The 144,179-nt window shown below is 40.9% G+C and overlaps 1 protein-coding gene across 2 annotated transcripts; it reads right to left on the bottom strand.

Annotated features, from left to right (window-relative positions):
- Positions 1–50,755: 50,755 nt before the first annotated feature.
- SPSB4 (splA/ryanodine receptor domain and SOCS box containing 4) lies at positions 50,756–138,262 on the bottom strand. 2 transcript variants are annotated; one of them, XM_082766887.1, is made up of 3 exons: positions 138,007–138,260; positions 115,300–116,155; positions 50,756–52,016 (listed from the first exon to the last, which is right to left on the bottom strand). In XM_082766887.1, the coding sequence occupies exons 2-3, from the start codon at positions 115,991–115,993 to the stop codon at positions 51,889–51,891; spliced, it is 822 nt and encodes a 273-aa protein (XP_082623013.1). In that variant the 5' UTR covers positions 115,994–116,155; positions 138,007–138,260; the 3' UTR covers positions 50,756–51,888. The 2 variants fall into 2 exon arrangements, with proteins under 2 accessions (XP_082623013.1, XP_082623014.1); XM_082766888.1 differs by lacking the exon at positions 50,756–52,016 and adding an exon at positions 95,362–95,462 and having other exon boundaries at positions 138,007–138,262.
- Positions 138,263–144,179: the final 5,917 nt, after the last annotated feature.

The following is a 144,179-nucleotide window of genomic DNA, read 5'->3' as shown; positions in this document are numbered from 1 at the left end:
TGTTGCAGCACTCTGCTTGTCAGACACACTTGTGGTTAAAATTTTCCTATGCTAAGACTGCTTTAGCTAGAACTGCAAAGGCAGTGAAGCTGCTAGAGTCAGGAAATACAGCACTGCTTCTTTATCAAAATTTGAACACACTGTTGTCAGCAATGCAGTCCTAGAATTTCTCTTTCCACATACTTTTTTTGTGTGTTTGTTTGTTTGTTTTTTCTCAGAAATGGCTTCAAGTCCTGCAGCATTAATCAAAGAGTAACACACAAATATAAATGGATAGCAATGTCCAGAGTAGATGGGAGTCCGTATCTTCAGGCAGCTCAGTTTTGCGCTGCCTGGGGAAAATGAGAGTCCCCTTGGCACCCACATGATGGAATCAGCCAGGGTGCCCCAAACAGGAGCATTTTACTTTATAAATAATACATCTATCAAAAAATTACACAGCCCATCAAACCATTTGATTTCATCATGATTACTTTAACTGTAAGCAACTTTGATTTATTATCTTAAAGCCAGGAGTTGACAGAAAATATACTCGATTCAGTGGGGAATTATCTGATAAGGGGATATAGCAGATCAAGTGGACTGAGCGGTAATAGCACAGGTACACAGTGCACTAACTCAGCAAGTGACTTCCTTATCAGCCACAACCCCAGCTCTGTAAAATGCATAATGCAACAAACTCCTTTCAATATGGCATGTTCCCTGTGCCAAGTTTGTTTTGTTCATTCCTGCAAAAAGTGCCAGACTGGCAATATTGGGATCCAAGTTCCTCTTTTATCAGCAGAACAGCAAAGAGCAACAGCAGCTCCTGCCTACTGCTGTGCTTCTGTCCAGCTCTGGAGCAGCTGCTTCCAGTGCCAGGAATAGCTTTTCACTCACCATACTAATTCATATCTAATTAAATATGACAGTCTCATTACTACCTTGTTACTTACTAACGTATTACAACAACCTTACTGCTACCAGAGTGGTTACAAATAATGCCAGAAATGGACCAAGAGTTTTGGACATTTAGCACCAGAAACCATTTTATTCGTTTTGCAGAGACCAAGCAGCAATGTCAGCCAACTTCAGCTATGCCCAAGGGTGAATTCACCTGTGTAATCAGGGCCCCCTCCCACCAGCCCAGGCTGCCCCCAGCCCCATCCAGCCTGGGCTTGGGCACTGCCAGAGCTGCTCTGGGCAGCCTGGGCCAGGGCCTCACTGCCCTCATAGGAAAGAATTTCTTCCTTATATCTAATCTAAGCCTATCTTTTATTTCATTTAAAAAGAAGAAAAGTAGAGAGTAAAACAACATTACAAACAACACAAAAGTACCTTTATCTTGCATTTTTTCCTCCAAAAACAATTACTGTGTGATCAGTGGTTCAGTGACAGCAATGAATTTTAACTGCTTTGTTCCAGTTTGGGTAACAGGTCCATGGAGTCCGTGGAGCAGCACAGGTGTAACCAAGGGAAGCATTTACTCATTAGTACTTAAGGTCACAGTCACAAGTGATTTTAAGTCCTGCAGCATATCACAAATCATAACCATATCAAGCTGCTCATAGCATCTTCTTCTCCATTTTAATTTCCAGGAATGAACAAAGCAGTACACACTCATAGTTCCCAGAGTATCTCCTTGAACATGTGCAACTTTTCTAGCATACTTTTAAGGGCATAGCTGCCAGTTTCATCTGCCCATTTGTCAGCTTATGCATGCATACCCTTCCCTCAGACAAGCTCCCACTTACACAGCGAGCAACCTCTGAACTGACTGATTTTTCACAGCCAGCCTACAGCTTTCTTTCTATTACTATGCCTTGGGGAAGAAGAAAAAAAAAAAAAGAAAAAAGAAAAAAAAAAGCCAAAAATGACTCTGAGGAGTTGAGAGAACAAGGAGTCATCTAGATTAAAGATGAAGGTAAAGGTCATCGTTATAGAGACAAACAAAAAATACTGACCCCTATTAGATTCTATTTTCTTGCTCTGCATAATGTGACTTGTCCCTAGGTGTAAGTATTTTAGGGGATGCTATATGCCAGATTCTCATATACAGTAAGGTCTTGTTATTCCATCCCACTGGTGTCAAGAAACTTGAAGAATATTTACTGCAACTTTAAAACACCAGAGCAGAGTAAAGAAGCTTTTCTGTAGACTTGAATAAAGCCTTTTGCTTTTTATCTAACTGTGATAGTGACAGTGATGGCGTTTGCTGGTGACCCAGCATGTTAACGACTGTGTTATTCAACATATGCAATTATAAAGGAAAACAAAAAACTTTTTCTGAGAAAACATTGCATGCAAAAATCACAGTGCTTTGATCTGTGCATACCTCCCCAGACAGGTGCTCCACAGGACACAGGTAAATAATCCAAAGGCTTATGTTTTACCAGTAGTGCCTCATGTAAACAGAAAACATTCGTCCTTTTCTTGTCCTGTCTGCTCACCTTTCATTATACAACTAAACACAAAACTCTCATTTTCATAACTGAAAGACATTTTCACTGTTTCTTCTTGTTTTCTTTGTCTTTTCCTTGGGAGTGTGAAGTGACTGTGCTGAACTTAGCACATCCTGACAAAGAGGTGGAATTATGTGCTTTTCCTTGACTTCATCTGAGGATAAGGCACTCTAGCACAACTCAGATTCTTCAGATAAGAATAATAGGCTCAGAAGTGAGAAAGATAAATGAAATGAAGAACAGAATCTAGAGTACTGTACTTCTGCTAGCATTAACATACTTCCAGTTTAACTGTGGATTTCACAGGGTAAAACCCTTGATCTATGGCAGTTTAGGATGTTTAGGATGTGATGTCTCTGAAGTATATGCGTGTTTTCCTTTAACTGATAGTTTTTCTTTTGCAAATGCTTAGACTCGTTTCTTAAACATGCAAATGATGTTGTTTATGTTAAAAGTTGAACAGTACTTTCCTTCATTAATTTGACAGATAATTTCTGGCTCCACTTCAAAATTAATATTTTGGGAACACCTTAGCATAATTGTTTCAGCCAACTTTGAAAATAAAATTAAAGGAAAATATATTGTTTTGTTTATGTTGAAAAAGTTATTCAATTCTTTCAATTTTCTATTATCTCGGGCATCTCAGTCATACAGAAGAAGGTGCTTAGAGATCAGAAGAGAGGTGATGGTAACAGACGTGGCATTCCCTACTGACTAGTTTACCTGCCTCTTGCCTGCATGCCTGTGATATGGCAACAAAACACACAAAGAGGATCTTCCACAGAATTAGAAACTGTATCTGGTGGTGATAGAGATGGGAATCCTAAACCAGCTGAAGGGAAGCCATCGCTTCTGTGGGGATGCTTGTTGTAATCATGGTCTGTCTTATCCAGACTTCTCATAACTCTGAAAGTTACCCCTGTAGCAAAAGCCGCTCAGTGTACCAGAGGTGTTTCAGTTTTGATCCCTCTCATACTCCAGACATTTCTCCTCACCCACACACACCGTTTCCTTCTTTGGAAATTGGGTCTTTCCTACTGTGTGCACAAAAACCTGTCAGCCTGCGTCAGCCATTGGCTGATTTCCCCGAAATTCAACCACATGATAGAAGATAAAAATATACCATGCTATATGCCAGAGAACCCACACAAAATAAAGCTCTTCATGTCTATCTTTACTTTGGTATAGACTTCAGTCAGGGTTTCTTTAAGACAGTCAGCTACAATGCACAAATCCAGAAGAAACCAGGCCCCCTAATTCATAGCTCAAAAAAATCATCCAGTTCCTTGACAGCACTGATAACAACCTTTGAACTCAGAGCACGAACTCAGCAGGATTCATCCTATAATTGTGCAGGGCCCTTGGCAGCCACAGCTAGTGAGACCATCATATAGAGGGACTGGTACTTTTATATGCAGTTTACTCCAGCCTCGCATCCATAGCACCCAGGGCTGCAGTATCAGCCCCTGCTTTTAAATATACGGGAAGCTACCCAGTTCCTTTAATGGTTTTAAGGTCAAGTAATAACTATTACAAAATAATTCTGTTTAAAAGAGATTTCCATTCTAGGAAGAAATCCAATAAACAAATTCCCAGTGGAGGTAATTTGCGTAATTTCAATGTATTCCACAGAACGACACCATTCTAGATTAACTAAAAAGCTAGATTCAAAACACAGCCTTTTACTTTGATTAACAACTTGGCAAACACTTCAGTCGTACTCAATTTACACAAAGTATAAAATCCTTGCTGTTCTTTAGTATTAGCAGAAGCTTCGCCCTCTTAATCATTTAAGGTAATACCATGAGGTGGTCACTGACCTGGTTGAATAATAAGAGAGACAGTCTCTCAGCTTTACAGTATCCTTCAAATAAGCTAAAATTGTCACTTTTTCTGCAAAGACACAGTCTCAGTAATTTATTCAACACTGCCATCTGCACTTCTCATAAAGGAAATGCATAATTTTTGTAATAAAACATGAAACATTAAAGAGATACATAAAGCCAAATATTTGGCTTAAATTTACATTGAGTAAAATATTTTACCAACAGTGTTAGCCTTCAGGTTAGACATCCTTACCTTCTCCTTCACAGCATTGCAACTTCCATACATGAAAAATATAATTAGTTTATAGCTGCAAAAGTATTTGACTCCCAGCCCTAATACCAGATACAAGTCTTAGGACTCTTTCCCTGAATTATGGATATGAGGTTCATATCCTAGCCACTGTATTATTTTGAGTAGCTGATGAATCCTTGCCATACTCTGAAAGCACAAGGATGCCCCATCATAACCCATGGACATACATTGTTAGTATCAGTTCCTTAGACCTAACCAAAATATTTTATATATAAATTCAGATTTTTCTCAAGATGAAAATTGCATAATTTTAAAAGATTTACTACACTTTCCACAATATTATACAACTTTCTGTAAATCATTTAGAAAGTTTTTAGTATTGAAATCCTTGTTATTAAATGATTTTCATAATGCAAGACTTCCACAAAATGTTGTCAAAAACATTAAAAATGGGCTTGTTCAAGATAAGTGAATTGGAAACATCTTCCATGTTTTGCCATGCAATTACAACGTACTTCTGTTTTCATGAAGCTTTGCTTTTAAGGGATAATCTGTCTTCTTCTAACAAAACCCAATGAGCCCTTAAATCCAAGTCCAACTAAATTGGCTCAATAGAAGATGGACAGCAAATGATTATCTGCATCTCTAAATTTCTTTGTCAAAAGCAGAGATGTGACAGGTTTGTCCCACCCAAATTATATCTGTCTTTCTTAAACATGTTTGAGGCTAGTGGCAAAGTGAGAACAACTTTACATTTGGTGATTAATTCAGCTGGAAGCAGGCTCTAAGGAATGTTTAAATTTATACATAAACTAGAAGAAGAGGCAGGGGAAGGACAGAGAACTGGGTTTATTTCCACAACACACTGCATCAGAAATTAGAAATTGTCAGAAGCAGAAGATCCACGTGTAAATCCCCACTTCACAGGCAGGACTGCTCTCATCTGTTTTCCAGATGAGTTACTGTGCATGAGGCAGAAATTGCACCACCAGGATAAAGAGTCTCTGGATACAGATACAACATATTGTTGGTGAATACTGCCAGGACTCAGGTACGGACTATGGCAGCATCATCAATTAATTTCACACACATTCAGCAGAATAATATTTATAAGGCCTTCACAAGCTAAAGCTTCACTGCTGAGAGAGCTGCCTCCATCGTCAGTTAAGAGCTGAGTAGAGATTTTTGTGAATGCTAGTGACATCTAAATACTGGCATCTAAAAGAGGATTTACTGCCTATATGTTCCTGCAAATCAACCCTAAAGAGATTTTTCCCATCCTAGGCTTTCAAAAATAAAAGATTAATTGATCATCAATAACATTCTGAATCTTCTTGGCAAATTCTTGCTGGATATAAAAAGTAGCTAATCATGTCAATCCATTTTCTTCTGTTGTTTTCATGAAATATCATACGCCTCCAGGCTGGAAAAGTTTCCTCTTTTTTGATATTAGGATAGTTTCAGGAAACTGAAGTAACCTCCAGACAGTTGAGTGAAATTGCTGAGGGAAGGGTGCAGGAGTACAAGTGTCATTTTACAGGCAATTCATCATTACTCTTTGCTCTCTGGAAATTTAGCCCTTCTACAGTCTACCCTTGAATTTTATCTTTTGTTCCTTCAGAGAGAAATGAGTCAGAAAGTTTAATAGTTTGGCAGCAAAGCTTTGAAAGACACTGACCTTAGAAACGAAACCCAAGGCAGTATCAGAGAAAAAAGCGAATAGACAGTATTCTCAACGTTGCAAAACCACTCTTGAAAATCTGCTAGAAAGTGATTTAGAATTATCCTATTTAAAATATAGCTACTCTGTAATTATTGTCTTCAGTTTAAATCTCATGAGACCAGTTCTCCTGAAGATGCACTGGTATGTCATCATTACTGGCAGGCTTTATATGCATGTATCCAAAAAAAAAAAAAAAGTGTAGAGATATTTACTTATAATTTTGCTGTGAAAGTTAGCATGGCATTGGTAATTGCACAAGTCCATCTGACAAAATAAAAAATCTCTCACCAAAGCCCACAGATCATCAAAGGTATTATGGTTCTAAACAACAGTGCTCTTACTTACAGACTGTTGCTTCAGGACCACCCAGCTAAGTCAGTTAGCAATAACCTCCTGCTGTAATACCACCTAACTGTATTCCTGCAAGTCATTAGCAAAAGAGTAGCAGGATCTTGTCAAAAATGCATCAAGACAATCGTCACCTGAAGGGAAGAAAATTGTATACTCCATCAAACGCTGTCAAAAACATCCTAAGGGAAAGGACAGCCCTCAAATGTTCTCACAGGGATTTAATCATAGGCACAGCTGTTAAATAAATTATTTCCCTGATGTTACATTGCATTGGTACCCCAAGCATATCTATGTCATTTTTCTGGGAAGAAACTAAAACAATTTTCTATATGATACACAGCAGCATTGTTGGATGGTGTTGTCTACCTCTTTCTTCAGCTCAAAAAAAAGGTGTCCAATCTCAGTTTGAGTATTTATTCATGGTATAGCAAGAACTTGACCATTTGTCAGATACAGCATGATCACTGGTCACATTTCTAAATTAAAAAAAAATAGTGGAATGGAAGCAGAGATAATGCCAACATCCAGTGTGTTAACTTGGACCACCTTAAACACACTTCTATTCCTTTAAGATCAATTATTCCTATTTTTCTGAAGAATACTGCTACTGCTATAAAAAGTGTAATTAAGAAGTGTAAGTGTATAAAAAACGTAGCCTTCTGCCCCAGTTTAATTTATAGTTTGGTACAGAATGCTTTAATTTGAAAGTATTATCAAATAAGCCTTTGCAATACACTGATAACAAGTTTAAGAGTGTCTCAGAATAGCACTCTGATCATGGACTGCGTAAATCATCCATTGAGTTTCACCTGCATTCTCATAAAAGCTGCTTTCCAGATGTGGATATTCAGGCTTGGCACTTCTCAATAGCGTAGAATTGCCTCAGTAGTAAGCAGAAAGGATTCTGCTGAGAAATGTAGGCTAAGCAAGCTAGACAGGTTAAATACTTTCCTCCTGTTCCTACAAGTATAGCATATTATACCAATGTTCCTACAAGTATAGGATATTACACCAATGAAGGAGAAAGCGAGTCTCTGACTCCTGGTGTGCCAGACACCATGTCACCTCTCACCCGGCACTCACTCAGCTGTGCCATGTAGGTTCGGGATGTGCAGAGCCCATAAGGGAGAAAGAGTAACAGAACTTCGACACTCTTTCTCACAACAGACCTGGTGAAACCTCAGTGTTCATGTACAGACCAAGAGAGTGGCAAAGCACAGGCAGCATGGGAGGCAGGAATCCCACGCACAGCCTGCACCTGCTGCGATGCCCCAGTACAGAAGGCATGAGTCTGCGAGAGCGTGTGCTCGGGCAGGGACAGAGCGATGCAGACGGTTGCAGGGAGTTTGCGTTTAAATGTTATCCATTAATTGGAAGTTACATTATCAGTAGCAGTCAAATGAAGTGTGATATTTTCTGACTGAAACATTTGTACCAGCTAACAGTGTCCCAGTGAAGCCTTCCTGAAAACTGTGACACATTTGAACAGCAATCTTCACAGTCAATAGAGGAGAGGAGAGAGTTGGAGTATCTTCCTAGTTCTCAGTGGTGCTTGAGGCACATGATCACAACTAGGATAATAACATTCTGTATCCTGAGCTGTTTCTGTACTTCAGAAACAGAAGAATTACCTAAAGGGGTTATTGTTGCTTGACCATTATGAGTATTTCTAATGTGGAATTAGGTCTCAGACTTCAGAAAATTGTCGCCATTATTTACGTGAACAGAGTCAAAACAGAACACTTACGGGATAGAATGAGAATACGGAGGCTGGGTAACAGCTGTCAGAAACCTGCAGTTTCTAGTCACTAACTAAAAATGAAAAAGTTCACATAAAAAGGTGTGATTATTTGTCAGTAAGCCTTAAAGTACACCCTTTGCAAGCACCCCCAAAGAGAACCCTGGCCATACTTTACTACGCAGCTGTAGTATAATATTCAAAGTGACTTTACACAACTTCATTGTTCTGAGTAATGAAACCAGCAGAAATATGAAGTAAACCCAGTCTAGTGTCTTTAAAAAGGATTTATTCCGAAGTTTGGAAGGTGATTAGGATTTTAAAATAAACACGTTAATGACTGATGAAACACATTTAGGGATGCCACATTTCAGATTCATAGCTTGCTATGCAGCTAAGAAACTGAAAAACTTGCCTGTTGATCTATTTGATTTTAATGATGTGCAATAAACACTGCAACTAGATGTACTATTACATATTTACTGAAAGTTATTGCACGTTAATTAACTAGCTACTGTCTTCTCAGAAGTGTGAAATATATCAAAGCTATATAGTTTTCCAATAGCCTCATTTTCATATTTGCATATTCAAGTAAGATATTTATGTTGACTGAAATTTCTCTACTGGGAAGTGCTACCATATGTGCCAAAGCATTTATATCTCCCTTAAAATGCCAAAATTAGGTACAGCTATATAAATAAGACATTACTATCGCCTAGTCTGTGTACTAGCAGAAGGGTGGGTATCCTATCACACAAAAGGTTTGGCTGTGACTATGGTATTGACCTGAGACTTGAAAGAATAGACCACAAGATGTTTTTTACCTTCAGCATATTTTTTTCTGATGATCAATTGCATATACTGTTGTAGATTTCCTGATACTGAGCTACTGAAAACATTTTGACACATTCAAAGACCTCCATTTAAGTTTCTAAAATGAGTGGCACTCAGGTGATTGGTGTCATTGGCAAGCAGATGCTGAGCAGATTAATGAAATGTTTTATAGTTTGAAAGTAATACAGAAAGCACATCAAGAGTCAAAGCAGGCATTACTTTTCTTTGGCAAAACTTTGGTCAAACTTAAAAACACATGAACAGATCTCATGAAATGGAGACAAGAGAATACTTGTGGAGAAATTTAAACTTGCACAGGAATTATATGGAAGGCCTCCAAACACATTGTACCCAAGCACAGTAGATCATGATCTTAAGACTGCTCTGGATTTTTTGTTATGCTTTCTATTGTTGTGTTGTTTCTTTCTTTCTTCTTTTTTTTTTTTCTTTAAATAACATACGTAGGAAGAAAGAAAGAAAGAAAGAAAGAAAGAAAGAAAGAAAGAAAGAAAGAAAGAAAGAAAGAAAGAAAGAAAGAAAGAAAGACAGACACTTAAGTATCTGCTTTGCTGTTTAAACTTTACATAGTTTACAACAGGTCAGCTTTCCCAACTCCCACCTCAGCCAGGGACACAACTGCAGAACAAAGTCATTCAGTCTTTCCCTCTCCTCTGCTCTTGGTGTGTGGTAATCATTCACCAGGTTTGGTCTTTAAATGTTCCTCCCACATCCCTTGTTCAGACTCTCCTTAGAAAGTAAGCCCTTTTTAGTTGCCCTCTGCCTATTTTCCTGACTTATCTCGTCTGATACTTCTTTCAGCACTTGCATATGCTGCAACTAGACTTATTTTCCCCTATTTCTTACCTAAGTTAACCCTACCCTGTGCAAGTTTTGTTGATCTCATCACAGTATTAAAGCAGAAAGACTCCATGACCCCTAGCAGTACAACTCTTTTGACTTGAGGCAAAGCCTGATGTAAAAATACAGATATTGTTCAGCTTAATTCAAAGATTGACAGTGCCTGTCATGGATGTAAAGATCACACCTTGTATTTTGTCAAAGACATTGGTTCATCAAAATCATGCATGGAAACTTTATCTGATGTCCAGTAAAGTACTGGTCAAACACACTGAAAAAGTAGGGCTGGGTTCTGGGTGAGACTCTGAACTTTTTAATCATGTATCAAGAGAGACCCTAATCTGCAAAGTAAGAAGAATGTATCTGCTCCCTCCTTTCCCCCCTCCCTCCCTCCCCTTTATTTTCAGAATTCCGGAAATGTGTCTGTTAACAAATTTGATCTCAAAGACCATATAGAGGATGTGTCAGAACGAGTAACTAGATAGCATATCTTCATAAGGGCAGTATTTTGCAAAGTACTTTCCTCCAAGGTAAAAAGGAAACCCTTGCAATTCTTTGTCTTTGAACCACTGCCTCCTCTAACCAGACCAGGCACTGTCCATTTTTTACAGTTTGCCCTTGAAGACAGGTTCGAGTAATAAAGCTAAATGTGATCCCATTTTATGAAAAGGCAAATAGCTGGCATAGAATTAATCTTGCAGAAATGAAGCAGGTGATAAGTCAGATAAGAACCAAGCCTCCTTGATCTTATTTAGGACTCTCTTGAACCTCAGCCAGAGAAATGGAAATCTATGAAAGGGTACCTTACTGAACTGCGATGGACTATATCCCAGAGAAGATTAAGCTGCAAGATAGACATACCTTGATGGATTTATTTCATTAGACTGCAGAAGAGAGGGACAGTAATGTGAAGAAATTCTAGTTTAAATCACTGAGCCAATTTTATTTGGGATGTAACTAAGCTAGATCGCAATAGAACTATAAACAGAATAAATTTGTCCCCTAGGACTGATGTCTTGATTTTGTGGCTTAAGTATTTGATTATTTACCTGCTAAGTTAATTTTATATTACATTACCTTTTTTTGTCTAAAGTAAGCTAACTAATTTTCATCCTTGTGGTCAAAGCCATTATCTCCAATGCATTTATTCAGATGGTACGTTTCACTTTAAATTTGATTCCAGCTCCCACTGTATTGCTTTCTAATTACATTTCCGGTGGACATTTCACCCCGGTATCTGTATGAGATGAGTTATTCACAGTTAGAATTTTATTGCACCTAAATTACAAGTTTGGAATGTTGCTTCACATGTGATTAGTTTGAGTAATTGTCAAGAGTCTGCTGAACAGCCCGTGTTCACTGAGACGAGGCCTGTATAAATTAGGCAGGGAGTGGGTCTACCAGGAGAGTTTGTGCAGTAGATAAAGACTCTGCTATTGCTAGCAGTGTTTTCATGTGTAATTAGAAAATGCATTGTTCTCCAATTAAGGAAATTAATTAAAATCGAGCAGATGGTAATCAAGGCATATTGCAATATAATTTTCTCTGGCACGTGCATTACTCATAGGTGCTATCAATGTACAGTATTGGGTTTACATTGTAAATTTAGCTCTGGGATACAATATCCTTACCCTCTATTCCTTAATATACTCTTCTCACTCATTCTTTCCAACTAGTTTTCATCTAACTGCACAATAAATCCTTTGGTACACATAAAAGGTATTGGCTACAAAGTATAGAATTCATTATGGGATTTTTTTCTTCTCCTCCGCAGTAATCCTGGTCAACAACAACAACAAAAAGCTAACAAGCAAATATTTCATCAACGAAAACTGCAAATTGTTATGTGTGGTGTGATGCCACTGATCATGTCAGGCAATAAGAATGATCATCATAATAACAACACCTGAAAACTGATAATGTTGCAGGTTATCAGAAATTTAACATTCTCCATAAAAATGTTTGACTCAAAAATTGAAGCATTTTTTATTTGCTTTCAAAATGCCTTAGAGTTCCCAAGAGATGGTAGATAATGGACCACTAAGCCTCCGGAAGGAACAACACCTGACAAAAATAAAAATCAGTCCCAATGAAAACATCCAGTCCATGTGTACTTCATTTATCAAAAATACTTTGGGATAACAGAGACACTTAGAAAACTCAGGGCTGAAAGCTTAAAACATGCAAGTCACAACAGCTTGAGTAGCCCTTCTACCTTCAGTCATCCAGAAGTGTTTGGTTATGTTGATCTCCTTAACACGGTTAAGATACACATGCACACTCCATGTGATTCTATGGTGGTGATCATGCATAATTCTAACATCTTCAGATTTTAGTGCAAACACATGCAAAGAGATCTTCTCAGGCCTTTTTTGATCTGTTCTAGTTGGTAATGATGCCTATTTCCCTGCACAAGGCTCTAAATATGCTCCATTTTTAGCTGAGTTTGGCAGAAATGTGTAAAGTAGCTCAGACTTAGTGTTGGGAAATCAACGTGTTTGTGACTAACAGCTTGGGGAGCGGGAGGGATGACACGTAAAAGCTCTAATGGCTGATTTTTAAAGAACTAAACAATTGGAGCTCCTTGGCATGCTAAGACGTGAAAACAAGATAAAAAGAGAAATATACAGTTCCACAAGGAATATCTGCTGTGACTTTCGCCTCTAGCAGAAAATTCAAAGTGTGTCTCTGAAGTGCAGAGCTAACATAAGGCTGCATTTCACAGTGACACTTCAGGCACTGCTGAGGATCAAAGGGTACATCCTCAGCCATCCCTCCTTGCATGGGAGACATTGGCCCATGCTCCTTAAGGGGAAATCCCCTATAAAAGCTCTGTTGCACGTCTTATCACACCCAACTTTGCAGGGGGCTAACAAACACCTTACGCCCCACTGAAAGGCACCTGCCCACCTTGCTCTACTTTTTTTTCTACATCTAAGAAAGCAGTGCAGCCTAAATTCATAACTTTCACCACAATTCACCTTCCTCATCAACAACAGAAAGGCTTCTTGCTTCTTCAGTCTCAACTGAGGCCAACACTCACAGTGTCTGTGTTACTGTAACACTCCTGCACAGGTGAATGCTCCTGCCTTGACTTAGTTAAGGCTCTTAAAGCCACTCATCAAGGTGGCTCCTTGAAGGAAATGTTAATTGTATTTTTTTTCCCAGTGAAGATATTACTTTGCTGTTGTATAAGGAAACACATTTATTTTGAGCAGTCCAACCCTGGACTGTTAACTAACGTATTCTAAGTGCAAATACAGGAATCAACAAGAAAAATGTTGAGGAAAACCTAGAAAAAGGTTAATCTCCTTTCACTTATTTGTCTGGTAAACTGTGCTACTTTAGAGACAAGTAATTAGAATTTTCACATTTTTTATGTATCTGTCATTACCTACTCTAAACATATGCTCAGGCAATATAATTCCCTTAAACTTATATATGTACATATATATTTATATATATATATGTATATATTATTTTTGTTAACTGGATAAGCAGTAATAATGCTCTCTTCAAGGACTTTGAGAAAAGAAATATGGTTTATTTTTTGGATTTTTTTTCATTGAAGACTAAGTAAAAAATATTCTGAATGTTTTATATAATTTAAAACATTTCCTTTTAGATACTTTATTAAAAAAAAAAAAAAAAAAAAAAACAGATATGCAAAGAAATTTTTACTTAAAACTATTTTACTTGAAATAACGAGGCTGAGCGGATCACAGAGACCTGTGTTGTGGTAGTTTAGAAATACTGAGTCATCATGATCTGGGGTTCAGTTGTTATAAAATAAAGACTTTTTGTGCCAAAACATAGAGCTACACAGAATGGCAGAGAAAAACAAGCAAACATGGCAAACTGATTTTTTGGGTACTTAAATACCTTCTTAATTCTAATGTCAAGTTCCTGGTATCATTGGAAATGCTTAAAATAGCAGACATGCTGTGAGAAATGAACAGCTATTATGCAAATGAAAAGCTATTTGCATTAGGTATGTAACATTCTGGCCCAGCTTTGCAGTTAATAATGCAACCTTAGGAAAGCTGTTTCACACTACCATTTGTAAAATGAAAGTAATACTTATTTTTTGAAGATGACCACGACCTGAGCAGCAAATGCCTACAGAAGTTTTTCAGATCTTCATATTGACAGAATAATGCCATTGTAGCTTTCTAAATGAAAAGAGGACCTTGCAAATTCAGATTTTAAGGACTTCATTTGACAAAGTCAAAATTAGAGTCGTCTGATCTAGAATGCTTTGGGTAGCTTGCTTTTCTAGGCATGTTAGCTTGTACATCTCTATCAGACTGTATTGATACAGCACGGGTCAAACAAATTCAAAAGTAGACCAGAGAGAAGGTAGATCTGAAGGAACACTGTATGTAAAGCTGTTACATGAAATGATGTCCACCTCTATTTCTTTATGTTAGGTTTTATATTGAATTGTCTTATTTGCTATGACTCTTCTGTTCCAGTGTCCTTTATTGTCACCTAGCAAGTCCATGAGATCGCCCGGAACTGTGGATAAGTTAATGCAGAATAAGCATTAATAAGAATAATGGTCAGAATAAGAAACAGAGAATAAAAATAAAGATGAGGTCAAAAATAACTCTCTGCATTCAGACTATATACAATGAAGATGAAGGAAGATGAGAGGAGGCATTGATGAGAGCCCTGAATCTGGAAATCTGTTGAGGAGAGCATGGAGAGAATAGCCCTTCTGTGGCAAAAGTGAAGATTTACCTCCTCATTTTTAAAGTTAAAAGGAGTTTCCTAAACCTCTGCAAAACTTTTCTAATTGTTCACACAGTAGCACTAGCCATGGAATGACTCCATAAAAATGGGATTCCCTTTCTGCTCTCAAATTGAAGTCAGTTTATCACATTTAATAAAGATTACCAACAATCCAGAACATACATTTCTCAGACTGCCACAAGGATAATAGATGTGTCTAGTAACAGTGGGTTCAGAAAACATTAGGCCTTTGACAATAATCAATCCACAGACCAAGAATTGCCTGTACTAGAAAGAGTAAAAACAGAGAGAAATCAAAATGGAAATAGAGAACTGAGCAGCAAATCTGACCCTCCTTCTTCTCCCTATTCAGTCTAAGTGCCTCGATGTCAAATCCATTATGGCCAAATGGAAAAAAATGAAATAAAAAACAATGAATGTAATTAGTTTCCATGCAGAATTAGCAAGGAACACTTGATTTATAAAAAGGTAAGGGATTCTCTTCCTTTAGTTCTTCTCATTCCTTTTGCACTAAAAGTGACTGTTTAGCATGAAAACTAAAACTTCAAAAAGGAATGCTTCACTGTAAATCAGGTGCTTCCATCCTCTGCATAAAAAAATTAGTATAAATGGAAAGAAAGGAAAAGAATTTCACTTTCTCCCTATCTCACCATGCAGATAAGAAGCAGTATACCTAGCATGAGAGATTCAAGTCCCTACAGCTTGAGTTTAGGCCAGATCTTTCAGGAAAGCAGAGTTTTGTACATCAAATATACACCAGTGTCCAGATTCAGAGTTTGCCTAGTTATTTCCTTCTTAATGTTACTGTTGTGGCAGGCTGAAAAATGTCTTCTCTATTGTACATTAGGGAATATATCACCTAGCCTCACTGCAATCAAATGAGCTTTCAGACCTCTACCGAGGTCTTCCAGATTATTAGAGGAAACAAATGGGATACTAGGCATTTTGATTCACTCTTATTCACATAGCTTTCTGTCTGCCATCTGTTAAACAAATCAGAGATCTTAAATGCTGTTATAGACTCAAGGTAACTTTCTACTGCACCCAGATGTCTCCTTTGAAAAGATGTTATCAATTAACAGTTGCTACTAGTTTTATATGAACACCTTGCAGGCTTTTTCACATAAGTTATTAATATATCACTTCTCTCTACATTGAGATGTGTACCAGTGCATCTATTTCTATGTATACAAACACACACATCAATGTATGATTACATGTGTCAAAAACTATTGTATTAATTCATGGTTGAAGTTCAGCATGGTTGAAACCTTCATTCTGCTCTTTTAGCTCATGCACCTTGGAGCTCTCTGATTACTTTTTCAATATTAAATACAATAATAGGCTAATCTTTACCCTAGTTTTGATTAAAGCTTGCAGCTGCAATATATTTTGATACATTGAAAAACATATTTCTTCACTTTCAGCATGAGATTTGTGGGGGAAAAATCATTTTAGCTGTAGCAAAAATTAAATGAGGTTGCCAAACTCTCCTGCATTTCTTTAAGTAACACAACCAGGAAATATCTCTTGCAAGACAAAAATTAGAAGACCAGCACTAAAAAAGAAAATTATTTTTCAACTGGATGGTGAGAAGAATTTAGCAAGTGTCACTTTGGCTTTTTCAGACTTTCACTGGCAGAAAGCATCTTGTTGACTGAAGATGAATCTAATTCTTTCAGAAAGCTGCTAGAGTCACCAGGCTCCCCTAGCATAAGCGCACACACACACACAAAAAAAAAATCCATGCATACTATGCAGCAGGACCTGTGAGATGAACCCAATCTGCTTAGCTAATGCTGAAACCAGAAATGTTCTAGTGACATTAGTGACACTCCTAGACTAACATCTGCTGCTTTCACAGCTGCTCAGGTGTCCTTGTGCATGCTGTGCTATTTACCTCGCGTGGCCAGGACAGTACCAGACCAGGCATATCTTCACTGCGCTCCCATGAGCAGAGTGGACTTGCTGACATGGTTTCATGTTTTCCTGACACTGTGGCTAGCAGCAAAGGTCTGCAGTCTCCCACTAATATTAATGCAGCTACTGATGCTTTACGAATTTTATTTTTGCATCTTCAGGTTTAAACAAAGAGTCACCTGAGACAATTTCTAATTCAACTCTCAAAACCTATTATCTATGAAATCTCTGGCCTTCCTCAATAGAAAAATCATACTTCGTTGTGTGGAATAGCTATTCCTACGAACCAACATTTCAGACAACATGGACAAAGCAGTCTTATTGACTTTCACTTTTTCAGTATACCGAATTAAAAGCAGAAGAGCACACGGAGGGAAAAGTTTCCAGCGTCATTCTATTGCCATCTGGTGATCATACCACGGAACCACCTGCATTTGTATTTAAACCAGGAGGTCACAATCGGGATCCCAAGTGTCTGTGGGTCCATGAACTATCTCTAGGAGGACTGAGAAATGTCAGGAAAAAAATATAGTCACTCTCAATAGTCCTAGATCCTAAACTCAGTATTCAATTTCTCTTGGAAAATTTAACGGGTCAAAACATCAAAGAATACTGATAATCATTATATACCTATATATATACACAAATATATGTGTATGTATGTGTGTGTATATATATATACATATGTAGTAGAGCAGTGTACGTACGTGCATGTATACATATATAAAATTCAACTGCAGCCTTGCAATAAAAAATAAGAATGGGCTTGCAAGCAAGCAGAAAACATGGTGTAATAGACTCTTTTTTCTTTTTCCCCTTGCACACATTACTTACTCACAATATTCCAATAACAAATCCAGCTACAAAGATCACGAAGTTGTCTTAAATATATTAACAGTTTGGGGAGCAGGCATTTCAGGTATCTTCTGAGTTCTAAATACATGAAGCTCATATTTTTGAAGGACTTTCTGCTACCTTGAAAACAAACAAAATTAAAAACACATCTATGATCCTGATACAACCTTTTGATTCATGAACATGTAGGGTTAAGAAAGCTATTTTGTATTGGGAGATATGGGGTCAACTCACCAAGTTTAAAAACATGGTCATGTTGTATTGCTCAAGTTTAATGTTTCAGGGACTGCCCCAAAAACTAGATAGTTAAGGAATCTTTCAATTTAATAAACCATGTGTTAGTAATAGATGCCCTTATCTGGATAAATAACAAGATGTTCCATTTTCTCCTCTTCCCTAAAAGATAATATTTCATGTTCAAAAATAAAAATAAAAAATCTAAACCATTACATTTCAATGTTATAGTTCAATTTTGTTTTGGTCTAAACCAATACAACTTGCTTTCACATATTTTTTCAACCAGTTTATTACATGCTAAATGAATCTGAAGTTTTTCAGCTCCAGAGTAAAAAATATGTTATAAAAGCAATAACTATCACAGTAAAGTTAACAATAGCAATTAATCTAGCACTAGTGTCTCCAGTAAATTTGAATTTCTCTGTACTCATTAAATTCCAAACTTATGTCATTATACAGAGTTTTCCCCATGATTCAAATATTTTCTACATCATCTCTCTTGCCTCTGGTTGTCAAACCATTATATTTCATTTCTTTCTAGCCCTTGTTTGTTCTGTTGGGATTCTTTTATTTTGTTTAGATTCCATAGGGCATCAATCAGTTTGTTTCATCCTTTTTCTCTGGAGCCGAAATCTTTCCACATATGAAAAACAACTCTTTGGTTCTCTAAAATTTTAGACTTAATTTTAACTTTAAAAGATAAAAAATCTGCTGAGGAATTCTGCTAAGGCTGCCCTAGCTATTAGGCAGCGCTTTATTTATGAGCCTTTGATTTCTTCAGAACACGGTTTATTAATCAGATTAATTTTGGGCAGATATAAAATTCTCAGCAGAGTCACTGAAAAAGTTTCCTAGACTCCAATGGGCTTTAGATTAGATTATTGATAACTATTACTATGTATGTGTTTAGTCTCCGGGGCCTAAAAATTAAAATTCCACTTCATATTAAACATTACACATTCAAAACATGTCTGGCAGGTTAAATACTCCTCCATTCTTCTTCCAGCTAAACCTCAAATTTAACTCTATAATTTTTCCAAAGCAGATAACTTTATGTCATGTTTGCTATAGCATGTCTAAGACATTTTCCTTACAGCAGTCACAATACATGTTTTTTTATATTAGCAATTTAGAGCTTCTAGTAAGATAAGTCTGGGTTCTTTGTGCCTTTGAGAAACATTCACCCAATTTGTGGTCCTTTCAGCAGAAAGTTGTCTGGTTTCCCTACTAGCTAAAACATGCTGACAAGCTTTCACCCCCAGGGCTAGATGGAACACGATGGCAACTCTTTCTCAACAGTGTTTGCTGAAACTCTTACATCCTGCATGAGATACTTTATGGGGATACATACAAAATGCTCCCCGGGGCAGGAGAGAGACCAGGCATCCTGTTCTGCAGAGTCCTAGGCTGAAGACAAGGAGCTGAAGAGAAGGAAGCATCCCCTTTCTATGTCCCTACTGTTCATTTTTGTCTAAACCTAAACTTGCATCTGAATCACACAAGCTAGGGAGATTAATCAGCTGAGGTTTGCTGTTGCCAAAGAAGCCAAGCTACCCTAGAGGCTTGGTGCAAACACAGTCACTGCTGACTGCCGCAGACAGGTGAGTGGGTTTAGATTCAAGTCTAAACAATAAAACACATAAACTAGAAATAAAATAAATAAATAAATAAATAAAACGGCTGTGACCATCACAATAACAAGCATACTTAGAAAACAAAATCCAGATTTTACTAAAGAATCCTGTCTGGTGAATGAAGTCATTTAACTCATACTCCATATGAACTACTCCATTTTACTAAATGAATAAACCATTCTACAAGCTTCTAGGTAACAAGTAAATATTTCTACCCAACAACCCAATCAATGTTGGAATGCAGGACATCAAAAATACATGTGGGTGAGATGTGATTCAAAACATTTTGGGATGACCCTAGAGTGAACTTATTACTCTTGAGTGCCAATAAAATCTTGATGTTATCTAGTCCCATGAAGCAACACTGCAACTCATTTAGCCAGTGTCATTATTTTCATTTATTTTACAGTGAAATCCAGAGTGTTTTGTGTTTGTTTGTTGGCTTTTTTTTTCATTCTTTATATTATATTTTCAGCTTTTTTTTTTTTTTTTTTTAATAGCTAACACTAGATGGTGCTTTCTGATGAGAAAACCCTAGGCAAATTTTTCTTTAAAACATACTATCGCTGCAGCACTGGAACCAGATAAAATGAGTGTTGCAGGCCTTGAGGAACAATGGCACCCGATTCTCAGTCCTTGCTTTTTTTTTCCTCAGTAAAAGAAACTCACTACACGGTCATTAAAGTGTAAGCTGCAGGACAAAATTAAGTTCCTTACTTCCTTTTTTTTTTTTTTTATTGTATGAAGCTCCAGTGTTATGAAGTTACCACATTTTTTTCATATTAAACATCAAAATAGTGACTGTAGTCATACACGGTATGCATATTCTATTCCTACAGATACAGGTATTTAAGGCTAATTTAACTAAGTATAAATATTATAGGTCTGTATAAAGTACTAAATATTATTAAACAACCCTTTTTTCATGGCGAGTGAATGTAAAATCTGATACTCCATGAGAAACAAAAAGGGAAAATGCAATTCCTATAATTTAAACACAGGAGTAAATAGTCTACATGAAATGCTTAAATAAAATAATAAAACATTTTTTTCTTATCTTTGCTATAAAGAAGTCAGTTGTAGCTTGCCTGGATCAGTAGCCCCTGATCCGTGGATATGTTCATTTCTCACATTTCCATTTGATAAAGAGGAAGTTACACTGCAGGAAAAATACTGCATGGTCAATGTTAACAATATGATGCTTTAAAAAAGCTTATTTCTCAAACCGTTATGCATTCCTAATAAGCCTGTAAGCCTCAAATGTGTGTTGTTTTTAATCAGATTAACAATTTTTTTTGCCAACACCTGCTAAGTATATTCATTCACTATGGAAAATAACTTAGTAGTTAAATAAATATAATGATCAATTATGCCTTTAATGAATCAGTGCTGCAAGTTAACATACTGGTAAGTAGGACATAGAATGAACATAGAGTAATTAGATCAAACTGAAGAACAAGCTCTATCTAATACCTACTTCTGCAAGGAGGACAATCACTAGCAATTAGTAATGTGTGATCTTCAAAACCAGCTGATGTATGCACTTGGGGAAATAGAGCAGGTGACCTTCCCACAGAAAACATTAAATTCTGCTCCCTGCAAGAACTGAGGCACTGCTGAAAGAGCTTCTTCTCCCACAGAATTTCTTATTCCCTCTGAAGGCACTAAATTCCCTCTGAAGGCACTAATTTATTTAACAGGGATTAATTGGTTGTGACTGGAGTGAACTCGCTCTCTTAGACATATGCAACCTGTTCCTTCACCGAAATTCCCAGGTGGTAGGGCATTTTGCTAAATAAATAGAGGTTGGAAAACTGAACCATGAGGTAGTGGGAAGGAAATCTCCTTCTCAAGACTACAAAAGTGATTTTGCTGATTAATTATATTTTATTAGTTAATTACATATTATATTCTCCCATTATACCTTGGATGAGAAATTGTATGGACTAATGTTGATGCAACAAAGTACCTCCAGGGAGACTCTAGGGGGATAAAATGCTTGTTACTTTAGAAGATGGCATGTTATATCCCAGTCAGACCTGCTTCCCATTCGCCATATGGAAAAAGCTCCTTCACCTTTCTAAAGAATGACAGAAAAAGAGGATCAGTTTTTAATCACCGAACTCAAGCTGTGTAAATTATGGGAGTTTTCTGTAATAGAAGGCTGCAGAAGAAGAACCTTTCCAGAATACAGTACTTCTGAGTTTCATTGCTATTTCTGTAAAACTGACATTTTTTTTATAGTGAATTTTATATATATATATATATATATATATATACACATATTAGTTTAGTTTTATTTATTTCTTATTTTTCCCCTGATGAAAATACAGTGATTGTTTTCAGGTCACGTGAACCTGTTCTGAAAAATCTTTACTTGTTGCATTCTATTTGAAGTTCATTTTGGATCCTTTCAACAATAGCCAGTATTTACCAAAGGCATCAGAATATTTTTCCTTTCCACCCTCCCCTGCATCATAGCTTCCTGACCAGATTACATGTCTCAGGATTGATCATAGAATTCATTTTCCAAATGAGTTCCAGACAGAATCCCTGCTGCCACCCTGTGACCCTACCCACAAAAGTAAATGTGGAGACAAAGCTTCAAAATAACATTGCAGTAGCCCGTATCAAGACAGTATGATGTCAAACACAGCTGTTACAAAATGTTTTTGCAATGCTGATAATCCCCTGTAGGCCACATTATTCATACAAGAATTTAATAATACATGTTAATTTTAGGAAAATGCTGATTATTTATTTTAACAACTTGACTTAGGATAAACATTGAATTACACTCTGAGCACTCTGAGATCTTTTCTTTTCTTTCTTTCTTTTTTTTTTTTTTAATTAAACCAGTAGAAAAATAATATATATATATATATATATATATAAAGAAAGTGCTAAAGTAACACAGAACATGCAATCCTATTTAATTTGTTTTGACCTCTTTCGTAGGAAGACAAAGTCAAGCAAGGACCACAGATACAGAACTGCTCTAAAAACCAGTTTTTGCCTTCCTCTGATGTTTTAATACTTTATTTGACAGTACTAAAAGTGTGCATGTAAAGGGTAGAGAGAACTTTTATGCATGAAGGTAAACTGATTGGATTCAGAACATTTGAGAACTCTGGAAAGAGTACGGTTTTCCCAGCAGCACTTTCTTCAAATGAAAAGGAAAAGATGTGGTCAGAAGCTTGACTCTCATTTCATTTATACCGGTATAAATCAGAAGTGGTGATAAATCTAGGAAATGATGCAGGGACTTTAGAACAAACTGTGAAATGTGTAATTTACAACAGCTTCAGAATAAAACAGTGCAGTCCTAGAACTAGTCAACTCAAAGACAGGAGAAAATAATGTTGCATAGAAACAACCCAGAATAATGCTTTCTCCTTCCATCCTAGGTCAATAGATCAAACCAGCCAGAGAAACATTATGGACACTATGATCTAGAAATATAAATAAATATAAATCTTGATAAGTAATGATTCCTTTAAGCATCAGTGAGTCTGAAAGATCATTTCACTTTTACCAAACACCCACATGAACTAACAGTGGTTCTCAATGATTCAGATGAACTATCAGAGTAGCTTCTAAAATACTAATTCAACTATGACTGTAATTGGGTGTTTGCTTGACTTGTAAAGACTGCAATAAAACTTTAGTGTTGGAATAAACAATTTTGTTAGCCATGTTCTCTGATTTTTTTCTTCTTTTTCCAACCTTATGAGTTGTACAGAAAACTCATCCCATTGCTTCTGCTGTCCAGTACTCTTTCCCAAATTGGATGTCTTGCTGCCTGCTTGAGGTAAGAGGGGTACAAGATGTCAGGGATATGACCTTCCCAGTGACAATGGCCCATATGGAGGGATTAACGGAAGACTATAGTCAACTCTGCTACTTACCTCAGAAGCCTATCTTAATCCAACATCTCCCCACTCCCTCACATTCTTCGACGTTGCACAACAGAACTGACAAACAACATAGCAAAGTTATTTTTCTTCAAAATTTTTCTGTTTGTTTCCTTACAGGCCTCCAAGGAGTTCATATACACCATGCCTTCTCTTGTTGCTAGCTAAGCTCTTCTTGACATGGTTGTCAGCATTAAAAAATTGTTTAAATTTTTGTTTGGTTGGGTTGGTTGGTGTTTTTTTTTTTTTTGTTTGTTTGTTTGTTTTTTCCACTTCTGTATGGAATGCATAACAAGTCCAACCAGCTAACAAAGTCATAGTCTTATTTACCCTTCAGAGTAGTTGAACTTCTAGACATCTGTTAAAAATCTGCGTGGAAGTAGAAACACTAAAGAAATACTATCTAAGATTGAGTGCATCCCCCTAGGAGAGGTGGAATTACCACTGAGAGTTAAGAAAGGGAAATTGGTGGCTTTACAGCACAATCTCTTCTACCCTTCTATAAACCTGAAAAGTTACTTTGGAAGCATCCTAAATGGAGGCTTTGCAGTTTGACAGGGAAAAATGGAATATGGCAATATGGAATATGGCAAAATTCCAGCTGTCTGGAATTTTGAGTTGTGGTGGAAACCATTAGGAAATCTTTACATTATCACGTCAAGGGAGTTACACAATTTCTCCCTCTCCCCTTATTTAGTTATTCTATCTCCAAACATTATTAGTTTTTAAAAACAATTATCTAGGTCAGCAGTTCACACATATCTCTTCCTTCTCTGTAGTTCACCGCAAGCTTTTGCTACAGAGCAGCCAAGTTCAAGACAGATGTTATTCTGTTATCTTTTATTGTCTTTGTTTTATTAGTTAAGGGGAAGTTAAACCAGCCAGAAACCTATTATTCTTAGATTTAGCTAAATCAAGGTAGCATGAGTATGCACATTTTACTGCTTTTCTAATCTCTTTTGTGCAGTTGGATTTAATTTTCATCTTCTTGAAAGGGTATTTCTTATCTTCAAATGAGGGCTTTCTAATCCTGAAACAAGCTGGAGTCAACGAGCCACAGTGGCCACTGTAATGACTAAATATTTTTAAAATGAACTCAAAACAACATATAGTTAAAAGCATAGTTTAAAGAAAGCTTCATGGCGGAGAATTTGGCTAATATGGTAGCAAGCCCAAAGGAATAACACTGGAAATCACAGTGGCACATTAGATTATTAAAGCAATAGGAATCAAGGAGAATTTCACCAACTCTTGTTAGAGAGCTCTTTTAGGCTACAACATTAAAGAAAAATGAGAAGAAATTACATTCAAGCACTGAAATAAAAAGAACATCTCTTTGGAAACTGCTGAATCCATGGTCTGCACCTGAGGTAAGTAGAGGAAAGTACTATCCCCAGCAAAGCTTGACAAAAGAATCTCCTTTCAATGAAGTACAACCTCAGCTGGCTGTGAAAAGTCCTTCTTTGGACAACAAAGTCCAAGAAATCATACATATATGATGACACAAAACACGGTAGTGATGGGGAATGACCAAGGGAACAACACGGGGTAAATCACATCTTTCCATACCAGCTGAGATGGGCAGGGATCTCCACAACTTAACCGCCCTATCTTAAGACAATCAAGGCACGAAAACCAATCCTTATGAAACAATATTCTCACTATTTACTAGATTTTTTTTGATTTTTTTTTTTTACTTTTTTTTGATTTTTTTTTTTTTTAATGCTAAGAATTTGTAGCTGTTAAAGGTATCACATCTGAAAATACACAACAAATGCAGACTGGGAATATGGAAAGTCTGAGAGGGTTCCTGGATTCTGAGATCTGTTATGGAAGAGATTCGTGGAATTTGCTTCTTCTGGCTTTAAGACATATCTCCAGTATTCACACTTTCCCAGATTCTGAAACCTCAAAGCATAACTCGATGTTAACCATGCTATGGAGTAGGATAGTCCACCATGTCCATTCCAGAAGGATAAAAACAAGAGTTTGTGGTAGTCATTCTTTTTATCTATACTGCTCTGAAAAGGCAACAGTTACACTGTGTTCCTTCACTCTCATGAGAAAATATACCTGTTCATTAGCATTTCCTCCTTTTCACAGAAATACATCACGCTATCAGACAATACAATTGGACAAAATTATTATTTTGTAGATTAAATTTCTCAGTAAAATCATTTACTCTGATGTATTGATTTTGTTTCTAACAAGATGCATGCATCTGTACTAAAGCTGTTCCTTGGCTTTTTAAATAAAATATGAAAGATTAATTAAAAAAAAAAAAAAAAAAAAGTTTTGTAAGGGCAACAGCAACTTGTTGCATAAATGTTTTAAAGGAAGAAAGGACTCAAGAACTTACAATTGAATACAAAAGGAGCTTAATATTTACTATTACAACTAGCCTTAGTCATGTTTTTAGCTATTCACCCAGGACTGTCATGGAATATATTCTCATATAGAAACTTCATGACCACAACCTTGAAGTGTACAAATACAACAACACCTTTTCCCCATTGGCACTGCAGTTTGGGTGGTGAGATGACATTTGTACTGAGCCCTTTATAGGTATTCCCAGGATGTCTCTATTGTATATTTGGAACATAATGCTAGAGAGAAGTGGTTCAAAACCTGTGTATTGCTTTGAAACTAAATATTTGTACCAAATAGCAGCTGCTATTGCATTCATTTTCACCAAACTTCACACCCATTATACCTTATTACAAATTGAAGTGTTATGCTTGCCATTTGGAAAATCAAAGGTAAGTCACACAGCTGTGAACTCATCTGTGTCATAAAAGGGCAAAAACAAATCAGACAGCAAGCAATTCAGTCCTCTCAGGCAATGGTTGTAAATATGAGCAGCAGATGAAAGATGAACTCGACAGAGAAAGTTCAGCTGTACGGAAGCCCATTACAGACAAGAATTCCACTTTGTTTCATAATAGCTTGAGCCTACACAACACCAGTGTGATCCAGAATGATTGAAATGTGCAGCTTATTATTTCGACAGCAGCAGAGACTGGCATGAGCAAAGAAGCAATACCGATGGTAGAGATGATGAGATAACACTAATCAAAGAACAGCATTTATAGTCTTTTCACTTGTCCGTATTTATGAATATGAAAAAATATAATGTATATCATGTAATATAAGACACAAAAATCATGTTTTAACTAACTTCTCACTTCCATTTATTAAAAAAAATAAAATTTTAGCCCAGCTAATTTTTTTGTTATTTCCTGCAAATACACTGGAGATCTCAGGCACTTAAGGGACTTCACTTTCTGTTCTCATGCAACCATACTACCCTACTGTGATTTAGTTATATGTGTTAAGAGAATTACCTGTAGCACTGGAACCTGGAGCCCAGTCCACCACTGCTTTACTTAAAAGTATAAAATGTGACTAATGCATGACTGATTCATTTCCAACCTTCACACTTCTGAAGTACCTCCAGAGAATGCCAAAGCTAATTCTGGAATATGGAAAGAAAAATGGAGGACATTACTATGGAAATTAACACTTTATCAAAACGTCATGAGTATGACTCTCAGATACCCTCAGATAACCAGTTACCACGTTACGTGGAACCAGTAATGACAGGGAAATGGAAGAGATAAAGAAAGAGAAACAATAATTTAAAAAACAAAACAGTATTTTCTGCCTCCTCCAACTCTTGTTGGTTTCCCTTTTTTTTCTTGTACTACTTTATTCCTTGTCATTAGCAGGTCTGTAGAAAACAGTTCTTTACCTTGTTTTTCATTAGTGTTTCATGCTCAGCTTTATGAAGGATGGGGCTGGTAACTGTTTTTATATGTGGTTGTAAAGGGATAAAATGGAACCCAACAACCAGATTGTTGACTGTAAATTTCAACAGGGAGAGTTTTACTTTATAAATTTAAATATTCACTTCGAAGTAAACTTTCATTTTCTAGTATCAGAATATATTCATACTGAACAATGCCTACTGTACAGCTACTCCATTGTGTACTGGCAGTACCAGTTGCATAGCATTTCTCAGGAGCTCTTGCACTTTTACACTTGTTTGATTTATGACTTTCTTTGACATAGAAGTTAGCTCACTTGCCTGAGGTAACATCTGGGCCATCATTCAAATTCATTCATAGAATTTACTTGGAAATTTGGTACAAAAAAATAAGCACATCACCTCTCATTCAATAACAAATACCTAGCTTCCACTTGACAGCTTTGGCAAAGGATAACGTTTTCTTGGATTGTCATCTCTACAGTGGTTTATCATCACATTGAAAAGCAGTGAGATGACATTTGTACTGAGCCCTTTATAGGTATTCCCAGGATGTCTCCATCGTATAGAGCACAAACCTCCATTTGTGCAGAGTATGCCCTAAATACATTGGCAGGTGGGCAGGTTGTTGCTAATAGCCAACGCTTGGGTTTGGGGCCTTTTTTTTTTTTCTTTTTTTTTTTTTTTTTGGGGGGGGGCGGGTTTGACGAAAGTGGCATTTTGCTAATGTTGATAACAGTTTGCATGGCTCGTGATGCTGCTATATTTGAAAAGCGTCCCTGAATTTTAAATAATAAAGCAGACTGCTCTGCATTAGAGACTAGCTACACACAATGACACTGTGAGGGAGATTGGTGAGGATTGTGTCTAGGGCTGTGAAGAAAGGAATTATAATTTTGCTTTCTTTCGTAACTCCCTTTCCAGTAATATCTGAGCACCACAATACCTTTACTTGATTTATGTTCGTAACTTTTCCTTGAAATAAATGGGAAAGGCAATGAAATAAAGTAGAACATGACACGATCCTAATTTGTTCACGTGCTTAGATGTACCTTTGGACACCTGAGATGACGCACTTCACTCAAGGTCACATTGAAGGCCTTTGGGAAAGCAAGAGATTGAAGCTGGCTATCATGAATCTAGCTTTACCTTCCAACAGTCAGTCATCTTTCTGAAAATAAAATCCTCCAGAAAACAGGGATTCCGTATTAGAAACTTGCTTTGTCATTCCAGAGATTTGCAGCAGCAAGCAAAGTAAGTACATTTAGCTCCTAACATCTGTGTTCTAAACACGCGTCCAGGTGTCACACAAGATGGGAAGAAATTCCTGTTAACTTAAATGACAGAGCAGAAATCCTTAAAATTGCAAAGGCTCAATCTTAGACTGCAATCAAATATTTAAATGCATAATTCAGATGTCAGAAGTGCACAGCTAACCATAGGATCTAGATATACGAACTGCTCAGTGGAACTATCCTGCAGCGTATTTTAATCTTATTACTCACTTAACTACAAAGGTATTTTTGAGAACAGAAAAAGGAAAACACATTACAAAAGCATAGGCAACACATTCTCCCCTAACACAAGACAGACATTTAACTCAGTTATTCAAAAGCTCCCAGTACTATCACTTGGATACTATAGCAAAAAGAAATGGAAGCTGTTACTTTCTGTATGGAAACTCTCATACTTATTTATTTAATGACATTTTAAATTAATTTGCAATAATCAGAGAAGAGTAAACCAAGTATATTGATTTCAGACAAACTGAAATAAACCAGGGAAAATACCTCTTAGCATGTTAAAGAACCAATAATGTGGTTCTAAGTGGGCTCTCAGGCCTACTCAGACAGTCTTCTATTGGCAGCTACAGGCTGTTGTAAGAGCCAGTTACCATTTTGCTACATGGCTCAATAGCACGGGTAAGGTAATGCAAAATAATCTACTATTCACACGTTAAAACAGTTATCTAGGGTATGTGAGAGAAATCGTAATTTGGTCTAACTTTCTCTTTCCATTGGTTAAAGGGAAGTCTAGAGGTCTGGTATGAGTAGATGCCTTCATTTAAGAAGAATTAAAGCAAGGCTCTTGTTGATCATACCAGTGGGGATATTCATAGTTTCAATTTATCACAAATAGGTAGCACTCCAAACTCACAAGGCAAATGGCTTCTGCAGGTTTTCACACAAATAAATAAATAAATAAATAAATAAATAAGAACCATCGCCACAATCAAACAAAGCAAAACCAGGTATGGTTTGTAAAGAAACTGAATAACATAAAGAGATAAATAAAGAAAATATTGATATATAATGCATTATATAAAAATTCATATAGATATATATTCCACCTATGAAAGGTTAACACAAAAATCTGGCATTTCATACAGCCACTACTATTTCTCTCCTTGTATTGAATATTCTACAGGCATACTATGAACAACACAACTCAAAATTGTGAATGTAAATAGACTTATAGCCAGACAAAGGTTACTACATCTGCATCAAATTGTGTGTCTATTTATTTTCTGGTTGGCACAGCCATAGCAAACACTAGTCTAAATTATTTAAGGCAATCTCTCAGTGAGTCATGAACATTTCAAACTTATTAGTATGTATTAAAATTTAAAATCAATGCAAAGTTTGCATATCTGCTTTCCACATATATTAGTCTTTAAAGAATATTTTGTTCTGTGCTCTTTTAGATGAAATTCACCTCATTTTCTAAATGCAGTGCCTCCAGCTCTCACTTATTTTAGTTGCCAAAGATTTTATTTGAATAAATGATAAGCAGGGAATGAAAATTAATTTGAACCTGCCTATCACATACATTCTGTTATAGTCCTCGGCCTTCTCTTGTCTTCTTGCTATTGCTGTAAAACTGTTTTAGAACTTCAGTGTGCTCAGTTCTTCCTGAAACACCCCTGTCATACTCAGAGATGTGCACCCTACTCAGCGAGAAGTACAGCATGGAAATAGCTAGCTATCAAGAGATTGTTCATTCTTGCGTTGGCCTTGGGGAAGCCAACCAGCCACAATATCCCCAACCACATAACGCGTATGTAACTACCATGAAAAGTACTTTCAGTTGTACCAAAGAAAAACCACTACATCAAAATGAACATTAGCATTTGTCACTCCTTGGAGAGTAAGGAAAGAGTCTTACTCTCTGTTGGCACCATTTTGATGGTGGGCTGCAGAGGATAAAATAGTGGGATACTATTATGCAAGATTCAGGCTACAAAGGGCTATGATGCTGGACAGCAGAACATTGCTCTTCACTGGATTGAATGACTATTTAAAAAAATATAATTATATTGTTATAATTGCTGTCACTGATTTAACGCACTTCCCTTAGAAGTAAATTCCATGTAACAGCAAAAATACTATTCCTTTTCCAGACATATAAGGCATAAGCACTGAGCACAGCCTAAAAACAGCAGCAGTAGGGTTAAGAATTCCAGCCTAGTTCCTTGCAGGCAAGTTTTAATTCTTCCTACTGAGCATCTGAGTAATAGCAGCAACAGATTTTAATAATTTACGTGTTTGTGTGCAGTTCCATGCAACCCTGTTTTAGCTCAGTTCTTCACTCCTAAAGATATGCCTTTGTCTCCTGCTTAGTATTTGACTTATCCCCTGCCACGATTTTGTTTATGTTTGTCATGAAAAAATAGTGGTTTTCTTTTCTCTCTCTTTTTTTTTTTTTTTTTTTTTTTTTCCTTTAATGAATTCCTTTTGAACTTTGCTCTTTCAGAAACACAATCTGACAGGAGAGTTTTGTACATCTGTATCATGCTCATCTTTTAGTTCTCCAGACTCATCATTTGACAGCTGGATCATTCTTATCCAGAGAAATACTCTGAACATGTAGACACTGTCTGGCGCCAGGTGCACTACGGTTACTGAATGCCAGAATCACTCGAATGGCACGCAGGACCTTCAATTATTCTAATGTGATCTCTTGCTGTTCTTGGATTCACTCCGGTTGGAAAAGTCTAGCCAGCTTGCTTGAGCAATGCTCACACGCTACTTTCTTACTCAAGGATCCTTCCTTTTCCTTAAGTTTGAAATAAGCCGGAAGAGTACATCACATCTGATTATTAATAATTAAGAATACAGAATGTAATTCAAGGGTTTTGACCTGCATCACAAGAAATGCCATTTCCAGTCTGAATATCCTCCAAGCTGCAGTACAGAATAACAGACCAGGTCACCAGCTGCTAACCACCGCGTCTTGTCCTTGCTAGTTTACTTGCACTGTACTGTCTGGCTAAATGTATTGGCAAAAGTGGTTTGTGTTACCTCTTAGGCACCTTAGCTACTTATTTACTGCGAATACCAAAAAGGGGTTGTCTATCAAAAGTTCTTAAAAATTCGTAAAGGTTCTTAATGGGAGCCATCATGCTTTTGGGTTTATCAGATACTTGGAATTCAGCTTTCTAAAGAGAAGGTGCAAGTAAAGTATGTTCCGCTGAATGCTTGTTCCTTCTGGCATTCTCCGAGCTGCTGGCTTATGCCTGTTAAAAAATCAGTGTGCATCACCAGACAGCCTTTATAAATATATACTATTCCATAGGCTTCTGTGAAATAAACATTATAATTCATGTAGGTAGAAAGCTCAAATGTCAGAAAAGTTTGATTTACGTTTGTGATCTCTATTTCTCAGGTAATCAGAAGCTGTTCACTTTTATTGTTGCAAAATTCCGTAGATTAGCTTGCCAGGTGGTGACCTCTGTGCATCTCCAGAAATCAGCTATCTAAAAAAGTCTACACGAAAACGTTCCAGACCTATGGTACCAGAAGAGTTCGGGTTCTCATTCAGGTCTCACCCTGTTTAGTTCTGGAGTTGCTCACAATGGCAAACACAAGATCAAAATTCTTACAATGAGAAAAAGTAATTAATTTTCTAGATTTTAAATGGAAAATATAACTGATGTTAATACGTGAAGAGAAATCACTGACTTGCTGAAAAAAAATTCCATAAAGCAAGGTTGCTGTTTCATGCAAGAGCATGGCAGCTGTTGCCCCACAGACTTCAGCATCCCTATTGTCCCAGAGTGATACAGCTAGAGCTGGGGAAGGGGCTAGTAGGAAGCTCTCATCCTGGACTGAACGTAGTAAACCAGAAGGCAATTTGGGCCATGGAATTTTTGCAAACAGATTATTTCCTCCTGTCACAAACTCTTTATTTGCTTCCCTTTGCTTAAAGAAAACAAAAGCAGATGAAATAAAAACAAATTACTACTTCTGTTATTTTTGGCATGTGTATGAACTTAGAAATACGCAGTTGGTAACCCTGGAGACAGCAGACATTTGTTAAATTCATGCAGTCGATGTAAGGTAAGCAGTAACAACGTATGCTCCTTCCACAACCCCACAGAACTACGCTCCAGGCCCTTGCAGGGAGCCCTTCAGTCCTCAACCCACTTCACCACCATGTACAACAAAGCCAACCAGCTGGGTAGGCTCTGGGGTGCTGACTGCCATGCAAAGAACAGGGACCGAGCCCAGCCAGGCTTCACAGCAGGACCAAACGTCCATCAGAAGGTATGGTTTGGGGGCTGGAATTCAGTAAAAGCCCATACTCAAAAGGCTCCTAACTCATCTGCTCATTGCCAAAGACTCTTGTTAGTTGATTGCTTAGTTGAGACAACAAATTTGTTAAAATTAATTGCCGATTTGTTTGTTTCAGCTTTTTCATGGGAACAGGATTTTCTTCCGAGAGACTGCGAAGTGCATGCAAACGTCTGGAAAATTCAGCTTTTGCCCTGAAAATGATTAATCCTATGCAGCTGTTCTCCTGGAATATTTTCAAATGCATTCAATAAACCTTAAAGATTTGTTACAGAGTGGTGACAGAATTATTTTGCTTGACTAACTTCATATTTTCATGAACTGTGAAAGCTTAAACTTTGAGAGAAGATAGCTTGTACTGATTTGGATGATTAATAGGCAAGAAAGCTTTAAATGAAGAGCACCACCAGGATTCTAAGACACTGACACCACCACTCTGTTACCCTGTTGGTTATTCTGGCCTCAAGAAGCTTGTTTTCCAAGGACAGCTGCACAACGCTCACCGTCCTCAGGACCTGTGTATTTTCTATCTCATAGGTGCAAAACTCAGCTGATTTTTCTGTTTTTTTTTTTTTTTTTTTCTATAGCTGCTCATGACACAAGAGAAAAGGTAAAGGAAAAAGCCTGAATTAGCACACATTTTCAAGATTTTAAATCAATCCTTTTTAGTTTAAGCTCATCTTCCTGATTTTCAGTCATTGCTCCCAAAACACTCTCTAGATGTTTTCAATGAATTCATACTTGCTTCAGCTGTTTCCTTTTGCTAAGCAAGGCCCTAATTCAAGCAACCATTTAATTGTTTTTTTAAATTTAAACATGTTGTTAAGCTTTGTGAACACCAATTTGTCACAGAGGTAACATTAACAGCCCCAATTCAGAAATGGACATAACCCCTTGTTGAAAGATGGCCCTCACTAGGATGCCTTCCTCAGTCAGTACTTCCATGTTACGGTGTGAGATTTTCAAGGGCACTCAAATTAATTCAGCAGACCAAATGTTGTTCACTTGCAGGTTGGCATTTTTGAAAAATTACACTGTTGCTGAACAAGGCTGGATTTGAAGATGGTTTTGAAAAGCTTTGCTGAATTGCAGCCTTATTATGTTCATCTATTTCAGCATAGAAATGCGTAGTCCAAGCTTCCAATTTATTTCTGGCTCTCACATTTCTTCTCTCACATTTCTATTGGTAACCACCACAAGCCATCTGCTTCCACCTGCTTCATCCTCTCCTTCTATATCATAAACGTCCAGTGTATCCCTGAAGGATATTGTCTAGCAGGAGATAAAAAAAAAAAAAGTAGCATTTCTTTTAAACATTCCTTTAACTTGATGTCTTGGGACTGGATTTCATCCTAACTGCTGAACAACGCAGCCTCCCACAGATTGCGTCCTTCCTGTCATGAAGCAGCCAAAAGCAGTTCTGAGAAGCACAAACCACCGCAAAGTGCTGCCTTCTCTGTCCTTTCTCTGCATCTCTGACCAGTATAATTCAATAAACTGTATTCTCATCTTCCCTTTATCTCTCTTGCTACTGATAGTTCTGTGAACAAATCAAATATGCTCGTTCTTTTTTTTTTTTTTTTTTCTACAACAAATTGCATTCTCTTCCAGGTCAGAGACTGATTGCTGTTCTTCATGTCTTCATGTCAACCTTAGAAGGACAACCTTAGAATATCCTGAGTTGGAAGGGACCCTTAAGGATCATCAAGTCCAACTCTTGACACCGCACAGGTCTACCCAAAAGTTCAGACCATGTGCCTAAGTTCACAGTCCAATCTTTTCTTAAATTCAGACAGGCTCGGTGCAGTGACCACTTCCCTGGGGAGCCTGTTCCAGTGTGCAACCACCCTCTCTGTGAAGAACCCCCTCCTGACGTCCAGCCTAAATTTCCCCTGCCTCAGCTTAACCCCGTTCCCGCGGGTCCTGTCACTGGTGTTAATGGAGAAAAGGTCTCCTGCCTCTCGACACCCCCTTGCGAGGAAGTTGTAGACTGTGATGAGGTCTCCCCTCAGCCTCCTCTTCTCCAGGCTGAACAGGCCCAGTGACCTCAGCCGTTCCTCGTACGTCTTCCCCTCCAGGCCTTTCACCATCTTCGTAGCCCTCCTCTGGACACTTTCCAACAGTTTCATGTCCTTTTTATACTGTGGTGCCCAGAACTGCACACAGTACTCGAGGTGAGGCCGCACCAGCGCAGAGTAGAGCGGGACAATCACCTCCCTTGACCTACTAGCGATGCCGTGCTTGATGCACCCCAGGACACGGTTGGCCCTCCTGGCTGCCGGGGCACACTGCTGGCTCATATTCAACTTGCTGTCTACCACGACCCCCAGATCCCTCTCTTCTAGGCTGCTCTCCAGCGTCTCATCGCCCAGTCTGTACGTGCAGCCAGGGTTTCCCCGTCCCAGGTGCAGGACCCGGCACTTGCTCTTATTGAACTTCATGCGGTTGGTGATCGCCCAGCTCTCCCACCTGTCCAGATCCCTCTGTAAGGCCTTTACACCCTCATTCGAGTCCACAACTCCTCCAAGTTTGGTGTCATCAGCAAACTTGCTCAAAATACCCTCTATTCCTACATCCAGATCGTTTATAAAAATATTGAAAAGTACCGGCCCTAAAATGGAGCCTTGAGGGACCCCATTGGTGACCGCCCGCCAGCCTGACGCAGCCCCATTTACCATAACCCTTTGGGCTCTGCCCATTAGCCAATTGCTCACCCATCGTATGATGTTTTTATTTAGCTGTATGGTGGACATTTTGTCCAGTAGGATCCTATGGGAAACCGTGTCAAAAGCTTTGCTGAAGTCCAAAAAAATCACATCAGCTGGTTTCCCTTGGTCCACCATACGGGTGATCTTATCATAAAAGGAAATCAGGTTAGTTAGGCAGGACCTACCCTTCACAAACCCATGCTGGCTGGGACCAATGACTGCTTTGTCCCCCAGGTGCGCCTCAATAAGTCCGAGAACCAACTTCTCCATGATTTTACCAGGCACTGACGTGAGACTGACAGGCCTGTAATTGCTAGGGTCTTCTTTCTGACCCTTCTTGAAAATCGGCACAACATTTGCCAGCTTCCAGTCTACCGGGACCTCTCCAAATTCCCAGGATCGTTGAAAAATAATTGATAGAGGTTCCGCGATGACATCCGCCAGCTCTTTCAGCACCCGGGGATGAATCCCATCCGGACCCATGGACTTGTAGGGATCCAGGTGGAGTAGCAAATCCTGCACACGTTCAGGGTCAGTTGGGAGTTTGTCATCCCCACCGTCCCGGTCCTCCAGCTCAGGGCACCCTGGGTCCCGAAGCCCATCATCGGCATTGAAGACAGAGGCAAAGAAGGCGTTAAGCGTCTCTGCTTTGCCTACGTCATCGTCTGTGAGGAGACCTTCCCTATCAAGGAGCGGCCCTATGTATTCTTTAGTTCTCCTTTTTCCATTTACATATCTAAAAAAACCCTTTTTATTTTCTCTCACAGACACAGCCAGCTTCAACTCTAGCTGTGCTTTGGCCACTCGAACTTTCTCCCTACAAACACGAACAGCATCCCTGTATTCTTTCCATGACGCCTGGCCCTCCTTCCAGTAGCGAAACACTCTCTGTTTCCGCCTAATCTCCATTAGAACATTCCTGGTCAGCCACGCCGGCCTCCTGCCCCGCCTGCCTGACTTGCGATATTTTGGAATTGCCTTATCTTGTGCTTCTAGGAGGCATCGCTTAATGTCCATCACTTTTACTTTCTCAAACATCTCTCTCCTCTTACATACACTTTAATTTTGTGCTACTTTTCTTGCCTCGGATGCATCTAGCTGCTGAGACTCGGTCAGAAGGCTACCTCCTGTTTTCACCCCTGGATATCTGCTTACTGAGCCTTCTGCATCCCTAGCTTCCAAACTCCATCAGTAATATGTAGCCAGTGAAAGACGTCTAGTGAGATGGAAGCATTCAAACTGCTCCTTTAGCTCCAGAGAGAACAGTTTTGACATTTCTGCATTACCACCATGTATATAAACTTTATATAAGCAACTATAACCTTTCCTAATTGAAAGACACAGAGAAAATCCAGGCACAACTCATTGGTGACTATGCATGCTATATGCCCTACTGTTATGCCAGCCTGATAAGTCTCCTGCAGATTATTTCCACAAGCAACCTTAATTGCAGAAACATCTTTTAACAGCATGCATTTGACTTCCAAGTTATCTAGCTAATGATTTACATGTTGTAAAACATGACCACTATTATTCGATCAGAGACTGGAAAATGATTTCATGAGATGCAGATAACCAAAGAACGGGAATTTTAATGACAAAATGCATCTGCTTCAAAGATTTTAGAGCCTGAAAAAATGTTCATAGAAAAGTACTAGAGAACGCACAGGTATCTTCAGCTCAAAAATGGACCACAGACAGGTCCCACTAGTCTCATCACTCACGCCAAAAATATGATGAACAGTGCCTCGTCTGTGATTTTTCCCTTAAAACTCAATTGCTACTTCTGTTCTGCAACATCCTGTAAAGTCTCCACTACATATCAAATGAATATGGAAGATGAAATAGTTCTGGAAAACAAAGCGGACCAAAATATTCTGGATGGCTACTGATCAAAACCATTCACCATTTTGCAATGTATTTAATCCAAAAATTAAAATAATTAGGAAAATATTAACATTGGAATACTTAGATTATCTATAAAATAATATTTTGCATTCAAATGTATTTGATTAATTAGAATATTGATGTAATATAGCTGTAATTAGAATTTTTAAATTTCAAAACATCACAATTCTAATCTGCATGACTAAATTTTTGGATATGAAAAATGTTTCATTTTACACCTCCCAGAAACCTTTATATTTCATTTCACTGCAATGACTTAAGGCTAGGATGAATTGTCCTCTACATGTTCCCATTTTTAACTTGGTCTTTGAGCAGATGAATCTAATTATCTAATTTGGATGAGATTTCAAGATTCATACATAACATTAATAAGAGGAGAACTAAAAAACGAAGCAAACCTATTTGCTCTTTCACAGTTCTCATTTCTCTAAATGGGAATACAGTCTTGTTTCCCTATGGCCGAACAGCAAGTTCTTGGCACCAGATTCAGTCACATTGCTTGAAGGCTTTGTGGTTAAACAAGCTTTTATCTGGCAATGGAGCAAGGCTTACTCTGAACACTGAGACTTAGTTTTAGTATGATCCTATCATGAAATAAGAACTCCCAAAACAAAGAGCTGAACATTTGGGATAGCAATTTTTCAGCTATCAGAAGCTGGAATCTCCAGATGACATATTACTGACCACTGAGTGGCAGTGTAAGGAAAACAATGGCAAAAACAAAGTGAAAATCCATGCAGTCTTTTGCTGAATTCATAATGTCACAGAAACTACATGAGCGTTCCAACCAAATATCCCCATTTCAAAAGACATGTTTTATCAGAGAACACGTGCTGAGGTACCGTTCTGTGTCCAGGCCATGTTAGCTGTTTACAGTATTTCATATACAAAGGATTTAGTAAGGAATCTGCATCTGTATCTTAAATACATACCACGTTTAAGAGAAGGTTAGAAAACCTTTAGCTTCTTTAAGAAAATTCATAGAAAGTTTGTGGCTGTCTGTTAGATTATATAGGACTTTGCCTGAAAAACTGAAGGACCATAAATCAATGTGTCAGTAAGATGGATATTGTGGGGGGAAAAAAAAAAAAAAAAACCACCACCACCACCAGCTTTCAATACACCAAGTGAATATATAAAAATAACTAACTAAATAAAACCTTCTTGAAGAAAGCTCTGGAACTGAGGAATATCAGCAACACATATTGTGTTTGTTATATACAGCTATAGTAAAATAATTGCCCCAAATAGTAACCTTAAGTGTGGGGGTTTTTTGAGCTTTCCAATAATGCAGCAAAACCAGACAAAAAAACCCGACATAGAGAACTATTAATTACCTCTATTAAATACCAGAAACACAGACCAAACTTCAGATACACAAGTCAAAAAAGTAAGTGAAAACTTCAACCTTCAAACTTCAAAGCTAACAGATTAAGTAGTTGCACTAAGGTGATATAATATAATATATAAAAATATTTTAATATTAATATAATATCAATGTAATGTGTTGATATTTATATATTAATATTAATTTTATATTATTAGTACAAATATGGATATGTTAATATATTTATATGAATTTGTTTGATATGTTACATGTTAATATGTTAATATGTGATTATGTATATAATGTTAATTTAATATAATTATGACATAGTATAATATAATTTTATAACTAATATAAATTGCACTAATGAGAGCCCAAAATAGACATAATGGGCTACCATTCATAATCTAGTAACACCTATCCACCCACCTTCTGTGATCAACCGAAATCAGGAAGAACACAAAAACACATTGGGATGAAATATTAGTGTTACCAAAAAGGAATTCAAATACGAGCTCCCAGTTCTTCAGTTTGCACACTTCCCTCTGCTCATTAAATACTACACTGTATTGAGGATTATCGGCTAAAACAGCACAACAGGAACTTTTAAAAATTGAATGTGGAAACAGAAAATATGTCTTGTTTGCAAATAGCTAATTAAAAAAAAAAAAAAAAAAGTAAAATCTGAAAGCAGGGAAGAAGTTCCAGCACATTGTACACAGAAAAGTGGTAACAAATGGCTGGGTGCAAAAATCCACAGGCTAGAAAGACAAAAGCAAAACAGAAGTCTCTTTCAAGATACAGTATTTCTACATGAAAGAGTAATCCTTCCTCCTTTTATGCTGCTGCTTAAGATGTGGGCTTATGTGCAACTTAAACGCATCTGAACCCACACTCACATCTGTATGTCCCTGCCCTTTTTTGTGTCACCACTAGAAATTGTTGGTACGTGGCAAGCCAGATAAAGTTGCTGATACAGCTGAAAGTTATTTTTTTTCTTCCTTCTGATGCCTGCATGGCCACACAACTGCTAGTCACCAAGGAAAGCGGTGCGCAATCATTCCTGGGTATGAGGAAAAGATGGGATTGCCCTTTTCAGCAGCAGCTACAGGCTCTTTGAATAATTTATGATAGAAAACTTGGGAAAGTAAAATCGTTGAATAACCACATTTTTTCTAATCTTTCCTACTATTCTGAATTATGAGAAGCCTGAAACACCCAGGTAGAGAAGTTGCAATCAAGTAGGCCACAAGCTACCGAGCACCAGAAGGCAGTCTTCCAAGACAAGCGGCTCTGCATTCACAAACTTTCTGTGCAAAAAGTGTTGAATATATGCTGCCTGTCCCTCTTTGGAGTTATTTACTCTGAATACAACAGACATAACAGGACATGAACCATGACGCAGTAATTTATGTACAGTGTGTTGTAAAAAATGAAGCCAAATACACAATATCAATGCACTTAGGCAAAAATTAATACCACACAATTATCTTAGCTCAGCCTCTGCAGGGAAATTAGAAAAGTACGCCATAAGAAGAAAAACCCCAGCATTTGTCAGCCTGAGGGGGCGCCGGCAGATTACCAAAATGGCCGACAGCTGGCGCTGCGCGCCAACAGCGCCGGCCTCCCTCTGAGAGGCTCGTGGCCTCCTGCCACACTACCTCGGTCCATGATCTCTTCAGGTATTATACACTAAAATGGATCATTCTGAGTAAATTTAGGATTATTTAACAGGAATTCATGGTCTCACTCAGGAAAAAAACTTTGAAGACGATACCACTGGACACAATATGGGTTGGATCCTATGGACACTCCACAAAAACACGGCAATTAAACGAAGTATTCCAAAGCAATCATCCAGTTTCCCACTTCTTCATAATGCAATTAAGACAATAAGAAGCTGATTAGAGAAATTTAAAACAGCTGTGGAAAAGGACAGATGAAAACTATGCCTGGTCTGTGCTGAGGGATACAGATCGCCCTTTGAATTTGTCCTGAGAAGTTGACTTATGTCTGAGGAGTGTGACCAGACCAAGGGAACAAATTATACCCCAAACCTGAATGTGGTTTATACTGCGTGATCCACTGCTCAGCCAAACCCTCCCTGGGGTTCAGGGAGGACTCACACACTTACCTGGGGAGGCCAAATGTCTCCAACAGAGTTACAGGGGTATCTGTAACCCCCCGCAGCAGCCTTTCAAGCTTGAAGGGCAGCCTTTCCCTCACAGGACCTGACAAAAAGCCCAGCCGATCTGCAGGAGTATCTGTATTTTTTTTCTACCTTAAAAGCTGCGAAAATTTCCCTCCCTGGCCATCTGGCACTTCAGGGAGCTCCCCTCAGTGTGTTCTGGAAGATTCAGGCCCCGTTTGGGCTGCTTTCCCCATCCCCACATGCAGACACACCTGGAGCAAATCCTGCCCTTCCTTCCTCCCTGCGGTTCAACAGTGACAGCTTTCCTGCCTCTGGAGAGCCCGCTGCTCCCCAGCACTGACAGAGGCCACCTCAGGTTGCCTCATCCTGGTAGTCAGTGGCCCAGAAACTCCATGTGCCCTCCCAACCTTTTCAGTTTAGCATAGATCAATTTCTTTATGATTACCCATGCCAAATCTTCCCTTCTGCCTTTTATCCCAGTGTTGTGGGGGGACAGAGGTATTTAGATATTTTGAAAAAGCTTGATAGCATCTGAGCACAGGTGATCACATTAGTTAACTCTCTTCTGCAGGTCACTGGTGAAAATGGTACATACAACACCCATAATTCATCAAATTCCCTTCCCTAAATTTGAGTATCAACACATTGATTCTATATAACCTGCTTTCCCCTTGCCACAATGTTAAACTTACTGGCCCTATGGCCATAACTACAGGGCCTCCCTCCCACTAACACCTCCTAAGATTGTTAGTTACTTGTTAGGAAGCATCCAAGTATGGCTTTCCTGAGACAAGGCCTGGGCAGGGTTTGGGAGGCAGTAGGCCCCAGATGGTTCCAGCAGGCTATTTTTCACATAATTCCTGGCAATTAGTGACTGCATATAAACATCTCTAAATGCAGTACTGGCCAAGGTAGCTTTCTGGTGTAGTACTCGTAAAGATACTCATGGAATATCATCAAATGGATGTGAATTGACAATGCCTTACTGTTTCAGTCAGAAAACGCATACTCCAATAGAAATAAATCAATGTACTAGACAACACTGAAAAGTGCACATTGACAGCAAGATCATGACTGAAATGAAAATTTGTGAAAAACAAACTGCTAGGAAAACAAAATTTTAAAACTGCCACTTAGCCTCAAAGAACCATTTGCAGCTCAATATTTTCCAGAGATCATCCTAATGGCTGCATTAGATCGTTGGGTCAGGGTCAACAGGAGATTTTTCTATACTTCTACTTAGTAAGAAAGCTCTTCTTTCCCCCATCACCTTCTCTCCTTTGGTTTTCTTCATGAACAAGCACTTTTTTGCCAGTCTTACCAATCTCTCTCATATATAAGTTCGCACTTTGTTTTAAGCTGCTAAAGCAAAGGCATTATTTATAATTTGATGAACATTTTACCTCATACATGATGCCTTATTTTAGAAAATGGCGGCACCCTCAGCAGTGTGCATATTGAGTGGCTAAGCACCAGCTGGCTGACAGCCCCCTGAAGAGGCTGTCCACAGGTGGCCATTACGGAAAAGTATTTCCAGTCAATTTTGGTGTTATTTGAAGCATCCTTGGTGATTTGATTGCAACTATCAAATCACAGTTTGTCAAATTTTTAGGTTACAAAAGGACTGATGGGGTGATAGATAACAAGGGAGAAACAGTCAGTTGCACAGAAAAAAATTAGATCACTTGAAGAATTAGACACGTGCAAACTCAATGCTGATGTAAAAGCCAAACAAAGTCAGATATCAAAGAACAACACATCAGGTTTTAATTAAGACGGGAGAGCCTATTTCAGGAAGTAGCAGCTACAACATAAGGGTCACAACAGACATACAGCTAAAATATCAGTTTGCAAAGCAATGCCATAGAAAAGGAAACAAAGAAGGAAAAAAAGCAAGGATACTGTGTTCCTCACATAAATAATGAAGTGGGGAACAGGGTGAGATAATTTATTTTTTTTTTAATTATTTTTAACCTGTCTGTAGACCACTGACTGCAAAACCAGCTTTAAGAGGAAGCAGTGTCTGGCATGTAGGCAGGAGATGAGCCTGTGCCTTCTTAGAAGATGGAGTTACTTCCTTCGAATGAGATTAGCTCAGCAACAGATGATCGAGTTGTGACTTGCTTACAATGCACGTGCATTGCAAAACTTGAAAAGTCAAAACCAAGTGCTACCTTGTTCTTTAATTCCAAACAAAGAAGTTACAAGAACCACCAGTGGCTATCAGCTCAAGGTAGATCATTTTAGGTTGAGGAAAAGAAGTCTTAATTTCTCAGCAGTAATTGTTGTTGTTATGTGCAATTGGAACAACATATAATAAGAAACGATGAATGAGAAAACATTTATTGTCTTCCAACTAAGCATCATAGTCAAACGGAAGGGTTTTGAGTTGCTAAAGTGCAATGTTATGACCTTTGTTATAAAAACTATTATACTAAATGAGCTAACAGTGTTTTCTAGACTTAACGTCTGATTATTTTTTTCCTGTTTCCATATGAGCACTGTGGAAAAAAAAAGTGTTCTCAAGAAAATCTTCCATCAACATCCCTCCCTTCATCAGCAAGGGCAGGCAGCACAGCTTTTAACAGCTTGCCAAAAACCCACATTTTTTCTTTGCATTGCTTAATGTGTATTGCAGATAACAATGCTCTGAGACCTCCTTGCTCTGCTTGTGCTCCAGAGACAGAGCAAACATCTGGCACAGAGACCTTGGGAGAGCCACAGGTGGCCAAGAGCTGCTTCATTTGCCTAGAATTTCTTGAATTAGGAACCAATGACATCTGAAAATCTGCTTCGAGTTTGACAGAACTCAGAGACGTGTGCTGGAGCTGTGTTTCTCAGTATTGCTTAGCAATTCCTATTAAGGGTGAAATTGGACTTTTGATCCAACTTAGCCTGCCAAGATATACAAAGGTTTTGACTTGAAGAACCCATCTCCATAAATTGTAAATTCTGGCTTATTTGCATTCTCCTGGCTTTCTTCCTGCCATCCCACAACTCTTCAGCTAATAGAGGGAGTAGCACCTCCATGTAAGCCTGGAGGCAACAATTTTATCCTGATTTCTTGCAGAAGAGGATTAGAGCAAAGGGAGTTTCTCAAGAATTAATAATAATAAAATAATAATAATAATAATAAATGTGAATTAATGTTTAAATTCCAGGAACTGACAGTGTAAGAGAGAGGAACAATAAGGGCATGTTTTTGAACCAGGAGATACAGTTTCTGACTAAAAGCTGGATGCTGACTAAAAGAAAAGCTTTGCAGTTTGAAATAAAAGCTTTGATATGCAGATATCAGGACAACTCAAACACTCCAGCTTAAACTGAAAACAAGCAAATGAAAACAAATAAAACAAAACAACAAATAAAAAAAACAACTGTTTATGACTTATGCTGGGAAGGAAAGTAAGGTCTAGAAATACCCTTAGGTTTTAGTTTGTTTTATCTATCTCTCTACTTCTTTTGTGTTATCCAAAATAAGGAACAACTTTTTTAGAAAACTCATGCAAAGGCTGCTTTCAGTACTGCATATTCTACTGAAATAACCATAAATCTAGAAGTACTTCTCAGGTGAAATCCTGCAACAGTTTCCGGAGAGTTCAGGGAGTTAGAAATTAGCTTTAGCCATGAGGACCTGTAAGCAGAAGGCTCCCAGTTCCATTGCAGACTAATTTCAGCCAAGAAGCATAGTCTAACATGGATGGTGTTGGCCTATTGCAGGTCAAGTGAGGCCCAAGACTTTAGATGGTGCTTTAGCACGAACAGTGGGTAAGACAGGGAGCTGTGTGACAAGTAATGTAGAAGCATTCACCTTGGAAGACTGGTAGAATGGAAAATAGAACTACTGCACTCAAACTGTAACTTCACTATCAGCTTCCTCGTTGGTAAGAACAGAATGAGAGCAATTATGCTTTGACTACTTATTTTCCTATTAAAAAAAAATAAAAAAGTGTTGGACATCTTTTTTCTTCTTTTTTTACTCTAGAATAGAAATTTATAGCAATCACCTACCATGTTTTTCTCTGAGAGCAAAGTATATGAAGTTCTATGGCAACACTCAGAAAGGAGCCCTGTGCAAATGACAGAAAAGTGAAATTCTCAGAACTCATTTATCTTTGTTTCCTTTCAACAGGAAAATTATGAAAGGGTAAGATCTTGATTAAATATATGACATCTGCCTAGTAAATGTAGGCGTGATCACTGCAAGATATAAGTAGGAGTGGATTTACAGGCAGAGATAGTATCTTTAATGGGGCTAATGCTATAGTCTTAAAAAAAAAAAAAAAAAAAAAAACAGACCAGCTTTCAGGACATGCAGGCTGAAGCTTCGATCCTCACAGTAAAACATAACTTGAAACTAGTGATTCAAGCTTAACTTTTGCAAGTTAACAAAATACACCATCAAAGAAGATTGTGCCTGCAACTGAGGGAGGCAAATAATGCGAAGAAGTAGAAACTTGCAAAGTCATTAGTTCCTATTAGAGAGGGGAATGGTGTGTTTTCTCACAAAAGCTGAGGAACTGCTGAAGGTTTAGAAATATCAAAAAATTATAAAATGGCACAGAAACAATATATTTATTGATCCTAAAATTGCTGTGTAGCAGAATCATTTCTTGTTTCCTGCACTGTAATGAAGAGTATAATCAAGTTTAAACAGTTCTTTATCTGAATTTAACTTTGAAAACTGGTGTTTATACTTCAGTAGATAATAAGAAGCATGAAAAAAGTACCTGAAAGTTTGTCTGTTCTTTTGCAATTCAAGATCTCATAACAGACATTACTTCTTCCCCTGGATTCAACAACATATAGGTTCAATAAGAAAATTCCAGAAGTAGAAAGGAAACAGAAACTTTTAAATCCTTAATTAAAAAACAATTAAGGAATAAGAAATAAGAAGAGGGCAAGGCCTCTTGTGTGTCCTTCCTTTTTGCAAGTTGAAAAGTTCCTTGATCCAGAAGACTAGTATTTTGAAATGGTTAGGAGCATCTTCTTATGCTCAAAGAGCCACACGTGGTTGCAAAATACATACTTAGGAGATCTTCCAAAGAGAAGAAGCTTTATTGGGGGAAAAAAAAAATAAAACATCACTCATTTCAGCTTCCAATACAAAAGACACAACATCCTAGGAAAGGTTTCTCTCACTGGTGGCTATCACCCCTTATTTGACAACTAACAACTCTTGTTTCCACTTCTGTGGGTGATGGGAATACCAAGTAACGTAAGACATCAGGCTCTCCAGACCTCTGTTTTCCAGCAGGAAGTTGGAGGTCATGGATCTCACACAAGAGGAAATTTCTGAATTGCAACTATGGAGGTTTTTCTTTTCTTTCCTTTTTTTTTTTTTTTTTTTTTTTAAATGTCAGAGTGGTCACTGACAATGAAGCTCTGAATAATATTCATTAATGGGGGAGAGTTAAAGATGTGAGAGGTACTAAAGAGTATCATTTTAAACACAACAATAAGCAATTATTATTAAAATTCATATTTATTCTGAAATACTCTTGTGACAGTGCAAAGAATTTCAAGCTAAAACAAATTATTTTTGAAGCACTGCTGATCCTTCTGAGAAGACAAATTAAACCAGGCTCACTGGAATTGAAAGCACCCATAATGGTTCTCCCAGAGTGAAGTAGAAGACCCAAGTTAAAGACCCAATAAAAGTTGCATGTAACAGGTAAACAAAATGCAGGAAATTAATAGAATCATAGAATCGTTTGGGCTTAAAGGAACCTTAAAGATCACCTAGTTCCAACCCGCCTGCCATGAGCAGGGACACCTCCCACCGGACCAGGTTGCCCAAAGCCCCATCCAACCTGGCCTTGAACAGGCATGTAAAAAGGTGTGTAAATTGCAGATTTTGTACTGGTAGTGTTCCCTTGTGTATTTATGTGTAACTACAGAGACATGAGCTATAAAATTGGAAGAAAAATGACAACTGTTTTGGATGTACATGAGGAAACAATGAAAAAAAAAATCAGCAAGTCACCAACATAACAGTTTCTGGCAGAACTGGGATTTCAACTTAGGTGTTCTGGAAGGCAATTTAATACTCAAAACATCCTTTCCTTTTTTAAAGGGCTTTTTCCAATGGGGGTTTATTTGTGCAAGTAGGCAGCAGAACTTGGCAAACATTTTAATAGCCACAGCATCTGATGCCAGGCTGTGCTTTACCCAGGTAGCTTGATTACATGGAGGAGCGTGGTTTTGCTTTGTTCCATTTCTAAGCAAGTCCTAATAGAATATTTAGCTCAGCAGGATCCATATCCTATTAATTCCCATGAATGATATGCAGTTAGCATACCATAGTACATTCAACTTTGCTCTAATGTACCTTCAGTTGGATGGCATTCTGCTTTGTAGAAGCTTCAAAACAGCTTATTTTAAACATTCCTGCAAAAAAATGCTGCAGTTCTTCTCTGAAGAACTTCTCTGAAGGAAAATTGCAACCTGAAGAAAAAAGGGAAATGTGAGGGGGTTCATTTTGGCCAATGTGTGTTGTATATTTCTCATGACTCTATATCTATAAAGAACATTTCCTAAGGAAGAAGGTTTTGTTTGTGTTTTTTGTAGGATTTCCACTTCGTGATCACCAGACATTCCCACATGAGATAAACAAGAATGAATAAAGACCCTAAATTCCTTTAAACATGCAGAATTAAAACCACTGTGAGGTTTATAAACTAACATGCTTTTGAAAGTCACCATCAAGGAGCCAAACAGTCTAGCTTCCCCTTTGAGTATCGCTCTCAGCCTCAATAAGACACATTTTTTTGTTCAACTTTCTCACAACATTCACCTAACTGCACTTGCCAGCATGTTTTGCCAAATTAGAAAAACTTCTGCAGAAACCATCTGGCTTGACATTGCTTACATATAATAAAGTATCACTCAATACAATGTATTGGAAATGTTTGGAGATCTTTACATGGGAACCGAAATCAGCAGTGCTGACTCAGGCAGATCTCCCCGCCGATGTCAGTGGGAACTGTACCTGACTGAGTGCTGCTGGATCTGATACAGAGCTTGCTGCACAGTGATTGCCGCTGAGTGACGTGAGAACATATGGTTAGAGTTTAATAATACCAACTGTAAAGGGGATGAGAAGGGAATTTTATAGCATTTCTGGCGCGCTGCTCTTTTATAACTAACAGAAACACCCAAATGATTCATAGAAATCTGCTTCTGTAACAGTTTTTCCCAGCTTCAAGTGAACACTGAGAAGCTATTGCAAAGTCAGATCCTACCTCAACGGGAACAGTTTGAGTCAATCCGTTGAGATAAAAATGTGGAACACTAGAAACACCACATGTAAAGTCTTAAATTAAGCTTTATGATTTTTCTACAGATGGTATTAGATTACCTCTGGATGAGAACACAGACATTTCAGTATATTCTGCTTGGTCCAATCTGAAGTACAAATAAATCCTTCACAGTCCTGACGTTGTCGGGCTAGTGGTAGCAACATTCAGTTGCTATACGAAAGGACAACAGCTTCTCAAATTGCACCCCAAATTCAGGTATTATGAAGTTACAACTTTCGTAAATCTAAAAGTCAAGTGCTACAAAACATCACTGAGATTACAGCCCTTGTGAACCGCGATCACAAAAGCAACATCTCAAGGTGGATAATTTCATTCCCCTTCCCCACAACGGTTGTAAACTGATAAAGAAAGGCAATGCTTGGAAAATAACGAAGAGAAGCTGACGAAGGTATCCACAATCTCAACCACAGCTTTAAGGTAAAGAATTCTTCACTATCGATACTTCAGAACTATGAAGGGGCTCTACAAAAGACCCAAAGCCCAACAGCAGGTGAAATTCTTCCTATTACAACACACTAATTATCACGTACCCATCACAAAGGACACGATTTGGTTACACCTCCCATACACATGCCCTTTTTCTTTAAATTCCACAATAAAGATTCATGTGCTTTGCTCTAAATAGTTTCTGTTAGTCTTGGCATATCAGCCATGGGAACACTTCCAGATCATGTCTCAGAAAGCTATATTCCTCTTGCACAGACAGGACGTAAAAGCTAAAAAACCATGCACCTACTGCCTATGTTTCTTTGTGTAATGGAAGCCAAAAGCAGTTGGAAATCCAAATACACAGCTACAAGAGAGCTCTTACAGCAAATCTGGAAGTAGCACAGCATTACAATAAGCAATCATCCTCTCTGTTCGGTATGCCGGAGGGTGGACTTCCCGGTAGGCACACTCAGCCTTCCAGGACAGAGAGACAGAAGTTCCAACTGCATTGTAATTTAGTGTATGACCTCTGTTCAGGGTGAAAGCCAATGCATCATCACCTTATAAATTATTGCTCAGGTCACACCTGAAGCAGACAGTAAACACTGTTTGCATTCCAGTAACGTGAGCCTTAAGAATAGAGCGTGGAAACACACCACCCAGGCTGGAATTCCGCGAGGCAGAGAGCACGTGCTTCCCTGGTGCTTTCTGTGGGCAGGTATGCCAACTGCTTGCTTAGCCTCTCTGCTTGGCTCAGTCTTAGCAATGCAGACAGGCACTCTGGCTTCCCTACAGCCTTCTTGGAAAAGAATGTATTTGCAAAGGGGTGTTTAGCACAAACACTGAAGTGTCGTCATTATTTTCCATAGTATATCCTCCTTCAGAAGTTTTCTGTTGACCAAGAAGACTAAACCAAAAAGACTTTGGCCCCTCAAAACAGGGCCCTAAGCCTATGTGAAAGGGTGTACCTACCATCCACAGAATCACAACAGCACGTCCAGGGGACAGGAAAAGAATGAAGCTAGTACTCCTGTGTGACAGTTATGTTAGGAAAAAAACATTTGGAAGTTAAAATAAGGACATGTGGTATAGAGGAGTCACCGTCACAGGCACCAACTGCAATTTCAATCCTACTGTAAAATAACTGGGTTAATTAACATAGAGAGGCACCATTCGGTGTCTCGTGGTATCAGTTCCCACCCCACTGTCACATTAAAAAGCTGTTAGCCTGGGTCAATTAAAGAACAAAGGGGAAGACAACACTTCAACAGCGGTGTGTGTCACTGCTATTATTCAAAGGAACATGAAGTCTAGGTAGAGACACCGTGACACTAATTTTGGGAAATGCTTACCTAAAATAGATTTCAGAGGAGAAAAATTAAGGTATACCAGGACTACAAAGCCATTCCTGAACAGCTGCTTGCCTGGTTTATGAAGGATCACCTGATACAGCTCTACCTTTCATTTTGGGTACGTTGTTATACCTCCTTCCTCCTCTGTACCTAGCAAGACAAAAGGTTCAAATTAAACAAAGCAAATGGCAAAAGTAAGAAATCTAGACCACAGCTGTAACTTCTTTCCCTTTGTAAGACTAAAGTATGGAATACAGCATGCACCCCTCACCCTACATGAAACATTTCCAAAAATAAGTTGGTGCTGAAACATGCATCGACTTGCATCATTAAGCCCAGAGAGGCAAATCCTTGTTATTTCTTTCTTGACATCCCTACATTACCTTGCCCTTGCTGCTCCCACTCTTGCTTATGTTGCTCTAGCTTTTTAACCTCGTTTCTCTTTTCTGATGGAATCTGTTAATTCTGCTCACTGAGGTGACTGAGAGAAGGACAACCATCGGCATCTGGCAGCGTATGTGCCTGCATCACCCATGCGTGCAGGTCAAATGTCAACTTACCTCAATCATGGAGTCTCAAAGTGCAATTTAGCACTAAGCGGAGGTGCTGCTTAGAGGAATCCGGCCAGAAAAGCGTTAAAAGCACAAGTCTTCAGTACAAGTGTACTCAGAGGGAGTGGGACACAACACTGCCTGCGATGTGATGGTCTTCACTCACATGTGAACCCAAAACAGCAATTCCAAAATTGTGCTGGACAGAAACATTTACAAAGCTGCAGGAGGAACCAGCACTGCATACAGAGTTGAAGTTTATGTTATTTAACACTTCATCAAAGGAGACAAGTTTTATTTTGGACAGTAGACTTTATTAGAAATTTTCTCCTCGTTCATCAGTAAATTCACATTAAAATATGCTGAAGGCAGCTCAGTCTAAACATTTGACATCCTGCCATAACAACAACTTCCAGTTTAAAAACTAGATAACTGATCGGGCAGATAACTTGAAACATGTAAGAAATGCAAATAGAAAGCAGCATCTTAAAAACAGGATGAGCCTGAAAAATTAATACATTTCAGGTGGAGATGGGGAAAAAAAAAAAAAAAAAAATCAGTAACCCCAAGATGGGTAACAGTTAAATGAGAACTCCACAGACTCTAAACAGATAAATAAACATTATAGCCACACATACATTAAAAAGAGAACCAAGTATTTAGAGTTCATACCACATAAAAATTATAAATTTATTCAAATAAAAAAGTGACAAGCTTTCTAAAATACAAATATCCTAAATTCTTGGGCTAGTTAGCACTTTGCTAGAAACTGCAAAACTTTGGAGGGACTAGATTTGGTTTTGAAAACAACAGACTTCATTTCACTTACCACGTCCAAAAGCTGATCTTTCAGACACATATACCAGTTTTTCCTCTCATGTTTTTAAATCACAGACTCTTCTAGACAATCTGCCTAGATTTTTTTTTTGTTGTTGAATGTCAGAACTTTCAGATATTGTAGGCCTGATTATATTGAGTGCAGAGCACTCAAAGCTCTTCACAGCTCTGGGGATTTAAGGTATGATTTAAGCATTTTCCAAAAGTTACTGTTTTTTTCTTTGCTAACTTATTATAGCTGGGGTTTAGGAGAGACAAAGAAAAATATATATTATTGAAGAATGCTCTGTTCTGCATGACAGGAGATCTTGCAGGTCAGATTTTCTCTTGGCATTTATCAGAGACATCAATGAAAAACCAATACATGACAGCTGAAGATAATGGCTTTCATGACTGTAAACATAACAGGCAACAGATAATACATGAATCTTGATCAAATCAATGTTTTCACATTCTTTAGTAGTCCCCCGCAGTGATCTGCTTCCACTGATTCAGAAAAAATATATATATTAAAAATTAAATAACACTTGAGTGTCCATCACGAAGATTTATATTTTGCTGTAAACAATTTTCTGCCATTTGCATTGATGTAGTCCAATGTGAGGCCAGAGGGTTCTAGACATCTTATTGATACTGTAAATAATTTTTCAGAGACAGAGGCAAAGGTAGAATTTCTATGTCATGCAGGCGGTCTCTGCCAAGAGCAAAACGAATTGATCTTCGGCACAAGTCCATTAAAGGCAGGGGTTCCGCTGCAGGAAAAAAAAATAAAATATTTTTTCAGCATCTTCAATTAGACTCAGTGTTTTATTAACATAGATTCTGTGTTGTATTAAGCAGTCAAAAAGATAATAGCATTGGGAAAACCTGACAATCATGAGGCAACTAAGATGCTCAGGAGAAGCAAAGACTGAGTTCTGTGCTTGGATTTCACCCGTTTCACCCATCAGAACTTCCTTATCTGTAAGGCTTAAAATAATAACTCAGAACCACGCTTCAGACTTCTAAGGTTGCAGCTTAACAAGTTATTATATTTCCAGATTTGTAACAAGACAAAGAGCTTCTACACAGTAACAGCCCATTCTTCACGTTGTGTTAACATGAACTAAGCTGGCAACTCCCGACCTTGCATACCAGCTCCTTCTGTGCCTTAGGAACTGGCAATGGTACTCAAGGGTAACCAAACTTCTCAGCAAACACTAGGTTTCCTGTGACACTCGCTTAGCCTTCCTTTCTAGGAAGGTCATTGGAAGCAAAAAAATAAATGAAACACCATCAAAAAAACTCGAGGAAATGCAACCTTTACCCCATGAATAAATGAGGAGGATTCAGCTGACTGGAAGCCACTTTGTGTGTGTTCTCAGACAGAAACAAACACTCCCAAAACACAAAACCCAACATCTGTATCTGCTCTTATTTAATAGAAATGAGTTAAGTATCTGCCAGAAATGCCTGGTAGATAGCACTTCAGCTTGGAGGCCCGAACAGTGATCACAGCACCTCGATCCATCTAGCCCCGATCTCCTCTCCTGATCTGCACATCTCGTGGAACTGCAGGGACATGGCAGCATTTCCGTCTGACAGTAACATGAATGACCTCTCTGATTGTGGGGGTTGCAATGGAAGTCATTTTGCAGCAGGAACGGGAATAAAGCTGTAACGTTTCTACCCAGTTATGCCCCTCTTCCAAAGCAACTTCAACCAGATGCGTCTGGTTGCACGTGTTGCTTTACAAGGGTAAGAGCTAAAAAGAAAAGACTACAGGAAACTTTTTATCTTTATAGGATAAAAACAGTAGCAGCCTTTAAAACCATATTAATACTTCCAAATGGGAGGAAAAAAAAAAATCTATCACGTGCCTATATTTACAGCAAGAGCATTCTATAAACTTGTTCTTAACAAGCCCTCAAAATTCTTCAGCTCCCATGGGATTTGTCAGGAGTTCTTGTATGTGCCACATATGTAGATCTGCACATCTATATGTTAATCTACCAATCCTTCAGCTGTTATAATTTTAAAATCTACTTGAAAAAAAAAAATCATTACAAGGCACAAAATACCAGATTTGGTTTTATATACTAAAATTGACACACCACTAACTTCATGGATTTTCTGTCACTTATGCCAGCACCACATTTGATTTGTAGAGTCCACAGTTCATTAAGCTGTTTCCCAAAATTGTCCAGGGAAAAAGCTTACAAAGCATTCTGTGGTATGCTGAAAGACTAAAAAGCGTATTTATCTTTAAAAACACTCCTTAAAATCCACTTCTAGTTTATGTAGAATTTGGTTACTAGAAGTTAAAAAAAAAAATAAAAAATGAAGAGTCCACACGTTCCAGTAACAAAGTAGAAACTTCTATACACTGGTGATCTGAGTTTTAATTTTTACATACCAGAATGATGAATGTTAATTCTTAAGGGATGAAGCTGTAAAATTCATTAACCGGGATTAATAAGTAGGAGCAAAAATAGCTCATGATTTCCAGGACACAGAGTACAACACATATCACAGGTTTTACACCATAAACAACAACTTTCCAAGTATCTTCCCCGAATCCCTGAGGTCTCATAAAGAATGTATAAAATAAAGACTAACTGTTTTAAGCCATTAACTGATCACATGGTCTCCTTTTCTCCTAGACAAAGGAAAATGCAAAACTTAGCCATCTGTGCAGCCAGACAGAGTTAATTCTAAACTTTAAAGCACAATTTAAGGAAAGGTTAAAATATTTTTCATGTTTGAAATGCTAAGTGAACGTCTCTTTTCTCACTTCTACAGGGAATGTTCAAATGCTAAAGAAAATGTCCCGAAGTGTTTGCAACAGCTGCTCAATTGCAAACACTGAATGTGGTTTTGCAGCCTGAAAATTTAACTCTATTCCTTTTATTCTCCTTTCTATTCAAGAGCACTCCAAACTGGGAAAAAAAAATAAAAAACATACCCACACACATACACACAAAAACTATTACAGGCTTGTCCTACAATATTAAATAGATGTTCAATTTTCTGGGGTGCTGGCTGTAAGAACTCAAGAAAAAATTGTAACGATCATATTGTAAATAAAAAACTTCTTGCAGCTGTGAATAGTCTTAAATGATCAAAAATTAAATTCAGAAAAAGAAATCTTAGGTTTTAAAAAAGTTTATATAACCATAAAGCTTTTTAAGATTAAAGACTGAAAATTTTCAGGCAGCCTATCTCAACAGAAGATCATTAAACATTTGCTATGTGCCTCAGTGCAAGCACTCTCCCATCTCACATTTTTATTACATATTTCACAAATGAGGATCATTTGGAAGAAAGCTTGGGTTTGAAGAAGCACAAGTTAGGTTCTGAAAACTGGGCAAGTTCCAGGTGGTGCCATTTGTATTAATATGGGGAGAGGGCAGGAGAAGCTGTGTGTAAGGACTGTGCACAGCTGTCTTTGACCCCTTCCAGCTCCGGCTGAAGCCCTGCCTGGCACTGGGAGGGCCCGCTCACAGCTGGGGACCCTGCTCCAGCACCCTGGGCTAGAAGGGTGCCACCAGGTCCCCCACCTTGGAAATTGGCAGGGCAAAGGCACACCAGCGTGCAACTGCCTCTTTCACTCACATGCAAATACCAGAAATGCTTTTTGTTTTCATGGAAATTCAGTCAGGAACAAAAACCATCATGAGAAACTCCATCCTTCTAGAAAGGAAAAATTCAACCATCTTGAGCATGCCCTGCTGCACACCACGCCTAAGGCACACCCGAGAACCTTGTGCCTCCCAAACACTCAGCAGAGAAAGTGAGAAGAGGATATTGTAACACGAAAAAGATAGCCATGTGGCTTCAGAATACCCACCTTGCCACCTGTAAATTTGGCTACTGAAAAGACATATTTCTTCTACAACACTAACTTTTTACCTAGGATATATATATATATATTAATACAGGGATATTAACTGGTTGATGTCCATAGCAAGAGCAGAAAACAATAAATCAGAATATCACAGTATTTACTACACCCAGTTTTCATTATATTTCATCCTTTGTCTAAAGAAATGTTGTATTTTCGGAATAGCCCACAACAGAAGGGAATCGGAGGGACTCAATCCCCCGAAAAGCACACACCCATTCATTTCACTGAAGTTATGTGGACTCCAGTAACACTCTGTCCATTAGGAAAAAAAGGAATCAATCACTAAGCTGAAATACAAAATCGAAGAAAAAAAAAAATAAAACACAAAAAAAAAAAAAAACAGGATTCACGAGAATGGCTCTTTGTCCTGAATGCCCAACCAGGCTAAGAAATTTGGAGTGAGATATTGCAGCGCAGCCGTGAGCCGTGCACAGGAAGCCCGATGTTTCCTCTCGGGCTCCAGCAGAGCTCAGCTGTGGACGGCCGGGCCGCGGCCTCCTTCCAGGCTCCCGTCACGTCTCTGAACGGGTTTGCAGGAATCTTCTCCTTTAAGGTTTATTATGAAACCTCTTTACCCAAAGGTAGCTTCTCACGGCTGCGACATCACAGAAAACTGTTTTTTTAACAGGTAAACAGAATGGTGAGAAAGTAACACCACTCAGTTCGCGTGGCAGAGGTTAGCTCCTGTACCTCCTTGTTTTGTACCGCCAGCTTACAAAGAAGGCCCATCTAAAACAAACAAATAAATCAATAAATAACTGGACATTTGCTCGGGCAGGGCCACGATCCCCCTGAGCCCTCTGCTGCGAGGAGCCGTGTGCGAGGTGCAGCTGCTCCTGGCCGTACCGTCCCAGTGGCCTCGCTGATGGTTTAAGGACAAGGGTAAAGCCCCGGCTGGGGCTATGAACCAGCAGCGCTCCCGAGCATTTTGCCAATAAATCCGCAGCCCTGATAGCAATTCGCACATCATTACCGGCTGGAAGTTCATTGAGTTTTGGCAACTTGTAGCTACTTAACAATCTGGCACTCCAACAAGAATGCCTCGTCTCTGTAAACAGGCTTTTATAGCCGAGATACTGAAGTCATTTCGCATCCAATAACGTTAAATGCTATTAACTGTGACATTACATAATGCTTGTACAAGAGAGGAGCTTTTAGCACAGGACAGTTATTTGCCAAATGACAATAATTATTTTTGAAACAAATTTTTAAAGCTAAGCCAACCCGTAACGTTCGTGGCTTTCATTGATCTGTGAAGAACACTTTTATTTTATAAAATAAAAATAGCCTTAAGAAAAGCAAAAATAAAGCCGGTTGAAAAATGAAGTAAGGTTTGCTGAGAATCATTGCCACAACAAATTAGAAAGAATTACAAATAATTTATTTAAAGCTTATTTTGATGTCTACCAATGACACTAAATTACTTATATTTTGATATTTTTGGTCTTAAAATACTAATAAAAAGCATTTATACTCAGCAATTCACGTTAGTTTCGAACTCTGATAGGCAGCTTTAAAAGGCTAAGAAGAAAGAAAAAGCGCAGTGTGACAAGACAGACACAATCACACATCACGAAATGAGCAGATGGCATCTCCCTAGACCTAACTTTGCAGTGTTAGCGGTAGTGCCATGAGTGAACAACTCTCAGTAATGAGGCAACCGCTGCATCATCGTGCTAGTTCCCAAATACACGTCACTTTGCAAGAGGAACCAGGTGCAGACACACCACCTCACGGACAGAGAAAGAAAACAGCCTCTGTGCGAAAGCCTGATCCACAGAAGAACCTTGGAAACCAAGGAAATACAGGATGCCTCCGTTCATACCTTAATTTAGGCATCATGTTCTCTGTAAATTCTGTTTTACGTACTTGGTGGATGCTGCTGGCATCCCACTCCTGCCCTCTTCTTTCCACCAGGAATTGAGCACCGCTCCGGTCCCAGCCCTGAAGTTCTTTCCTGCTGCCTGCCCGTTCTGAGGGACAACCCTCTGCCCCATCAGGGCACTGGCGTGCCCACCATACTTTAGAACAAAGCACTCTTTTTTAATCTTTTTCTTGATTTTTCCCTCTTCCTCCAAATACGAAAACACCTGCCAAGGGGTAACGTGACCTAAGTATTTCCATTAGGGGGAATTAGAGTATATGAGAATTTATAACTACTCTTTAATTATCACGTACAATAAACATACAAATATATATAAGCCAGCACTTTGCCTTCCAACCTTCCTGCCAGAGCTTAATTATTGTTTTAATTTTACACAGTACAGGCCAAATTCTTTCTCCCACATAATACGATACATAAATACACCCCCTTTGACATATTTATAACTTCCCTGATGCAACCGATGGAAAATTTGACTTATGTTCCTTAAATGGCACATTCTAGAGAAAGGAAATTGCAAATAATATTTTAAAGAACACAGGCTGTGACCGGTCATAAAAAATACTAATAAATCTCCTAACAGCAATGAAAATTCAGTCAAAGCATAACAGGATTGAAGAAATCACTTATCAGTTTTTCCCACAGATGCCTATAAGCTCTGCAGCCTACCCCTGCGAGCCGTGCACGTGGAACATCGCCTTTTCCTTATGGCGCAGGTGGGCCGGGACAACAACCCCTCCCCGGGGCTCTGCTGGTGCAGAGGGAGCACCAGGGAGCATTGTCACCTTTCTCATGTTCCCCCAAGGGCCTGCCCAAGAGCAGGGGGTCCAGCAGACGGCTGGGGACAGTGACAGCCTCCTGAGCCCCGCCGCCCGCACCTCGCCCCCCGCAGCGCTCCCACGTACAGCTGCAAGCTATCGCGCTCCTTCTTTGACAGCCTAACGGGCAGCAGATGGTGAGATTTTGTTATCAGTCAAGGCTGATAAGCAGCATCTCCAGCAGTTGTCTTCTAGGACAAATAAAGCCTTATGTAGCACCACATCAGCACCTTGCTTTTAGCAGACTGGGCAAAAAGAAGTAAATATACAAAAATAACATCAACAACCCCTGTATCTCAGCTAACCTCCAAAAACCTGGCACTTGAAATTCAGTATATTGAAGGGGGCAAGGAAGGTATAGAAGTATGAAGAAAGAAATGACTTGCGGTTACACTTCTGCCCCCCTTGTCTTATGTGGGGTGGGGGAATTGGTTTACAGATACCTTTGGCATGGAAGCGTAAGACACAGTTGCACACTGCTTAGAGTTTCAATCAGGCATCAATTAGCAGAAGTAAGCTGAAAGAGCAGGAATGAACAAGCAGATATTCTGCAGTATCATTTGTTTTCAGTTAATCCTCTCCAGCTGTGCTTTCTTGAGAGGAAAAGAGTTGAAAAGCAGAACATAATGAAAATGAACCAAACAAAATTCCCCCAAACTAGTGGCCGCTTTTCGAGGTTTGATGAAGAATGTGTCATTTGAGCACAAGTGTGAACCTCCTTGCAAGTTCTTTTTCAGGTTTCGCTATTTGTAATCTGCTTTGAGGAAGATGAGACGATGGGTCCCGCCTCAGAAAGCACCACAGCACATGCCTAAATCCAAGCTCAAAAATTATTCGTAACGATTTCAATTCAGTAGTCTTAAACAGATGCCTGAAGCATGTAGTTTACAGGAGTGCTTTCCCTAGGAAAGAAATTTGCCTGTCAGCAGTTGTAGGAGGGCTGTGTGCTGAGAGGCACAGCTACGCTCTGCAGCACCCCTCTTTTAGGGAGCTCAATGAACTCTACAAGAACTAACCTAGGGTTGGTCCCTGCAAGTAGAAAGCAGTCTGTTAACACAATATTTATTTTACTAATGAAAGGACAGCGATGAACAGTGGGTAAATGCCTTGTCCAGAGATTCCACAGGAAGTTTGCAGCAGGACTTTACACTGCAGCTCCTGAGGCGAGCCCTGCGAGGCCAAGAGGGCCCAGGCACGTACCCGTCCGTCACCACAGGGAATTCCCTAATCAGAGCTGGTGCTCCCTTTCCCTCCCCCTACAACAAAGAAGAACAAATGCCTTGTCCCAGGGACTGATCTCCTTCTCAGCCTGAACTGGGAGCAGTGGGAGCTAAAGACAGGACAGCAAGCTGAGGTAAACCAATTTGCTGTGGGACTGCTCCCAAGAGGCTTGCTGCCCACTTGGTGGATGTAAAAATGACGGCTCCAACACAACAATGCTGGCAGGTCTGCGACAACCCAAAATACTCTACACCAACACAAACACCTTGCAGATGTAAGGAGAGAGGTGCGAGACAGCCTGTGGGTTACCAGCACTAGCTGCCAGGGCAGGCCACAGCAGCTCCAGCAGAACTGGGCTGCTGCCATCTCCCTCGCGACCTGGTGAGACGCCAGACTGGCAGCACTGGGCTCTGTGAGCTCTTCTGGAGCAGACACATCCATGGAGCTGCTGGATCTTCATCCGAATTTTCAGTATTATTACATTGCTTCAAAAACAAGTGTTCAGCCATGCCTTGAGGGCCTTTTTAGCTCATCGTCATGACTTCAGCGTCTGTCTGAACAGCAGTTCAGCACAGTTCTTCACCTCCAGGTGGGCCTACCATCCACCTTAAAAAAGCTCTAGATGAAGCACGCTGACAGCATGGGGCAATACCAAGTCTGGCCCTGGGGCCAAACCTGGACCAAATCTACAAACAGATGCACTGTCACAACAAAGTGGAAACTCTCCTGAAAAGCTCAATTTTCTGAATTAGGGAAGCTAATTTAAATGCCCATGTGCATTATAATAATTCCATTTACAGTAATAAAAATCACAGCTCTGATTTGTATTTGAAAACATTTTAACACACTATTCATCCAACTTATGGATTATTAGCACTGCACTGTTATTCAGAAGCTGCAAAATAGATCCAGATAATAATGAATTTTACTAGCAAATGAATGGAGCAAAGCCCTATAATAAGCTGTTTTTGTTACAGCTCGATAGATTTGCATGCTCTGAGAAAAAGAGAAAGAGAGAGAACACCACAGCCACTTCTCTTCTGAAAGAGGAAGCGCATCTATGATTTCATTCCCTGTGGGTATCAGGAAAACATAAATAGTAAGGATGGAAAAGATTTGCTTTCTGATCTTGATTTGTTTGTTCTTCTCCTGCTCTCAAATACTTCCATAAAACAACCCTTCACTTTGCTCCCAAACACAATATGAAAGTAAATTGAGACAGTTAACTCCAGTGATGATCTAAATATTTTCTAGTAGAGAAGACATCTAACATAAATACGCTCTGTTTTAAAACCAACAACAGCAAATAGAAGCACTTGATACTAGAGATGAGCCTAAGCTACAAGCATGGGCTCCTCAGCGCCTCCCAGTTCAAGCTCACACGAGTTTAGCACATTGGGAATGAGGATTTGGCTTAGATTAATCTCTAATGCACACTTTATAGCTTTTACTCTCAAGAAGCGCATTTATCACCATTAAATTCAGCTTGTGTATGCCAGGCCATAAAGATGGAACTTAAAACATATCGAGGTGCGAGAAGATTAAAGCTTGGATGAGAATTTCACCGAGTAGATGCACTGGAGTTCAAAGACAATGTTGTTCAGGGGGTTATGGACAGATTTATAGGCAAAGTAATAACTGAGAAAGTTGAAGGAAAGTTCAGGTTTCAAGGATGAACCACTGCAGACAACTCCTGCAACAGGAATTCACACAGTGCAAATAATACACAATGCAATGACTGAAACATTCTGAAAACGTCTTGCATTTTTAGCTCTTCATGAAAAGTTATTCATAAATGAGCATATAAAATACCCCTGCACAAGTACCCTCCTATAGCAACTTTTATGGTTGTGAACAAGTTTTAATGCTTTTGGAAAAATATGACAGTTTTTGAGCAAATCTTTGCCTATCCCTCAATTCACTGGCACATTCCTGCCCTAACAGTATTACAGAAGAAGACAAGATTTCTCGATGAGAAACCTGATCACACTGATTAGAATATTCTAATATTCAACACTGTTAAGTTTTACATTGCCACTTTCTTCACAGTTCTGCCATAATTAACAGGGTGACAGAATGGATGACTATCCTGCTTAAATTTACACACACTGCTGAGCTGTTCAGAGACAATGAAATTTGACTACACTCCTTGTACCATTGTTACGTGACATCTTCTCAACTGCTTCAATTTCAGTTACCCAGAGGCTCGAACATATGCAGGTTTCCTCAAACCAAGTGAAAAGGATTTGTATCAGCAGTGTATCGTTTAAATTTTAATGCAGCTGTATACATGCTAATGATCTCTAGGAGAGATCCACAAACAACAGACCTGATTTGCCACTTTGTTACACTAGTTTTGATATTAATAGAATTATATTAAAATAAATCTGGATTAATTAAGTTGCAAATTAGGCTCAATATATCAATTTGATCCTGTTATTTCAATACCATTTATATTTCCATTTCTTGAAATTGATTTTTTTTCCTTAAGTACGATAATCTTCTTCGGCACGAAATGGGTACTAGAGACAATCTGAATGATTTTCATACCAAATTTAGGATTTGACATTGTTCTTTGTATGCAAACACAGCTGATGATCTCTGAAGACATTTCTAAAGCATTCATCCTGAAGACAAACATGCTCTCACAGACCAGGTGGAGCACACAGGGCTGCCTTTACTCACCGTTGCTCAGCTCTCCTCCTGACAAGGTCCTGTTACCATGCTCCAACCCTGGGAAAGCTCTGCCTGAAATTTCACACTGCTGTGCCACTGCCTACAGCGCTAGTATTAAAAATGGTCACTTTGTAAGAAATAAGAGTGTGAAGAGCTGATTTCCATATTATGCATTCCTACAACTGCTCTAGGTTGTTATCACACCTGGAGCCTTTTAAGAACCAGCACAAAATGTGCTGAGGGTAAAGGGATGGGTGAGCAGCATACCAGCCACAGCCCCTTTCCCTTTCCCATCCTCCTCCAGGTCACCAGGTCCAGCTCACACAGTTTCTTTGGACCTCTCAAACTCCACATAAGGCCTCTTCCCCTGGTAGTGTTGACTTGCTGTTCAAGAGAATTAAGACGCAAACAGAAGGACAGCAAAAATGTGAACACTGACTTCTGTTTGGGTCATCTCCTCCACACACACCTCCCAGCTTCGCATTTGGTCCTGTCCTTCTGTCCCCGTGCTTTGTTATCCACCCATGGTTTTATGATCACCATCTGCACAGGACATAATTGATGTCAGACAAAATGAGGAGAAAAACAAGTACTGCTGACCGACCGAGCGGCGTGGCTGCACTCTGGAAGCAACTATAAACCAGCACAAAGGGCCTGACTTTAGTGCTTCTTACTGATTCATCACCAAATACGCTTCATCTGCAAACGGCCTTTTCCAGCTCCCTCCACCCCTCGCTGCCATCTGGCTGATGCAGTTGCACAGGTGAGAGCATCATTTGGCCTGCAGAGAAGCTATAATGAACAAAGATTTATCTAGATTTTCAGATCCCAAAGTCAATTTGTAAGGCTGGCAATTAAGAAAAGCTTCGCATCTGGGAACAACAAAGCCAAGTGAGCAATTCACACACCTCTTTATGTACTTGCACACCTCTCATTTCTGTGGGAAGGAGCATGCCATCACCCCTCTAACAAATACAAAAATAGAAGGAAAGAAATAGCGCATCTACTAGAATTCTTAAAATAATTTCTATGTTGGTGTTTTCACAGCTTCCAAAAGAGGTTTAAGAAGTAGTTTGAGGCACTCAGCTTACCACTCTGTGTGCATGTGCATATATACAATATATATTTATATGTATGACATATACATGTATACACATACATTTCCAAGAACATAAGCAGAGATGAACACCAGAGAAACATCTGAAAAACCCTCTCCTTCCTACATATATTGTTTATTTATTTTTTATGTGCTGGAATTAAGCTACATATGCTAAGGAAAGTGCTTTAACAGCATGGGAAAAAAAAAATCTAATATTCGGTATTGTAATTTCTCAGTACAAAAATATCAACTAATTTCACCATGGTTTTAGCTACAAGAGCATACATTTTCTTATCTGGGAATTGGCAAATGTGAAGGTTAAGGTTTTCAAGAGCAAGTCTGTTTGTGTAAGCCAACGCTTGGATACCTGAGTGCAGGATTTCATTCATCACACTGTCAGGCAAGGAGCAGACCTAAGTTAAGACAAAAAAGCTATTTCCAGCCCAAACGAAGGGATGGCATTTTATTGTTGTTGTTTTCTGGTCATCTTTTTCTTCAATATTTATTTACAGTTTGGGATAGAAAAATTTCAAAATCACAACTTGATCTAAAATTTCACACATGCAACTAAATGGGAAGAGTGGGTGGGTGTGTTTGATTAGTGAAATATCACTTTGCTGCTTAATTTCCGGTATGTTTTATTATGCTTACTTCCCATTATGTTCTGGACATAGGTCCCTTTACTACCAGCCTCAAATTCTGAACACTAATTTTCACCTTTTTCTTCATGTGATTTAAAAAAAAAAAGTGAGAAAAATGTCAGTCTCATTTACACCTGTTGCATGTTTAACCATATATACATATGGTTAGGTATACATTCATTAATGTATATGTTCATTCCACCGTAACTGTTTTTACAACCAAATTTCCTCACCTAAGAAGCCATTTAACTCTGTCTTATTTTTTCCTCTTATCAGCCGTCTCCTTCCCTTTCTTCTGTGCTCCTGTTCTCATAGCAAACAGTGTCATTCAGGAAACAGGGGTTTAATAGTGAAATACCCTTATGCCTCCGGGTACATCAGGCATAGTGGTATATTTTGCTTTTTTTTTTTTGTTCTAAAATCTGTACAATGATGGTGCAACAGATGAAATGCTAAATTCTCAAAACAAATTCTTTAACTCAGTACTTAATCCAGAGTACAAAACCCCAAAATATTAAAAACACATTCAGAATTACACACAGCCCAAAAGAATGCTTCCCACTGAATTCCTGCTGCTTTGTGTCGACTCAGCCTTTTTCACTCCATCAGCATTGTCAGCAAAGCCAGAGGGAATTTTGCCAGGGTAAATACTGCTAAATGGGGTCCCCTATCCACAGATATTTGGCCTTCTCCCCTGTTGCCAAGTCCTTTCTGCTGTCAGTCTTCCCGTAAGATGAAATGCATATACTTTTTTCCCCCTAGGTCCTCACAGTTTTGAGATAAACACTGACCCCCTCAGGCATAAGAATATGCCCTTGCCGTTGTGATGTCACAGATATTTCTAAACTAATTAAGTGAATCACATAAACTGAGTAAAAAGTTACATACAGCTTTCCAAAATCATTCTCTTCAGGAGTAGGTGCAGCCTCCCAGACCACACTTCCTGGGAAGTGTTCAATTTAACCTGTTCTCTAAACCCACCATGCTGGTGAGTGACCATACATTGGTTATGCTTCTATTCCCTTCTCCGGGAGGAGAGATCAAGACCTTGTGCTTGTTTGCAGTCCTTTTCAACTACAATCAAAACCCCTAAGCCCACAGAAACCTAGAGGCAAGACAACTTAGGAGCACAGGGTAACCTGACCCACTTATAACCATCTCCCTAAGTGCTGATACGTGTTGTTGCCCGATCAGAATTCTGGGGTTTGTCCGTTTGGGATCCTGGTACGGATTGAAATATGCATGTCACAGTCTCTGAGGTAACTTCCCAGCTGAATCAAAACAGGCAATGTTTCCGTATGATTTGCCTTATTGATGTTGCTTCTAAAGACAAAAGCAGGACTATCCATTATTCATCACTGCCTTTTACTTGTTTGGTAACACCAATTAAGACTGGGCTTCCAGGACACTCCTCCCTTTAAAACATCAAAGCCAAGTGACAACTGTTTAAAGCATTTGGACAACTCTCTCCACCGTGCAGCCTTGAACAAGAAGCTGTACACTTGTGCAAAAGCAAACTTCACAGAAAGAAATTTGCATAATTGCTTGAAGACCTTCATAACAGAGCACAATGTGAAGACAAAAAAAAAAAAAGGCTTCATCTACTTGTTTCTTAGATGCATCACATCTTTAAAAAGCTAGTTGTGCATAGTATTTCTTATTTCATCACATTCATGCTTGGGATGATCCATATGGATTTAGCAATTACTATTGACAGCAAAGGTCACACAATTTGGCCTGTTCCAAAACCGTCTGTTCCACTTCTGTGCTCAGCAGTCACAGCAGAACCGAATCCTTGCTTTCAAATATGTAGGGCTCAATTCATTTCATGTGCATTTTTCCTCAGGGATTTTGTCCAGTTCCGATGAAAGATTCAGCTCGGTCCATTCAAAGATGGATGTCTCACAAAAATTGCCTTGCATTAACGCTATTTAGGATTCCTGAAGGAAATCTCTCTTCAATGAAATAGCTTCCTTTTGGGAAGTGCTTTATGGAGATACCCTGGTTACAGAATTTTATTAGTTATAAAACCGCTTCCAAGAAGTCCTGAAATGAGAACACATTCCCAAATAATAAAAATAATAATAATAAAAAAAAAAAAAAAACACCACACAAATCCAGGAAATTGAAAAGGTTCAGCTGTCTGTTAGTCATGAAACAACAAACATAGAACAGACCAAAGTTGTCTTCACATACAGTTGCCATCTTCTGGTGTCTATCACATCTTCTTTAAAAGCTTGCTCTGAAAATTTGTTTCAGCACGTACCATTTCTAAAAGTTATTTGACTAACACTTCATCTTCCTTTAAAGTTCTCTGCTCTGTAATAGCAGGATGCTCCCAATTGTTCACACTGAAGACACAGCTCTGTGTGGGCGTTTTCCTCGTTTCAGGTTTGGGTGTACCCCCGGCCAGCAGTGACGCAGCTCCTCCCCGGGCTACCCGAGCCAAACCCCGCCGCTGCCCACAGAAGTTCCGACCAAGCCAGGGGCTCAAGGTTCCTCCTGAAACAAATGCACAGGAGGGGGAAGGAAAGGGGCAGTAAGGCATTTAACAAGCCATCAGAGAAAAGGACTTGAGAATGAGCCCGCACACATTTCTGTCCTCAGTCAGTTCCCAATGCCTGTGGGTGCAGCCAGCTCCCCACAGACCCCTGCCTCCCAGCGCTGTCCTTCCCAGTAGCTGCTGGTTGCCTCATTCCTGAAACCCCACTTCAAGCCAAAGTTCTCACTTTCTGCATTTGTTTTCCACTGCCTCTCCTAGAAAAAGCTGAGTGCCAAAGATTGTCACGTAAAAAGTCCCAAAAGAACAACACCAAATTTATTTGGGGTTCAAAGTCAGCCATATCTGCCACACTATTGATTTTCCCATTTTTCTATGCATGCATCTTGTGCAAAGTGGCACATAAGGCACACAACAGTTACAACAAGGGCTACAAACACACTGCTACTCTACAGCTAAATCCATTGCCATACATATTAAGCATCTGTAATAAATTTACAGGCCATCACTGAAAATGTTACCATTGATGTCCAATCTAATTACATGTGTACACAAGAAGTAATCTAGAGCCCATAAAGAAGGGAAGTTGAAGGAATGACACAGAATACAAAAAAGTAAGCAAACCTAAACTCTCCGATGCCTCTGACTCTTTTGGGGATCCCCAAAAGCCACCCCTTGCTTTGTGCAGGTCACGCCGCAGGCACAGTGCAGTGTGTGGTCTTAATCCTGCGGAGTCTCAGCAAAGCTCTATGTGCCACAGCATTAAACAAGGTTTTGGGAACTCTCCTCAAAAGAAACTAACACCCATTATGCTGGAAATTTGGCATTTTTGGGAAGTGTAACAACTATGATGCCACCTTAGCATCTACCATTTGCTAAAATTTTCATCCAATAAGAACAAAACAGCACTTTGTTCATGCCATGCCAGAATACTTTTATAGTTTATGTAGGCCTTTAATCTTCGCTTTCAGTACGAAGAAGGTAGGTTTATGGTTGCACCTATGTGACTCCGTTCTCTCCAGCGGAAAAAGGCAATTTATTACGGCTCAGCTAGGAGCTTTCTGCAGTGCGGATGAGGGAGCGGTGGCCGGGCTGCGGTGCCAGCTGCCTTTGTTCAGCAGCTGTGGCTCTGCTCCCAGGATCATCAGCTGAGTCCAGCAGGTTAAGAGTGCATGCTACATTTTTCACAGGGATGTGGTCTGTGATGTAAATGCGGTTGGTCTCTCAACTTGCCTTCAGAAAGCACTCTCAGGAACTCGGATCAGCCATTTCCTCCTTGAAATCTCTCATTCCCAAAAGGAAAGGGGAAAAACACAAACCAAATCAAAACCAAAACAAACCAAAACAATCAAACAAAAAACCAAGACACCAAAGCTTCCCTAGCAGTAAGCTTCTGCCAAGAAATTTTAAGTGTTCCCATCCAAACCCTCCTCCCCTTTCTTAAGCTTTCCATTTCTTGCTGCATTATAAATCACTCTGGGGAAATACCATGGACTCTGAACATTTAAGATATGTTCCTAAGTGGTGAACCATCAAGTATTACTGGCCTTTTAAAAATTAAATGGTGTGGGTTATCTGCAGAAGCAAATTACATGTTGCTTTTTCTATATTAATTATTTGTTAGAGGGGTTGAAGGCCATGGTAACAGGAAGTTAAATTAGCCCTTATTTTGGAAAACTGCTGTATCTGAAACAGAATAAATATCACGAGGACTGAACCAAGCTTTGTGGGATACATCAAAATGCTATACAAGGATTATTTCACTTGGCTGCAAAATGGCTTGTCAAATAACATCAAAATTATTTTTTTTTATTTGAATATAAGAAGAGCTGACCTATGGCCATACAACAGGCAGTGCCTTTAAAAATGCTGGAGCGCCAGTACAAGACAGCAAGCGTGCTCATTGTCCTTCAAGAGCTTCTCCTATGCACGCATCCTCCAATTTTGGTTTGTGAATATTTCCGCATAAACAACTCTTAATCAAACCTTTTGTTCCAGGAAGGTCACTGTAGGCTAAGAATAATGCATTAAAATGCCTTTGAAGTATTTATAGAAAGACGTTATAGAAACGAAGGAGCAATTTAAGCACGATGGCAAGGCTGCATCGCTAGCGGAAGTTTCTGCAGAGGTTGAGCTCAGGACACAGGCCCAGTTCATAATGCCAAGTTCATAACCACTACAGCCGAGACTCAAACAGAGCAGCTCCGGCCAACAGCCACGAATGGACTGGTTCCAGTACCACCCAGGGGTGACTTACACATCCAGGGGCATTTCAGTCTCCTCTAAGTGGTGACAGAAATCAGGGAAATAACATGAAAGGCACAGGGCAGAGCCATGCTCACTCTGATCCAGAGACTGCTTTGTTGACACTTCAGCAAACTTTTAGATACCTATCTTTGGAAATGACATGGATAATGAAAGAGCACTGAGAAGTTATTGCTCACATCTGTAAGGAGAACAAAATAAAGTGTCATCAACTTAAAACTACGCATCTAACTAATAAATTCAACACTGGGGTAAAAAGTCAACAAACTGGTGTAAACACTTAGCAGGATTGGTTAGCCAGTGCCTACAAAACACTAAAAAAAATAATAAAAAAAAAAAATCAACACTATTAAAAGAACCACAGTGTTTTTTGGGAGTCTGGAGGCTTTGTGAATACTGAAGCACAGCAGATGTGAAAACATGGCAATCACAAAGGTCACGCTGCTGCTTCTGACGTGTTTCCTACACGATGTTGATCAAATCGCTCAGGTCAGCGTAACCGTGCAAGCACCACGCACACACCGAGCCAGCCCGTGTCCGTCCCGCTGCAGGGCAACAAGCAGCCACGTCTCAACTGCACACTTGTTTTGCACTTAGATTTGACAAGTCCCTCAGGGCACTCTGTTCGGGATTTTGGAGGAGCCCTACATCAGCTGCGCTATGTCTTTGCCATGTCTCATGTAAGAGAATCTTGGAGGGCCCAGGAATTGAAATGATTTTATTTTACCTATTTAGATGCAGGTGTCACTGCTAAAGCAGCAGAGATCCATCTCACAAGGCTGATACGACTGCAGTGTTCGTCCTGCTACGGCCCACACTGAGAACGAAGGGACAGTGCTGGACATGACACAACAGAACCTGGTAGACCCCAGCCAAGTATTGCGACACGGGTTTGATTAGCTGGGAAATCCCCATGCGGATGAAAGGCCACGTTTATGTATTACCATAATAAACTCAACAGATAGGAAGTATGTCCAGAGTTGTGTCCTGAACACAGCACCCTCACAGAGCTCTGCAAGGACCTTGGCTGATCTGCCCATCACATGCTCCTGAGGCTACTCCAGTCCAGACAGAGCCGTCGTTTCCCTCTGGCACTGGCAACCTGTGTGGTACAGGCAAGTCACCACAGCTTGCAAAGGAAGCAAGGCTGCTCCGCCTCACAGGGGCTCTGCAGGGCTCCTCTAGTGCCAAACTGCAACAGTGAAGGACAGAGAAATGGCAACAAGAAAGCTTCACTGGTCTTTATACCCCCCAACCCCCTCACGCACACACTATGTTTTTGCTTTAATACAATTTTTGCTTCACAAAGACACATTTAAAAAGAAAAAAAAAAAAAAGATCTTGTTCTTTCAATTTTAGGGGGATTTTTGCAGAAAATGCATACTGCGGTACAGCAATATAGTCTAACAGATACTGACAGCAGAATGTATAGCTCTGAGCAGACCTCTGCTAGGAACATTTGAAAATGCATCATCATTATCTGCCTTCCTCACTGGAAAAAAAAAAAAATCATTTCCTTTCCAAAGCACATACATTAAAGTCCAATATCCGAAGAATTTTAGGTTTTCCTATTGCTATTACTGAGAAAGGAAAGCAAAAAGCAACTCATTAAGAGGAGGTGACCTTTCTGCCAGACTGGCTTCCATTCCAGCAGCTTTCACACAGTGAGAAAATCTCTGAAGGTATTAACAGAGTGAGCATTTGCAGAGCCTTCAACATGAAACAAAGTTTGTGCAGTTAAAAAACAGCATCAGGGAAAGAAGTTCTGAAAAGGAGCCAGCTGTGCCACTCGGGAGGAAAGGGGAGGGAGGCACTTGATGCATTAAGACCACACGCTTGTTTATTTCTTTTACAGACAAAAATGAGTGATTGAGACCCAAATGCTTCTTTATTTTTCAAGAATACACAGGAATGTGCTAGGATATCTAAGCTGGACAAATGAACTGGAACCTCTGATTGCCTCTGGAAGAGCTGCAGAGTTTAGGATGTTCACCCTGTGAGGCTGCTCAGATGGATGGCATACGACACACGCTGCTGCCCACAGGTGCGATGACCGCAGTGACCGTGATGCCGAACGGCCTCACTATGCACCGACGGAGTGTGGGCACTATTTGGCAACTCACCCTGCTTACCAGTCACTGCTCACCCTATTCACATTTTGCCTTTTAAAGAGCCAGTGGAACCTTGTCCTAAATTATATACCAACAATTCTTCATTGCTCTGTCAGCATCCCTGTCTTTGAATCACAAGTGGGGAAAAAAAAAAAAAAATGAAAAAAGTAAGGGGACTTGGGAACATTTTTCTGAAGTAGATTAGATTAAAATAACGAAGGCTCACCTCAGTGTCTGCAGTTGCTGCAAATAAGCCCAGGGATGAGGTTACTCACTTGCCAACACCAAGAGTTAGCCTGAGTATTGCTGGCAAAATTTGTAGTGTTAAGTTAGTAGCAAAAATGCCTGTCATATTAATTATTCATGATGAATACTCTCTTCTCAGTTTAGTTTATCATGACAAGTTGGAAAGAATCACAGTGGCTCTTCTTGGCAGGAATGGTATCGGAGCTCCAGCTAGGATGCGCCCAGCCTGGTTCCATGACTGAACTCCTCGGTCTCAAGGAGACCTGGACGTCAGTCATTCCATTTAGTCATACTTACGAGCCTGAAAAAAAGCTCTTCCTTCAGCAGCTTTCAGCACACTTGAACAAAACTGACTGTGAAATACACTCAGAACACAACAGATGGCTTATTCTGAAAATGGGCAGCAGAACGCGACAAGGGGATGGACCCAGCAAGTGTCTTTCAGCAGCGAATTAAGGGGCACGTGTCAAAGGCAAATGCTCAATCACACCTTCAGCTCCTTCCAGTTTGTAGCAAAAGTTAACAAAAAGCACCCAATTTCTCAGATCTGATGCGATTTAAATACTTAATCAATTTTCCTATTACAGAATCATTCAGTTAGACTATATAGTAACTGAGCAGACTGCATTAGTGCAATTCTAATGTTTCTAACACTCTGATGCACTAATTCAACATTTAAGCCTGATTTAAGATTGACTGAATTTAGCTTGGAAGAACAGATTAGAAGAACTCACACTACAGGACTTGTTAGAATGAAAGCAGTAGCGGGGAGAGGATGGGCCAGGTAATAATCAAAGGCAGTAACCGTGTAAAGAGCAACTGCTTAGAAAGCCGCACAACTTCAGAAATAAAAGTAGTTTAGGATGAGTATCAGAAACGAGCTGTGGAATAACCTCCCAAATCAGAGTATAGAAATTTGACTGCTTGAGCCATATTATTAACTGAATGAGCCGCCTAAGCTTTATCCCACCTACAGAAAAGAGTTGCTCTGCATTTCTGCAGTATGCTGTTTGTTGGCTTCTGCTCAAAGGCCATTTAAATAACTGGACGCTTAAACCATTTTTGCCTGCTCTCTGGGACTGCAAAGTGACGCTGCCATCCCACCAAGCAGCACCATCAGCAGTGCACACAAGACTGCATCTACAGACTGCAGCTGGCAGGATGAGAAAATGGCACTGCGCTACCCAGATGTAGGAAGGCCACTATTAGACTTTTTCTCCGTCTGGAAGTCTTTTATGCAGCAAAGAACGAAGACGAAAAAGCCCCTGTCTTGTATAGGCACACAGCAACACACGTGTGCATGCTCAGAGTCAACTGTAGTGGCTGAAGGAACTGGTAATTACAGTGGTTCAGAAATGGCTTGATTTCAAGTTGATAATGTGCTTGTAACTATTAGCTTCTTCTATTACCAGATGGGATGTATAATGTGAAAAATAAATGACAAAACACTTCCCAGGGTTGCTCAAATGACTGATTTGTAGCTGCAGGCATCTAGCAAGTTGTGAATGAACACTGATGTAAAAAAGCATCTCTAGCCGGGACCACAGTAATTAGTCTTTACAAAATTCATTGGAACATTGTCAGGGAGAAGAACAAGAAATGTAAGTAATTTATGCACAATAATTTTAAACAATTGGTAGAACTATAAAAAATTTAAACCAGATATACAGCATATAGCACGCAGCACCTGTGGATTTCTAATCTTTTCTAACAACACTACTTTCCTTGAAAAAATGTTGATTACCATAGGCACAACAAACAACACATAATTTTGTCAGCCTAAATTATTGCTTCTGCCACCACCAAACGTCTGTCTCCGATGTTCTTCCTGCAGTACAAAATAACGTAAATGGCACCCCTTTCGGATTTCACCTACGACATTGCCTTACTAAAGTGGAATTTCCAAGGAATGACCACCTATGAACTATTAAATTAGTTGATGCTGTAATTTATTGCTATTTACATGCTTTTAGCATAATAGTGATGAATATTATAAAGTGACTGAATTATGGCCAACCTGCAATATCACATTTAGAATCTAATACATGGGACAGTTTGTTAGTACAGCATCCCTAATGTCTATTCATCCCATCCGGTGCTCTTACTAAAAACCAGCATGTGCTCCTGATGTTACGTGGTCTTTCTGCATGAGCAATGTCTATAAATATCTCTCGACTTGAGAGCAAACAGTGGAAGAGAGTGATTTGATCCTGGATGTAACAAACGTGCAAACGTGGCAGCAGAAGGGATGGCAGCAGCAATGCAAGTAGAACAATTTATTAGCCTGAGAACTATTCAGACAGACTAGATGCAAGAGAGAGAGTCTGACTACTTGGCGTGAAATTCTTAGTTTTATTGCCTAAGCTTTTGTTGCAACAGCATGATCAAGCCAAAGTTACACTGTTCCACACCAGACGAGAAGCCAGCCCTTCATCTCGTGCCTGCCAATAATAGTAATAATGATAAATGGCTGCAATATAGTATATAATGAATAAAAACTAAGATCCAGCACTGAGCTGTTAGCATGTTATCATAGCAATATATCTCACCTATTCTCAACTATTTTAAGACTGTACGTAAATGTCACTAGATACTACAAAAGAATTTTAATGTTCCCGATTCTCCAGTCCAGCGACAGCTTGTCATGATGAATCAAAAATCATTGTGTTAGGGTTCAGTTATTCTTTATGGGGGTCAGCAAATCAAGTTAACTAGCTGAAAAATTGTTGAATATAGCACCTTGAGAAAAAGCACAAGGTGTCACGACCCGGTTCTACCTCCTGCTTTCTAGATAGGCTTAGGCTTACTCAGCTATCATCACACACTTCATATAGCCTGCCAAGCAAAGTATTTTCTTTTAAAACAAACATTTGAATTACAGATTATAAAGAGCAGTCTGTTTAAGCAGGTGCACTGTCAATCGCAGCCATTCTCAAATTTTGCCTTACCTACTCAAAGTCAAGCGAATATCTTGCTAAAATTAACAGCATGCCAAAAATCTCTCCACAGCTGTGCAGGATAAACTGGAGAAGAACAGATTTAAGCTTTAATTAAAACATTCAAAAGGATATTCAATCAGGAAAAACAAAGACAGAAATGCAAGCCTTTGTTCCTTTGCCATCCAAGGAAGGGTACATCAGTGTTTCAACACTAGCTTTGGACCCACTCAGAAATTATATCATATATACAACATGCAATTATTATTTTTTTCTTTAGCCTCAGAAGGGGCATGGAAAGACACAAAAAGAAAAAGCACTCTAAATAGCAACTCTCTTCCTAAGACAGGGAATACAGGGGGTGTGAGAGGCACACAGTAGCTCTAAAGATAAAATTATCCAAATATTAGGAATATTAGTACACCAACAATGCCCATGGCACAAGAGAGACTATTAAGTCTAGGAAGACAAATCTGCAGAAGAATTTCAAAAGTGGATCTGCTTTACCTATATAATGTAATTGTCTACTACACTCACCAGCTTTACCTATACAATGTAATTGTCTCCTATATTCACAGGCATTTGTAGACTTGCAGTTAACTCTTTCCCTTCAAACAGGATGGCAGATAAGTAATAATTAGAAGGAAAAAAAAAAAAAAACCCTTGCAGGTCAGAAGAATTAACTGGTATCTTGCTGAAGCTGGCAAGGTCATGCATTATTCATGCACGGAGGACAGGAGCACGCTCATCAGCTTTCAGTGCTACAGGGAACTCCCCATCTGAAGCTCTCCCCATCTGTAGCCATTAAGAAGGCTGCACTATTTTATCTGAAAGCAACTGGCAGGTTAACTGCTGCATTTCTCACAGAGCCCTACGTAGGCAAAGGGGTGGCTTACAGTTCTTGCGGACACCGTGGGAGCTCCTGCTGCTGCTAACACACAGCACTGGGCTGCTCTCCCCCACGCCCAGGGGAACACTGAGAAATACTTAAGCCAACTGATATTCCTGAATGGAAGAAAGAATTCTTGTGTTCCTATCAGATGGCTATAGATACTGTACTGCATGCTTTCATGGACCCTAATGAAACCTTTACCATTTAATGTTGGCTAATACACGATCTTTTGAATTAATAAGAACATAGAAAATAGCTACTTTGTATTAAAAGTAGACCCTTTCAATTAAACTATTTACGTCTACCAAGAAGTGCTAGGCCAAACTAATATTGCATGTTTGCAACCTTCTTTCTAAAAATACACCTTTATGGTGTATTTATTTCTAATAGCTATTATTTCTCTACAGCGTAATCACGGAAACTGCATGACTGCACTACTTCTAGCCCACACGTGTTAAATAAGTGAGCTCATTTTGCAGAAACTTTCACACCCAGGTCTGAAATCTGTCTGTTATAATACAGTATTTACTTTTCACCTGGGTTGTAAACTATTAAAACCACAAAGCCAAATCTTGCAGACAAAACTCACATTCACTAAAATCCTAATTGAAAACTTCACAATTTTGAGCAATGCTATTCATGGGGAAGACACCAGTGGTGAGGGAGGGAAGGAGAACCTCTCTGAATTATTTCATGTTTGTCCACAGGATCTCTTTAAGGGCTAGGTAGCCTTCCCCTAAAATAGGATTTGCAAGCTTTCTACCCTCAATTTCTACTTTTCCTTTATTCTTTTATACTATACTTTTATTCCTATATTCCTTATACTGATATCAGCTGTTACATGATGTGCACTAGTTGAAATACGGAACATGAACAATGACTCCAGTAAAATGCTTGTGTGTTAAACCACCACATCTCACAAGCTGAGTCTCCAGATCTGATGAACTATTGATCCTTTTTCTCCTTCTTCCACTCTACCAATCTAATGAACTATTGATTCTTTCCTTCTGTGCCCATTTTCTGCTTTGGTTATGCATGCCCCTCCTCCACTTTCTGAATACCCCTGTCTATACAGCCTTAGGCAGGGCACAAGCTCACCCTTCCTCCCCAGTTCAGCCATGCCCTTCTGTACCCAAACAGCTGCTGGTCTGTCCCCATGGTGGGTACCTGACAGAAAAACAGGATACAGCACTGATCTGTATTCTGCAATGGAAAGAGCATTGCCAAGGATGCGATTCTCCCTCCCAGCACCTCCTGCATGCTGGCACTGCTGTCCCCTCCTGCCCTCTACTAGGTGTGATCCTACAGCCCGGGGTATTTCTTGCCCCTACAACAGTCCACCACAAAAGGAACCTCCCTGCTTTCTGAGATTTACACAACATAGTTGCAGGGGAAAAACTGCTCTCAGCCCTTGCTTGGTTTGTTAGTCAACAGTAGTATTTATTGTACTCTGCAACTACATTCTGACTGATTTCTCTCGTTCCTTAAAATCTCCAAACCATGAGCACAATTCCTTTCAGCCAGATGAGGAAAATACCTAAGCCTCCCTGAGACTGCCCAAGCCTCTGCCTGTTTGTTTTTCTACATGCAACATCTCCGTCCTCCTTCCTGTGAAGGCTGCCAGGGCACTGCCTGTACCAGCAGCTCCAGTCCCACCAGCCACCCCACACTGCGCTTACAAGCCAACAAGGCATAAGGCAGCCCACAGCCACCCCAGTGTGCTGCATCCCAGGCTGGGTCATGGTTTTAGCCTCCAGAACCTCATGGCAAAACCAGTGAGATTTGCAGTTTCACCGTTCACAAGCAATCTATCTGGCCTTTCCCTTACTGAACTGACAGTGCTGCAGGTAGTGAAGGGCCTGCACAGCACGGCGGCTGGCCAGAGGACGCCACTGATGCCCTTAGTGGATCCACACAGAGCTGCTGGAGCAGAAGTTTAACCAAGATATAAAAGCAAAGAGTTAGTTCTCAAGTAAAATGTTTCTATTATTCTGTACACGTTCAGAAAAGCTGCACTTAACAGCTGCTATACATCATTTCAGCCAAGAGTTTTCCCCCCAAATCCTCTCGTTGCTGACGGCCAGACGGATGAATTACTGCCTCACTACGGCACCGCCACAGACCTTTCAGATCTCCTTCCCATTTCCCTGTGCAGCCTACTTTGCCTTCACAAATCCCTGCCCTCCTCTCTGGAGGACACAAATGCTAAATCCGATGACAAACCTCTACTTTGAGCTTTCAAATTCATTAGTGAGTGTGACCTCAGTCAAACACCACACTTGCAATTTCTTCTGCAATAGTCAACCATAGCCCAGCTAAGCCAACCAATTTGTTACATACACAACGCCTGTTCTGCAGATCTCACATAATCTGGAGTAAATCCTTTATCTCTCATGTATTACTCAATGTATGAAACCAACTGAGTTTAAATAAGAAACAAAAGGCTGCTGATGTGGGTGGTACTTACAAAACTATTATTTTCCCTATTGGATTCTAGCTTTTAAAAAATTCCTTAATACTTGGAGACTAAGGATCAGTTAGGAAAGAATATTATCTGAGTAATACCTAATACCCAAATATTTTGAAACTTTGAAAAATTATCTAGTTTTGGAGGACTGAAAACAGTAACTGGTTCCTCATTAGCAGCTTTCCCCAAAAAAATCACTATTGTCATAAAAACAGAAGTGTGAACACTAGTCATTCCTAAATTTTGTTTGTTGCTTATTGCGAAATACTTTTAAAACCTTTTTTATTATATATATATATTTATTTTTTTCTGGAAGTACAGTGTCAATTGCTTGGAAAGGGGCAGCGTGGGATTCCTCCCAGCAACCCTCCAGCTGGTAAGCATGCTCCATCAACCTTGCTGCAACAAGTGACACTGCTATCACATGATAAATAATGTGTTAGCACGGTCCTTGAGAGTAGATAATGGAGACAAAGAAGAAGGTAAAATCAACCGCTGCTGTCATCTTTACCTCGGGGTAAAACTTAGTGGCTCTCATATTTTCCTGTTGAAATCTGATTTTATTTTCTTCTCTTGGACACCTGTTCTACTCCAAACCACTGCAGTATTAAAGGAGTGGATTTTAAACAGAGTGGCAATATAAAGGACTAGCTCATGTAGAAAGTTTATCTTACACTACTATTTAGAAAAAAAAGAAATACTGGAATGTTCTTCAATTTATCACAGGGAAAAAGAAAAAAAAAAAAAAAAAAAAAAAAAGAAGCATTTGCACTACCCAAAATCCTGGGTAGCATGAGAACACAATAAAATAGTCAGCGTGTGAAAAAGAAAAAAGTTTTATAAAAACAAATGAATGACCAAACAAGGGGACAATTCGTGGTCCCAAGTTAACTCCCATGGAGCTTAACAGTATTAGAATTTCATCCAGGCATTTTTCAGACAGAACCCAGAAATACTTGCTTTGTTAGAAACATTAATTGCAAAACTAAGTGGGCAAAACCCTTGGTCAGTTATTCAAATAGGGGCTGTCATCCCCAGAAGAGGCTGTGCAACTCAGCAAGTATGCTGGGAAAAATCTTCCTGAACCTTTTCCCTAAAGCAAGCACCCCCAAAATACCACAGAAAATCTCAACGCCTCGTTTCATCACAACAAACTGGAACAAAATGATAATAAATAAAGGAATTCAGCTCATAGGTAAAATGACACCAAGGCCTGCCAGTGCCTAAAGGGGGCTGCAGGAGAGCTGGGGAGGGACTCTGTGTCAGGGAGAGTAGTAATAAGACGAGGGGTAATGGCTTTAAACTAAAAAGAGGGTAGATTTAGAGTAGGTAAAAGGAAGAAATTCTTTACTATGAGGGTGAGGCACTCCCCAGAACTGAAGTTAAAAGGCCTGTAAAGAAGCTTCTTTCCCTCCTGCCAAGGCCTGGCAGCACAGGTCCTTTCCTTCTGGCTTGCTTTGAGCTCATCAACTCAGCCATTCTCTGGGTCAGGACGAATTAAGCCCGGCACATCCATGGAGAAACTTTCTTCCACCCCTTCAGGGACGCAGACCCTTGGCCGTGTGTCAGCTTCCTGCTCCTCCCAACAGCCGTTCAAGTCCTGCTGCGCTCAGGCTCGCTTCTGGCCTTGTCTCTCCCTAGAAAAATCCTTCCAAAAAATCCCCCTTGGCCAAGCACACAGAGCTGCTTTCTAGGAAGGAATCATCAATCCTTTCCTCCCCAGGGTCTCATGTGATGGCAGGGTGCAACCCCAAGATCAAGCAAAATAGTCCTCACAGTGCCTGCCCAGTCACTCCCTTTTTTAAAAGCAAAACAAAACAAAAACATCTGTTAACATTCAGGAAATTGTGAATAAATACATTATGCAGTGTTATCACTCATCATACCTTCTCAACTTCTGGTAGAATTTGCTCAACCTTCATCATAAAAACACTATTTCTTTGTCTTTTCCAACTTTGTTAATCACATTTAGATGGAGAAATTGTACTGACTGCTTAGCAGCTGAATTCATGTCGAGTAAGTTTTGACAGGCATGCAAAAACATCTGTAACTGAGCACTGGACTAGGGGATCAGGTGGGCACAGAACCACTGACGGAGGACAGGGGACAGCAGCATGACCTGCTGGTGCAGATGTTCCCTGATCGCCCTCATGGTTTATTTGCATGCCTTACAGTGTACGTGCCTTCCACTGTAAGATCTGGGTGAAATAAATAAATAAATAAATTGCCCACCTAACAGAACAAAAAAGCAGGTACCATCACAGGTCACAGTTTTGGGTCCTGTCTGCAATCAACAACCGGCTGGCAGCAAACACATGCAGGCTTCTAATGGATTTCTTTTGTGTCTTGCCTTCTGATACCTACAGATGCTCCACTCTTCTGGCTAAGCAGAAGGAATTAATCTGACTGCACAGCACAGTTACGGGACCTGGTAATACCGCCAGTATATAAACATTAACAACAACAAGCAATAACCCTGGCACGGAGACTTTGTATTTCCAGACTACCTCCCCTCCTCCAGTTCTGTGAAAGCTGTAATAGCTCATGTTACTATAAATCATCAGTTCCACATATTATTTCCCAGCTGGAATAGCATTTGACTTATTATTCTTGTAAATTCATGTGAGTGCTTCAGACCTATTACTACTAAATAATTTAATCAGCAAATATCTCCAAACCTGGCTGCAGGAGCAGACGAAGTTAGCTAACTGAATGCAAAACCAATTATTTGAATCATAAGCTACCAGAGATCAAAGGCAGAAAGAGTTTCACTGCATCACCTGTATTTCTCCAATTCAGAGAGGAGAACTCAATAACACAAACAGCTCCGGGAAACCTTTTAATTTCCATTTTGAAAAAATTGCTCACATTTTCCTCACCAGGCAACGTACCGCTGCATCAACAGCACCAACCAAAGGATGATGGGAAGCATGCTAACAGTAATGACCTATTACCCAAAACTAACTTTCACACAGCATCCTCCTCTTCCAAAATACTCACTGCAACAAAAGCCTCATTGTTGTGGCTCCAACCCAACGCACGCAGATGCTCACCAGATGCTGCCAGACTGAGAAGCGAGGCAGCAATGGGTGCCACAGCTGTTAGGAACACAGCGGGGCTCGATCTGCTGCTACTGAAGTCAGCAGAACTCCCCTGAATTTCCTGACAGCAGACACTGAAAAAGGCTTATCCTCTGCAAACATAGACCCAGGATACCCACAAAACAGCTGTATGAAAAGTGGCCTCATCTTTCCATTGCTTCTCAGGCTAGGGAGGTACACCCACCCCCTTAACCTTTCCAACAAGAAAAGTCCTCTCTGTCAAGGCCACGCTGAAGGCAGGGTGTGCTGGGCACGTCTCACAGGGTGAGATGCACAGATCACTCCCAAGAGACTGAATTTCTGTTCAAAGATGTTTTTTGAAAGTCTCGTACATTTGTCTATGTATCACCTCCATGAGCATTTAGAAATCTTGAATAAAATTTCAACAGCAACACAGACACTGGAAATGTCCCCTTATTCCTTTTAAAAAATATATATACATGTTGATAACATAAGAATGGACATTAGGTTTCTCCTTCCTCCCACAGCATTGCCAACTCTTCAAAAGGGTTTTCACAGACAACCATTTCTTTTGGAAGTCTCAAGATGAAGGTGATTCTAGATCTTTTTCCACACACTGAAACAACAGAGTCTTTCCTATTGGTTCTGACCAGAAGTACTCCACTTTCTGAACTATGAATCTTATTTTTTCCTGATGTAATCTGAGCATTGCCTATAATTACTCATCTATGCACATTCCAAAGTTTGTTGTTTCAATCACTGTTTAGGACTGATGCCACTGTGATGTATGCTTCATCCTGAAAAACTGACAAATATGTTACATCCCTAATTACAGAAACACTGAGGTTCACCCAACTTCCACGCAAGGATTTCCATCCAATTTAGACTGAAGAAATATGTATTTATTTCAACAGTATACATCCTGCTTATGCTTCAGAGTAATCACTGATGTTGGATGAAAGAACCCCCACAGAAAACAGTCTTCAAGAAGTATTATTAATGGTAGAGATGATTACAAATTGTAGAGCACTTTGCTCTGTTAGGACACAACACATCTTCGGGGATACATTTTGGCTCATGTTTTACAAAAACAGGAGTCATCTGAGCTGGCTTCAGTGAAGTTACAGTGTGGAAGAAAATAGTTCAGCGTGGAATAATCACAACATTCATTCCCAAAGTCTGGTTATAAATATTAGCTTTTGCTAAATAATGGCAGAAAACCACTTGTACTGCTAAAAAGAGAAGTATTGTATATACCATTATCAACACACATGCCATGCTCCATCTTAACAAGACACACATTGTGACAGTCAAGGCAACAAGGGAAGAATAAGAATTTTTCCCCCTTTGGCTTCTGTAATGACCAACAACCCCAGCACTTGGTGCGCAAAGCATCCGGAGAGCCCGACCCTACAGAGCCCCAGCTAGTGCCCCGAGCGCCGACTGCCCCGCAGACACACCAAGGGAAGCCGAGAAAGAAAGAGACCCGCACTCGGTTGCTTCAGCAACAACAGTACCCGAGAGCTTCTGGCACTTCACCCTGCGCTGTTTTTTTCAGCGCAGGGTAAAAATTCCAAAAAATGTCCCGGCTCCCCTCCAGGTACAGGAACTGGTGATTCAGCACCAGCGAGCTGGCAGCTCTGCTGCACGCAAAGCGCCTCGATGGCCAACTTGGCAAACACACGATCCTCCTCCGAGCCCTTCAACATCTGCACGTCAAGCTCGTCGCAAGAAACATAACCAGGAGAAAAGGACAGTTGACATCATGGGTGAAGTGTGTTTACTTCTGTTGCAGCTGCGTATTCCTTATCTACCTAAACAGCATTTATGCATTTTTATTTAAGGTGCCTGACACTTGGTAACCAAACCACTGAACAGATTGCAGATAATCCCATTTTCAAAGCAATGCAGGGAATTTAGACATGCATCAATTTTAAGTTGTGCTCCGAAAAAACAATTTGCCATGCTGCACAACCTAGCAAGATTTCTTTTGACAGCTTCCAAATAAAACCCAACAAATAAATGAGGCGTAATAAGAAAACTCATACAACTGGTATTAAATCCCTGAAAATACTGTAATTACATTTTATGCCATAGACATATTCATTGTCTTCACAAACTCGGAAAGCTGACCCACCTTCCACTGGGCTACCAGGATTTATCAGCTCATTGGGGCTGGCAATGCTCAGTGCCTGGCCCCGCAGCTAAGCGCTCTGCAGGCGCTGCCCTGCAGTCCAATACAAGCACCTGCCAGGGGATTTTCCACGCTCGCTTGAGCTTCACAAACAATATCTTAGTGTCATCCATCCTCCCCTCCCCCCAAAAGCCAGAAACAAAAAGAATTTAAAGAATTGCCTTTTGTATTTTAAACAGGAAAAAAAAAAAAAAAAAAAAAAAAAAAAAAAAGAGGCATGGGTAGATGCTTGTTCATCTGAAGAGACGGTTGTGTGCTGCAGCTCATCATCATGTAACAGTCCATGTTTGTTCTCCTCTTTTCTCCCTCCCAACTTCCAAGAAACACTCTGATAAATGTAGATAAAGTATGTGATTTCTCATATATTATAGGGATATCCAGATTTTTTAAAAAATACCCTCCCCCCCCCCCAAAAAAAAAGAAAACACAGAGAAAGTATCATTTACAACAAAACAAAACAAAGCAAAACACAGACCCCCCCCTTACGTCATCTGTGGCTTTAAAGGTAGCATCCTCTAAGTATAGCTTCCTGCAGGTGGCAAAGTTCTGGCTCCTGAGAAACCCAGCCAAACTGGCAGCCTTTTGCATGCTGGCCATTTTCTATTCTGTGATGTTTTAATAATCAAATTCAAGAAAGAAATCTATACATTTATTCACTCCAAAACACATATCTGTGGTCCTCTGGAGAGGTCGGAAGGGAAAGGCAGAAGCAGGCAGAGCCCAGACCAGGAAAACGCCGCCTGGGCCAAGGGTAGGTGCCACTTGCTGACAGCCGATGTTGCCTCTTGAAGAGGGCCCAGGAACTTCTGCTGAGCTGCCCCAAGGAGCCTTCTGTACCCTGCCATTTGTCAGTCCACGCAGCGCAAGTGCCACTTGTGTTTATCATGGGAAGCAGATCAGCGAGTCCACGCACCGGGTCTGAAACACGCGGCACTAGCAGCAGGGCCCAGAGAGCTGACACCACTGGTCCTAAGCAGCAGCTGCCCCAGGCTTATCGCTTCCAGGAACAGCAACAGGTGCTAACTCGGAAAAAAACGCCACAGATTTATTCTCTGAGCCCATCTTGCTGAGGACTGTTCATCCACAGATACAAGTGCGACCTGGATTGGATTCCTGCTGCTCACTCTCTTATTCCCAGGACTTTAAGACAAAAAAAGCAGTCATGCAGCAGTGGGCGTCCACCACCTGAGATTGCAACTACTCTGGATGGAGCTAGTTACAAAGCACATCGCTGCCCACAAACCAGTCTTGTCTGCACAGACTGCACCCGCGTCTTCACCTGTTGCATGTTGCTGCCTTTGCTTGTTTCTCCAAACTTGCCACAAAGGCATCCTGAATTGCTATCAGACTACATTGATAAATCTGGTGTGATACTTTTGAATAGAAAAAAGCAAGATGCAAATTTTACAGGAAGTCTATCACTCCATAGCATGTGACTGTGCAAACTCACTTTGTAGGGCACAGCTCTGCTGCTGAAGCAAACATCATTTCGCAACACTGGAAGATCCAAATCCAACATAAATACATACCAGCTGTGTTGTATACATGACTGCACACTGATAGCACAAATTAAATACCAACCAGTTTAAAACAGACTGTCTAGTCATAAATTTCAAAGCCCACAACAATTAAATGCAAACAGGTATCAATAAAAGTGTTGCAGTGTTAGCCTGGTTTTTAATAAAGAAGAAAAAAAAAAAGCAGAAAGAAACATGTTTCAAGAAATATCTTGTAAATCCATATATGAGATTTACATTAACTCTAAGGGATTGATATAAATTGAAAAAAGATAAATTTGCACATTTGCAGGTGATACGATTCCAAGTTTCTCAATGCATTTCCTGGGATTTTGGAAGGATGATGGCTATCCACAGCTACAGCAACACCCCGGGGAGCTAGAGGATATCCCTGGCCCCTGGTACTCCTACAAGGCGACCTACAACACATTAGCTGAACCTAACAGATCCAGGGGTTGCAAATGTTAAGCAAAAGGGCAATGTGTTCCCAAGGAAGAAGAAATGCCAGGCCCAGAGCTGGTGGAGTAATTAACGAAAGCAACTTTGAAACATATCTATGGCAATTGCTCTGCATCCTGCTGACATCCAGGAGAGCAGGATTACCTCCCGAATGAAACCACCGGGAAACAAAACCACACATGTTTTGCTGTGCTTCTGACTGCAACTCATACATGGGTTTTTAAAACAAGTAGACCACAGCAGTGTAAATCACTCATCTCAGTCCAGAAAAAGAAGAATGGAATATCTCAAATTTCATATAATTGTTTGAAATAACTTGTTGCATATTCTCATGCACATTAAAGCTGTTTCCAGAATAGAAGTGGGCATTGATACAGGACTACTGGCTGTCAGCAGCCAAGCGAAACGCACAGGCCACGGTAACACGGTGCCCGCAGCTCCAGCTGATGCACGGGTTACTGGAAACACACACACCACTGAGCTCTTGATCGCCATCCAGTTATGACCTTTCCCAGCAGTAACATTTGCCACGTGCCCCACTGAAATTTCCTAATTACAAGCACATGAAATACACTTTCTGTTGCCTACAGATTCACTGAAGTCTTGCTTGGCTGTTTCGAGCAGGGGTCGGGCATTTCATATGTCTCCTTTTACATGAAAAGCGACTATGGCTCTCCCAAAATTATTCTACACTGGCTTCACTGACTCCAACCCATAAACATTGCATTAATTCATTCAGGACAGTTACCAAAGACACAGCTATCTCTGCAGCAGCGAGTGAGAACACTGTCAGCTTGTTCTGAATCAGCAGAGACGCTGGCAGCCTTTCAGGTTGACAGAAAAAAAAATAGGTAGCTGCAGAGAGAATAAACTTCAACGTGCCAGGCGAGAATCCCCTCTGGGAAACGGCATTCATTTCTCACTCACACGCTAATTCCAACAACCAACTGGTCAGTGCTGCTTCTTTATAAACTTCTAAATAAATTGTAAGGGGCAAATAGCAAAATTCATGTTAAATTCTCAGCTATTAGAGAAAGATACCGTGCTTATGGCATACTGCACCAAAGAGTACATTCACTTCTTTTCAGCTACATTCAAGTGCAAGGGATCCTTGAGAGGATGATTCAGCAATTAACCCACATCTTTCAAGATTAAACTTGCGACTCTATTTCCTGAGACCACACACAGCCAGCACCCTCCTCTTGCTATTTTAATGCCTGAAAAATACTGTTACGAGTCCAAGCAGGAAACTTTTCATTATGTGCACTTTCTGTATGTCAGAGGACTGATGTTCTGGCAGGTTCGAGTCCTGCTGCTCTTTATTAATGGCACTACTTGTGTAACTCGTCCTGCTGGCTGCAGTCACCCCTCGTGCATCCCCAGCACCAGCACTTCCCTCAGGGGCACTCCAGAGCTGCTCCCGCTTCATGCAGGGCTGTGTCACACATCCCACCACACCACTACAATACCTAAAATTACCTTTTACAACACTAGGTTCAAAAAATTTAGAAGTGAACATGGGAACACATACCCGTATGTGCAGCAGCACCAGTTAACTCACATGTGCTCCCACACAGACACCCACTATTCCTGTGGCATTCATCATCTCCAAACCCCACTCCAGGATCCTCAGTTTCCTGCCTGCCTTGACTCGTGTTCAGCACGCGGGGCCTGAGCCAGAGTCCCCAACCATTTGTCTCTTTTCACCACATTCAGGGGCTTTTAAAGGCATGGCAGCCTTGTGAGCCACACATCAGGCGGGGTTTTAAGCTACCCACCTCTGGACCTGCATGCGTGGGTCCTGCTGTGCCTGCGTTTGTTGTGAACGTTTTAAACATTTGTTTAGCAGAGTCGCAGACTTCATGTTTATTTGAGAAGTTTTTGACAGACTTAACTACGCTTTGAGCATGGACTAGGTACAAGTAGGCTGAAAGGAAAAAACAAGGGGCTGGCGGATTTGTTATTTTAATGCCTCACATTTCATCCCTGCCTCCTGCAGCAGCACTAGCAAGACTATCACAGACCCATGTAAAAGCAACATCTTTGTTTTGCAACCAATTTCCATTTCAAAGCAGCAAATCTAGACATCACTGTTTGAATTATTTCTTAAATCTCATTTCCATATGCCAGGCAGAGAGGCAACCTGCCTCTTCTGTTCTGCACCATGAAAGCTTCCAACCTACGGGTTCATTTGATAAAGACGTGCAAACAAAGTATACATGTGCTCCCCGGGGCTTTTTGCTAAAGAGTTGATTTGCATGAGGCATTACAAATTAGCCTTTTTCAAATTCAACATCTCTAATTTACACTGTGAACATATTAAACAGATTACGAAATTCAAAATATTGGATAAAAGAAAATATATCATTGTTAACTGCTGTTTTGGACAGGGTTATTATGGAGTGAGGCCAACCATACTAACAGGTTTAGAAAGAAAAAAGAGCTTTAGTCAACACCCAAAGTGCTAAAATCCTATTCTGAAGGAAAACTACAGCTGGCCATGGGTATACTGACAGTGTTATCATCTCTTCCTCATTCACCCTTCCACATGCATTTGTTGGCTGTTGTGCAACCATGCAGAAAACAACATCAAACCTTCAGGCTATTCCTTACTTTTGGTAACGTTTCCTGGTCTGCTTTTGGAGGCAACTTTACTGCTTTAACGCCTTTGAAGATTTCAGCACAAATAAACAAACGCAAGATATGCAGGGCAAACTGTTTCACTTCACACACTTCCATTTATTTCAAAGTTTAAATGGAGACATGTAATTTGTAAGCATTTATCAACAGAAATACAAAGGCCATACTCAGGAAAATTAAATACGCATCCATTGCAGCCACATTCTTCTCGAATTTGTCTGCAAGCTAAATGCAAGATTTCACCTCAAGTTGTCTACAGCAATGAAATGTGTTGTGAGAAACTCGTTTCCCATGCCACAAGTTTATCCCCAGGCACAGAAGCGCCTGTACTCTGAGAGTCTGTACTCTGTTCACATTTTGTGCTGTTTTAGGATTTTTAAATTATTATTTTTAAGTAAGCTGTATTAAACTGGAAGATATTAGCCCCAGAGCAATAGTCTGCGAGTTAATTGTTTCCACTGATGCAGAAGGCAATGAACACCACCACAAAAAAATGCACATTGTAAACAACAAATGTTTTGCTTTGCTCTTTCAGCAACATTAATCCCCTTCTCTCCCCCCAAGGTTTTTTTTTCAGCAAGAAGGGCTGCAAGTTACGCTTTGTGATGTCAATGGTTATTTTGTGCTGATTACTGGAACCAAATCTCCAGACAGGATATATTTACAACTGTCTACACTGTCTTAGAATAAGCTGATGGATGACTCATCCTTTTTTCCCCTTCAGCTGAAATCACTAAAAGCAGCACAGAGCCATGGTGACAGTCCGAGGGAGCAGGGTAGCCATCCAGCCTGCGCCTGCTCCCTTCTGCAGCAGAAAACCACTCACAAGGAGAGGTGAGCCTACAAGGACTGTGCTCAGCGTTTAAAATACATCGGGACATAAGTCCCTACACCAGTGTATGTGATGATAAAAAAAAAATCCCAGATCATTTAAGATTTTAGTGTACGCAAGCCCATCAATAAACACGTATTTAAGTAAATGTAATAATACCACAGTGTGCTTGAAAAGGTAAATAACCCAATGTAACAAGCACACTTCTCCTTGTCAGCCAAGTTAAACAGAGTACAAGAAATTGAAAATCAATGATCAGAAACATATACATATCATAGCAGGATGAAGTGTCAGTAGGAACAAAAGTACTATCAAAACCAGACTTTTTACATCAGCTACCTGGATGCTGCAGATTTGCCAGCTGAATGAAGTGAAAAACTGATGGGCTGGTAGCACAGACAGTGACAGAGCCAAACTGCTAACTCAGCTAGTCTGCAGTGCTCTTCGTGTCAGTGGGGAAGGATGTGAGCTTTTATTATCAATGACAAATTTAAAAGAGTAAGTGTATTCATAGCACGCCTGCCTTTCATTTCTGTCAACATGAGCAAAATACTATTTGATGAAAGACTGAAAAGAGTCTGTGGGGGATTTCTTTTGTTTGTTTATTTGTTTTTTAAACCAAATGAGCTGTTCTATAATCACAGCTGATTATTTTAATGTACTGTGTACTAACAGAAGAGTAAATCTTTCATAAGCTTAGTCGGTACTAATGAATCAGCTGCCTTGGTAAGATGTGCACATAACCAATTTCTGCCACTGGGAAATTGCTCTCTTTTGTATAGATTGAGACTTTCTGGTGCCTGCCCCTCAAGTACATTTATGCATTTGCCTACATGCCATTGACTTCAAAGGAACTTAGGCACACATTTGGAAATTTGCTAAATAGAAATGATTTACTAAACTAGGACTGGTGCTCAACACACAACCATGGCATCGCCACTCTCAGCTTTTCTCACTTACCCAGACTTGCCTTAGCCGAACTGAACACAAGGACACTGAAGTTTGCTTTCTGTACTGTACCAGTGCCTGTAACAACTGGATGAATAGTTTCTGGGTAAACACCGAAGCTGTTTCTGTATGATTCTTCTTGAGCAATACGAGGAAGCACCAGAGTGGTTTGAAGCCCAATATGGAACTCGAATCTATCGGATGGAATAAAAGAAAATACAGTATTGTGTGCTCTATAAAAGGCATCCGCTGCATGAGTATTGATCACATTGTTCTTCAGTCATAAAGTTCGCTTTCTTATGGTTTAAGCCTTTGTCTGAAGTCAAAATAGAGCTGCTAAGCTATTCCATCAAGACAAAAGATTTAGCCTACCAAAAAAACCTCTCTTGAAATGAATAATATACGTGTGTTTTTTTCAGCACCAGAATGGTTTTCCTCATTTCTTAGTTCCTCAATTGACAGTTCAAGGAATTACTCAGAAACCACTAGAAAACAACATGTAAAAGAATTCTCTCCTAACTTCATCACCTTGCCTTATACAACAAAGAGAGAAGCAAAGTATTTAATCAGGAAACGCTACCTGGAACATCTCTTGCATCAACAAAACAGGAGTTTACACAAATTTAGCTGTCTTTTCCTTTTTTATATGCTCCACAATGACCTGCTGGGTAGGAACAACATGCTTGATTTTTTTTTCCAACTAATTATCCCTTGGCCTTGTGTTCTGCTGGGCACAGCCACACTCAACTCTCATCAGCTGTGGGAACCTTACAGCCTGATTGGTACAGATCTGAACAATAAAAATTGCCAGGGTCAGCCTGGAAGCATAAAATAAAAGAAGCTTTCACAAACATTATTTTCCTTCAGAGTGTAAGGAACTGAAGTGTCAAGGAAAAAAAAAAAAAAAGGTTTAATCTCGAGTCTTAAGAAAAGAGATTTAAGAAAATGAAGGTGTGTTTCTTTTAATATTGCGTAAATTGAAGAGACCAAGTGCCCAAAGGCTTCCCTTTAGCAATTTTAGGGGAAGACCATGCCTATAAATCATTATCCTTTATATAAAGATGACTATGCAATTTATGTTAGGAATATCAACATGCAAAGCACTCTCTGTTAAAACTATGGATTAGCAAAAACTGTAATAACACTTTTGAAGATTTTGCTACAGAGGAATACTGCATGTCAAATGTAAAGCCTCCAGTACCGCACAGATGAGCAAAAGCTTCATTTAAAGATCCTTTTCTCATTAAAAAAAATAAATAAAATTGTAATTACATTTAAAAAAAAAAAAAAATAGTTCTTGATACATCATCTCCCCAAACACAAGTTTGCTACAAATACTTGAATATACATTTATAGTGTTTTTTTTTAAAAATCCAATTACAGAAATAAACGTGTCAATAATGTTATTTCAACATTTAACACCCAGGGTAAACAAAACCAAGCAGGTTCTTCTTGCTTATCTGCAACATGCAAATGTTCCCAGAGCTTTCTGCAGCGCTGGGGAACCACCAGCCGCTCTTTAAGATGCTCCTGACCTGGATCACTCCTGCTAACTCAGGGTATTACCTTGCCACCTGCAGTGCACAGGCAGGCAGAACACGACTCCTCCCTCCAGAAGGCAGCTGGGACAACTCCACTGATCCTCTCTGAGGACACAGCAAACTTGGCACCAGCAAACAAAAGTGCTGATTTTCTCTGACTGAAGGGGAACACGCACAGAAATAGCACAAGCAAGAATCAACATTTATCACAAGCTACCCCATGGAGAAAAAACAACAACAAAGGAAAAAGCAAACACAAAAATTGTGTTTTTGAACACAATAAAATTCTGATACTGAGCTCAGCAATACAACCACTATGCTCCTATGCAGTAACCTGCCGCCATAGCACAACTTGCTTTTGCTCCAGGGAATACTGATTTCATTGCATGGCTATCATTTAGGAGTAACCCAAAGCAGTTACAAAATTTTGCTATTAGCCTCCTTGCTTCCAGGTGCAACTTAAGGTCACAACTCGAACTCACATCAAAGCTGGAGTTCCTAAAAGAAATCTCTTACTGCCTAGAGTTAAGATACCTTTCCACTTCCCTCCCCAAACAAAAAGAATCAATTGCTCATGTGGCCCATACTGCATTATTGATGTGGAGATGACATAAAATATCCATAATCCCATTAGCTGCCGTCTAAAAGAAATGTTGATAAGTACAGGATATGTAATGGCCAAAAGAAAAGAACCCTGCGGTGCCTCTCTCGGAGAGGAGCCTGCTCAGAGCAGCCAGCCCCTCGTCTTGACAAGGAGTCTGTTAAGCTGCTGCCAGCCAGCCAGCCATGCATTATTCAAGGACCTCGGAGGCTATGCAGACCAAGAAACTGTCACATCTGTGCGTTATCCAGTTGGCCATGTAAAGCTCCAAGTACTAAAGGTTACTGTGTCATCCAGGTTCCTGAAAACATTCAGCTTCCAGATCTTACGTGAAGGGAAAGACTAGAGGATGCCTCGCTGCTCCCGAGGGCAGAGGGAAAGCCAGCCTCTTCCTTCCCTGAGAGGGAGCACGGTGCCTGTCAAAGCCACAAGCCTGCTCCCAGTGGCAACCGGTGATGCCCTCTGCTGCCCCAGCTACAGAACCAGACACGGGACTACGGGTGGCATTTCCAAAGGCACTCAGTGGTGCTTTTGGAAAACCAGGAGCAGAGCAGCCCCTGATTGTAGGGGCACAAAACTAAACCAGCGTTTTGGTTAAGACTGAATGAATCTCAGCTTCTCACGTTCAGCCAGCAGGATCAAAACCAGCCAGCAGTAACCCTGCCGAGTGACAGCCATACCATGTCACCCTGCAATCCCACCATCAGATCCAATAAATGGAATACATCTGTATTACAGCAGCTGAACCCAAATGAAAAAAAGCCCTGCAGCTAAGGGAATTTATGTCTCCTGGTGAAGCCTTCCAAAGGATTATAAATTACCCTCACTATTAAAACTTGCAACTTACCTCCAGTTCATATTTTCCTTCTAACCAGGGGATCCTTCTGGGGCCCGTGCATGCTAACTGAAAGAGCTCTTTATCGTCAGCTTTCTCCTGAATACCAGCTCCCAGCTGTGGTGCAGTTCCTAGCTGAGGGAGCGAGGAGCAGTGAACCATGCAGCCTCCTCTCCGACAGGCAAGACAGAAGGTCGCTCTTCCAAGCTTCAGAATTTCCTGGTTTATTCATTTAAATCAATGCAGACAGGTAGATGTACACACACACAGGAAAGCCTGATTCAGGAGTTGATGTGGAATTTTCTGATTAAAAATGTTTCTAAACATTTCTAAACAAAATCAAGCAAACAAATATAAAAAAGTGGTTTTAAGAAAAATACTCATTTCTCTAAGTTTCAGTAAGTTTCAAAGGAGGCTTTCGGTATACCAATTGCATTGGTATACTGAATTCAAACACAGTTGTAAAATCTTATATTGAAAGCATACATTTAAACTGTACTGGGAAAATGTGACAGCACACCCACGTATTTACAAAATTTCCTCTTATGGAAAACGATAATCACTCATCTCCAGGAACACACAGTAAAATTTCTCTTTAAAAAGTCAAAGACCAGAAATTTTCTCTCTCCCCAGATGTGCCCCACGTCGTTGCTGTACACAATAACGGGAGCAGTTCTGCTTGCAGGCGGACCCTGAGCAGCAAGACGCCCAACTATCACTGCAACCAAGGAACCCAGCAGCTGAAAAGATGCAAATCATAAACCAAAGAGGTACTGGTGTTTGGTTTGGCCTCATCCCAACACAAGCTCTCCAGCTTAAAAAAGCGCCAACCTTTTTCCCCTTGCCTTAGAAGCCTTAGAGCAGCACATGGCCATTTAACTCCGCAGTAATCGCAGCTCCCTGAAGCAAGACAGACGGAACCATTTTCCCCACAAAACGTTCCTTTGTAATAAAGCAATGTCAAGGAGGAAGTGAAATAATAGAGGGTATGTTCCTAATACAGTTGTACTCTAGTAAAAAGATTTTTGTAATAAAACTTAACAGCAAATAAAACTTTGCACTAAGAGCTTATGCAACAAACAAACGTTTCAGAAATTAAAAGTACACGAATGTACACATCTGATAAAATGAATTCCTACACAACAAACTCTCACGGCCCTTTTCCATCTTTCTTACAAAACATTTAAAAATGTGCTGATGTTTATTTGAATACAAGTCAATCCCAACCTAAAGATCAAATAATCTCTCCTTAATAAAATCAAATTTAATAAGCCTATCCTCCAAACCATCCTATACACAATACTGCTTATCCTATCAAGCTACCCTCTTCTCTTTTCAGCCCAGGATTCACAACAAGTTCAGTAAAATATTCCACATTACACCACCTACAGACTTTAGGACAAGAGCTTTCTAGATAAGAACTATTCTGTGAGGTTTCACGTGCTCTCGTGAAGTCTAAAAACCATAAACTAGAATGGCTGGAATACCAAAAGTGACCCCAAAGTACACATCGCACAAATGAGGGCTGAAAGGGGGCAAATAGGAAAAAAGAGCAATATCATCATACCGCACCTCTGCTGTGCTAAGGTGCCCTGGGCTGGCTGCAGGTGACTGTCTTGGTCAGATTCAACCCTCATCAATCCTTGGCTAATCAACCCAGACTACTAATGACATGATTTCTAAAAAGACAGACAATAAATGCAAAACATTAACATCCAAAAGGAAAACATTTTCTGTATCCAAGTCCTTTGCTATGCACAACAGGTTACAAATTCCCTTCCTCAGTTTTTTTAGCACCTTACTGGGACCTTGATGTCAGAAAAGAACATTAAACATTTCAAAGCTGGAACATCACCACGGTGCTGTTAAGCTGCAAAGTTTGAAGACGTTGATTTCTCTTAATAAAGCAGGGGCTGGGAGCGTAGCGGGAGGACTGTGCAAACAGCATTGTCAAGTTCTGTCCTGTATTTTAAATAACACTTGAAAGAAAAGAGCATTTATGAGACAAAGATAATAAAATACAGAACTACTGAGTTCAGGTAATTCCCTTTAGAAGAACACAGTTAGCTCCAAAATAGATCTTAATAGTGAAAGCTAAGATTTATGAGCTTAACTAAAGGAGTGGAAAAGCCACAAGGGTGAACCAGATACCAAGCAGAATTTATCTTTATGCCCTAGCCTGTGCAACACTACACGAACGTGAGCTAACAGAAAAACCAGTCAGACAGACAGCTGGCCAAATTCTCACCTAGCATAAAGGCTGGCTTAGTACACTCGATTCAGAGGCCTCACACTGATTTACAGCAATCAAGAGGGCTGCCCACTGCATCTGCATCTTGGAAGCAGAAAAAGTGCTAGAGCTGAAAGTGAACAGAATACTGTATTTAAAAAATAAAATAAAATAAAATAAAATAAAATAAAATAAAATAAAATAAAATAAAATAAAATAAAATAAAATAAAATAAAATAAAATAAAATAAAAATAGCAACCTTCCAGTATGGTTTTAAAGCATTGCACAGAAGCTACAGCAGTTTTTTCCACGCAATGAATTTAAGAGCCAATTTGATTTGTTTCAGAACTTACCGCTACCTGCCAACGACAAAACAGCCCTGGTTCACTTATTCTCTCACAGAAAATTAAACATTAAAAATGCACACAACTTTCATGTGTCACTAAAAGAAATCGATTTTAGAGGAAAATTAAATGCCTTAATGCCTTTTTTTTTTTTTTTCTTTTTTTTCTATAAATAGGTCAACTGCTGACCTTCCCTCCACTCCTGTGCAATTGCCCTACACTAAATAGCCCCATGAGGTTTGCAGAAAACATCAGCTTGTTGGCCACCTGGCACTACTGAAGGATACACCATGGAAGAAACAAGGCAGGAGGTGGTGGTGGTGGCATTCTGGGCTAGCAGACAACTTGGGTTACCTGACGTAAGACCTTGCCAAAGCCGGGCAGTCTGTGATGTTGCGCTCCAAGTCAGGGAATAATAAGAACGTGACCTTCTTCCACGGACTGGATCAATGCATGTCAAATAGATTAAGTTTGCTGGCAGATGAGTCAATCTGCAATTGAACTACTCCAAGGTTGTTCAATGATTCAATGTATCTGTAACTAATTTTTTTTTTTTTCTAATAACTATCTTTTCCAATAAACTCCTTGGGGTTAGAAAGAAAACAAAGTAGAAAATGCATGCCTTTTTCTTCTTATAATCCACCTCTTTATAAAGCAGCAGTATTGTTCATTGGCAGCTTATCTGGGCCACTATCTTGGTGATGTATTTTTTATCGATGTTCTGGGGGAAGTGAATATTTGCAACAGATTTGCATCAACCTCACTGACTGCCAGAAAGGTATCCTGATCCCTTCCTGCCTGCTTGCAGCAATTGTATTCCACAGCCAGCCCACCAACACCAAACTTGCACTGGTGCTCACACTCATAGTGCACAACACAAGGTCAGAGGCAGCTTTTGTCACATACTGCGTAGTGTTAAAAGGATGTATTACAGAGCACTGTTCTCCAAATATATGAAGAAATATGACAGAGCGGGCTACTATCATTTACCAAATGTATAGGATATAAATACACGGCAACATAAATACAAGGGCAAGTTTGCTGGGAGCTTGGACAAACCCACTTACAAAGGAAACCATTTCAAGAGCACATATCAGCAAACTCACTTTTTTACCCATTTTGAGAATGTAACTTCTATTTTTGATAGTGCACCAAATAGTTACTTGATCAGTGCTAACCTGATAACATACCTTTCGTAAAGTTGTCTTTAATCAGATAGAAAATCTGTCAGGAGGAAGTATTTTCTGATGCACTGGCGGTCGGTTTGAGTAACAGCTGGATTTTAGGTCAGCTCTAGTACGGTACTTCATTCTAAATGGTACATTTCCTTCTCAGCTTGGGCTCTATCTGCTTTCTGTAGAGATACAGAATGCAAAATAGTTGCTGTTTTTCCTCAACAGGGAGGTTTTGTATTTACAGTACATTTGTATTTGTGATGAACAGTTCTGAATGAAGCATTAACTGGCTCTAAGGATACCTGCAAACAACACATGCAGCTTACTTTTAGGTTTAAAGGTTATCTGCATTTGAATAGATACCCATATTCAGCTCAAGAAAAAGGTGGAATTAACTCCACTATCGAGCAACAGCAGGAACTTTGTCATGGTCTAATCTTTAACGAGGGCAGTTTTTAGGCTTAACTACAATAATCCATTTTTAAGCTATTTCCATTTCAAGTTGCTGAAAGTATTTTATAAACTGACAAAAATGTGTTTTTAGTCTCCTGGAACTATTTTAAGCATTTAGTTGGTAATGGGAAACACATGTGAGTAACAAAATATCAAATAATTCTAACATTAGTATTCCCATACTTTGCTTTAATCTTATTCATAGAGGCAAAATAGGAATGGAATTCACCTGATATGACCAGACAAACCAATCCTGTAATCCCCTCTGTAACTCACAGAAGAGCTTCAGTGCTCTTTAAAATTACTTGACATTTTAGTAAATACAAGTACAGTACTAAATATGAGCTTGCTGCTATCAGAGATCATTACGTGTTGAGCCACAACTTCCCTCCGTTACGTTCCAGCATTTTAATTTTAGTAAATGTAGCTAAATCACATATTTATTTTAAAGTGGTGTAAGAAAGCACCATATGAAATTTCAACTTTTTATTAGCAGATAATTTTATTACAGTTCACTTAAAATTATGTTGTTTTCCATTTTCTGACCATCAGCAATGTAAAGGTTTCCTGTTGTTAAAGATGCAACTGGACAGACATGCTCATCCAACACCAATGGCTCCCCAGTAATCCCCTTTTAAACCCATTTATACCTTTTGTTTTCACGTAATCTTATTGCAGTGGTTTATATGACAGACTTTTTCAATGTATTAAATTTACTTTTTAAATAAGGCACCTGATATTGCATTTGAACACCTCGGTTTTCAGATTTCGACAAAAGATCTTCCACAGTCTTTTCTTCCTATACCATTTATGAATGCATAGATTTTTTTTATTATTATTTTTTTGATATTCCCTGCAAGAATTTCTTTTAGAGACTAAAGAGTGTAGCCAAGACAAACCAAAGGAGGTGGTTTGTCACATAACACGTTTGTAAACTGCCACAACATGCTCTGGATGCAAAAAGCTTACACAGCTCCACTAAAAGAGACTGGGGAGTTTAGGAAATTTACTATCGAGAGTTACTAAACAAATATATATGTGGCTAAGTAAGTCACTGAAATCAGCGTGGTTAGAGGTTATGGGCTGCAATATCCCATATGCTCACCAGTTCTCACACTGTCCCTTAGCCAACTGTTAATTGCAATTACTTTACATTGAGCATGCATAGACCTTTGATCAGACCCAACACAGATGCTTTTACAGGTTTTTATTTATTCTTTCCCTGTGCAGAAGCCATTCTTTCCTTCTTATCCAGCCTATTAAGTTTTTAGTATTTATTTAGCTTACAATTTATTTAAATATTTTTACAGTTGCATTGAAGGGGAAGAGAAGGACAGGGAAGAGCCACAAGAGCAGGTAATACTCAAGATATAAGCTGGCCAGAATAATATAACCAAGCTTCCTGGTTTGTTCCAGTTCACGATAACATGTTCACCCTTTGGATCACTCCCCATTACTGGTATTTCCATAATATTACGTGCAGTGCCCCCAAGATCTCTTCCCAGGTGGCAGTGGTTCATTATGCTCCTGAGCTCTTGTACATACGATGTACAAACACGTTGATTTCCTTCACTAGGTATTGCTGGGCACATAACATCGCTGACTTAATTTCACCTATAACTTTATTATCCAGTTGCTAGGTGCTGCAGGACTCTTACAACTCTTCTTGGAGTCAAATTTAGATTAGTCTACCTTGAAAAATTTTATATAAATTATTACTTCACATTCTTTTATAGTTCATTATTAATGTAGTGAGCAGAACGATCACAGCAGAGACCCTATTAATAATCTTCCATCTTAAAGTCCAACCATTTGCTTCTATCTTTTGTTTCCTGTCTTTTTAACAATTTTCTAAAGAATAAAGTTCCCCAACTTTAATGGTGTACAAGTCGTTTGGAAGGCAACCTTTCATAAGGTTCTCTGAATTATCTGGATGTTCAAACCTTAGAGGGCTGCCACCATTCCCACACACATCGCCACCTTCAGAGAGCTCTGAAAAGCATCACATTAACTCTCCTCCATGAAACGACTGCAATTATCATCATATATATTCTCTTGCCTAATAATTCTAGTCTTTATTACAGTTTCTAATAACAGAAACACAAATCCTTAAATTTTTAATTTAACCTTAATCTGAACACTAAATCTCCTGCCTGATTCAATGAGAGACAAAAACTACGTAAACTGTCCTCTGTAATGGAATCTGTTGTTCACAATGCTAACTAGATAATTGAAAATATACTTATTTTCTCAACTGGAACATCTAGATAAATTGAAAAGCATTGCAGAAGTAGGTCTGAGGCCTCAACGTAATGTTAGTAACATGGAAATGTCTGTGCTCCAAGCACAGAGCTCCCAGCAGAAGTGCTGCAGTCACCACTCCACGATGAAGTTCCAGTTTTATGGGCTCCCAAATGCGCAGTGGCTGAGAAGGCCCTCTGTGTGACCAGCCTAAATAACTGGCCGTCAGTTATTCTTGCTCAAAACTATCATTTGAATACAAATTTTAGCAGTAAATACACCATAAAAATAACCCCCGGGTCTCCAAAGAGCCAGAAGAAGGTCGATGTAACTCCGCTTTCAGGGCCAACCAGCTGCTGTCTCCCTGCAAAGCGGATTAGAGCTCTGGGCCGCACTCTCGCTGCTTTCCTGTAGCTGCACCAAGGTCGGGGGCTCGGGCTGGTGGCCTCGGAGCAGCGAGGGGCGCAGCGAGGGGACCCCAGCCCCTGCAGCAGCACACCAGGGGCTTTGGCAGGGCTGCCCCGGCTCAAAAACAGAGCAACAGCCCCCAGCAGGCAGCACCGACCACCCCTGAGATGTCATTTTAGTGCAAGGCTGAGTCAAAAAAGAGGCATGCATGCCCTCTCAGCCCGCTGAGCAGCAAATCTCTGGGTACAAGCAGCTGTAAGGGACACCCAGGAAATGCCTGCAGGGACACCACACTTAACGAGTGCACCTTCCAGTGCACTTCAGGGCACGCATCTTTGTCAAGCTAATTAAAACCAGAAATCATTTACTGTTTGTCTCTTTTCCTGTGAGGCAGGAAACAACAGGAGACAGATAGCAGAAGTGCCCTAGAGGGCCCTGAATTCCCTACTACAATTACCTAGCAAAAAGGATAGTAACCTCTTTAGAGCCTGCTGCCTGCACCACACAGCTGTGTGCTTCGTGAAGCAGTTGCTTACTTTCTCAAAGAGTTGAACGTGTTTTATGAAAATTTCATGATAAGCCCTAAAATGGGTAAAAATTCATTTTATACATATATAGTCATTCGTCATGGATGGCCCATACGGGGTATGGACACTTTGGTTTTGTTTGCAGAGGTTTATTTGTAAAATTATAATATAGCCAAATGTGGAAGTCAATACCTAACCAAAAAAAAAAAAAAATAACAGGTAAAGATCTAGAAAAATTACAAACCTGATCCTGCCTAACCCAGAACATCTCATTCTTTGAAAATATTGTGTAACAGCAAACATCAGGCCTTATATAAAAATGCTCCATTTCCTTGCTGATTTATTGCACTCTGAGCAAAGCAGAAGAAAAGAAAGCTATGCAGGCTCTGCCAAACAAAGTCAAAGAGCCCTTAAGAAATCCTGTGACTGAGACCAACTTTGACAGTGAGAGGGAAGCCAAACAGCCACCTCTCAGTGCTGGCAGGAGGAAGGTCCAGCAGGGCATTCAGTCAGCGTCTCCCCCACCTTTGGGCTGAAAATCCTTCCCTCTTTGGCTTCTTCTTCATCTGCACAGTTAAGTGAGTGCTTAACAACCAAATTGGTTTTATTGTGATTTTCAACACTAAACACAAGTAATGACTTCTTGACAGAAAAAGAAAAAACTCTTTTCGTAAGAAACAGAAATTACAAAGCTTATCCATCCCCAGAATGAATTCAAAATTAAATGCATTCAAAAAATATCTGCGTTTTTGTGACTCATTTGGCTTACCCCAAATTCTTCAAAGTCTGTCTCTCTTTCACATACACACAAAGCCTATTTTTCAGCAGTGCTTCTGCAAAACAATTGGCTGAATCAGCTGAACAGAGACCATTTTTCAAATCGGTAGGAACAGAGATAGTACCATCCACAGACGAAGGAGAAAAATAAAAATAAAAATGAAAGCACAGATATCGACTCATAACCCCCCACTCAGTAACAGACAACACAGCCCTCTCTCTCCCTTCCTCCAGCAAGCCCTGTACTCTATAATGCTCACTACAGACAAACCTGGGAGACAGCACTAGCCATACCTGCTTGCTAGCGGGGCTGCTAGTGCAGCACAAGCCAGGACAACAGAGAAGCCTTTGCACAGGGAGATAGCCTTTACCAGCAGCCTGTGGACGTCAGACAAGCATGCAGCACTACTGAGCTAGCTCCACAGAGGATCAGGACATTACTGTCAGATTAGCATTGGGAAATGCACGTACCATCTGCTTCTTTGGCTTGAAATCCTAATCCTAAAAGCTTGCAAAAAAAGTTTTTATCCACTTAATGTGTGTTCTCGTATTGGTTATAGAAATGTATATGGTTTTCTTCATCATCGGCTGTATTGTCTCTTCCCAAAGAGAACCTTTGATTGCCATTTTCACCTGCTGTATGAGCAGGTCAGCTCGCCTCAAATACCCACGTCCTTATATTTCTTCAAATATTAACCATGTAGAGTTACCCAAAAGCTCCAATTTAAAAGCCTGATCTCTTTTGCAAAAATTCAATACCGAAAAGGCAGTTGGGTACTGAAGAGAGAATGTATCCAGACATTAAAAAATAGTGGGGATTGAATCTATAGCTTATTCTGTTTATAAGGGTGACTAAACATACAACAGGGCAGACCAGCAAATACCTGTTCTCTTCAGATTGTATGAAAGAAAACTGCCCCCTTTACCAGAGACTGTATTTTGTTACTTACTACCTGGAAAAGCAAAACTTTTCCCTACGTAATGTAACATGCTTAATATAGTAGTTTATTAAGACAACTTATAAATTAGAACTGGTACATTTAGTATGAATTTCTGTTAAACAAAAACTGCAGTAATTCAGAGTTATGGGGAACAAGTCATTTAGTAAACTACGTTAAAAGTGACATTTAGATTTTATGTCCCTTCATGTTTCATAACTCAAGCACTCCTTTCTGATGTTGACGTTTGAAGTAGGTTTCTGTGAACAGGGCAATCTGGGGAACAGAAACCAGCAGTGGTTGCAGCCACCCCTCCGATGAGAAGCTGCCGGCAGCTCTGGGATTCGATGGTCAGCACGTTCAGGCGGGATGCTGAGAAACTCCTCCTCCACGAGTGTCGGGGTTCTCCTGCTCAGAAACCAGCCCTGTACGCAGAATGATGGCCCACAGACACACCTGTGTACTCACCAGTAACAAAGCTCTAGCGACAGCAGCAAAACGTTGCAGGGGAGGTCTCTCTAGGCAGAAAACCTCCCCCCCAACAAAAACAGACATGCTTTTTTAGGCTGTTTTGGAAACAGGCAGTCTCTAGACATTTCTCCTACAACTCCTTTTAGCTGTGAGCTTTCATTCAGGCACTAACTGCTCATGTGAGCACCATCTCCAACATACCCTCACAACCAGGTGAGTTCTCAGATCTCGCATCTCCATACCGCACTGTGTGTCCGAACACCAGAGAAGCAGTAAATGGATGACAAGGAAAGGCTCAACTGCTGCTGCTTCCCAACCAGAGAAACTCCGACAGGGCACAGCCCTACTTGGTACAAAGCCAAATGTTTGCATGTGTTTCATCGCCAGTCTGCTTTAAAAGCAAACTTGTTTTGGTTAACATTTTACGATTACAGCACATATATTTACCCATATTAAGCATGTAAAGCTGTTGGGGAAAAAATGGGCCAGAGGAAACCTGAACGTTCCTTTGCAAAAGTGACTTAGAAAAAAATTGTGTTCTGAGGGAACTGTTTGCACATATGTGCAGGCATTGTTCGTATCACAATTCAGAAGGGTTTCATTTCAGAAGTGCTGCCCTGGATGATGATAAGAGGCATCTTATCTCCTGTGTTTGAAGTACATCAAGTTACATGCTGGATTTTGGAAATGTTTGTGTCATGGACAGTTTAGCTTCTGCATTCTTCTCTGTCAATGAAATTATAAAAACTCTTAAACTTCTTACTGGTGAACGTGGTGAACACGGAAACTCATAAAATTCTTTTTGAGGACAGAAAATGTGTTACACAGAAAAAAACAGGTCTTAAATTTTAGTAAGTCTTCAGAAAATTAATAAAAAAGAACTTTAGAAATAAAAGCTTGTCATAAAATAAGAATATTCCAAGTCAGAAAAATCTGCAGGGTTAATTCATCCTCTCAGATCCAGAGATATTAATAGTTCATTCATTCCTACTCTAACTGAAAAATGGAGTTGTAAAGACATGAATGACAAAAGACCCAGCTACATGCCAACAGCATCACAGAGATTCCTGAGAAGTGTGTACTGAAAACCACGGCAAACATTTGTCCAGTCCTTTGACTTTTACAGGCTTAGTTCCACTCACAAAACCAAGCAGCTCTCGGTGGTCAGGAAAGCCCAGCAAGCCTGTGCTAACACCAGGAGAACCCAGGTGAATTTCCACTCCCTCCCATAAAGCTGGGGTTGCAATATGAGCTCCTGACAGAAAAACTGACGAAGAAAGTGAAGTAAAGCAGGGCTGTTCAGAACCTGCATAGCCCTAGTCTGACTTTCTTTTCTGGGTGCTGTTTGGCTGCATCAAGGCTGCATTTTGACTTCTTCCATCAAAATCTTGCCATCTTTGCTCTTTTTATCCACGCCGTACTTTTCCATCTTCTCTCTTTCTTTCAAGCACCAGTGCCTGCTTCACGTTTCCTCGTTCAAGTATCTCTTCCTAGATCTTGCTGGCACTTGTCACTTTCTCTACCTTGACACACATTTCTTTGAAGCACGTGGCTCATCTGTGTCTTGTGTTATTGTTCACTCTTTGCACACTACAGGCCCTCTTCCAACTGCCTGTCTCCCCAGCTTTAACATCCAAACCTCTAAATGAAAAGCAAAGCATGTTAGCATTACTTCTGACTCAGGAAAAGCCACTGAAAGCTGGTTTCTTAATGTAACACCAATGAAGTTGCATCACTTGACAAAGCTGACATCTTTCAAGGAATCTAAAGATGGTAAAGTCCCACATCAAAGGGAGTATCTGTACTTACATCTCTAACTAAGCTGGTAGCACTGCTGTCCAGAGGCTACAGAAGCACCCAAAAGTACCTTCAGAAAAAAAAAAAAAAAAAAAAAAAAAAAAAAAAAAAAACCACCTAGATTTTGAAAGCCCTCTTTCCATTCTACTTATTCATACAGCATTATTTATTCTACAAACCTACAGTGTAAAGTTAGGCACAGGAAAGAAAATCAACCAAAACCACCTTTGGAACTCCAGGATAGAGAAACCGAATGGAAATTAAGAAACTGAAAGAACTTTGTGACTCATTAGCAAAATATTTTCAATTTGCTAGCAGGATCTGAGAGTTTCCCAAGCTGGGAAGTTTAAGACTTTTGATGCTGACACAGCAATGCAGTCTTCTTTACTGTCCCTTAAAAGGATAATCCAAAGCAACCTCCTAGTAAAGGCAATCAAAGTGTATTACAACATCATCAGGCAAAAACATGTGTCAGAACAGCTAAATTTCACAAATAGTTAATGCTTTGGATTATTTTTGCCCTTTGCACAACTACTTCTAATACTCACAACCATGTTCAACAAATGCCAGGCCATCAGAGCTACATGCTGGGTGTCTGAAGAGAGCAGACCAAGTTAGAAATGCCTTCACCAGCCCTGAAGATGGGCTGCCACCTGAAACAACTTGATGAAGACCAACACAAAGCTCAGCAGACCAGCAGTGCCAAGCGCTCCACCTAAGCTAACCTCCCTGGTTTTTCTGCTTTATTAATTGTTGCCTGTCCATGGCTTCAGAGGTATAGAAATCATTAGAATAAGACAGAATTAAACAAAGGGCCAGAACCAAATGTACATGGAAATGCAAATTTATGTGAGGCCTCTAATCACGTGCGAGTCCCAGGCTTGGGCTTCGGCCCTCTTATCCTCAGCCTGAGGACAGACTTCGCAGCTCCTGGAGCCACAGAAATACTGCTCCCTGCACTCAAAACAGCATTTCCGAATATAACAGAAATACTATTGCTGAACAGCACTCGGGCAACGAAGCTCCTTTAAGCAAAGCAGGGGGAGACGTTCCCAGAAGTACCCATGCATCAGACGAAGCTATCTTGCTTTCCCAAATGCGCTATGAACAAATTACTTGGAAGCACAAAAGAACGGCTGTAACCAAATACTAATGTACACTTAATGGACTGCAGGTTTTGCAGGATGTTTAAAGTTCCCCCTCTGATCTCTCTGAACTTTGGCCTTCATTTGTTTATACAGGCAGAGGCCAAGAGGTCATACCACTAAAATCAGCAAATTGTTTACACATATGGCAAGCACACATCAAGCAGAAATGCAGTCAAGGCTACAACCATACAAAGCACATTAAAGCAATTACTTTAGTTAAAATAACAAACATACAGCGAGTCCATATGTGATCAGGAGACCTTGCAGTGCAGAGAAAATCAGGATGAAGCAAGGAATTAATTGTCATTTCTTCAGAAGCCAAAACACATGTTCCAACCAGCCTAACCCAAGGCACTTGCCAACAATAGTGGTGCTCTTTCAGAAAAACTGGGAGTCTTTGGTATCATCAGTGTCAAGTTTTTATACATTTTTAAGTGCAGCTTCAGCACTATGACAGTTAATACTGCAAGGAATATACAAGTTTACAAAACGAGGCTGAAGGAGCAGCTGAAGGGAGGCGCTCTGCTCTCCAGGCACGCCGTGGGCTGTGTTTGTTTGAATACCAGGCAGGGCTGTGGTGCCCACGACTGGATGAGGCATCTCACCAGAGGCAGCAGACTGAGAAAGAAGTTCTTTGGTCGATGAAAATGCATTATTTCCTCGGTAATTTGCACTAGCTTTAAATCTAAAATGTATTTATTAAAAAAATAATTGTTTTAAATAATCCTTCATTTCCAAGCCTTTCAAATTATTTAAACCTCTATAGGGAAAGGTCTTTTAAAAAGCCTCTTCAAGTAGCATATTTCACATAACAGGCATGGTTTGGAATTCAGGGACATGAAGCCCTTCGATTTTAGAAGCGTGAACTGGGTATTAATATAACTCTATGCTTTGTTTTGTTTTAGTGGACAGAGGGATGTATTTTTTGAGAGCAGTTACGTGCTCTCTGCTTAAGGGAAAGCCAAAAGAAGTAAAATGTAATAACTACAAGAAAGAAGGAAAAGCACCGGGATCTGAAAGAAACTAATCAACTTGTCTTCGTTAAATACACTTTAGCTGTCAAGTTTGCTGAAACCAGAGGAGGGGAAAAAATTTATCTTCAAGATGCTGTATGAAGGCTTTAAAGAAAAATCAGTGACATACCCAGTAATGATTTTTAAGTATTTACAGTTGTTTTTTATTGCAAACGAGAAACTATCCTCTTTAAATTTCATGCCCACACTACACATGCAGACAAACATCCATACGGATAGGAGATGCACTGTGCTCTTCTCTAAAATTTCCTGTTCTGAGAAAAGATAACTGTTAACCTCAAAGAAAAATTATCCTTTTTTTAATGTTACCTATTTCTGTGCTCGAAATACATTTTGGTTTCATACAAATTGTTTCTGTAGAACAAGATCATTTAGTTTGCCAGTCAATGATACAGCCAAACAAGTGAGAAATTGCTCTGTAACACTGCTTACAGAGCATTTAGATCCTGAAAATATCAGTGCCCAGGCTGCAGGACTACTCAAGTCAAGTCCTTCTGAATAGGATTAGTGTCTTATTAGAGTCTTCGGTAAAATCTGCTGTATTATGTGCTTAATGGGAGCTGTGCCTGTTGGGATACGGACAAAAAATGTCAAATTAAAATCTGTGTGCAAACTAACTTCCCTCAACAGATAAGGTTGTCATACATACAGCATTCCTAGGTTGCTGCTTAGAGACACAGTTATATTTTCATTCACTGGTAGGACGTGCACAACTGTTTCCAGGAAGCTGACACTGGAAATGCATCTGTAGCCTTGGACATCAAACCAACTTGTGTTGTTCAGAAAACAAACATAAAACTATGAAGAAAATCATCCAGTGAGGCAAAGAAATTGGCAGACACAGAGCTAATAAATAATCTCCTCTTTAAGAAAAGAGACACCCTGAAGATATGCCAGGTCTGGAAATTCATTACTTCTAGAAAGTAATATTCACATAAGGCATGGAAATATTCTTACGTTATTCATCACAGGAGTTTGACAAATTTATGGAATTTGTGGGGTTTTTTTAGGCATGTCTGCATGAAAGTATAGGTATAGCTTTGACTAGCTGATATAAAGTAACACTGCACACCCGCCTCACTTAATTGCTTCGTTATTAAATCCACTCTGAACGAGAATTACCAAAAACATTTTATCCAATGCTCCTAGTGAATAATGCTCCCATTGCAACAGAGAACCTGCAGTACCAACGCTGAAGATTTGTAACTCAAAACCAGCCCTACAGAATACTGGCCAATACTCAGAATATCATATAAAATCCTGGAACGAGCATCAGCATTTTATCTTCTCTATTTCACCACCAACTAACATATAAAAATAATGTTTAAGCTGAAAGAACCCTCACAGTTCTGTAGATGAAGTGCAGTTGTGTCAGTAATTTCTGAAGTCGCATCTCCCCTGCTTTAACCCAGAATTTCAGTGCTGATGACTGAAATGTCTCATTTCAAACTTTCTGTATTGGAGGTTTTTCAAATAAATTGAACACTGTTTTGGTAACAGGCCTGAAGACAGATCTGATTAACCAGTCCCGGCCCCAAACAGTTGAAAGTGAAAGGCTAAGGTTATTTACATTCTCTGCATATACACGAATCAAACAAGGCAAGGGGGAGCTTTGATCCAGTCCTGTCACCACTAGCAGGGCTTTTCATCTTTCTTCAAAAGACAACAGCGAACTGAACCCGAACACAGGGCCCGTGCTCTGCCAGGGCTTTGCCAGGTGCCTGTCCCCTGGAAACCACAAGATGCACCTCTGCTTGCAGCCCCGGAGCACTGGGGAGAACAGACCCAAGGCCAAAGTACTGGGAGAAATGGAACACAAAACGATGACTTGCAGCAGACCTTACCACCATTCACAGAGTGAAACACCACCCCGGATGGAAACCAGGTTGCTGTCTGCCTCCCCTCATCTACACTGCCTTTAGGAGAAGAAAAATAAAGCCATCTGCACATGGAGCTTGTGAGGAGAGAGGGGAAGAAACTCCCAAGGCTGTAGACATACACAAAGTAATATTTTAAGGAGAAATATAGTTCATGAGGAAATTCATATGAAATCATAGTCACCATTGATAAAGCACACACATTTTTGGCAACAAAATAAATATATCAAAGGATAATCTGCTGCCCAGCATAATTATTTGTACTGAAGCTTGGATTTATGCTGTACTGTGCCTGACAGCAATACAGATAGAGCAAATCTGAAAATAAACATCCTTTCGACTTCTCGTACAAACCTGTGAGAATCAGTTCACATTGCTGAGCAATTCCAGCATCGCAGCTCCAGCAAATTCAGAAAAGGATTAAGCAAGGCTTTGAAATTTTAATTGCTATTTTAGAGTAATAAATACAATATTCAAAGTGTATCTTTAGATTACAACATTCACTTCAGTTTTGAGAACAGAGATGCAGTTGCTGTTCTTCAAGGTTCTTATTCCTTAAAAACCAGATACACAGGGAAATCAGCAGAAATGTGAATACAGCACAATTTTCCTTTTTTCCTTGAAACTTGAAGATTTGACAGTTGCCATGCTACATTTATGAGCGACAATGGGAAGAAACAGCACAGGCAGTCAGGGAGCTACTGAACTTAAAATTATGCCAACACCTTCACATGTTTCAGGTCAATGACAACTGCATTCCCTGCTAAATAAATAGACTGGACTAGACCTCAAAGCAGAAAACCCTGTTACTTGTAAAGCTAATAAGTGCCTTAGATTGCCTGGGGAGTCTCTATCACTGTAGGTCTTACTAGGCCAAAGCTGCATAAAACACGACGTAGCTAATCTTCCAAGAATAGGAGCGTGAGACAGTCTTTGCACCTACATGCATTGATCAATTATTTACTACCAACTTTAGGTAATCTGGGGATTTTCTGCATAATTACAATTAATTTATACAAGTAAAAAAATATATATAAATATTCAACATTCACCCCAACAGACCATTTCACAGACCATTCACCATCACAACTGAAGTCAGGCACTTAGATCTGGCATTTCCATCCTTTGGAAGAGTGATGCTGCACCTGATTGCCCACAGTTATTAATAAAGCAGCCTGCCTGAAGTTATGAACAACAGCAAAGTTAGGTAAGAATTAATTCTTAATAGGAGCACAATAACAACAGAAGAAACAAATTTATCTGGGGAAAGGACAAAAGAAGCTGGAAGACCAAAAAACACCAGAAGAGCTCAGAGAGAGATGGACGGGGCAGGAGGCGACCAGGGCAGAAAGCCAATTAACAGAGTGGCATATTCGAGTGACAATGCAGTGGTTTCAAGCTGCTGAGAAAAGGCTAAGAGTCAATTAGAAAACATCAACAAATTAGGATTAGAGGACAAGAAACGTGCTTAACCCCGGGAAAGGGGTAGGTATGCCAAGGAAAACAAAAAGCCCCAACAATGAGGCTCCTGATTCCTAAAGCAGGAACTGAAAATGCTTTTTCCTGTTAAATTATCTTGAAAACTAAAGATTCCTTCTTCACAGCATTAGCTGCTTAATTACTACCACTTCATCCTCTGATTGCATATCTGCAGGGAAAATTCTCCCTAAGATCTAGCAATACTGCATCTTCAGAGTGCATTATTTCCACCGCAACCTCCAGAGTAATAAATTATTTAAATAACATATAAAACAAACAGGTTTATCTAAACAAAAGAACATATTCATTTAGAATTTTTAATTGAAAACCATCTGGGGGAAAACCCAGCACATCTGATGAGAAACTATATATTTCTCCTGATAGTTAATTCTGCAGTTCTGACTTAGATTTCTTTGTAATAAAAGGGCCTCTGTGGCAAAGAGTCCATATTTATAATTGCCATTTGTCATCCGTTACAGACAAAACAGTGTGAGTTAAAATAATAGGAAAGAAGAGCCCAGAGCTCCAAAACTGTTATTTCAGCTGAGATGCATAGTCCCCTGTTTCACAAAGCACAATGGAAACACACAAGCCAAGGTCTGGAAAAAACTCAAGGGTTAAGTCATGGTCTTCAGTGAGGCTAGGAGCACAAGGTTTGAACAAATCCCATGCCCTAAAACCTCTGCAACTTCACCAGCAACAGCAACATCCTTTTTATGTCGTGGAGCCCAGAACTGCCCACGATATTCAAGGGGGGGCTGCACCGACACTAAATGCAGCCAGAAAGTCACCTCTTTGATGCAGGTGTTTGAAGCACGTACTTTTAATAATACTTCTGCTTCATCTGGGGATGTAAATAGGTAGAGATATTTTTTAAAAAGCAACGCAGTAGGCTGCAGGCTAATGGAGAGTAACAGCTTAGAGAAAGCCTTGGCATTTTGTCAGGCACCGATCACTACAAGGACGTGTAGGTTAACAACGCCTGCACTTGTACACGCTGATGTTTTCTGTAACTTGTCATTACACTCATAGGCAAGTTGTCTTCTCTTCTGAGCTGTAAATGTTTCCATCTCTCTGAACTCCAGATAATCAGGCTTGTTTTCAGGATTGTGTAAGGGCTACATGAGGTCTAGCACAAGAGCTGCAGTGGGCCATCAAGCTTCAGAAGCATTCTTCCATGCCGAAACAGCACAACGAACCGTAAATACCACACAAAGGAAAATTAGCTGTCTGCTGTAACATACTTCAAAACAATTATACTATTATATAAGGGAAAGCCAAAGTTACTGTTTTGAAATAAAAACTCCTAATTTTAGAAGCAAGAGATTTAGGCATAAAAAGCAGCCAGTATCCCAAATGTCTCATAAATGTAATTCTTGGATCTATGAAAACATCAGTTTAAGACAAGACGGCTAAATTCTGAACAGAAGAGAAGAAATAAGTTATTAGGATACTGTTGTTTCTATTATAAAGTCTTACAGTCTCTTTTCAATCTAAACATGAGTTATTCTTTCTGGAACTTCAAAAGGCAGAAGAATTCTAGGAGCAAAAGCCTGGCTCTGCTGAACATCAGACACTACGACCAGACAGCTGGCTGGGCATATTAGCCCCAAATCTTGCCAAATCACAAGAAATAGTTTAAAGATTTATAATTAGAAATATACAAACTGGGGGGGGGACGGGGGGGGGGATTCAGATCTTCAGCTCTTATAGTTTACTCAATATGTTGTAATAAACATGTCAGGATTCTTTCCTTCCATGTGCAATTTCAAGACTTTTGAAGCTCATTTAAACATGCTGAAGCTTTCTTTAAAATTGTCTGGATCACGTGGAGAAACTGCCTCTAATTCGGACACATCCCACGGCATATCCCAAGCAGCGAGCACCCTCCAAAGCAGCAGCCGCAGCAGCCTGCACCATGCAGCCAGGGGAAGCGCGCTCTGCAGGAGGAAGAAATCTGGAAGTGACACCAGGAAGTCTTTTGAGATGTGGCCAGAAGGCCAGCACTGATGCACATCCACAGCTGTTTCTCCACGGCATCCATGGGCACGCTGTGCTGCCGTGGGCACACAGAGCTGCTCCCCCACCCACCCTGCCAGCTCTCAGCCCCAGGGATCACACAGTTTTGTTCCCACCAGTTCTGCATTGTGCAGCTATGGCTGGAAAACCTTCCTGCAGCCTCTCTGCATCCGCTCTGCCTAGGAAGACATTCAGTTCTCAATTTTGTACCTATTAGTCGCATAATTCAATTCCGTGTGTGTGGCTCCTGCATTGTCAGCGCAGACGGGCTGCGTTCTGCATGTTCCTCCGCACCAGCACAGAACAGGGCAGGGCCAGCCCCGTAACATGTGCTGCTGGAACTCAAACACTGCTCTGTTGGGTAGTTTTAAGGATCAGAACAAACCACTGTGCTCAATTCATTTCCTCAATGAGCAGGTTTCCCAGCACAGCACTGTTCAGTTGTCCTCCCACCACTGATTAAACACACAAGTATCAGCGTATCGGCCATGATCTGCAGTGCACAAAGCGCTTCTCTATTTCTGGGTTCCAGGCTATAAATAGTCTTCAGGATTCCTCATCAGACAACAGACATAAATAGCCTAGCTGGTTTTTAACCACACACATACCCTGATGAAAAAAGCATCTGAAAAACAACATAGACTGCCTTTGCTGTGCATTTGTGCTTCTTTTTTTATTATAGCAATAAGCAATGAGTCAGAAATCTGATATAAAATTGATACTGAGAAAACACCAGCACGATAAATACTGATAGCATTTGCTAAAAGAGGATAAAAGATCAGGGAAGAACTGAACATGGTTATACCGAGAGCTCTCCATCCTGCCCTGCTCCCTTTCCTCCCAAACCCTGACACACATTTGCAGTGCCGGGTCTCCCAAACAGGAGTGAAAGACTGTCTCGTGAAGGTCACTGCTTGCCTCCTTGTGATGCTCAAAGTAGCTTCTGAAGCTTGTGGGAGGCTTTAAATAAGAACTTTTAAAGCTGCTTTTTTAAATGACACATATTGTTCAAACCCATCAGTAATATAGATGGACTTTCAAATACTATTGTTTCATATCAAGTGCAACTCTTGGCTTGAACCTCAGCCTTGAGAAGATTTAAAAAAAAAAAAAAAAACAGCAGGACCTCATTCTTCACTGCTGGAACTATCAAGGAGACAATCCCCAAGCACACAAAAATTACCACTTAGCTCCGTAGCACTTAACCCTCTCCTCTTCTCTGGTTTCCCTTCTGCGTTTTACAGCCGCCCAACCACCCCTGCCACTCAAACAGCAGCTCTGTTAGTTTTCCACCACCCCCTAACCCATTCTCAATCTGCTGTTCACTGTTCCCTACCCATGCATCACAGCCATCTCTGTCCCAGGGCCACCTCAAGGCCGCTGCCAACATCGACGACTACTCTGGGGCAGCCTCCTTACTGCAGCTCCAGGCTCACAACATCTTAAAAACAAAACCAACACTCCCTTCTACATCCCAAAACTGCCTGAAGAAAGGAGTTCATTGCAACACTAAGCCACTCCTGAATCTATTTTAGGCTCGGATGATTCCCCACAGACCCGTAAGACTCCTTAGGAAGTGTGTTTCTGCACAGAAACAGGTACATTACAGACATTCAGGCTATAAAAGACTTCTACTTGTCCACTCATTAGAACAAACAAATAAACAAAAAAAAATGATGTTCAGTTCTTTAGCTAGGCATGCTCTTTATGAAAGTAGCAGTTTTACCACACAGGAGCAGTACTGACAGTCAAAATAAACAAAAATATTATCTGATACCCATTTAAGTTACCACAGAAGTGGTTGCATACAGATACAAAAATATTGTTCCACCTGTGACATACACCACTCAGAAGGTACCAACGCTTCTTGCCAGCCAACAAAAAAAGGGAGGCTGCCTCCAAAATTTGTCAGAAAAGCAGGATAAAGGTCAAATTGAAAACTGAAGATCCTGAATAAGATTTGGGTACACCTCTTTTCACTTCATGTTTATTGAAGGAGAAGTAATATCGCTCACCTCCTGAACAATTTCTTATGCCCGACACATGCAAACTGTTCAGAAAGAAAAGCAGAATTCCTCACCAGCTCTCTAGAGACCCTACGATAACCACTACGGTATGCTATGAAGGACTTCTTACAGCTATGCTTCTAAAATAAATAAATAATAATTTTTTTAAAAAAGGAAAAAAAAAAGCGATTTAGAGTCATTAGAAATATTTTACTTTAGATAAAATATTTTGAAAAACTCTGATCAAGAAGCAGCAGCATCTCAGGTACGTTTTCTATTTACCAGTCAGCCATCAGAATATGCTGCATCAAGATCTTCAAAATTACACAACAGGTATGAGACAAAATTCTGTATTCTGGACTTCTGTAGTCTAAAATACATATAAACAGAGCATCTCTTACATTTTCACTGAATTGCTTTCTGAAAACAAGGTGAAATGCAAAGTTTACAACCCTGTAAAGCCTTTAAGAATTAACCTTGAGGCCTTTAAGTATTGAGAGGTCTTCTGTTTAATTAGTAAGCACTGAAAACGCTCGAAATCCCTGCAGCTGAGGTGTCCATGTGCTCTGTGAGACACCACACAGAGCCACCGCACGCTGCCATGTGCGCCCTGAGCAGTGTCAGTCAGTCATTAAACAGCCAGCTACGGTCACTGTTGGACAGCACAATTTCAGGAACAGCTCACTTGCGACTGCCAGATCTACCAAAAGCAGCAATCAGCAGCACGAAATACTTGCAGGACAAATTGAGGATCCATAAGGTTAAAAAGCGGGCAAGCAGCACCACCAACAACCTCCAAGCACACATATGCTGGGCTGGATAGAAAGGCTTTTGGCGGAGAAGAGAAGGTGTTTGTTTCAGGGCACCAGCGAGACAAGCTACTCTGCTTTCCTGAATGCTGTTTTTGTTGCAGGACAGCAAGGGATCAGTGACCATGTGATAACAAATGACGTGACTCCAGGATGTCAAAGTGCCTCACGGCAAAGTGCCTTTACACTTCCTCTTCACATGATCAGGTCAGCATTCAGGCCGACATAAAAGCTTAGTTTACACGTTTACTCCTAGCCATGGGTTCATGCCTGAGCACGACTGTTCTGCCTTCCTCTGGGATCATCTAAGGAAGCCATCCTGCCTTTTCCAGCAAAACTATCCCACAAGAGACCGGATGGGAATTTTTCTCTCAGCCGTCTCACAGACCACAGCTATGCTTCCCCACTTAGCCCCTTTTATTTTATAATTCCTACCAAACTCATTCACATCCTCGTCCCTTCTTTTCATCTTTCTGGGGCTCCCTCGAGCAGCCCTGCAGAGGGTACAGCAGGAAGGCAGAACGCCTCCCTTTGAGGACGTGGTGGAGCAAGCCGAGCAGTACTTTGCTTAGCTTGGCAGATATTCCCAGCATTATGAAAACTGCTTTCGCACACAAATACTCAGTTTGCAAAAGCATCCCTCCCCCACCAGCCTCCAAAAAAAGTCTGAGGCAAGCAGTCAGCACACAACTCTGCAACGTCTGAGTGATTGCAAAATACTTACGATCCTCTGATATTCCCTTGTATGAAAGCACTCAAGAAGCTATTTAGCATTTGACTGTAATAACCTGCGGGGCTTCTGTGGATAAAGATTCTTCCCCCCAGTGCCTATTACAGATGCTTATGAAAAAGCAATCTTTAACAGGGTCAAGTTCTTTAATTATGTTTCTACTTTGTATGTCAGACGCGAGGCTAATGAGCAGAGAATTAATTTGATGGGGAAAAAAATAGACCATCCCAACCTAATTGAAAGGAATTGTAAATTCCTTTAAATATCACTAACTGAAAGGCAGAGGTGTTGCACGCTTGCTATTAGTCCCTTTTTATACAAACAAGTTCCATTCATAAAGTCCAAAAACCAAAGAAAGTTCAGTCCAGCCATGTGCTTTTGCTAAATCTCTGTATTTCCATTCCCAGTTCATCCTGTGGATCAGATAACCCAGCATTAACAAGGTCCCACTCCCTGCTACCTCGTTCAGCCGTGCAGCCCGCAGTGCCCAGCAGCAGAGAAGCTGCGTGTGGGCAGCTGGGCACAGCCCAACGTGTGCTGCAGAAGTGGCTCTGGCAGAGCACGCTCTTTCCCAAACGCAGAAGAGCTGCACAAAACCCAGTTCCACAGAGCATCTTCTGGTGGGCTACTTTAGGGACACAGCAGCAACATGCTGCTCCTTACTACCAAAGGCATTTGATTTGTCCCTTTATATCAAAAATAGCTAAAGCTTATCCAATGAACCGTGTTTCTGAAGAACATCACCTTCTGAAATGAACCAAGGAGAAGAGCTCAATTTCAGAAAAACTGCTGAAAACAGTATCTGACCTGAGTTCCCAGATTCTTGAGGATCCACCACTGCTTCTGAGGGTCCTGCAGACAAGCAAGCCCACTGGTCTAAATTCAAGCCTGTTTGCACACACCATGCAAGAGTTCCCAATACCACCATAAAGTTTTATAGGATTCACAAATCCTATTTGAAAACCATAGATTTAAAACACATCCTCAAGTAAACGAGAGTTTTACTGTTAAATATACCCTGGAAATTTCTCAAGATTTTTTTTTTCCCCTCAGTCTGTTCGCTTTCTTTGCACACAGATTTCCTGCCACTCTGCTGGCTGAAACAGAAAATTCTCACAACAGAAAATATTTTGATACAATCCATACCGTTGTTAGCTGTGTGCAGTAACTACAGGTTGCAATTTACTCACGGTGGAGAGTCCTCCTCCAGTACACTCGGTTCACAATGAAAAGATAAAGAAAATAAATCCTACATGAGAAGAGTTGAGAGACAACGCAATGAAGAAACGCGTTAACACTTACGGTCAAGTCCGTTGATGTATCTCATTGTAATTTCACAGTGCCCCCAAACTGCACTGACTATGGGGTAAAGTTTTTTCCCTTTTAGTCCTCTGAAGGCCACTCCAAGATACTGTCCATCTACCATGAAGCTGAGCGTCCCTTCGTCCATATCCAACACCACCAGTAAGGAGTCTGGGAGTACAAAAGACTCGTCTGGTTCCAAAAAGACTGGATACGTGACCCCAGGCTGGTTTTTACAGTTGTGATAGAGTTTGTTGCGTCCCAAATCCCAGCCCCACGATTCACTATTGCTACCGACCAACGACGTGTACCCCACCGAGTGCAGTGGAGCTTCGGCCGTGGAGACGCCCACCACAGCGTGAGTGCCCCGCTGCCTCGTGGGCCAGTGGATCTGCCAGACGTGGAGGCCTCTCGTGTAGCCGACTTTGCCCCGGATGCAATCTGTGCTTTGGGCCACTGGGTGTCTGTGAAAAGTCAGTTTATCGTCCTCCTTTACAAATATATTTAAAGAGCGATCTTCATTGTTCCAAGCGTGTTTGTACTGGACCTCCAGCTTGGCAGGGGGCATATCCAACAACATGTCCAGCCGGGCGGGCTTGCAAAAATCCGGGCCTCTCAGCTCTCGTTTAACAGGTCTATAAGGGGGCTCCCTCACATCCACAGACTTTATGCTCCCTGAGATTTTCTGGCCCATTGCTTGGCTGCAGATTTACAAAGGAGAAAGAAAAGTTGACTTTGGCCCAACGTTACCTCATGAAAGCGCTTTTACACTGAGCCAGTGACCTGACAAGCTGACTGGATTTACTTCTCCTGTTTGGAGCTTTTTAGCAGCAATGTTTTCAGAGAAAAAACGTTCCTGAAAAAAAGCAGAAAGTTTCCAGTTAGTTTAAGAAAGCCAACAGAAAACCCACAACATATTTTTAAGGAACAACTTCTTGTAAGCCTGGTAGTTATTTTAAACACAAAAGCTGACGATTCACCGCTTTTTGTTCGGTACCCTGCAACGCTAAGCAGCCTGCCGGCGGCGTGCTCCGAGCCCACCAGCGCGCAGAGCACAGACAGTCATTTCCTCCAATTCATAATCGGATACAGACATTCCCCACCTTCTGCCCTTCCACCCATTTTGTCTGGCCAGGTTTGCAGCAGTCTTGAAACAGGCGTACAGTATTCCCCAGCAACAGCAATAAACTGTACGTTCAGCTGTAGCTTCACTTTCACTGCCACCTTTTGTTTCACTCTCTCAGGAGCCGTCTCCCTCTGTTCCCAGCAGCTCTCTCCCCCAGACCCTTGCAACACGGGGCTTCAGCGTCCACACTGCCAGCAGAAGAAACACAGCCAACAGCAAATGGCAAAAACAGCAACATCTAAAACGTTTATTTTAGTGTACGCTGCCCTTAAGTAATTTAAAATATATATATTTCTTTTTAATAATAGAGATAAAAAAGAGGGGAAATGAGAGAATAGGAGACATGGAAGGACAAATGAAGAAGGGCAATATCAGTTCTCTGGCAGACATTTCTAATGGGCAGCTGCTGCCAGAGCACAGATTGCTCATAGTACTGGAGAGCAAGCTAACCCACATTTTCTATATTGCAGCATTAGGCTGATCAGAAGGACTGGAAGACAATAAGACACGTTAGCGGGAACAGATAATTTTGCAATGTGTAATTTCTGTGCTTCCACAGACAACATGGTAATTCTGCTGGAAGTTGTCAAAAGCACCTAGGAAAGATGTTTCTGAAGCTGTGTACAACCCTTTGCAGCCAGGCCTTCGAAGTGCCTAGCCCTGGGATGCCCACCTATGGCTGAGCAGCCCCCCTGTTGCTTTTCACTGCCAGAGCGATGAAGTGTTTTAAGAAGCAGCAAAACCCACCAAATTCGCAAAAGCATGAACAATCTCAGTGACAGCTGCTTTTCATGAAGCACCAAAACCAGGCAGGGGTATGAGTGTCTTGCAAAAAAATGTTCTGCAAGACTGTACTTGGTAAGCCACAGGTCCAGAGCTTTGTTTGTTTTCTTTTAAGAAATTCTACCCCAGATTTACTGTCTCACTGCGAAGATCATTGCTGAAAGAATACAAGCAAGAAACATGTACTCACAGTGGAAGGAAAACAAAATACATGCCTATGAAAAGAACACCTGTAAAATTTACCATCCATGCTGCCATGTTTTAGAATTGAACAAAGCCTCTTAATTATTTACTATGGCTAATACTAAAGAAAGTGTTTCCTTCATGTATTAAAAACCTAAATTATCTTACTGAAAAATTCCAAGGTACAGTCTTCAAGGTTGACAAATATCTACAAGCACCTTCTCATACATGGCTGGCATACAAATAACAGTCTTTCAATGTAACTTGCAAAAACTGTAAACATTTCTGTAACATTGTGTTAACTTGTAGGCATACATCAAGTTTACTTAAGAACTAAGCTGTGGCGCTGAGAAAAGCATGCTGAAATACAGCCTCTTCCCCCCCGCCCACTAAAACTGGACACAGAAGACGTGAAGCTGGTGTTACAGCCATACTCATTCGCTCACCTGAAAGACACAGGAACTTAGCAAATTAACATAGTAATCAAAAAAACTATTTCAACAATTTGAAATCAAAATGGAACATAAGCACCCAAACCCCTCATATCTTGCTTGCAGGAGGATTCCAGATGTCTCCCAGGAGCTTCTTCTCACTGAAACAGGGCCACAACTTGAAAATTACCCCACCTGAAATTAGCTTGGAAGACCCCTCCCTTCTTTCCAAACCAAGTAAAAAGAATCTGAAAGTCCAAACAGTAACTACATCTAACCTGACATTCACACTGTGCTACTGCAGAAGCGCTCATAGGTCATTTCACAGGGTATGATGGCAAATGTGGCCCACTGAAGCAAGGTCAATACTTTATTCCATGCTAATTATTCAGGCGGCAACGAAATACTGACACTAATAAACACACAGGGAAGTGACAGGGAGTAAATACCATCAGATAATCAGATTTTCCTAGGAGGACAATGATCAGTAACTGGGTAGTTCCTTGTAAAAAAGATGTTTGATTGTTTGAGCTTGAAGGAAGAATATGAAGAGGAAAAATGTCAGATGTTCAAAGGGAACCCCAGTGATTCCTGTACGAGATTGAGCTCTATGTGCCTCTGAAAATTTCATCTCTAAAGTACAAGACAATCGCCACATTCCTGTTAGCGTGCTGAGGGGAGATGGCCAGGGAAGTCCTGAGAGCATCCTCATGTTTCACTTCCTGATCACATAAGAAACTGATCTTGGCACTGAGATTTACCTGGCAAACTACCAAGAGATTAATAAACACCAAAGGAAGTGACTTGGCAAGCCACAGACAAACACTGCTGCTAATATGCCCCAAGCTGTAACAGAAATAGGTTGCTAATAACTAGATCAGTAATTCAGAAGAGTAAAATGCATCATTATAAGCACCTTGATACAAGCACAATTGTGTCTTTGCTCTGGGATGTGCTCAGTAATTATTTTGGTTTGAAACCGTATCTTACAATGATAGTCCAGAGAGATGAATGCCTGTTTGTATACAGACACTACCAAACAATTTAATTACATCCTGCAACATTTTGCCCAATAGCTTTGTACGGACACAGGATTGAACAATAATGTAAAATCTTACCATTTCTGATGCATTAAAGCTAAGACAGCTTCTTAGCGCTCAAAAGCTGCCTTTCATCAAAAACCTTCTCCCGCCCACTGTAACATATGACACTCTGTCCCACTCTAGTTGTGCATGCTGCGTAGCTGCTCGCAGCTTCTGCCAGAAGGCCAACTACCACCACAGCTGTGTCCTTCAGCTATCACAGGACTTGAGCAAGAACACGCAAAAACAAAGCCAACACTTAATCTTTTGTACTACTACAGCAGCACAGGTGTAACCCCATTCTAGCTGTTCCCTGACAGCTCTGATCACTGGTGTTTAGTGGGAGCTGATGGGAAAATTTCTTTCTATGAGGTGGCAGCGAGGGCTTGCAGTGCATGCCTTCTGCTCACAACCCATGCACCATTAACCTGAGCCCCGCAGGGAGCGACTCGTGCAGACAGTCCTCCTGGCAGCTCACAACGGGCCCTTTGGTTGCTTGCAGGACCATCCTGTCTCAAAGCCAAGACCGTCTAATCCCTTTCCTTGTCTGCATCCTGCCTGTTTAACACCAAACAGATGGCAGAGACCAGCTCTGAAGCAAGAACGGCAGCAGAAGCATCCCCTTGTCCTTCATCCCTGTCAGAAGCTGCTGTCAGAGGAGTGAAGCCTTCTGTGCTCCAGCGCGGGGAGGATGCCTGGCTGCTCCCTCCAGCAACAAACATCCCCTCCCTACTTCCCTTCCACACCTCCAGTGCAGAAGCCCTGGAAATGCCCTACTCACTGCTGCCGTCAGCATCTCCCCACAGAGATACACAATTATTGCTCACCAGAGCTTGTTAGGGAAACCAAGCACAAAGCTCAAAAGGGGAAGAGGATTTACTAACAATTTTTCTGGCAGAGGTAGCACAAAATTGGCTTTTTCTCTGCAGGACTGAATGGCTAGACAACACAGGATTAGTATAAATTGTGGGTGAACCAGTAGGATGGAAGATTATTCCTTTCAGATTAAGGTGTACTCAACACATGTACAGAAATGCTTGGTCAAAATAAATAAATAAATAAAGCCTTCTCACCATCCCACAAACTGACAAAATCTTGCTGAAGCACAGCACCATCATTCAACTCCTGGCACTCATACTACCTTACTGAGAGAAACTTAGGTCCTTGCCTGCATCTTCTTGCAGTTAAAAATCAGTATCAGGAACAACATACACAGACATAAGTATTCTCAAAGTAGAGGAAGATGCATTTTCATTGCATAGTTTTGCTTTGAATGCAAATTAAATGTCAATTTTGATTTTGAAAACACTGCTTTCCCAGAGCTTCACTCCTCTAGCATTTTCAAACCACCACAGCACTTAGGAAAAAGGAAAATATTTCAGTTTGGCATAATATACACAACCTCTCAGCATATCTGTTTAGAGACTAAATTTCACTAAATTTCATCAGTCAGCCATGTGACAAAAGATATTGTGGAAAAAAAGTATTATTTTCATGGAATGAGAAAACAAACAGCACTAGTGCAGTCCTTTAGCAACTGGGAAGCCCTGGCTGAGAAGACTGCTAATTTGTGTGACCTAAATGATTTCTGTCTCACAGTTTCACATTCATGCCACGCTCTGTCAGGGTATGATGATTACATTAAGCGTACTGTACAAGAACAAGCCAACTCCAAACAGGAAAAGTGCGTCAACGTCGCTTAGCTGTGTTCTCATGCAGACTGCCAAAATATTTAGGGAAATTATTCACAATAAAAACACAAATTATACTTACCAGAGAAAGGCTTGCTGGGATATCACTTCATTGTAATTAAATACAGTGCATTTTTAGCAATTCAGTATGTTGGCATCGGTAGAACATAACTGCTGATAAAAGAAACATGCTTTCTGCAAAGTCAGCTTTCAGCATCCATGGTTATGTCTCCCTGTGGATTACTAGGAACCAGACACGCAGAAAACTTGAAAAACACAGATGAGAAATGATACCAGAGAAACAATTCAAACCTACAGGAACAACATGCTAAGGCTTGTGCTAATACTACTAAAGTGACACCACCAAAAAGTGAAAAGAAGCTAGGTGATTCCCATCCATCCAAAAAAGCCAAGAAGGTGACCCCTCTGTCTATGAGCAATCCAAACAGACAGTTCTGACGCTTTATGCTATCGACTCTGGTCATGTTTTTTTTATCCTCTCACGCACCCAGGCCTTGCTGCCACCTTCCCAGCTGGCATGGGCTTTGCTACCAGCCAGGACTCCTGAACAGCAAGGAGGAGTTGCCACAGAAGCCTCTTCTCAATGGGCAGGAAAATTGTTCATTCTCCAGATGCCTGAACAGAACAGACACCCGAAATGTTCGAGCACTCTGAATCGAACCCTAGTCCTGCCCTCTCTTCTGGAGGGATAGGAAGAAGAGAAATGCAGGCCATGTTGTGCTGGACAAGTCAGTGAAAAGCATTTCACACGTTTATGAACAAGGACTTTCAACTCCACACAGAAAATGTAAAGGCACAAGGCCCAATGTCTAGGGCCTATGTTTGCAGCGCACAAACAGCCACGAAATCACGACAACACTGTTCTGAGGGCGACAATGAACTAAACACATTCCTGGCACCCTAAAAAGATTGGCCAGCTTGGTTTCAACTATAGGTCCCGGTATCCAACATTGTTGATTTATTGTGTATCTTGAACAATGTTGGCTTTCTCTGTCAAATGGAATACACAGCAAGAATGCAGCCAGCCAGAAATGCTTGGATACCCTATACAATCGTGTGCTACGGATAAAACTTTGCGCTGCATGCGCACTTACCAAACATTTCACATGTGGGATGAACACTGCAGCAGTAAGTCATAACTTCAATTCCTAAAAGGAATGCAGATCATGGAAATCCCAAGGACATTCATCCATAAAGGGTGACTTGTTTTGTAATGTTACAAAAATGTAATTGTTTCAAAACTCAAGATAAGCTTGTTGTTAAAATAGACTGTGCATTTAGCTGCTTGGAATTAGAATAATCTGAAATACCACACCATCTGTACCGCCAGAGTTAGAAGCAGTTTAGTAAGATCATGAAGAATTCAGAAGGAATCTTGAGTAGCTCTGAATACAGTGGAATGTATATTTTTAAATACTTCCATCTACTGTACTTTGGAGCCGAGCTGTTTTGAAGTTATGGTTTGTTTGTAAGCCTTCCATATCTCTGCAGGTTTCTGGAACACGCCTCTCTGGTACTGAAAGCTGGTCTTAGACACAAAGATTAATTTTCCAAAGAAACATTAAAGATGACAAAAACAGTTCTATTCTGTAAATGTTTTTTGCATAATGACTTCTCAGAATATAGCAATGTAATTTGTAAAACAAATACAGTAACACAATGCAATTTTTTATTATTATTTTTGCTATGCAAGTCCTACTTAGAGCTGCAACATTCCACTGGAAAATTACTGAAAGAAAACGTACTTTTGTTTCAGGGTATTTAACAGGAATACATGTGATTCCGTGATTACCATAAACTCACTTGTGTTCAAACTGCCACTTTTCCACCACTTCTACCCATTTGTTCCTTCCCTTTTGTCTTGCAGCCACCTGCATTCTAATGCCCCTTGAGATAGATCAGCCTCAGAAAGCTTAAGTGGGTAAAATCTACTATTTCATATTGCTGGGTTATTTTCAGGTGTATGAGCCCTCTGATCTGGCATATCAGACAGTCACGTAAACACTTGCTCTGGCATAGCAAAAGGGGGAGGAAAAAAAAATCTGAAATTCAGAACCATTTATTTAAGCAGCAGCCCAAAACAGTAGAGTGAATTTCCACAGTAACTTCAAGCTGCCCCAAGGGGCACAGCTGAACTTTACGTCTAAATTCAAGTCATGAGCTTTCAGCTCCCTCACCCTCCTGACAAGAAATCATGCATCTTTCATCCAGCAGCCACCCTTCCATTATGGTAAATACCTTCCTCTCCCTCCTGAATGGCTGAAGTAGTCATTCTGAACGTTCAAGTGTCAGGCTTATATTAAAAAAGCAAATTAACACATGAATAAGGCTTAACACCAAATTGAGAATTATGTTTTCTGCTCCATTTTGCATTATACAGGATCATTTGCCACTTTACATATCTACTCAGCTGTGCTTCACCAAGTAAGTAAGTAATACCATTAAGTGTCAGAACACAAGAGATTTAAAGCCCAAAGAATAATTAAGTTTTAATATCTCAATTTCTTTCCAGTCATTGCTACTTTTAACCATCCTAACACATTTTTGGCAATTTATTTTACATGTTACCTCTACAGCTTTTTACAGGATCAATGCCCCTATGAGCTCTGGTTTCAAAACAGAAAAAAATATGACCATGGATGTGGCTGAATACATTCCAACTCCCTGCATTTCTGCCGCTGTAAGGTGCAGTACAATCAGTTGGCCTTCAAAATGGAAGAAAAGTTAGGAAGTCAGAGATGAGAAGAAGGCCACTGGAAAGCATCATCCCAGTTGTGTAGCTGGCTACAGATCACAGGGGGTGAGCCAAAACTGCTCCCCACGCAGACTGAGGGGAGGTCCAAGGATGGCAGAATGTGACAGTCAGCCAAACGAGAGTTCCCCTAGCTCAATACAACTTTTCACCAGAACTTTATTGCAATTGCAGGAAGCACAACAACGTGCTCCAGTGAAAACCCAGCCCCTCAGCTCAAGGGCCAGTCAGTCAGTGTGTGTGTCAATGTTTCCCGAGCCTGGTGAGTCTCTGTAAATTGGGATGAAGCCGAGGCCTACAGCTGGTTTTTGAGGGGCAGCACCACGATAAAGATGGGACTAAGGAAGAACACCCACTAACAGCAGCTCTTCTCTTTTAATCCCAATGCTGCTGTAGACTTAGCACTCTAAAAGAGATTTCTCCAGCCTCACAATGCCTATACATATGTTTTGTAGTTACTGGACAAGCCAAGTTCTTAGTCTCTGTGCCTCTCATTAAAAGAAATTCACTGATGGCTTAAAAGTTGCAATTCTCCTGGAACGACCAGACTACTTTTGTCTGCTTGTTTTGTTTTGCAGCCTTTTGCTGCTTAATCCTGGTAGGAGCTGCAGAAGCAGCACATGAACAACACCTGTCAGATGCTGGTGGCCCAGAGGCAAACGTGGCCGAGGCTCCAGCTGAAGCGGCCCGTCAGCGGCTGCTCCTGGCCTGACCTGGATGGCTTTAATGCTTCCAACAGAGCTGCCAAACTCTGGTGACAAAAACATATTGTGCCTCTGGCCAAGCACAACAGGCGAGAGCCGTGGATATTGCCCCCCGCAGCGGTGCCGGACGGGCTGTGGGGAGCGAGGCCTCGGGAAGCCACAACACGGTCAGGCCCGGGCTGTGGCCGCAGGGCAGCAGTCATTGTGCGCGCACAGACACGGAGGGGATGAGCGCACAGAACGAGTTTGGTCCCAAACAAAAGCGTATTCTTTTGTTTAATAGGAAAATAGGCTTACACAATTGCACCATCTGCATCCCTCCTAACCCTTCCCCCTTAACTCTTTCAGCCAGCAGTTCCCCTCAGCCAGACCTGACGAACAGTAGCGGGCTCTGAGATGACTGCGTGCCAGCTGGGGAGAGGACATTCATCTTGGAAGCAACCACGTGGAAGATCTGGTTGGACTGCAAGCCCACATCTTATAAGGAACACAGAAGAAAATGAGTTTACTAAAAAGCTGTAATTGCAGGCAACGCATCCTACAGACCTGAAGCCTAGTCTGCCACAAGACCTGAAGGGAGCAGGAAGCAACACTTCATTAGTCCTGCAGTCTCTAGAGTGGCTTCTTTTAAAGAACAGAAGTGAAGTAAACAGACTTCACACATCTTAAGGAAGCACCATCAGAAGTTCAGAACATGAACTGATTTATGCTGATTTGGTATTTCCCCAGTTAGGTTACAAATGCAGTTACACAGAGCTTTTGAGCTCTAACAAAGAGACAAAACAACTTCCTAGTCCGTAAACAAATATTTTCTCAAAGAAACAAACAAAAAATCCCAACACATTTCTTTGAGCTACAGCAGTGAACTTCATTTGTTTTAAACACGCCTCTGCTAAAGCCCATCTGTCAGTAAAGAACAATTGCACAGACAAATGGAAATGAAGAAGAAAGTAATAACATAGAAACAAACTGCCTGAGCTCTGAGCAACAAAATTGATTTGCCTTATACACATAAAAGCTTCCCTATTTTACAGGTTAATACTTTGTTTGTGTTTGCTATTAATTAAGGAAATGGAGAATTTAGTAATGCAGGGGAAACTGGGAAAGGCCACGAGGATTTAAAGAGTTAAAGATGCAGTGCCAGTGATGCACCCAAGACAAGAATCCGGCTACTCCTGAAGACACATGGGAATACCTGTGTGTGGAGCCAGACTCCTCTTACAGTTGTAGAGGCTAGTAGGGTGTTATTTTCTTTATGGATCTTTCATTTCACTAGAGCCAGATGAAGAAGAAACACTGCCTTTGCAAACAAGTAATGCTTTTCAGAGAAGAAAACATCCACATTACTCAGACTGTTTCCAGTGTTAAAAGCAGAGAGGGCCTCCAGCTAGGAACAGACATGGTGAAAGAAGTTGTCCCTTTGAGTAGCATTTACACTGCTTTATTACTGACCTAACAGTACACATCCTAAAAGAATGTCATGCTACAAGTGCCAACAATTCCAGGTATTTCTAACCACAGGGAAGTACTTAAAAACGAGACTTCCTAATAAAGGTACGGATGGAAATAAATCAGCTTTGATAAGCTTTGTGCATACCTACAGGAGTCCCAACCAGACTCTGGTCCATAAGCTCAAATGCAAGGTCTGCGTTTCTCAAAATACCTTCATACCTAAGTTACTGCTGCACAGTAGCCTTCTGCAGAGAATTTTCTTTTGAGCACCATTTTACTGCTGATTATATTTCATACTTGAATGTACTGGGGGAAAAGGAAGGAGAGAAAGAAAAAAAATGCAAATTATTTGGAAGAAAGCTCTACAATGATCCAATTTCTGATAGGAATAAAAAGGTATCAGTACTCAGTGTCTAGGTGTACTGTCAGTGAAGTAAAAGAATTAGCATCGTATTCCAAAAGTCTTGCCAAAGTTATACAAAAATGAGGATGCCCCAGTAACTTTGCATGAAAACACACATTTGATATGATTGTAGAGAATCTTCAAGCAATCATCGAAACTTGCTGGACACCAGTCCTCCAATAATTCAGGCAGGGCTCTGTTTTGCCCTGGAGAGAATACATTCAGTCTAAATTTGGTTCAGCAGCACTATATACAAGGAGAAAGCACAGTAAATACAAGCTGAACTCTAGCAACAGGTGCAATATATTAATTAATTAATTAAATAGAACACCCCACACCACACTTTTAGTTTTAAATTTTGGAAAAATCAGTGAAACCCTAGACTGCAATACGATATGCAGACACCTTGATTTCAAGCATAGCAAAGAATAATAGCGACATTTAGAAATATCTTTAAAAATATGAGGCTACCTTCAGAAAAATAAATCAATAAATAAATAAACTATAGAACCATAACACACTCAATGCAGCCTACATTCCCAAACAAATACCGAGAAATTTAGTCTTTCAACTTTATCAGAGCTGGACTCAGTTTATTTCATCACGTTCAAGAACAGCACAGATAGGAGGGAACCGAGTTTGTTACCATGAACGTTATTCCAGCATCATTTGACATGCAGCCCAGGTATTCATGCCAGCGAAACTGAAATTTGCTTTTATCAAGCAAACTGTGGTTTACTACTCCTACAGACTTGGAAGTCACTTTAAAACCACCCTGCTGCTGAATGTAAAGCTGTGTCGGATACCATACAAACAGTACAAATTACTTCACAGTAAAGGAAAGCTAGCCCTTGGCCAACATGCTAAGAAAAAAGGGTTATCTTTTTAGGTACTAGAAATCTGAGGAGTTTAGGTTTCAAGCACTCTTTCAAAGGACAAATTGTTATATACCTTGCCCCAAAACATCGAGCAGGCACTGAAACTGCTGCTAGAATCACGGGATCAAAAGTGGTTGGGAATTTTTGTATTTATCATTACCTCTCAAACTGTTACAGTTCACAACAAAGATGATTTATCCAGTATGAAAGTTAAATGCAGTGTTAAAATCCAGGAGTTTACAAATACTTCTAATTACCTAAGGAATTTCTCTCATGAACAGGTATCTTTCCCTATGCCAACAGAGGGAATAAAAACCGGGTATTTTCGATTCCACTGCATATCATCTTCATCACAGATTTATGGCAGAGGGCCCTGCCATTACAATCCTTGTCTTTCCACAGTCCCCCTCTCCTTTCCATCCTTCTCCTGAGGGCTCTGGGAAGTCCCAAATGGCTTGCTTACTCACACAGCCTTCCTGATGGACTTTAATCTGCTCTTGTATTAGTACTCAACTAGTCACAAAAAGCTGAATTATCCCCAAAATAATTACAACTACACAAGAGGGTTTATAAAAAACAACCAGCTTTCACTAGCCACTCAGACAAGATTCTACACCAAACTCATCCCAGTGGTGTAACAGAGGGAAAGACCTGCTCTGTGTGTTACTGTTTTTACTGTCGGGAATTTTCCTTCTTAGTAACTACAGCTTTGCCCCCTGTGCCCACATCTCTGTAGGAGCCTTCTTGAGCTCCCTTCACACACTTCATCATCTCAGTCAATGACCAGACGAAGCTGCTTCTATTTTTCTCCACTGGCACTGGCCCACTTCAGCTCCTAAAAGAGCACTTGTTTCCAAATGATAAAGCCAGCTGTAAGTACTAACCTGACCCATAGGTGGGATTCCCCTGACAAAATGTGGATTCTCTGATGTGGGTGAGGTCATCACTGGGATAAAATAAAGGCATGTAAAGGTCCATTTTTGAATGAACAAAAAAGTCAATCTTCTCCACAATTAGAAGGGAAAGAAGAGGAATTCATCTCATACAGCTCCAGAACCAACACACTGACTCATTTAATGTTCTCCTCATAATCAACAAAGAGAAAGGGGAAGACACTGATGCATATGAAGACCACCAGACATCTTTCCTATTTTTTAGTGTTATTTTAAGATGTTTACCTCCAACTCCACATCACAGGCTTTTACAGGTAGTGCAGCCCACCTGGCATGACTGAAAAGAGAGATCACAGAACCACACTTACTCCTCAACCTTTCCTTAGGCATCGGATACCTGACCTGGTTCGATGTAAATATATAGACTCACTAGTAATTAGCAATACTCGATGTCAAGGCTTTCGGTTAGCACAATATAATACAGAGGAGTAGAAAGGCTACAATAGTGTCAATATCTTCTCTGAAATTCTTTTCAGAAAAACATGATATAAACACAGATCCCAATTTCCAAAGCTACTACTTGGGTTTAATGATACCCTGTGTAAGAAATCACAACATTTAATACTGCAAAAATACTTGAATTCGTTCAGAAAACTGTTCAAAATAATCTGTGGCCACATATTAGTGTAACTGAGGGCATATTCCTGCTGAGAGGACGAGCCAGCAGTAGATGGAAAGACCTATAATTAGGAAATCAACAATTTATTAGGCCAGCAGCTGAAAAGAGGAGAGATTAGCCACACTGAGCTCCAAACTGCCACGATGCCACAGGTCAGTCCTAGTCCAAGTGATGCTGCAGTAGTTTCTAACAGGTAGGTTCCCTGGTATCTTCAGGGTCTGTAGGATACACAAATTGGTTCCATCTGAGGCTGCTTCTCTGTGCTCTGAGAAGATACTACAACATATTCTGACATAGCCACCACTCTTACTAGAAAGGGAAAAGACATCCTCAGGAAAAGCAGAGGGAGGTGGAACCCTGTGCTACCATCTAACAGCCCCAACCCAATTCCCTACCTGACACTAAGAAAATAAAGACTGGGGAGGAAAGAGGACGCACCAGGTTACCTGGAAAGTACACTGGTGGCGCAACTGGAAATCTTAGGTATTGTCCCAAAATGGTTGCTGGAATTCCCTCATTTGGGAACCGCTGCCCTGAAACAGGGGTCGGAAGAACAAAAGAGCAGGCAGGCAACGGGCTGGCAAGTGTAGGAGGAAAAATATCTGCTGAAGTCTGCCACAGCTGCAGCCAACACAGACATCCAAGAGCAATGAGAACACACAGCTTCAATGCTATAGCTGGAGCACAGCACAAAACGTTCTTGAACAAAGAAGCCCATGTCCAAAATCTGCTCAGTCAACGCTCTGGAGAGGCTCTGCCACAGATACCCTAACAAACCAGCCTCAGGTACCAGAGGATGGCATTTGCAAAACACATCTCTGAAGCTGAGCAAAAGGCAAAGGAAAAAAACAGCATATTCCTTCTGAGGAAGAATTAATAGTGATGTAAGCAGAGTGAACTTTCAATATTAATAAAATAGGGTAGTCAGTCTCCATTCAACTGCACTGTGCAGAAATCACTATGATTTATGACTTCTGCCTAGATCCAATTGCAGAGGAAAATAAGCCTGTGTGTGCCTCTCATACTAAGCATAGGGTGTCTCATGCCTGTGCAAGCCACAAAAGCAACCAGGGCTGCCTGCTTTCTACAGACAAAATATTAAAGGAATTAATTCCTAAAGCAGGGGGAAAATACTACATGGGAGAACTTCCAACCCCCACGTTCTGCTCATTTAAGCTAAGCTGCTTAATCAGGTTAATTGAAGGAATTAAAAAAGCACCAAATTCACCAACTATTCTCTAGCCATTCCTGATCTTGTGTTACTCTTCCTGGGCGCAAGCTCCCCTGCTGGCACAGCACAATCTATCATCAGCCATTAGGCTGATTACCATCCATTAGTTTTTCTAAGTACAGACATGAAATTTAAACCTACTTTTGTTATTTATGTACAAGCTATTCATGTACTGGATATGAAGCAACTATATAATGCTTTGTGTTAACGAGAGAAGTGTAGCTGAATGTTAGAGCTAGACATTAAAAATGAAAGTAATAATTTCCTCACACGCACAAAAAGAAATAATATTTGTTTGGGAGGATGAGCAGAACACAATCTTTAAAAATACAGCTGCTTAGTATATGGTGAAGAACAGGTAGGAAGCCACAAGAACAACAATTATCAGTACCATAAATATCAAATTCAATTAAAATGTCATTTTAGAAAACACTGAGAACAGAGCTGAAAGTCTTACAAAACAGTAATTTTTCTCCCCTGCTATTAAGGCAGAGTGATTAAACTGAAAGATAATCCCCTTCATTTCAAAAGCTAATTATTACATACAATAAAAAATATCTTCTTGCACTATAAGAGACCTAAGTGCAAGAACTGCATTCTACTAAGCTCATCAACCCACACATCTTTTCTGTCATACAGCGACTGCTTGAATTTTCCCTTACAATTATATTTCTGCAATAGACCATCAGGCTCAGCTTTGATTCTGGCACACCACGTTTCTTACCACTTTGGTGGGGAATAATTGCTGGAGGTGACTTACTGAGACTAACGATATGTCCACATCTGAAGAGAAGGTTCAAGGCTGAGGAAACTTCCAGGGTGAGATGCAGCAGATATGTAAGGAATGTGCTCCATGATAGTCCCCTTGGCAACATAACCTGCAACCTTAGGTGCTGGCAGCACCAGGGGAGCTTGGTGTGCTCAGAGAAATAGCACGGAGGGTGGAGTGGAGCAAAGACCCCACGGCGAGGCTGTGAGATCTCCACAGGGATGGGGAACCTGATGGTACTATGGGACTGATAGGCAGCTTGGCCAGCCCTGAGCCAAACTGATAAACAAAAGATGACCTCTGGGTGAACTTTGCTCATGATAATCTCATTACGATGCCAAACAAACCTCCGTCCCAAAGGCTACCCACCTCCAGTATGCGACCAACCCTTGCTGAGCATTCGCTCTGCATTTCTCTGAGCCTATACCTTTAAAGCAAAACCAAGATTTTACACCAAGAATAACGAAGATACATATGACTACAGTCACTCAAGCTTCAGCTAGCAGTAAGAAAACAGCATAAAAACAGCTCAAGAGAGAAAAAATGATAGGGAAGATAGCACTGCAGACAAGTCAGAAGGACACGGCTGACTTCTGGGATCAGCCGAAGGGCTGAACCTCGCTTTCCCCACAGGGATGCCTCTTGGGTGAGATCCAAACCCTCAGTTATACTGAGTGCTTCCCCAGGAAACCTGTCTCTATAGAGCTGTTTCATGAGTTAACTTACACGAAGCTGGTTGCGTTAGTCATATTCATGGTATTTGCACGTGCTTTGCAGAACGTGTATTTATCATCGACAACCCAAAAGAACCTGTACTCTGTTGATTTGACAAACTACACCAGTCGTTAAGCTACTGGACTAAAGGTGCATTGCTCTACTGTGCAGCCATGAGCGTGGTAAATTAATATATTGAATGCAATTGGACTTTACAGCTGAACTGGGCATCACTCAGAATCTAAACCCAGGCACCCCCAAACGCTCTGATATCTGAGGACAAGCGGGAACGCAAGGGGGTTTAGGTCCTGCCAAACTGCTTTATCTCTTAATGCAGCATTTTGAAACAAAATAGAAAACAGCTGTGGAAGCAAAAACCACCACATACAAATATTCAGCTTAAAAAAAGAACAAGCAGAACATCCCCTGTGAGGGCCACTTACGTGGGAACTCTGTGAAGAAAGTAGTATTAGATGTCAGTCATGGCTTGGTGTAAGGATATCCAGAGGAAGCATCCCTCCCACATTTTTCATAATGGGTGTAAACAGAAGCCTGCTCTGCACGGTTTGTATGCCTGCACAGGAAGTACCCAGGTTGTCTATACTGCCATCAGTGCTCCTGGCAAACTGAGCTACTTGCTACGCTCACTACTATGGCTCCTGCATTACTAATTCAGACGTCTACATTTACATGCCAGACTTAGGCAGCAGACTTTCCACCCACCCTTTCTAACACCCAACATTAATATATATGTGCATATATATATATATATATATACACACACACACACACTTCTGCATTAATTCACTATCTTCATTTGCAGAAGCAGGAGTAGACAGACCTCCACGCACTGGAAGAGCGCACTGTAGGATGCTACACCAACAGTCAATCAATCTCAACAATTTCTAGCTGCAGGGAAAGAGAAATAGTCTCTCTTCTTCTCCCGAATAATTACACATCAGTCTGCACTCACTACTAAGTAACATTTCTTACCCACCTTGGGCATAGGTCCACTGAGTTCCAAGCTATTTCACCATGAGAAAAAATAAAATTAAAAATAAATGGAGCAAAGGGAATGGGTTGCCTTCATTAGGACTTCCTGCTCCAGCCTCCTCAATTAGCAGAACGCGAATGGAGTACAGAAGTAAGAGCCAGATCAGTCAGTCTCACGTCCCTGGAGTGTCAATACATTTCAGCTTGAATTTCCCTTTGGTGTTTTCTTCCAGCGGTCAAACTGTGATGTCCTGGCATGTATGGATTTCTTCTTCTCTTGCACTTTCATTCAACTTTGCTAGAAGGAGGTGAGTACGAGCAAGTAACTGTTAATTCTTGTTACAGAGTCTAAGGGCACAAAAGCCAATTATCAATGGTGTAGATGGCCTGCTGGAAAAAAAAATAAATACTGTAAAATCAAAGATCACTCTACTCCTAGACATGAACTCCAGGCAGCAATCTCAGGCACCTCCTCTCTTCCCAGCGCTCCAGCAGGCAAGGAAGGCACGCTGCCACGCCACTGCTGAGCCTCACGGGAAGGAGCTCAGGCATCGCACAAATATCCCACAGCAACTGATAATTTCATGTGTGCCTTGCCCCTGAGACCTTTTCTCATTCCCCATTTCATCTTTACATACTGATGAATAGTTGGGCTCAGTACCTACTGAAGGTGAGCTCCTCGCCTTTTCTCCAGGCGCCCATCCAAGCACGTGTGCTGTCGATGGTTCCTCTCCCTGCCCTCCTGCCACACTTCACCACAAAGCTGCTCAGAGACTGGTTGCACAGGCAGCTCCTCTCCCCTTCCTTCTCCCCACCCACACGCTTTGCTTCAAATATTGTTAATATGAATGTTAAGAAACTTAGGAATAACCAGTATGTATTTCAGGTCTCATGCTGGTGCTTGTTTAATATATCTTGTTATATCTAAACCTCAACGGATAAGATAGGACACATGTTGTAACAAATCCTTCCTGAGCACATTCTCACATCTTCGGCAGATGATCACGGCGCTTACAACCCTGAATCTCAGTCTACACAAGTCATCAATGAGCTACACGCGAGATTTTTTAGACTACTGGAAACAGTTATGTCAGCACGGACCCAAGTACAAAGGAAATTCTTTTTTTTTTGATATTTTGATCATTTTAAATAATCAGCAGCTTCAATGCGTTATTTGCTTTTGAATAGGAAAGATGATAGAAAACACACCCTTTTCATCTTGCAACTTCAAAAACAAGGACTATATAAATATTTAGTGACTGATCAGCACACTCTGAATTAGAAGCGAGACTACTGCAATTAATATTACCCAGATGTCAGCAGCGCCAGAAACCAGTCATACTGAAAGCCAAGGAAATGGCAATAGCAAAGTCCAAGTCAAATGTCCTCATGACAACCCTTTTTCACAGACATAAGACAGAAAAGTTTCAGGCTTTCTGGTGCACCTACCTGCTGAGAAAGCTCAGCAGGTACCCTGCAAAGAAGTTTCAGAAGACAGAGCGAGAGCAGTCCGGACCCTGGTTACATCCCAGGACATGGACCTACCATAAAGGTGGGGAATCTCCCAAAATCCCTTTGGGGAGATCTTCGCTGGGAATTGTTAACATGGAAAGGGATCACCCAGCCTGAGAGCACACAAGTGCATTCGAGACTTTGGTTATAGACAGGAAAGTTGGCGTTAGCTAGCTGGAACTAGCTTTTGGGAACGCGCAAGAAAGCAAACACCTTCAGAACCTGCTGCATGGCTCTGAAAGAATTACTTGCAGGCAGCTCCGAGATGGATTTCATACACTGCCACGTTCTGTGCTGTACACCAGAGCTAACTTGTCACTTCAGCCGCTGACAAATCCTCGAAGATAAAGCTGCGAAGTCACCCTCGCTTTGTAGTGCGACAGTCATACCCGTCAGCTGCTGCCAATAGCGAGCAGGATTTGCCTGCGGTGTCCGACCCAAAGATATGCAAAATAAGCAGAGAGAAGGAAATACAGCTGCACAAGATGTTGCTCAGCACTAGTTCAAATTCAAGTGACTTCATTGTGAGCAGATTTGGGTCAAAGCTGAGCACCCATGCTGAGGCTGGGCACCCAACCTCTTACTAAGGAAGAGAACAGGCAGGGTGCCCTGCGCTCACCTCTGAGCGAAAGATGACATCCCTTAAAAAATAATAATAAAAAAAGGCACATACACCCATATATATTACACATATATATAAATAGATATCTATGCGCATATACAAATATATACAAACACAAATCTGTCAATTCTCCATCTTTGGTCCAAAAGCAGCCAAAGGAAGGAAAGAACTGACCTCTTCCCAACCCTGTCGATGGGCAGGCCCAGTCTTTAGTAGGGCAGAGGTAGCTAAAGTATAGCCATTAGCTTTAAAGCAAATATTGCCAATCAAATTCCAACAGCAGCTCTTAGCCCGAAGTCACGTGCTGTGTTACACAGCACTGCCACATCAAATGCATTTCTTCTTGCCCTGTCTAATGGAGTTTTCCAGCTGCTGGGACATCCCTGTTTTCTTTAAACTTTGCTTTAAAATAAAGACTCCTAAGGGCAAGGATATTTCCTTGGTAGCTAGTAGAAACTACTGATTATCTGTCAGCTTTCAATTTAAAAAAAAAAAAAAAAAAAGAAAAGCAATTTTATCACCATGCAATCTAAAGGACTGTGGGCTATGAAGCAGTACAAATAGCTAAAGCAAAACAAAGGCATTTCCTGGCATCATGCTGGACATCAGCTCAAAACAGACTTCAAAGAGCACCTACCATTTCAACTCCAGGTACGGTGGAGAGCGTGCAGGGCATGCACACAGCTGTCTGCTTTCAGCAGTACCTTGAACAGTGTAATAGGAAAAGCTTTCTCACAGTAAATGACACCAGTCGATTGCTAGTTATTACGAAACTCTGGATTCATGCAGAACGTAGGCGAATGCACCCTAGTGTGTCTGCAGGACCTGGTCTACCAACTACAGCAGTGAACCACAGGCAACTTTGCAAAGCAGATAAGCAAAACATTCCAAACAAACAACTCCCACAAAAACATAAGCTGAGTGAAGTAAAAAAGCTTAAAGGCATGAACAACTCTTCCACAAAGTGCATGATACATTAACACCTTATCCTATAGCATACTGTACATTAGCCAGAGTTGTCAGTAACCTAAACTGCAATTTGGAAAAGCCATCCCTGAAGGATGTGCGTGTTGCAGGGAGCAATGCAGGTTCACCAGCATGTACACAATCCCATGAAAAATACACGTGGGTGAGGTAGCTATCTGGTCTGGCAAGTTTCAGTCCACAGCACATGTTTATTTTCAAACAGCAAGTCCAACAACAGTAATTTACAGAATTATCAGCAAATATTTAGCTACGCAGAGCAACTTTACATTGAGTTTTGACTTAAAAAAAAAATGTGGTTAGCTATTCAATGGGCAGCCTTAAGCATTGCTTTCATCACAGAAAACGGATCTATACCAGCTTAACAAATACTCTAAGACCCCAGGACAACACGCGTGGCCTACATTTCCATTAGCCCCGAGTTGTGCACTGCATTACACCACAGCCCAGTGAGAATAAACAAAATTAGCCACAGCAATCTGAACAGAGCTCCTCCAGCACGGAGCCCTTCGCAGCTCGAGCCACGAGGCCAGCCCTGCCCACCGCTGCGATGCCAGCCAGCGCTCCTCCCCACCACCTCTGGCCTTCAGCCAAGCCTTACGAAGTCCAGCAACATTTACATCAAACCTCCATCCTGGTGAACCCGCTAAAAAGAAAACCCATCTAGATTTCCTTTACATGTATATTCTATTAAGAGCGCGTTTATCCTCGCTGGCTGAGGGAAGAAATGGAAGTGACCAGCAACGCTGCTATACATTACCATCATTCAAGCTGGGATGTACAGCGCCCAGAAGCACTCTGAAAGCCTCAAATTTGCACTGAAGACATGTTGCCACAGTGCAAAAAGCTGCGAGTAAAGGATGCCAGTGAGCTGTAGTGAGCAGCCACAACGCAACCTGACTTACAGACCTTTAGCCCAGTAGAGGCATCCCTCCAGCTTCTTTCCACTCTGTTCTTGGCCAGGAAGAATTACAAGGGTAGGACAGCTGGGTATGTAACACACTGCTGCTCATCACTTTAATCAAGTAGTTTTAATAAACAACGTCTTAGAAAACCACATTCTGCTTTCCTCTTCAATTGCTGCCATTATGCCTCAAACGCATAAGCAAAAAGGCTCCCCAGAGGAAAAGTCTCTGAACATCTGAATGAAAACAGCAACCACCCCCCACACACAAAGTAACCATCGCACATGGCTCTGGAGCACAGCACTGAGTTCCACTGGGAAAAGTATTTTCCCTCCCCCCAGAAAGAGGACAGTGACCTATCCACAAACAAGGGGCAAATGGTGATTGTAAAGGAAAACGAGACAAAAATAGCTTGCTCGATTTTTCTTGGTACATGGAAAATCCATTACAGAAGTTTACACAGCAACAACGAAGCCTGACAAGTTAATGAGCTGCTGCATGGGGAGTCACAGGAGAGACGGCCCATCGCTCAGAAATTCCTGTGCTGCACAAAGCACAAGTCGTAAAGGTGACTGTAATTTGGCCAAACCAAAAATCACCAGCTCCGTTTCTTTTAAGAAGCAAGATATTTCAACAGTACTTTGCAGTTTTCTTGTTTGGTTGCCTTTTGATGCCTCTATGCAACAACAAAAAAACACCACAACCAAACGGGCAAAACCCTCACAACTCTGAAGGGCTACTTGCAAAAAGGCAGCATCGCTTGATTATACCAAAGCCCCAAGGCTTTACATATTCAAAGCCTGTTGAATATAAAGCCCGGCGTTTCTAAGCTGGCTTAGGTGGCACTTGCAAAGTCAAACAGAAGCGCAGTGAGCACGCTGGGGCCAGAGGTGGGATCGCTGTGAGCCCAGGGCTCTCCAGCCCCGTGGTGCCACTCCATGCTCGCAGAGCCACAGCAGGGCCCCGGCAGGACCCAGAGCGGTGAAGTTGTGTCCTCTCGTGATGTGGCAGAGCCCCGGCAGACACCGAGGCACAGGATGGTCGCTCAAGGTCATCCCCAGCCGGCAGCGGGACACCGAGGCACGTTAGCTAGCAAGAAACCCACGCTTCTCTTCCCAATGCCAGTTATAAAACTTCCCACTTGTTGTTACGAGAACGCACGGCATCTGGCGTTATTCTGTCAGCAGCCCCGAACAATGTAATAGCAGTGAGATACCCGCGGCCCTGACGGGCTGTTTTACTTACAGAGCCAACACTAACAACGCAGCATCCCTCGGAGCAGCTCCGCCAGCCAGGCAGGGCTCAGCCGCAAGCGCCAAGAGCCCCTCTGCGGGGCTGGTTTCTCCCTGGGGGACAAGGGCTCTCCGAGGAGGAGACGGCTTTCAGGGAGCGCTTCTGTCACCGCAGGCGAGCGGAGCGCCGTGACAACCCCAGCCCCGGCTCCGGCACGGAGGGGATGGTGCCGCTGGCCGCAGGGCGCTTTGTCCCGCAGCGCTGCGAGCCGCGAGCCCCGGGCACAGAGCGGGGCAGGGACCCGGCGGCAGCACGGAGCGGCCCCGCAGCCTCCCCGGGGCACCGAGGGGACTTCGCAGGAGTGAGGCGGGGGCGCGCCGGGCAGCGCCGGGCTTTGTTGCAGCTCCAGCCTCACGCCCGGACCCGGGGCTGGCTCCTGGCTCTGCTCCGGGTCTGGGATCGGTCCGAGCGCTGCGCTGCCCACACAGCCCCGAGCGAGCCCTGCCGACACCCAGCAGCAATCCCCGCCACGGCTCGGGGAAGCGATCTCCTTCTCTAAACGCTGCGCTGGGCGAACACTTCTGAAGGGCGCCTCCCCGCCCGGCAGCCCGGCCGGGAGCAGCCCCGATCCCCGCGGATCCCCGCCCCGGGAGGCCCCGAACTTACCGCCAGTCACCGCGGGGGCACGGCCGGGCAGGGCAGGGCAGGGCAGGGCGAGCCCGGCACCGCTCCGCCGGGGCGCAGCGCTGAAAGGGGAAGCGCCGCCGGGAGGCGGGGTGGGGGAGCGGGGACAGCCGGGCCGGGCGCTGCCGGAGCCGCGGCCCCGGCACGGAGGCGCCCCGGGGCTGGGAGCCGGGGCTCGGCGCTGCTCGGCGGGGCCGGGCCGGGCCGCCCGGGAGCCCCGCCCGGTGCGCGGTGCCCGGGGAGGCGGCGGCCGCCCGCTACCGGCCCCCGAGCGCCGCCCGCCCGGCCGGCGGCTGCCTGAGGCGGCGCAGCCGGGGCGCGCCGGGCTCCCCCCCCCCCGCCACAGGCGACGCCACCGGGCTCATGGCGGCGCCGGGCCGCGACTCCAAAGGGCCGGGGGAGCCGCCGGGGGAGGCGACGCCTCTTCCCTTCCTTTCCCTTCCCTTCCCTTCCCTCACCTCACACGGACGCTGCCCGTTCCCGGCGCTCTCCTCGCAGCCGCTGCCTCTCCTCCTGCCCCAAACTGAGATCAATCCCGGGGAGGGAAGCAGCGCAGATGGACCTCACAGAGACCTTACAGCGCTCCGTAAAGGTGGCATAAAACAGCTGCCTCGCGTGGGATGAGGCAGTAAAAGCTTACAGAGGTGAAAAACTTACTTTTTTTCCCCGTAGTATTTTTCCCTCGAGTTCTAGTGCTCTGTCTACGCACTATACTTCTAGGGATGGAGAGGGCAAGAATATTTTACCTCACCTTTCACGGTGATACTTACTTCTACACTATTTTTCATTTACTGAAGTCTTCAGACTTTAACAAGTTCAAGAAACTGGGCAGGAGAAACGCCCATGCCTACCCCATAAAAAATGCTGAGGAGATGCTCTCAGTCCTTAGAGCTGCAGATTCTGTGAGCCTTCAGTCAAGATACCCTCGGTGCAGGCTGTGGGTAAAACGAGCAGGTGCTTCACACAAGCCACGCGGGCAGGAGAAGCGTCAGAAAATGGCAGTGCCCCTCCTGGGGGACACGGAGATGCCTCTGGGGCTCACACACACAGCTGCTGACCCGACTGAGGGAACAGGACCAAACTCAAGTTCCCCCTCCTGGCCTGGCATTCACACCTGTCCCTGAGCCTGTGGGATAAGACAGAATCATCTAGGTTGGAAGAGACCTCAAGATCATCGAGTCCAACCTCTGACCTAACACTAACCAGTCCTCCACTAAACCATATCACTGAGCTCTACCTCTAAACGTCTTTTAAAGACCTCCAGGGACACATCCGGTACGTTAAACAGAAAAGAGAGGATGAACGGGACTTTTCCGCGTGTTCTGAAGTTCCTTAAGCCTAAGAAGGGCTTTCTGCGGCTGCACATACCCTCAGGCAGTCTTGCTCTGGTTTACATGCACATGACTGGAAATCTTGGAACATGTCGTCTTCGCTCTTCTTTCCTAGTGGTCAAGTTACTGAATTTAAATCCCACGCTTCTCCTGGATTTGAGCAGCAGCTAGCAGCTACTCCGTGGCTATCACGTGGGGGAGAAGCCCGAGAACGGGCTATGTTTGTAAGGGGGGCAAGCCTGTGCCTTGACGAATGTTTTGGTTTCTTCTCCTCAGATTTTTTACAGACTTACTTCTCAAACACTTTCTCAGTGCAGTAGTGTCTCCTAACACTTTTTTTGGCAGTTAGCAGTAAGTTTTTCAGCGTAAGATGGGATGCAGTCCTTCGTGTCTGTGCCAAGCTCAATGCAGAAAGCAAACTTGGAAAGTCTTTCTACATAGTTTGGAATACTAATTCTACAACAGGAGATTAAAGAAATCACATTAGAAGTCGACTTTTGTATCTTTCCAGCTAGCTTTAGACACCTAGGGCTGAAAATTGAACAATGAAAAGATCAATCGGGCAGAACCGAGTTTGGGAACACACTTCATGTGCAAATGTGAAAACAATTGAGGGTGGAGAAAGTGTCATTTTGATTAATGAAGGCTCAAATGTGCTACTCGTATGTAGACAAGAATGTATATATACACCTCTCCACAAGGTTCATTAAAACAATAGGAAATAATCACATTTTAAAAATACTAACACGATTTTAAAAGAGTTAGAACACACTATAGGCATGGCAGGTTCTTTTGAGCTGATCTCATACAGTAATGGGGAGGAGAAGAGGAGGCACGGGTTTGTATAACAGCATTATGAACCTTTCAAGATAAACTCTGTGAAGCATAAAATCAACAAAATCAACCCTTTGGTGCAGTTCCTGGAGCCGCACGGCACAAAGGACAGGACCCAGACTGTGCCATAAACATCGTGCCTTACTGACACTACCCACACCTTCCACTTGTTTGATTTACCTCACAAAATAAAAACCAGTCAGAAAGAAAAGCTTAAAAATAATATACAAGGCTGAATAAAGCTTAAGAATAATATACATGATTTCCCAGAATGTCAGGGAACAGTGCTGTGAGGTGGTGAGGTGCAGGTGAGGAACCTTTTGCCTCTCCTGTCTGCTCGGAATTGCTGGGCAGGCATTTCAGAACAAAAACTGCCCGCTGCTGCCCAGGAAGGAGTAGGTGCAGTTAATAAAAAAAGTAAATAAAGTCCATTTAGATGAGAGAAAGCAACGTTTTGCTTTCTATTTACATCATACACAAGAATCACAATTTGAAGGTGTATCTTCAAATACCCCTTATACACCTTTTCTTATACCAGGTGTATCACTGGAGCTTGGCATACAGGCCACGAAGAGGGAACTGCCCCAACTTCACTCTTCCCATACACACTTAACCTTCACGTTGAGTTCCACGCTTACAGCATGGCGAACCTTCGTCCACCCTCAACTTCACCCGAAAATAATTAGGAAACATTTCCTACACACATATAATAACCACTGAGTCCTGAACCTACGATCTCCCGAGATAACAAGCTGACTTACTGTGATTTTCTGGGCACTGCTACACTCGGGATGGCAGTGGCTGCTCTGGGCGCTGGCTCTGCCGACAGCCCAGCTCGCAGGTCAGGGTGGCCTCGCAGCATAGGCAGAGTGAGCTACAACAAAGGCACTGCTCCGTAGCACACGTTTCAATATCCCAGTAGTTGTTCCTGTTTGGATGCAGGCCTAAATGCAGGTCAGGATTTTAGGCAACCTCCAGAGAAGGGAAGAAGGGAGAGATGAGCAAGGCCACACACACAGCGTTATCAGCAGAAGGAACAGCATGGGCAAAGGCCCTCTCTGAGTCCACAAGATGGCAAAAAGCACAGACCTGAGATTTATGAATTCCAAGAACAGTGCATCCCATTTGCCATTTAAGGTGCTTAAACAACCCGTGATATTTCTAACAGCTCCTTAGGTATGGCAATACTAGAATCATCATTCTTACAGTGGAGCAAAAGTTGAGAATGATGATGAATAACTATTTTCACAGATTTTAGATATCCACGTAAAAAGACATTAGACTGAGATCTGCTGTCCTAGGTCATTGGGCAGAAGTTAGAATTTACTTCTCAGAGTACAACCTGATACAACCACAACGATGAAAGCCCACAGAGGTAAGGAAATCAACACTTACAAAAATGTATCTTCAGTTCAAAGATTCTAAATAGAGGATGAAGATTCTAAACAGAGGATAAAGATCCTGCATGCCCCATCTGAGAAATAAGGCTGACATTCAGAAACACTTAACATTGCAAAAGCAGCTTATTTTAAAATGTCAAAAGTCAGTCTATCCAAAAGCAGAGCCACGCGTGCTCTCAAATGTATTTTCATAGCTTACTGTATACCTCATAGCCTATAACATAGTCAAGTCTCTTTCTCAAACTCATCAAATGAAAAACAAAACAAAACAAAAGCACTACTCTTAGACTACAGAAGCATAATACTTGTATGTAATAGGAAAGCAGCTCCCCTTCCCCCCACCCCCAAGTCTCAAGGACTGTCTGAAGTAACTGATTTCTCTGTGGAGTTGGTATTCAAGTCTTAACATCATGCAAAATTTAGTTGGACATAGGCAGCCGTAAGTTTCCATCAAAACAGAAGCAAGACAGTCAAAAGGAAGGCTTTTTTTCTTAAACAGTGCTGACTACTTGTCCTGTGCCAGCTGTGAACAAGACAGAGACATCTCAGAAGACACAAAAGAATCAAGTGATAAACAATGGCAGTCGTTAACAATAACGAGAACAATCCAAAATTCATTCTACTTGCTTATTCCAGGTTGTGCAAGACCAAAAGGGCAAACTGTAGTGGTTAAATTCCAAAGCAGAAGAAGCCTCCAAGAAGGATCTCTGAGGACGCAGTTCCTGTTTGAGACGTGGAGAGCCCACCTCCACCAGCTGCCACAGGCCAGTACCAAGAGGTGGATTCTTTGAACTTGCTTTGAAACTACATGAAACCCTTTAAAGTCATTGCAATGTCACAAACCCCAACTGAAACTGACTAGAGGCTCATTCACACCACTGAACTCTGGCATTGTAGTCTTGGCTTTGAAATCTACTAATGCATGCAATCATATTTTGCACTAGTTTTAATTTTCACATTGCATTACTGTATGGCACTTTGAAGAGTACATTACAGCAAACATATGCAGCTATTAAAAAGTCTATTTGAAAGAGAAATGAAGCACAAAAATTTCAGTAGAAGAGATGGATATGGAGTCTGGGACAGCGGCTGTCACAGGAATATCTAAAACCAAGTTAGTATACAAGACTGCTGATGTTGCAGTACATAATGTGTTGTTTGGTTTTGTTTTTACAGATGGGTGAACTGAGGTCCAACGGGCTCCTCTGTCGAGTCTCCTCACTGCATCAGTATCATTTTAGCTTGATTTAAGCTGAATCATGACTGATCCAAACTCCCTGAGTTAGTGGGTCACTGTGTATACATTCTGCTGCATCAGCAACGACATATGCAAAGGAAACTCAGCTCAGATGTTATTGATGCTTTTGATAATAGCTGTACTTGTCCGTTGAACCAGTCAAGTGAAAAAATAGGTCTTTATGGTACCCTTTGGGAAAAGCTTTGACCTTACAGTTAGCAAGAAGTAGCTGCAGTGATCTTTCTCTCCCATCTTTTAATGTTAATACAACATCCCAAAATACTTACTTATGGAAAACCAAAAGATGCATACTTTGGATCACAGAGAACTGTAGAGTGCAAATCCATAGCATATTAGATACTATCTCAAATATTCACTTATCTGTCATGAGGAGCTGACATGGGTAGATGTGTCACCCTCATTTCCACATGATGCATGTCAGAAAATCTATATCTCACACAGTAACCACTTTTTCTCAAAATTTTCCACATTTAGTAACCACATTTTCTAAAACTTTTGGAAACTATACCATATCAAAGACAGATTTATTCACATCCTCCCTATATAAATGCATTACTAGTGTTACCCAGTATATTCTAGACATTCAACTTTGTTATATATTGCTAATATTCGTGAAATATTAGATATATCTACAAGTTTAACTGTTTCTAAGTTGAAAAAAACAAAACTGTGTCAATTGCTACTTCCATAAAAACAACAGTTTTCTTGTTAGGAAAGTATCATGTTTTAGCAATGTGCCTCAGAGCTAGAAAATATTAACATTTCTGTATAAATATATATATTTTTTATATATATATTTTTTTTTTTAAATAGGCCACTGAGCCCTTTGTCTTCCCAGGCCTGGAATACTTATTCAAAGATATCACTTAAGCTTGATTAATATCCATTTGGACTCTTTCTGCTCAGACTGATTACCAACATCTGAAACTCCAGGAAGCTCCATCTGAAACTCTTAGAATATGTCACATATTTCAGTTCCCTGACTTGAAGGGCAGAGGGGAGGGGAGAGAGCCTCAAAGGTTTTCAGCTATTGCAAATTTCTGGGAATGCTCTTGCAACTGTGAAGTCTTTGTCTTGAAAGCATTTCGTTTCAGTAAAATTACACCGCTAAGTATTCCAGGCATCACATATGGCCTGTGTGAATTCAAAACACACAGGCAAAAAGTCTGTGTTAATTGCTTAGGTGCAATAATTTAGACAACAGGATTTAAGAGAGATTCTGCTAATTATACCTTACTTTCTGGGTTTTGGTTTTTAACTTTGCACTGCTTGTTTTCTCAGCAAACCCACTAAGCAGTTGCAATTTATTCAGCTTGTCCCCCACCCCCTTCG

Source organism: Aythya marila, assembly GCF_965140915.1.
Source record: "Aythya marila genome assembly, chromosome: 9".
Taxonomy (NCBI): Eukaryota; Metazoa; Chordata; class Aves; order Anseriformes; family Anatidae; genus Aythya; species Aythya marila.
This window is presented reverse-complemented; position numbering and strand designations above follow the sequence as displayed.

What these genes read in the sequence shown, in the direction of transcription:
- SPSB4 (XM_082766887.1), bottom strand. Translation starts at nt 115,993, where the DNA reads ATGGGCCAGAAAATCTCAGGGAGCATAAAGTCTGTGGATGTGAGGGAG. An exon ending in ATACATCAACGGACTTGACC is followed by an intron (nt 52,017 to 115,299) that starts GTAAGTGTTAAC and finishes TTTTTCCTGCAG; the next exon opens with CGGAACCCCTGCCTTTAATG.